Raw genomic sequence first — 141,824 nt, 5'->3', positions numbered from 1 at the left:
TGAGTATTCACGGCTGAATTCCGGCAATCATGTGGTTGGGGGACCAGTCCGGGAAGCAAGAGATCGAAGTTATAACGTCGCAAGAAGCTCTGCGCCGGGCAATCTGTGGGAGGAAGGCAGATGTGCACGCGATAAACACCACCAATAATGAAGCCCGCATTTCCATATGAGTTGAATAAATGACCTACCAGGGCTTCCGGTCATCTGAGCCATGACCTGGCCGACCAGGGAAGATAGAGATTCCCAATCGTGATGTTCATCTGTCCCGGATGAGGTTTGTCGGATAGCAAATGAGAGCAGTCGGGTCAGCCAATTGAGGCCGTAGGACTTCTCCCATGGATCGAGCTCGTTGGCATCCTCAGCCTCAGAGTCGACTTCAGTCGGTGATGAGCGGTTGGAACTGATGGCGTGGATCTCTCGAGCGGCTGACCAAAGCGATTCGTAGCAGCTCTCGGCGAAGACCGGGTTAAGCCACGTAGAGAAGCACCGCCGGTCCTAACGCAGAAAAGCTCAGTGATGACACAGTAGAATTGAGATATGTAGTTCACTTACAATCGCCGTTTCATCGCCAGCCTGGACCATCGTAGTGGACAGAGGATCGGTCACACCACTGGCTTCATCGCGCCTGGAACTCTTGCCAGTAAGCGCTGCGCACTACGCCCCCCCCCCCCCCCCCCCCGCCCTTGGAAAGTTCGGAGATGGGATGCAGCCAGCTCGAGCTTAACTATACAGGTGCATTAGGGGGGTTCACAATTAAAAATGAAACTTTAGAGCCAATTTTAAGGCCTTTATCAACAACTTTTTAAAAATACGGCAAGATGTACGGGAGAGAAACTTCTTCATTGCTTAAAATTGGCTCTAAAGTTTTAATTTTATCCTATTGTGAACCCCCCTATTAGGAGGGTTCACAATTAGATTTCTGGCTTCTGGTTGGACCATAACATATTTCTTGCTGGTCATAAATTTGGGCTTAAAGTTAAGCTAAAATCACTGCCAGAAACCATAACCACCTGTAAACCCCCCTCCTCTTCTGGGGTTCACAAGGTCCAATGGACACCTGCCCTGTCACAACATTGTATACAGCTTGAATGCCTTTCTTCTCTGGCTCAGAAGAGAACTGACTATCTTCCTCTCTGAGCCAGGTAAGCTCTTTCCTCCATTTCATTATTTCTTTTTCTCCTCCTCCTCAGCAGAGAACTGACTGTCTTCCTCTCTGAGCCAGTAATCAAACCCCCCCCAGTGTTTGGTCCTAGAACCTCTCTAGGCTCTCCGCCTCGTCCCTCATGCCACATCTTTGACACCCTCAGTGAAGGACATCTCAAGTCCTTACACCTCCCTCCATAAATCTTCCTGGTCATCAATGGAGGACTTCCCATTGAGTCTGGGAGCCTCCCAGATCTCAATTTACACACACATACTCTTAATTTTTGGTAGAAGGGAAAATGATTTCCTAACCCTACAGCTCATGACTTTCATGTGCACTGGTTGTTAACTTGGCAGATGTATTAATGTAGGATGTAGAAGGGCATCTAGAGCTCTCTAAATGCCAACAGGAAGTCATCCAATCAACCACCATAAAAATTCAGATACACATAACTCCCCGCTTCTGATTGCACCAACACTGGGTCAATATGATACCAGTAGCAGTAACATATTGATATCATATCAATTTTTAGTGCATTATTGTTACCATTACCGTTAACGGCAGTGCATGACCAATATTAGGTTTGAATGTTGGATTTGACTTGCGGCCATTACAATATTACCGCTGATTTGAAGTCAATATTGTCCTGGTATCAAGAGTTTTTGGCTCTTTTGGCCTTTTTTTTGCTTTGACAACGCCGTTACCATAACGGTAATGGTGATAGAAATTTACACTTGTTTTGATACGCGCAGCATGCAAAAAAAATTGTCACTGCTAACCGTAATGGCCCACTTAGGTAATGAGGATCAATTCAATTACAAATTTGGGCCCAACATCATATTGAATTGTATTGAACCAGTGTTGATTGCACCCCTTCTGATGGCCGGCCTTGACCAGTCACTGGACATTGATTGATTGGAGATCACCAGTACTGTACATATTTTCCTCATGTCCAATCCACCCTCCACTCCCAAAGACCAGTATTTCTCCCCATTTGATGACCTGTCATCAATTGGAATGTACTCTTCACTCCAATCATCATTGAGGGCCAGTCATCAATACACCACAGGTTTGTTTCCTGGGATGCACTGTGTCGGCTCAGCTGCGTGTTTTAAAACAGGGCAGGCTTTACCTGTCCCCCTTTCATTTGACAGAAAGGGCAGGTCAACCACAAAAATGGGTCAGATTTACATAGGTCTGACCCATCTGACCAAATTTTCATGCCAACCCTGCCAACACATCATGTCAGCATTGTACTTGAGTTTACCAGGGGAAACATGTTTACCCAACCAACACCATAAGGCCCTGGGGATCAGGCCAACGGTGTAAGTAGTTGGAGCCAGTCTGAAATCCACAGTGGTGTTGCCAACCAGTAAACACGAGTCCACCAGGACTCAGCAGCCAACAAGGGCTTGCCCAACTGAGCAAGCCAACACTGTTGGCTGGTTGGTTCCGCAATGAACCAAGGTAATGAACACCCGGTGATCATTCCCTTGTCAACCAACCTCATTCTTTGGGTGAGCCAACATCAAGCCAGTGAAGAATTGAAAAAAATAAATAATTAAGTTTTCCATGCCTTTTTCCATGTAAGGAAAAAGGCTGGATAGGAGAGAAATTAAAAAAAGAAATGACATGTGAGATCTTAAGAATTCAAGCATCTTCCGCAATGAGAAGACTTTTAAAATTGATATTTTAATAGTACTTAGTTGCTCTGGCTGGCATTGCAGAGAATGAATGGTGTCTAGATGAAGGGTGCAGGGCTGATCCATGGATGTGGCTGTCTGGGTGTACAAGATGGGGAAGGAATACTTGGTTTCAATCTAGGGTATGTTCATTTTTTGTGGTCTAACCCTTGGTTGTCAACCCAATACCCACCACAGCACCTATGGCAAGGCCACATTGGATAAGCGGCCAACCACTTTGCCCTAACGGAAGGCCAGAGTTTTTGGTTTGAATGAATGGTGCGCGGAGCATTAGCTAAGATCCCCCACAATTTTATGAACGCTACACTCAATTTTGGGGTAATTCTGCTACACTACAACGCTCTAACGTGGTGGTTAGCATAGCTGTACCACCGTTGGTAGTTCATTGGTAAAGATCTGTGTATTCTCTAGCCTTCTTGAAAGCAAGATGGGGATTGAACCAACCAATTTCCAGTCATTCAAATAATCATCCTTGTGAGGTTGGTTGAAAGGGAGATATCCCGTACATCTGAGCAGCAGGAATCACCCAATTACCTGTAGTGGTGTGAATTCCTCAATCAAATATATTTGAGATTGTTAAGCTTTTTTTAATAAGCATCATGAGCCATTTAAAAATTGCAGGAGCAATCACCAGGGGAGATATGTTCCCACTCCCCAGGAAGTGCCTTACACCAGGAAAAAAAAGTAGTCAGTTGATGACAACTGACATAACACAGCTCTGGTTTCAGCTCCAAAGCTACTCCATCTGCTAGTTCAGGGCTGGCTGGCACACAGCTCAGTGCCCATTTTGGCACAGCTGAAGCCTCTAGCTTGCAATTTTCACAAGCTGCTCCTCAGCTTTGTCCCAGGCAAAGCTGCTGCTCAGCCTTGGCCCAGGCCCAGCTGCCCCTCAGTCTTGGCACAGGACAAGCCACTGCTCAGCCTTTGCCTGAGCAAGAACGGGTGTTGATAGACACACACCCGTCCCCCGGAGGCAAGCCCTCGCCCACGCCCTTTGAAAAGGGCGTGTGGGACCGCACACCCTTGATAAAGGGCGAAAGGGCATGCACACCCCTGTATGGGCGTGCGAGGGCGTGCACGCCCCCACATGGGCGTTCACGGGCGTGCACCATGGCTCGTCGGGAGCTCCTCGGCGGGCAGATGCAAGTATACCTGCTCGCCGAGAGCCCCTCGGCGGGCAGTTACAGATACCACCTCGCCGAGAGCCTCTCGGAGAGCAGGTATACATGCACCTGCTCGCCGAGAGCCTTGCCTGCTCGCCGAGAAGGATAACTCTCGGCGAGCAGGTATACAAACACCTACCCGCCGAGCCTGCTCACCGAGAGCCCCTCGGCGGGCAGGTGCATGTATACCTGCTCGCGCAGAGAAATCCTCGGCGAGCAGGCATACAGATCCCACCTCGCCGAGAGCCTCTCGGCGAGCAGGTATACATACACCTGCCCACCGAGCCTGCTCACCGAGAGCCCCTCGGCGGGCAGGTGCATTTATACCTGCTCGCCGAGAGAAATCCTCGGCGAGCAGGCATACATATCCCACCTCGCCAAGAGCCTCTCGGCGAGCAGGTATACTTGCACCTGCCCGCGGAGAGGCTCTTGGTGAGCAGGCTCGGCGGGCAGGTGCATGTATACCTGCTCGCCGAGAGAAATCCTCGGCGAGCAGGCATACACCTCTCGGCGAGCAGGCATACATATCCCCGCTCGCCGAGAGCCTTGCCTGCTCGCCGAGAAGGATAACTCTCGGCGAGCAGGTATACAAACACCTGCCCGCCGAGCCTGCTCGCCAAGAGCCCCTCGGCGGGCAGGTTCAAGTATACCTTCTCGCCAAGAGCCCCTCGGCGGGCAGGTTCAACTATACCTGCTCGCCGAGAGGCTCTTGGCGAGGTGGGATATGTATGCCTGCTCGCCGAGGATTTCTCTCGGCGAGCAGGTATAAATGCACCTGCCCGCCGAGGGGCTCTTGGTGAGCAGGCTTGGTGGGCAGGTATATGTATACCTGCTCGCCGAGAGGCTCTCGGCGAGGTGGGATCTGTATGCCTGCTCGCCGAGGATTTCTCTCGGCGAGCAGGTATAGATGCACCTGCCCGCCGAGGGGCTCTCCGTGAGCAGGCTCGGCGGGCAGGTGTTTGTATACCTGCTCGCCGAGAGTTATCCTTGTCGGCGAGCAGGGATACATACACCATACCCGCCGAGGGGCTCTCGGCGAGCAGGTATATGTACTTGCGCCTGCCCACCGAGGGGCTCTCGGCGAGCAGGCACGGTGCACGCTTGTGCACGCCTATGTGGGGGCGTGCACGCCCTTGATAAAGGGTGCGCGGTCCCACACGCCCTGTTCGAAGGGCGTGGTCGTGGGCGTGCCCCCGGAGGACAGGTGTGCATTTATCAATGCCCGTTCTTGCTCAGGCAAAGGCTGAGCAGTGGCTTGTCCTGTGCCAAGACTGGAGGCAGCTGTGCCTGGGACAAAGCTGAGGATCAGCTCGTGAAAATTGCACTAGAGGCTGGATAGCCAGCTGGAGCAGGTGTCATGTCAGTTGTCATCTAGTGACTACTGATTTTTCCTGGTGTTACCGTAACTTTTTTCCATAACTGTGCTGGAGGCCTTTGGTAAAGAAATATTGAATAGGTATGAACAAGACTGGAAGTCAGCTTGAAATCAGTTGGAAATCATCCTGAAATAAACCATGACTTGCCAAGGAATAACCCAGAACTCATCTGGAATTCATCCAGAACTCATCCAAAATATAGGCCTTTCTTGGCTCCATGACCAGTGTGTCCTTTTCATGGGGATGTGAAAGGCGCAGTATGTCATATTGTCCCCCTCATGTACTCGCGTACATCAGGGGGACAATTGGTGTCTCAACACAAAGTTTTTACTTTTCATGTGGCTGTGAAAGGCCCATCCTGTGATATTTCCACCTCAATGTACGCGCGTACATTAGGGTGACTATTAGCAAAGTGCAAAAAAGTTCACTTGCATGTGCACATGTGGATTTTGAAAAGCAAAAAAAAAAAAAATCACACAATCATTTTTGTGAAGAGGCCAGGATATGTGGCCAAACTGGGGTGGCACTGCAATCCAACCTTGACTTACCTCAGACTTGCACCCCAATACAATAGTTTATCACCATTTTTTTAGCCAAATTCAAATTAATTACAGCATTTCCAAGAAAAAGGGTTTCACTAATTTTACTGCAACATCACCACATTCCAAAATTCTAAACCCAATAATACCAAGTTGACTTTTACTTTCATTTTGTACACAAGGGCATATAATGTGAATTACAAGAAACTCATTTTTTTTACAGGAATTACATTCAAGAATGGCAATTTTGCTTTCCTTTCCTTTGACATCATCAAACAGGAGCAATTGATGAGTTGGACTTGGGTGAAATATCATTTCATCATATTTTTTCCTCTAGTTGTACCTAGAAAACAAAAGAATTCTACACAACATTGTGTTGACTCCCAAATCAATTCTGACTGACTTTTGACTCACTTCTGCATCCACTTCAATTCATTTAGGGATGGGTTACTGATGCACATCAGGCTCACATCCGACCAAAACTCACATCAAATTCAGCTCTGGCACTCTCTGGGGAGTGGGAACATATCTCCCCTGGTGAATGATTGGTGTGGGAAACACGATAAACACAACTTCTTTTGGATCTGCAACAGGAGGCGGTTGCCTTTCTTGGCTACTCCCTGTGTGATTGGCCAACATATCCTTTGACATTTGCTGAAATGTTGCTTGGGAGAGGACAGGTCATCAAATACAGGCTGATTGCACCCTTGTGCCACATTTTCCCTTAGAGTTGTGAATCAAAGGCCAAGGGAGATCTGCTTCACCAAAGCATTCTCAGATGCCATGTGTGTGTATTTCAGGGGGGATGTGTCAATATTTTGACCTACTCCTGGCTGGGCGCAATTTCCAGCATGGGTACTGGAATTAGAAGCACCCCTGGTGAACCCACAAAAAAGCACTTCAGAGGTCTTGGGGGAGTCGCCCCCAAAGTCCACCGTGCTGCTGTCTGATGCCTGTCCACCCTCACGTTTGCGCAAACGTCATGGTGGACATCAGGCAGTGTTTAACAACTCTTCAACTCTCCTCCTACCCAATAACATAAAGCAAGTCCCTCTGTTTGTGGAGGGGGGATGCTGTCCCGCAGGGACCCTCTTTGGAGGGTCCCTGCGAGATGGTTTCCCCCAATGCTTGTCCACCCTCATGTTCGCGCAAATGTCACGGTGGACATCAGAAATTTTTGACCAACTCCTCAACTCCACTCCAAACCACTAATTTAACCAAGTCCCTCTATTTTTTGAGGGGGAGACGCCGTCCCACAAAGAGCCTTGCTTCCTTCGGAGGCTTGCGCGTTGCGCAAGTAGCGCTGCACCAGGCCCTTCAAAAAGAGAGACTTTTGTGAAGTTAGTCCTACCCACCAGCTAGATGCGCTCTTGGAGACACATCCCATGCAATACCACTGCATCTTTACAGTGAAACATGCTCTGCTTCCCCCAAAATAGAGAATGCTCTTACCGCACACAAAACTCAATTTACAACCCAATATCCCTCTGTACATGAATTGCCTGTAAAAAGAGCAGAATCAGATCCCACTTATCTTAGCTTCTATTTGTGCTAACAAAATGACATATTCTTATTCAGGACAAAGGAGGGTGCAACCACAGAAACAAATAATACAACTAATTGTCATTAATGGACCCGCTGACCCTGAAAGAACTTGGAAGACTAAGAGTTTATTTATTCTCATCAGAACTCTTCTTTAAACTAAATACATCTGATTCTTAATAGATAAATATTGGATGAGGATTTTTACCTAAGAGCAGGCAAGTAGGCCGCTTTGTGATGTAGATAGAAAAGAAAGAGTGGAAAGAACTGTGTTCTTCTTCCTGTGAAGTGAGTTTGGTCTGCACAATTTATTGTGTTAGCCAATTGTCTTCTAATTGTTGAGAGACCACTGGTCCTTACTTGGATGAAGCTATTGCTAATCCTTATCCAGTTACTTGACGTAAGAGAAACGGTTTATGAGAGCTGCAACATTGTCTGGAAAAGAGCCGAGTTATATAGCTCTCAGTTAAACCTTTATTTTTCACGCTGTATCTTGGCTGAGGACAAGACTACTCACTGATTGGCTCTCCAACTTGAGTGGAATTGGTTTGGTCTGTCTTGTTCTGTTTGGCAGAATCTGAGGGGCTGGGGAATGCAGCATTAGCTCTACATCTTAATCTTCTCCTCAGACATTATAGCCAGCCGCTTACCTGTGGCGCTTGCTTTTGGCTATTCTGTCTGCAAGAGATCAGTGGGCGGGAGTTGCCTCAAGTTTCTTTTTGCTGCTTGCTAAGGTTGGACCTGCGTACATCAACACAATGTGTCAGTTTTACGACTCCGCGGCTTTTAGCTTTGGACTGCGCAAGTGGTTCACTTAGCTCATCATAATCTGCAGCTGATTGAGATCGTGGCCGCTTTCTCAATTTATGAGCGCGCTGCCGTTCACCAAGGCTGAAACGCTGCGCTGCGCTACAAAAAAGCGGTCTTTTAGCGCAGCGCAGCGGGGGACCGCTGCGCGGTCAGCCCAAAAAGCGGTAGCGCAGCGCCAGTCCCGCTGCGCTACCGCTGAAAGTAGTGGGGACCCGCTTTTTTCCCGACCCAAAAAGCGGTAGCGCAGCGGGCGGGGCCACTCCTTTCAGCGGCGCGCAGCGGCCACCAAAACAGCTGCGCTTTGCGCTGCGCTGCGCTTTTTTGGCTGGCAGCGGGGGAGCGCTACGCGGCCAGCTCAAAAAGCGGTAGCGCAGCGATGGGTCCGCTGCGCTACCGCTGAAAGTAGCGGGTCCCTGCTTCTTGCCAGACCCAAAAAGCGGTAGCGCAGCGGGCGGGGCCGCTACTTTCAGCGCAGCGCAGCGGCCACCAAAACCGCTGCGCTTCACGCTGCGCTGCGCTTTCACCCTTGCGTTCACCTAGGCGTGTACTCTCACAGCCTCCTGTGCTTTGAGTCGCAAGATTCAAAGCAGGCCCAGGAATCCGGATAACTGAGAGAGTTGTCAGAGATTTCTTGATGACAGTTCTTCCAATTGGTTTGGTGAGGAAGTCTGCGGCATTGTTGGTGGTTTTGAAGTATATGGCAAGAATGAGACCAACTGCAATTAACTCCCTAACAAAATGGAGCCAAATAGACATGTGTTTTGTCCTGAAGCTGATTTGGGATTTCTCTCTTTTTGCCAGGTTGAGAGCTCCCCAGTTGACAAGAATTGATTTTAGCCCGGGAAAGACAAGGGTCTCATTGGCTAGGTTTGCAATCCAAGCAAGATCCCTGCCAAGGTCCAAGAAAGCCTTATATTCAGCCTCTGTGGTGGAGAGGGAGACTGTTGCTTGCTTTGAGGACTTCCAGTTGATTAAGTGTTGTCCTGACTGCACAACGAAGCCCGTGGTAGATCTTCTTGTATCTGGGCAGTTGCCCCAGTCAGAGTCAACAAAAGCCTGAACTGTTGAGCTGTCTTGCTTGATGTATGTGAGACCAATGTCCTTTGTCCCTTTTAGGTACTGGAAGACTTGCAGTGCTGCCTGGAAGTGCTTGATGCCCGGATTTTCCAGGTATTGGGACAGAGTGCTTACTGCATAAGCAATGTTTGCCCTAGTTAGGATACTTAAATAATTTAGTGACCCAACTAGTGTGCAGTAGCTGGTCCCGTTGTTGGCAAACGCCTCTAGTTCACTCGGAGTGGCCTTCTTGAGGTATTCCCTAGGGTTCAGGGGGCACAATGCTGGGTGCAGGTCCGTGAGCCCAGATTCTTGAAGCTTTTGTTCAATGTACTGAGTTTGGTTGATTTGCAAGCCGTCTCAAAATCTATCAATATTCATCCCTAGTAGAAACTTTGCGTCTCCCATGTACTTGATGTTGAACTCGCGCTCCATCTCATCCTTGAACACTTCTGGTTTGTCGCTGATGATGACTAGATTGTTGACGTACGCGAAGATCCACGTTGCTGGTTTACCGCTTGAAGATGTCCATTCCGAGTTGTTCAAGAATAAACTTGAACACTGACTTGCAAAAGTTCATGCAAGTCACACTTGGCCAACTTTGAAACCCCCTAATAGTTTATGGAGTTTCACAATCACCTCCAAGCCATTTGGCTGGTAGCTCTCCCCCTCACAAGCCAACTTTGGATGCAAACCCCTTCCTTTGGGAGCCCCCCCCCCCAAGTGTAGGTGCAAGGGACTTGTGTTAAGTTCACTCCCAGGTCAGGTGGCAAACTATGTTGATTGCTAGATGAAGCAAGTTTGAGGATCTCTCTCCAGCTTCCCCTTATTGGAGAAAGCTGTGACATGCGCTAAGTCCAACATGTCCTGGACATTGCATAGGCTATGGTGTGAGTGCAGCTCATCACATTTCTGGTGAAATCCAATTGTGAACCTCCCTCTCAGGGGGGTTTCAATTGAATTTTACTAAACTTTGAAGCTGAAGTTAAGGCCATTTTACCAAAATTTTGAAATTTTGGTAAAATGCCCAGCAGCAAATGATACCGATCAATTCAGTCTGATTTCTCAATTTTATGTTCATAAACACCTTAAAATGTGTCCTAAATTTTTGTAACTTTCAATTGTGAACCCCACTAATCCACAGGGAGCCCAGCTGAGATGGGGTGGGCACTCCTGGAATTTATAGCCCTGTTTGTGGTTAGAACTGATGAGATTGATATTTTGGCTAGGAGGAGCTCTGAGTTGATATGTTTCCTAGGTCACTGGTTCAGTGCTGGGTGATCCAGATTTGGCCAGTTACCGCTGTTTGATGTTGCAGCAGGAATTTTTTCAGCAGGCTCTGATCATCAAGTGCTGATCACTGAGCTCGCCGCGTGGTAGCGCGTGGTGCGGATGGTGGGATTGAGTTTGTGTATAATCGGATTCGGCTTTGAGAGTGATTGGCTTGGTGGTGGGCTGGATTACATAATCAATCGAAACTCTAACAGAAGTGCATCAAATTTCAAAATCACCACTCTCCCACCACCACTTCTTCCCCAAAAGAAAACGACAGTCGACACGACACGAAACGAAACGAAACAAGAAGAAACAAGAAACAAGAAGAAGAAGAAGAACAAGAACAAGAAACATGCAGCCAACCGACCAACTACTACCCCCTCAAACTACAAACAGCCACCAGAACGAACAGCAACAGCAACAACCACTCTCATTCTCCGGACGATGGGTCCCACTCCAGAAGATCCTCTACGGAACAACCATCTACCCCTTCAGCCCAATCCACATCGACCCACGCAAGATCGACATCAAGGGCAAGGGCAAACTGCTGCTGCAGGACACCGACCAGCACCCCTCCCTCATCCCGGCTAACCCAAACCAGGTCTGTCCATCTCCAGCCCATCAACCAGCCCGCCACCCTCAGCTGACCCTCCTCCTCACCCCAGGTCCCGCTGGATGTCGGCGACGAATGCTACGTCTTCGAGCAGTATCTGCCCGCATCCCACCCCGTAGACCCCTCCTCGATCTGGTACAGAGGCTATGTCGTCACCATCTCCCACCAGCCATCCTCACTCTCCAACCTGCCCGTCTCCCAGCTCCACCGGGCCGACTGCCAGCCATTCGAATCCCTCAACCCCGACGACCAGATCCACTCCCCAGCCCATCTCCCAGACGAGCCCCAGGTCTTCCTCGGCATCTTCCCTGCATCCCATCTCCAGATCAGAGAGCATCTCGACGACTCCTCCCAGCGATCGGACAGCTCGCTCGCCCAGATCCGTGCCGCCAGCGCTGCCCACCAGCACTCCATCCAAGGGCAGCAGCAGCAGCAACAGCAACAACAGAACAGCAACAGCAGTGCCCATCTGCTCAGAACGTTCAGCAAGGACTCTGGCCCCATGGAACCCCTTCCGGAGGAGGACGAATCTGATCTGATCACCACCCCACTCAACCCACACCAATCCGCAAAGCCAAACGAAACACCCAACGATCAGAAACTATCAACCCCCCTCCCATCCCTCAAGGCCGGCGACGAGACCGTGTCGGGGCGCGACGAGCCCCTGATCGACGAAATCGCCTGCGCCCTGCGAGAGTGGTACACCCTCCTCTTCGTCCATCTCCATCGGCGGCGCTACCAGCTCTTCCATCTCATGAAACTCCAGATCGAAGCCCTCCACATGGGAAGACGCCAACTACTCGCCCAAACCCTGAGCACCGAGGAAGCCGCCAAACTCAGACGCGACCTCGTCAACCGGCTCGTCTATGGCAACTACATCCAGCGTCTCGACATCATCGTCCGCCATCCCGACTATGGCGCCCTCGTCGATAGCGAGGTCGAGATCGAAGCCGTCGACTCCAGGTCCTGGATGTCGATCATCAGGATGTATGTCTACCAGGTCAAGCTCGCCTACCTCAGCCCGGCCCTCAACTCGCCCACCGGAGCTCAGGCGATCCTCCACCTCGCAGAACCCACCGGCTCCAATGCGCTCTCCAACATCAGCCCCAACAACCACTCGAAGCTATGCGAACCCAACCAGATCCCACTCAACGCACACCTCCCCAGTCTGCGCAACACGCGTTCGAACCCCGCCGCCTCAGTCGACATGCTCTCCTCACCCCACGCCACCAGAACCCAGAACGCCTCCGGAACGGGATATCGACCCAAGTTCTATCACATGATGATGGAGGTCAAATCCTTCTTTGCCAGCCCGTGCGTGGAGGGCGAGATGATGGAACTCTACTTCTCGCTCTACAACAAGAGCGAGAGCAGGTTCCTCACCGAAGAGTTTTGTATCATCCTCAACCATATGGGTCTGCCCCACAACCCCACCCTCACTCAATCCAGACACCTCCAGCATATGTCTTACACCAGCAACGCCGGAGGAGAAGCTCACCCGGGCGTGGTTGGCCAAGACCAGAAAGCTTGTAATCCCAACGAGCTCATCTCACTCCGAACGATGTTCAAGGATATCAGCCCACACGACGTCCAGGATTCGATCTTCCTGGTCTGCCGACTAGTCAAGAATGGCGCCATGAAGACACTCACCGGGCAATCTAACAACCATACGACCACTATCACCAACATGCAAGACCCTTCTCATACTCTCAGCGCCACTCCCTCGGGATACGAGCCCGACTTCAATTCGCTCAGAAATTCCTTCGACCTGGCTAGCTCCGACGCGCCCACGCTAAGACAGCATGCCCTGCCCAAAGAGTCCAACGGGATGACGTTCACCAGTCTCAAATCGGGCTCCCAATCCCTCCGACGGCCGTACGGATGTGCCGTGGTCGAGCTGGCCCAATTCTCGTCCCAGAGCAGCCAGATGCTGCTCAACAACACGTCCAACCAGGCCGGCATGTCGCGTCTCTCGACCAACACGACGACCACCGCGCCATCAAACGTCTTCGAGCCGCCGACCAGTCGGTACACCATGAACATCTTCTCGCCCGTCAGCGAGGCCAGCTTCCCAACCCTCCACGAGGACATCATCGCCTCGCGGACCAAGGAGTTCTTCGGAAGTGGCAACCTCACCTCCACCGGCCCCGGAAACAGTACGCATAACGGTAAACATCATCATCACCAGCCTCCTTCAGGCAGCATGGGCCCCAAGAACGAGTCGATTGACATCCAGATGAAAACTTACTATGGCGACACCAACACCATCCTCAAGGAAAATAGCTCTGCCCTCAGCGATGTGCCCGTGACTTCTCGATTAGGCTTTCCCGACGTGGTCTATCCGGATGATTGTAAGTTGATGATCAGCAAAGAGCATGTCATGAGCAGTATATTTATCTACCCCTCCTTCCATGCACAACAGCCAGAAACGAGATTTATATCAAGTTGTGGTCCGGCGATTTCTCGAACCTCAGCGTCGGCGCATCCAAAATGATCTCCGCGTCCGGCTCGGGCAAGAATATTGAGGTCGCGGCCGAGTTGAGGACTAATACTGGCCAGCTCCTCGAGCGGGTCATCTCTCGTGGCTCGGGAGAACCGAAAGTCACCCGGTACAACTCGATGGTCTACCGAAATAATCAGACCCCCAGTTTGTCCCCGTCCCCCCTCCCTTTTTCTTGTGTACGTAGAAAAAAAACAAAAGAATTGGATGCTGACTTTTTTTTTCCAACAGCTTGGGGCGAATTGATGAAGTTGGACATCAGCTCAGAGACCATTGCGAGCTGTCATCTGTTTTTCACCTTCCGGAACCGACAGGAGAAGTCGACCCGAAACAACAACGGCCATGCGCAAGCTGACAAGCCGTTTGCATTCGCCTACTTGCCGCTCTTCTCGCCCAACCGGACATTCATCCCGGATGGCGAGCACAGCCTGATCCTGTTCAAGTACGACGATCAAAGCGCGATGCCCGAAGTGTACTGTCGCGTCCGGCCGACGATCGTCCCTGGCCAGACAATACCTGAAATCACCCCCGCGCTCTCCAAGCTCTTGATCCCGCTCAAAGACAGCTTCGTCGTCCGATCCTTCTTGTGCTCGACGCTTCATACCCAGGACGAGGTCCTGCTCCGGCTGATGAAGTGGAACACTCTCCTTGATGATCCCGATGGGCTCCGGCAGACGCTCACCAAGCTCAAGTTTGCATCTGAAGTCGAGATCTGCAAGTTCCTGCGAAACATCTTCGATGCCTTGTTCGGCGTCCTGGTCTCTCGCGCAAATGCAGAGACGAAAGAGTACGAGGAACTGGTGTTCAACGCGCTGGTGACCCTGCTCGGCATCGTCTCCGATCGCCGGTTCACCAACTTCAAGCCGGTCGTCGATCTCTACATCGATCACCACTTCTCCTCGACAACCGCCTCCACCCATCTGCTCCAGTCCTTCCAGAACTTGCTCGCCAACCCGACGTCCCCTGACAACGCCCACCCGCTGAGATGCTCGATCAAGGTTTGGGGCTACCTGATGCGCTTCATCGTCCGGTCGAGGGAGCTGCAGAGGATCAAGGAGCTGAATGCCCCATCGAGCGGACTGATGTGCGATGCGGTGGAGTCGAAATTCAAAGTGGACATCAGCACCCTGCTGGGCCGGATCAACAACCTGATGACGACCGACTCGAGCTCGATCATCGGCACCCAAACCCTGGCCGTCCAGCATTTCGCAAGCCTGATGACCGAGCTAGCCAAGGTGTTCTCCCCCCTCGAGCTGTTGGAGAAGGCCAACGGGTTTTGCGAGTCGATCAAGGTGAGCAAGGGCAAGATCGTGATGTGGAAGCTTCTTCTCCAGGAGCACATCGTCATGAGCCCGATCTTCGACCAAGCCGAGGGCCGGCTGCAGCTGGTGCCCAAGCTGACGACCTGGGTGAAGCCGCATCTGGGCGAGTTCGAGGACTATCTGATGTTCAAGCCTACGGACAACGAGGTGGTCAAGCATTCGGCACGGGTGACCTGGCTGGAGGGGATCCGGATAGCGGTGGCCGTGGTCGCGGTGGCACTGGACAAGCTGCACGAAGTGCTCATCGACCCCGCGGTCTGTAACGACCATGGCGCGCTCGCCCAGGAACACGACAACATCGAGTATCTGCTCGGCTTGCTCCCCAAGCTGCTCGAGTCCTTCCGCGAGTTCGAGAACCCCGCGAACGTCGAGACCGTCCAGAGACTCGGAACTACTGCGTCTGTTATCAGCTCCGTCCCCATCGTCTTCCCCGCTACCTACCCCTTCTCGCTCCTCAACGCGCTCCCGCCCAAGCCCAACCTCCATCCGCCCGTCTCCCCCACCGATCCCAACAACAACAACAACAACGCCAACCCATCTCTCGGCCACCAGCAGAACAATCCGCCGACGGTCCAGAACGCTCTAGGCGAGATCGCAGTCGTGATGATCACGATGATCATGCTTGCGCCCCCTCGGATGCTCAAGAACCATCTCGAACTGATGCTTGAGGTCGAGGGGAAAGCAAACTTCGGCAAGTTCCTCTCCAAGACCTTCAAGGCCTTCTACTCGATCCTCAAGCACGTCGCGTTTCCCTCGAATTGGCTTAACATTAATGTGGTGTCGCACAAGGCGATCTTGAAGCTTCTCGACGTGGTGTCGAAGATCCTCCAACGGGAGTTCATCCCTGCGATGCAGACTGAGTCGACCCGGGCCGGAGGAGGCGGACAGGAGGGGCAGGAAGAGGGGGAGGAGGAGGAGAGGTTCGACTCGAACCTTTGGTCGGACTTCTTCGTCCTCAACCACGGCCTGCTCTCCTCCAAACTGCTCATCATCGAGGAATATCCGCCTCAGAAACGCCGGGTTATCTGGAAGCTCGCGGGGGACATCCGGGATGAAGGGTCGAAGATCTTTCGGGCTGCTTGGGAGGCTATCGGCGATTTCGAGATCCGCATCCAGGCCGGTCCCTCCTCTGAGGACGGGCACGAGCGCGAAGATGGGGACGAGGGCCGGGACGGTGGGCAGCGGAAGGACGGCCAGCGGGGTGCGGATGGGCAGGAGAAAGATGACGGGACGGACAAGGCTCAGCTGCAGATCCGCGAAGTCACCCGATGCGGTACGCCTCCATCGTCTCTGCACTTTCTTTCCCCACAAGTCTGCTGATCCGCGCTTCTTTTTTCGCGGGTTGGGGTGTGTAGGCGGATATCAGGTCCAGTTCGTCCCTGGGTTCATCGAGCCACTTTTGGAGCTCTGCTTGTCTCACCATGACGAGCTGCGGGGGAACGCTGTCATCGTCGTGCGTCTTTCTGTCTTTTCCCTCTTATGGATTGGCTCCCAAGGTTGATGTTTTTTTTGGGTGTGGTGACAGTTGTATAGCGTGATCGTTAGCGAGTTCAATCTGAACCGAGACTTGTAAGTCCTCAGACCCCACCCACTTACAAGTCTTTGAGAGCGCGTTTTTGACTGATGGATGGACTACAGCACGGTGATAGCGGACGAGATCATCGATAAGCTGGACACCTTGTTAGGTAGCTCGCCTTCCGAGCCCCTATCGAGTCCGGTAGACGAGACCAGCCGGGCGAGCTTCGTCGGCCAGCTCCGCGCACTCTTCGACCACTCTCCCGTCGTCCCCAAAGACTCTAACACCTCCGCCAATGGCACGAGGGGCATCGAGCCCGAGCTTAAGAAACAGATCGACCTGTTTCTCGACTCGTTGGCGCAGTTCCTCGACCTCCTCCTCTCCATTAGGAACTTGCCTCCTGGCGACGAGGTCCGTTCTCTCTTTCTTTCTTCCTTCTTCTCTCGTTTCCGTCCGCACTCGCCTCATTTGTTGTTTCGCCCCCTCTCTTTTTCTCTCTGGCACGCACACGTATGTCGGGATATTTAGTTCATCGACGACCGGGTCATCGGCACGCTTAAACTCATGTCGGTACGTCACCCCAACTTCCTCTGCATCACACACACCCCAACGACAAGCGTGCTTACACTTATTGGGGGCACAGTTTATCCGGAACATCGGCCGCAGCGGGATTTACATCCATTACGTCCACAAGCTTGTCAACTTCCATGCTGCTCATGGCAACTTCGTCGAAGCCGGGTACGTGGCTCCCTCCTCTCATTTTCGCCGTTTTTTTTTTTTTTTTTTTTTTTTTGTATCCGGGTGTTGGTTGGTTGACGTTGGGGATTGGCGGCGGTGGCGATGGTAGGCTGGCGCTCAGGCTGCATGCCGACCTGCATGACTGGGACCTCAATTCTATCGTCGACGCGGTCCCGGAGCTGTCTCTGCCCAAACAGACGGTGTTCGCGCGCAAAGAAGTACGTCCATCCACACCCTCCTTGGTCCTTTCCCGGAACACACACACGAACAATCACTAACAGATGGTGGGGTGTTTTTTTTTTGAAGACACTGTATTTCAGGATCCTGGAGTTTTTGTCCAAAGGCAAGGCCTGGGAAAGCGGGATCCAGATCTGTAAAGAGTTGCAGGAACAGTACGAGCATGTGTCGTTTGATTACGAGCGACTCTCCGAGGTCCTTGCCCATCAATCTTCCCTCTTCCTCAAGGTACATTACTTTATCTCTTTTGGTTCTGCAATCATGGCAAGGTGCTCATTGTCTCTGGCTCTGGTCACCTAACAGATCGTCAAAACTGACCGCTATTTCAGCGAATGTAAATATTTTCTCCCTTTTCTTTCCCTACATTGGCTGTTTTGTCTTGCTCATGCTTCCCTCTCCTTTCGCCAGATTTCCGGGTCGCGTTTTATGGCCAAGGGTTCCCGTAAGTCCCCCTCAGACAAAAAAAAAAAGACCGGGATTCTTGGCGGGTGCTGAGTTGTTTATGCATTGCAGACCGAGTGTGCAGAATCGACAGTTCGTCTATCGGGGCTACGAGTGAGTGATTATGGCTGTGTAATGGATTTTTGCTTGGAAGTCGTATTGATGTCATCCGGTTTTTTCCAGATGGGAGAAATACGCGGCGTTTTGTGATCGGATGCACAACAAGCATCCGAATGCGCAGATCATCCAATCCCAGGCGGTCTCGACGGACGAGCTGGCGTATGCGGAGGGCCAGTACCTCCAAATCACCCGGGTCGTCGCCGAGCCCGACCGGACCACCGTCGTCTTCAAGAACCCCGAGGTCTCGAGCTCCGTCGTCAGCTACTACGAACATAATGCTACGAATACTTTCAGCCATTCTAAGCCTTTCGATAAGGATAACGTCGACCCTGCGGATGCTGTGCGGATGTGGGTCGAAAAAAGTGAGTGGAGAAAAGTCTAGTTTCATGAGATGGTGGATGAACTTACTTGTTTTTTTGGGGGGGGCGGGGGACAGCTTTCTTGGTGTGTGAGGACGTGTTCCCGACGGTTCTGAAAAGGTCAGAGATCTTGGAGATCAGAGTCCTCGAAATCTCGCCGATCGAAAACGCCATCATGATCACTGAGCAAAAAACGAGAGATCTGGAGAGCCTCCATCGCCGATATCTTGCGTTGACCAAGACCAGCGAAGCCAAGCTGAACACCAACCCGTTATCCATGGCCTTAAATAGCATCGTCGATACCCCTGCCAAGACTGGAATACCTGCGTTTAGAAACGGTCCGTATTTGTTTCCTTCGTTGATTGGGTTGGATTAGACATGCTTAATCGCGCTGTGGTTGGGACCGGTCTAGTCTTCTTGTCTCCTAGTTACTTGGAGGAACATCCCAATCAATATCATCCGGTTCAGATGCTCCGTCAAGCGATCGACCATCAAACTACTGTAATCAATGCGAGTCTTCAGTTGCATCAGTACCTCTGCCCGCCCGAAATGAAAGGTTTCCATGCCACCTTGCATAAATGTGAGCAGTACCTTGGATCGTCACTTTTTCTTTCATCTGTCTGACTTGATGAGGGAGGGAGGATAGTTTTTGTGAAGAATTTTGCAGAAGAGATCGGACGATTGCCCCTCACCTCTTCACTCAGCGCCGAGCTACTGGGAGCCCAAGCCGAAGAGTCCGAGGGCACCCAGGGCGACCATACTCAAAAGCCTGGACGGCACGATGCATACTCCCTCTCCAGGGGCAATTCATTCGTCAGGCGGAATGACAGCAATGGGAATTACCAGCCTCACAAACCGTCGCGGCCCTCGTTGTCCTTATCTTTAGGCGGACTCCCGTCCCAGAATGCCTATGGACAGTACGATTCTCATGCCCAACCGAATATCATCGGCGCCTCGCCATCGATACAGAGCCAATTCCAACAAGGCTACAACTTTCCATCCTCTGGCTCGCTGAATCCGAGCTCAAGCTTTAACACGATGAGCGGGGGAGGCCAGTCGAATGTCGGCTTATCCCGCTCGGTGACGATGACCTCTTCGCACCAGAACCCGACGGGGGCCTACAACGAGAGCGCGATGATGGAGAAGCAGGCCAGCGGGATGACGGTCGGAGGCGGAGGAGGGGGAGAGGGATACGAGTACCCGGGACAGATGGACGGGTCGAGCCTGGTGCGGACGATGAGCGGCCCGTTGCTGGGGCTCTCGGACCCGGTCTACCAGCCCTTCAGCCCTCCCAGCATCCATGGGGGCGTCAGTCGGCTCGGAGGAGACCTGTCCGCCAGCGGCTCCTCCACCCTCGTCTCCGCCCAATACGCCCCCGCCGCTCAGAACGGCTCCGGGCTCGGCAAACTCATCCGCAAAGGCACCGGCACCATCCTTACTAATAACAGCGGCTCCAGTCGCACTAGTAGCTCGCTCAACCTCAACCCCAACCCTAACGCCCTCGCCCTCAACCCGCCTGCCCCACCGCCCACGTCTTCCGATCGCAGATCCATCCTCGGCATCCGCTTCGGAAGCCGCCATAAATAACATCTTCTGCCCCCCCTTTCCTCTTTGTTCTCCCCTTCTTCCATCGTTATTTATTTATCTGCGACTTCATTTTTGGGTCTCTCTCTCTCCGTTGTCCCATTTTTTCGTACTTATTGGTCCTGAAATCGTCTCGCCGTATTGGGCATGTTTTGCTTTGTCAAGAAGATCCTATCATCAACTATCATCACCCACCCTCCATGAACACATACATACATATAACCTATCAATCTCTCTCTATCCCTCCAAAAGCCTGTCGTGCCTGTTTATCTACCGCCTTATATTCCGTCGCCTCGTGCATCATTTACCAACCATGAAAAAACTATCATCTTCTTAGTTCACGTCTTATTTATTCACATTATTTATACACAACAATAGACATGTATATAGCGCTGTCGAGGCCCATCTGTCGGGGTCCTTGTTCATCATCATCATCATCTTAATCATCATCATCATTTCTCTAGCTTGTTTTCTTCTGTTCCCTCATCGTTTCTTTCGTTCTCTGTTATAAAATCGTCTCCGTCGTCATAGTCCAAACTCATCCTCGTCCGCACTCGATCCCTCAGCATATATTACATGGACTCTTCTTTTTTGGTTGGCGCCGGTCGGGGGTGGAGGGACACCAGAGATGGACAGCGCGGCGTCTGCGCCATCCCTCTTCCTCCCCATTGTGGCTGCTGCTTCTTGGCTCCTTTCTGTCCTTCAAATCACCATCATCATCAGCTCCCACTCATCCCCCCCTTGCGTCTGTTGTGTGCATAAAGTCTCTTCCTAAACATATGCGTGTCTTTCTTCTTCTTGGTGGCCGAGTCGTTGTCGATCGTGTTGTGTTCCGCTCTGCCGCAGTGCTCATTCGGTGTCTATACTTGTCGTCATCTCTGCCCTCGTTGTTGTCTTCCGTCTACGTCCCATTCCACGTGATTTAATCCGCTCCAAGCTCTCTCTTTTCTCGCTGTCGCCGGCTCGTCGGCGGCGGCTTCGTGACCTTCCGTGTTAAGCGGAGTGCTCAGGTGCGACCGCCACTTCTACATAACCATGCTAACCACTCTAATATCAGAAGTGCACACCTGTATTGGTTCCATGTGCGTCTGTGGAGGTCTAGTAGGTGTGAGCTGATGTACTGTGAACGCCCTGCCTTGGGGGTTTCTCAAGAAGGATCCCAGGATGCCAAAAAGACCCATATTTAGTCCTGCCGTTATGGTGCTCCTACGGTGTCAGACCATAGGCAGCATGGTGAGGGGAAAGTGCTCTACAGCTGCCCTTGTGGCAGTCCGTAAAGTATTGAGCGGAAAAAAAAAGATCAAAACTAATGATAGCATGGTGGGGGTGGATTTGTGTAAGACAACGGAGTGGATACCCTCGGCGGAGGTGTAGGAATGAGAATCAGAGGAATAAGGTCCAACAAATGGTGTCAGAGAGGCGGAGAACGGATGCGCAAGGTTCAAAACTATTAGAATGGCAGGATTGGAGGTCAGAAATGCGGAAAGGACTCAAGGAATATGCTCACAGACTTGGTGGAACCAAGAAATAATTGGGATCAGGATCACCACGGCTCAAAACAGTGATGGTATCCTCCTTGGATCAGGATGGGAATTGGATGGGGGACCTCATCCAAGCTCAGGCCAAGCTTGAACTATTGTCTAATCAACTACACTCCACCCAAAGTGCACAGCAAGAAAAGTGAAACCAAAGAGGAAAAAAAAGAATGAACATGATAGGGTCAGCCTAAATGCACCCCAAAAATTTACTTCATGTACACCAACCTTTTGGTGTACCCACATGTGCACCCCAATATTACTGGGGTGCACTTCTGGATTACCTCAATTTATTGGTGTGCAGACCTGCTTACCCCAAAAACATTTGGGTGCAGGTGTTAAAACCCCCAGACTGCTTCAATTTTTGGGGTGAGATTTAATGTACACCAAATGAAATGGTGTACATAAGTAGCGCACCCCATTGAGGGGAGTTACTCCCCCACCCACCCGCCCGGCTTGTTAGACCTGCACACATTGGTCATCAAGGGGAGTAGCACCCCTTGATGACCATTACAGACCGGTCATCAAGGGTGCTACTCCCATCAATGACCAACAGAGACCGGTCATCAAGGGTTCTACTCCCCTGATGACCGGCAAAATTGATCATTGAGGGGAGTAGCACCCCTCAATGACCAACACAGACCGGTCATCAAGGGTGCTACTCCCCTCAATGACCAGCACAATTGTTCATTGAGGGGAGTAGCACCTCCCCTCAATGACCAACACAGACTGGTCATCGAGGGGGGTGCTACTCCTCTTGATGACCGGCACAATTGTTCATCGAGGGGAGTAGCACCTCCCCACAATGGCCGGCACAGATTGGACATCAAGGGGAGGAATTGATGATAGATCTGTGCCGGCCATCGTGGGGAGGGCAAGTAGCACCCCCCTCAATGACTGGTCTGTAACAGTCATCCAGGGGAGGTGCTACTCCCCTCAATGAACAATTGTGCCGGTCATCAAGGGGAGCAGCACCCTCAATAACCGGTCTGTGATGGTCATCAAGGGGTGCCTGTGAGCCGCGGCTCCTGCAAACTCACAGGAAGTATCACAAGAGATATCACAAACCACCACCAAGCGCTGCATTTAGTCATTCCAGTCCCGCCCCTCCTAGCTCGGCAGGGAAGTACTGAGACTTCCCCTGAGCTAGGTGAGCATCCTCTCTTTTCCCTTTTCTCAATGATTGTATGTAGAGGGAAGTACTGAGACTTCCCCCGAGCTAGCTCCCTTGCCCCATCTGCAATACAAACTGAGGTTCTAGAACTGCTTGTGCCCTTGCCCTTGTCCTCGCCCCTTGCTCCTCGTCCTTGTCCTTGTCCTAGTGAAGCTCTCCGTGTCGAGAGCTTACAGTGCCACTCCCCTCGATGAATTATGTGTAGTCGGGTGGGTGGGTGCAGCACCCCAGATACATCTGGGGTGTTGAGTGGCTCACCCCTTTCACAGGGTGACAATTGGAGTACTGGGGGCTTGCACCCCAGTATGATGGGGTGTTGTGGCGGTGTACACCATAGATTTCACCGGCTTTGGGGTACCCTGTGGCTCACCCCAAATTACATGGGGTATGAGATGCTGTACCCCATCTTCGCAGGGGTGCGCAAAAGTACACCCCAAGTGGTTTGGGGTACATTTCAGTAGTACCCCTTTTTGGTGTACATGAATTAAATGTTTGGGGTGCATTTAGGCTGACCCAAATGATAACCAAACCCAACAAAACAAAAACAAAAAAAACAACCGCAGGCATTATGTGTTAGGATCAACAAAGAAAAGAAGCAACTCCACAAAGAGGATGAAAACAAGGGAGAGCAGAGGAACAGAAACTGAAGGGGGGGGAGAATGTTGAAACTTGATGATCTGGAGTCTTGAGGGCTGAATAAATCAAATTGTGAGACTAATATTAGAGAGAAGAATCATAAAGCTAGATACCCAAATATTTTGTCTTGCACCCATTCTTAAAATACTGAGTGAAAAGGTTTTTGGGGGCTGGTCCTTGCACCAATCATATTTTTATATTTCAATACCCAAAATTGTTTTGTATGTCTTCTTCACGTATTCTCTCTTATCTTCAATTTGATCAAAGAAACTGACAATGTTTTTTTGATTCCCAAGCCAATTGGATAAAAAATCACCTCGTTCATCAATTCTTGCATATATCTCTTTGAATTGTTGAAATGCTTCCAGGAATCTCTTTGGAATGTCTTGATAAATGGTTTTGTATGTATTGGAATCTTTAATAAGGAGTTTTATATCTTCAGACTTCATAAAATTAAGACGAGAGACCATTATATAGGTTTCGGAAACCTCCCTTTGTAATAATATCAGCTGAACTTGTTCTTGAAATCTTTCAACCTGTACATCACTTGGGAATATTTCTGATGCCACAATCTTCACAAGTCCTGGACAGAATTGTTTTTCAATGAAATCCAAAAATTCACAAATAGCAACACAAAGGTCTCTTTGGCCATGACTCAACATAGGGAGATGCATTTTATTCAGAATTTTAAATGTTAAAGTAATCAATTTTCTGATTTCCTGTGTGAATTCTTTATATTCAGTCAGAATTAGATGGTTTCTGATCTTCTTTGCATGACTGGATGATTCTGGTAAGGATTTGGTGGCTTGCAATTTATTGATATATTTCTGTATCTTGAATGAATTCAACCATTCATTATGAAATTCTAGTGGTGAGCAGTGCATGTCAAATTGATCACCAAAGTAACGGGATCTTTCTACCAGGAAAGTCAGGTCAATCATTCTTTTCTCTGTTGTACCTATGCCTAATTTTGGGATTTCAAGAATTTCAAAAGTATCAGCCAATGAAAACTCAAATATCCACACAAAAAGTCAAGTAAAAAGAGATATAAAAATATGATGGACTTACTCTTTGAAAATGGTTCTAATGACGTAAACATCCAGTGTTCAGTGAAGTATCTTGCCCCATTAAATATATCCCCAAGTCTGTTTTGTTGGAAAATCACCCTTGCGTAAACAATGAAATGTTTGATCATCTTGTCATCTTGGAGTATTTCCCTGACAACCTTCTCATCAATAAATTGATTATTGAACAAGAAACTAATTGTTTTGAATGCATATCTTTGAGCGTATGTTGTTTCCCTTCAATCTGAGAGACTTAATCTAGAAGCATCAGATGGAGAATGGTATCTAACAGGTTTGAAGGTACCATTGTATCCATAAGGTTTGGAGGGACCATTGTATCCATAAGGTTTGGAGGGACCATTGTATCCATAAGGTTTGGAGGGACCATTGCGTTGAAAAGATCTGGAAAGACTATTGTATCCAAATTCTCTAGAGGAAGCATTGAATGGATTGAGGAATGTCTTCATTGATCTTGCAAGTGATTCTCCGTAGGTTTGCCAAGATTTCTGTGACAGTATTTCAAATATATCATAGCTTGAATCCAGGGCTGGGAATTGTTTCCCTCTTCCCAATCCCCAGTCATACAGTAAAATTGCTATTTGCTTTCTTGAAAGTGTTGTCTCAACTTGAGCCAGCTTCATAAGTCTCAAATCTTTCAAAAGTTCAATCTTTTGTTGAGCTTCTTTGTATATTTTGATTGATTCAGCTACTTCTTCCACATTTTCAGCTGTGTCAATGTTTTCCTCAATATATTTGAACTCTCCTTGGAGATTTTTGTGAAGGCATCCAAGCCCAAAGACACTTCTTTGGAGTGCATAAACTTCCTCTGAAGAATTGACATAGATGATGATATTCTCAGCAGGTGATGTCCCCCTACCTGAGAAAACCAAGACTCACCATAGCTGATTTTCAATTGTTTCATTATTTCCAAACCTGAAAAAGATATTATTTTCAATTTTTTAGTCTGTAGCTGGATATCTTCAAGACCAAGACAGCTCACGCCTTTCAGCACTCAATTGATGTGTTCCTGGCAGTTTTCTGATTACTTCATCCCACCATAAATCCTCATAAGATGACAGTTTAATATGTTTATTGGACGATGAAATTTCAATAGAATCCCTGGGATGTTTTTTTGAAACCTGTGATTAATTATCCGCAAGCAATTTCTCATTATTAGAAGTAGACGCAAGCTCCAATTGTTTTTCTTCTTTTTTTTGTGGGTATTTGGGTAATAGAAGTTAACAAAACCATGAGCATGCAGGAAAAACATTATGCTGAATCATTGGAACATGAGAAAGTACCATTGGATGGTTGTAGGTTGGTGGTAGACAAAACAGTCTCCCCGGCCTTTTCAATTATTTGTTGCTCAATGTTTCCATGGGCAGAAATAGCTGAGAGAACCCAAAAAGCCACAAGCAGAATTTGTAGAAGCATACCGAAAAATATGTGGATTTTGGCAAGAGCTTGGGACTGACCAGGTTTTATTGGTTTCATTCCTGGATGAATACATAGATCAGGAACAGTAAATTCAGAATCTGGTAGAATTCACCACATTGGAAATAATATTTTGTAGTCTGTATTGTGTGCCACAAACTGTTGAATCTTTACAGGCAGTCAAAACACGTTTGGGCGGCTGGTTTTGCTTGAAATGGGTGCCGGGCCGGCAAGGGGCGAGGGAGGCAGGAGTGGCGAAGGGCCAGATTGAGGTTTCTTCAGGAATCCAATTTTGGGGCCCTCAATGTGAAGGCTTACCTACTTGTCTTATCTCAAGTGGCAAGATAGCCTAGCATAAGCAAGAGGGGAAGTTAATTCTTGTAGAAACTCTAATGAGAATTAACTTGTAGAGTATAATGGATTGTCTAATGGATAGGATTTTGAACATGATTTATCAAAGAACAAAGATATTGAGATGAGGAAAGGAAAGAGAAACAACAAATAATAATGAACAACTATTATAGTCAATCCTTGAACTCGATTTGCAACACAACTAAGTAAAATACAAGTAAAATCAAAAGACAAAACATAAAGCTTAATGAAAGCTTCATAATAGTCAGTTTAGCAATGTTACTACATGACATCATTATCAGATGACATCATTACGGCATAAAAACATACCATTATGCTATATTTTCAAAAGAATTATAACATCATGGGCGAGTCATCACACTCAAGGCCCCAAAGTGGAAAACAAAGAAACTAGTTTTTTTCTTCTGATGGCATTCCTGACGTACAGGAGCCACACAGGCTTTGAGGCTGAAATCAGCAGTCCAAAAGCTGGCCGCAAGATTTTTTGCAGTTTGTGGCACACAATACATACTCAAAAAATCTTATTTCAAATCTGGTGAATTGTACCAGATTCTGAATTTACTGTTGCTGATCTACGTATTAATCCAGGAATGAAGCCAATTAAACCTGGTCAGTCCCAAGCTCTTGCCAAAATCCACATATTTTTTAGTATGCTTCTACAAATTCTGCTTGTGGCTTTTTGGGCTCTCTCAGCTAGTCCTGTTCATGGCAACATTGAGCAACAAATAATTGAAAAGGGGGACACTATTTTTTTTCTGCCACCAACATACAATCATCCAATGGTACTTTCTCATGTTCCAATGATTCAACATAATGTTTTCCCTGCATGCTAAGGGTTTTGTTAACTCCTATTCACCAAATACCCACAAAATAAAAGAAGAAGAAAAACAATTGGATCTTGTGTCTACTTCCAAAAATGGCAAATTGCTTGCGGATAATAAGTCACAGGTTTCAAACAAACATGCCAGGGATTCTATTGGAAGTTCATTGTCCAACAAACATATTAAACTGTCATCTTATGAGGATTTATGGTGGGATGAAGTAATCAGAAAAATGCCAGGAACACATCAATTTACTGCTGAAAGGCGTGACAGATACCTTAATTTCCCATTTATGTGACAGGATATGATACATCCCAGTGAGGCAACAACAACACAGGAGAAAGTAGAAACAGACCACCTTTTTCTGGTTCAGTATACCCACTCATTCCCACGCCCTGTTCACACCTGTAAAAGTAAAGGTCCCTGGACTCATAAACATGAAGCTGATGACATCTTGGCATGTGGAAGCTGAAAGTGTGGCTTCTGACATTCCAGCTTATGATGGCAGGGCAAGGGGACCAAGGAAAATGATGCAGTAGATTGAGTTTGGTCTAGGGATGGACCCCGAAGACGGGGTGGACGGGTATACCCGGATATCCGACCCAACGGGTCGGGGGCCGGCAGTGCTCTCTTCAAAAAATACCCGTCGGGTATTCTTGGGTATAAAAGTCGGGACACTCTGCTGATCTCACGGGGACCGACGGGTATTTGGTCTCTGGGGTTGAGCACACCAGCCTTGCGCCTTGCAGCGGCGCAAGGCCGGTGTGCTCAACTTTTTGCACCATCTGGCCGCCCAAGGCGCGGCATGAATAGGCATTCGGGTGCTCACACCTGATGCCAAAGCCCTGGGGAAGTTTATGGTATTCAAAATTGCATGTGTCACTATTTACATAAAATCATAAAACCAATTTTGGCTGGGAGATGTCAGCGTGCATAAAACTTTAAGTGACATATCCCAGCCAAAAGTGCAGTTTATGATTTTATGTAAAAAAATCTTATGCAATTTTGAATACCATACTTGTCTCAGGCATAAATGTCCCAAAGTCCGATACACCACGGCTCAATTCTCAACTTTGAGTTGCATTGGCGCACCCGCGGGGTCAAGGGAGTGTCAGGTTTGACCTGCCTGCCTGACGGTGCATTGCGCTGGCATGACAGCGGGGTAAAGTTACTGCAATGGCTTTACCCAGCCAACCCCTTTCGGCCCTGCTGAGCAGGCCAACGGTACGGCTGGGTTGGGCCAACTTGTTGGCCCTGTTGGCTTGACTGTACTTCAAACAAGGGTCCAACACGGCAGACAGCCGACAAAGGCTCGCCAGCAGCAGCAAGCCAACACCTTTGGCTGGTTGGGCCCGCTTTGAGCATAGGTCATGATTGGCTTGCGGTCCGGGTTGGCAAGCAATCATCATGATATTTTTTTATTATCTTTTTTGAGTGAGGGTCCTATATACACTTTTGCTTTAGGAGAAAGTTAATGAGAGTTCCATTTTTCAAAAAAAAAAGAGAACATGTTGAAAAAAGGTTGTCAGCAGGAATACTGAACAGGAAAACATGGGCCTTAGTATAGCACACTGGGTGAATAGACAAAATGTATTTAGTCTAGGCACCACCCGCAAGTGGGTGTGGTTTTCTCCACAGCCACACCCAGTGGTTTTCCTGCAGAACTCGCGCGGCCCCCCAAAAACTTGTGCGGCCCCCGGACCCCCTAGCTGCATATCATTTGGGGTGCTTAGAGGCGGACCAGTCATCAAGGCACACACCTCGATGACCGGAGCCGGCCGGTCATTGAGGTGTACAGGTGCCTTGATTACCGGAGCCGACCGGTCATCTAGGCATACATCTTGATGACCGGCCAGCTGAATGATCATTGAGGTTGTATAAAGGTACCTCAATGACCTTCTGAATGGTCATTGAGGTACACATAAACCTTGATGACCGGCCAGCCAGCTGGTCATTGTATAGCGGGGTGGGCTATAGGCTAAGCGGGACAGGTGATAGCTGCGTGAAATGGCACGTGTAAGGAGTGTGAAAGCTCAAATGGGTACATATGTAATTTTTACTATGTAGATGAGTGAGGAAACAAAGACAACGGGCCAGCAGGGTCTATTTATACCCTGCGGCTATGATGGGGAACACGACTGAAAGAGAGTTCTCCCTCAGGGAGAGCCCTGAGAGGCTTGTGGTGTAACAAGAAGAAAGGAAGTAACCGGCGGGGTATCTAAGGGAACAAGCCGGGATACATGACAGGAAACGGGCCTAAGGCCCAAACATGGAAGCAATCGTAAGGAGAAAGGAAACGTCGGAAGGAGCGCCCTCGTTGTCTTGAGGCGGAGGCGCTGTCGTAAGAATACCCAAGCCTGTTGTCAGGGCGAGGGTGAGGTCGGAGCCCGCCGGAAGGGCGGAGAATCCTGAAACGAGGGGTAGGCCCAAGCCCGTTGGGAGGGCGAGGGTTGGGTGAACATTGGAGCCGGTGTCCGGGTGTCACGGGCACGGCTACAATTGAGGTAGAGCCGACCGATCATCAAGGCATAAACCTCGATGACCGGAGCAGGCCGTTCATCTGTATACCTCGATGACCATCTCAATTGAACGGTCATTGAGGTGTATGCCTTGATGACCGGTCGGCTCCGGTCATCAAGGCACCTGTACACCTCAATGACCGGCCGGCTCCAGTCATCGAGGTGTATGCCTTGGCCCTTGATGACCGGTCCGCCCCTAAGCCAAATGATATGCAGCTAGGGGGTCCGGGGGCCGCACGAGTTTTTGGGGGGCCGCGCGAGTTCCGCAGGAGAACCACTGGGTGTGGCTGCGGAGAAAACCACACCCATTTGCGGGTGGTGAGGGGTGGAAGTAGGACCCTGGTTGCTGGACCAGACAATGTATGATAGCTCTGGGTTCAAGCCCAAGCTTGAGGCAATTTTTGCACCAGCCAAGTGATTGCAAATATTACGCAGGCATTGCGTACTGCAATTTGCGTTGCGCAAGCTCAGTGCAATGCATTTTGTGTTGCGCTGGGCTTGCGTCAAGGATGTGCCAACAACAGACTTGGACGCAAGGCCTGCATCGGAAGAAATTCCGACTGCGGCGCCAAAGGCCTCCCGCGTAGAGACATCAGGTCAGCCACCAAAACAATTTGGTGGCGTCGGGGGGGGGGGGGGGTCGCGCCAACACAGTTCTTTTTGTTGTTGCTGTGTCGACTGCGAACCCTGGTGTAAATAGGCGTAAGAGACCGGGTACCTGCGGGTATACCCTATAGCTCTGGGGTATATCCGCAGGTACCCGCCGCGAAAAATACCCGCATCTACCCGTCTACCCAACCTGTTATCCGCGGGTATTCCCGCGGGAGCAAAACTTCTGGTTTTACTCCTTGGGTATTCCCAACGGGTATTGTGAGCCTGAGCCTCTATAGTGGCTACAGGACACAAGAAAAGTGGGGGTCACTGGTTGTATTTCTTGGGATAAAGAACTACAAACAGAGAGAAAGAGAGAAAGAGAAGGAAAGAGACAGAGAAATATAATGATCTGGAGGGGGTCTATCTACTCCTTGTAGGAGGATCCTCAAAATTCAACTTGAATCACCTGGAAAAGTGATAAGGACAGCTGTGCCAGACCAACAAGGGCTACAGCCTCCGCGTGCACCAAGGAGACGGTGGGGGGACACAGAATAGTAATACTAATCTGCTCTGATTTTTAGACTGAGTCTAGGATTAACAGAGTAACCTTTGATCTTGAGAATGGTTGAAGTGAAAGCAATAAAGAGAAGCAATAAAGAGAAGCAATCAAGAGACACAGAGAATCACTCTGGATAATCAAGGTTCAAATGAAGAGTATACTTACTGTCAATATCCTAGGCGCCTGTGAAGGTAGGAGTACTGGGAGCGTGGTATCCTCTTGTAGGGTGATCCTGGGTTATCTACGGCGTGGTTCTGGGTGGTCTGAAGTCTGTAGATCCTCCTCAGGCAAGGGGGATCCAGACTTCGAAAATTTTCACAGTTTGCTTATGTAATTACATATGTACATGTGGTTTGGCGCGCCTGGTAGCGCTGACACGTCACAACTGCGCCTGCGCGCCACAACTCAAGAACTCAGGGAAGGAGTATAGTTACAAAGAATTGGTAAGTTGTAACTAGGGTTAAAATTGCATGAGGAAACAGAATTACAAGTCAAAATAATTATATCTCTTAAGATGAAAAAGATATGATGTAATTTCATATGTAATGAGTAGAAAAAGGGCAGACATTAGGTCAGCTGTGTTGACTCTAAGGCTGACAGGTATTACCACGGCAGGGCTGGAGGCTCTTGGGTATCACCCGGGGTCCAGCCCTAGTTTTGTCTCTCATGCGTAGTCATCAAAACTGCAGCTGGGGTTTTGGTGCATTCTGGAAGGGTTGAATTAGACCTCACCGCCAAACACCAATCCCAGATAGTTTCTACGTTTATGGGGATGGTAGGGCCGGTCTTGGCAACAATTTGTTGCAAGGACAACTAATATTTCTCTGCAGGACTTCAATCCACACTGATGTTCATGATCTGATTTCTGCATGGACACAGAATTCCCAAGACCCCTGTACATCCACCCTTCATTTGCTTTACACCAGTAAGAATCCATAAGATCAGAATGACAAGTTTAATGATCCAATGCAAATCCATTAGTCACCCGTTAGATGACCAGGGTTACAAGGGTTAACTGCCTCTATCAAAACTGCAGTTCATGTGTGATCCACTGCAATGCCCAAAGGTTGAAAAAACTATGTTCTTTTCAACTGCCATCAGAATCACCTTTGTCACTTGTATTTATTTGGTGTTCCACTCAGTTAAATTTAGTTTAGGTTAGATTCCACAAACCACAGAACAGGCAAGGAGCACCCACATTCAGTGGGCACAAAAAACCTGAATGTGATAGTGAATCTGTGTTGAGAAATTGCCTTGCATTGATGATCAAGTACTGGTGAGGATGACTCACCAGATACAAAAAGAATAGATAGAGGGCTGAATAAATCAAATTGTGAGACTATTATTAGAAATAGAGAAGAATCATAAAGCTAGATACCCAAATAATCTATCTTGAGCCATTTCTTGAGATACTGTGTGGAAAAAAATGTTTGGGGCTGGTCCTTGCACTGATCATATTTTTATATTTCAATACCCAAAATAGATTTGTATATATTCTTCACATATTCTCTTCTATCTTCAATCTGATCAAAAAAACTGACAATGTTTTCTTGATCCCTGAGCCAGTTGGATAAACTATCACCTCTATCATTGATTCGTGCATATATCTCTTTGAATTTTTGAAATACTTCCAGGAATCTCTTGGGAATATCTTGATAAATGGTTTTGTATTTATTTGAATCTTTAATGAGGAGTTTGATTTCTTCAGATTGCATACAATTAAGATGAGATGCCATTATACAGGCTTCAATGACCTCCCTTTGTGATAATATCAGCTGAACTTGTTCTTCAAATTTTTCAACCTGTGCATCACTTGGGAATAGTTCTGATGCCACAATCTTCACAAGTCCTGGACAGAATTCTTTTTCAATGAAATCAAAGAATTCACAAATAGCAACACTGATGTCTCTTTGGCCAGTACGCAACATAGGGAGATGCATTTTATTTAAAATTTTAAATAGTAAAGTAATTAGTCTTTTGATATCCTGTGTGAATTCTTGATATTCAGTCAGAATTGGATACTTTCTGATCTTCTTTTCATGAGCAGATGACTCTGGTAAGTGTTTGGTAGATTGCAATTTATTGATATATTTTGCTATATCAAATGAATTCAACCATTTATGCTTGGATTCTAGTGTGGGACAGTATTTGTTGAATTTTTCACCAAAGTAACAAAGTCTTTCTACTAGTAAAGTCAGGTCAATCATTCTTTTTTCTACAGTACCTATGCCTAATTTTGGAATTTCAAGAATTTCAAAAGTATCAGCCATGAGAAACTCAAATATGCAAACAAAAATACAAGTGAAAAGAGATGTAAAAAAATGATGGACTTGCTCTTTAAGAATGGTTCTAATGATGGAAACCTCCAGTGTTCAGTGAAGTATCTTTCATCATACAAAATATCCCCAAGTCTGTTTTGTTGGAAAATCACCCTTGCGTAAACAATGAAATGTTTGATCATCTTGTCATCTTGGAGTATTTCCCTGACAACCTTCTCATCAATAAATTGATTATTGAACAAGAAACTAATTGTTTTGAATGCATATCTTTGAGCGCATGTTGTATCCCTTAAATCTGAGAGACTTAATCTAGAAGCATCAGATGGAGAATTGTATCTAACACGTTTGAAGGTACCATTGTATCCATAAGGTTTGGAGGGACCATTGTATCCATAAGGTTTGGAGGGACCATTGCGTTGAAAAGATCTGGAAAGACTATTGTATCCAAATTCTCTAGAGGAAGCATTGAATGGATTGAGGAATGTCTTCATTGATCTTGCAAGTGATTCTCCGTAGGTTTGCCAAGACCTTTGTGAGAGTATTTCAAATATAACATAGCTTGAATCCAGGGCTGGGAATTTTTTCCCTCTTCCCAATCCCCAGTCATACAGTAATACTGCTATTTGCTTTCTTGAAAGTGTTGTCTCAACTTGAGCCAGCTTCATAAGTCTCAAATCTTTCAAAAGTTTAATCTTTTGTTGAGCTTCTTTGTATATTTTGATTGTTTCAGCTACTTCTTTCACATTTTCAGCTGTGTCAATGTTTTCCTCAATATATTTGAGCTCTCCTTGGAGATTTTTGTGAAGGCATCCAAGCCCAAAGACACTTCTTTGAAGTGCACACACTTCCTCTGAAGAATTGACACAGATGATGATATTCTCAGTATGTGATGTCCCTCTACCTGAGAAAAGCAAGACTTACGATAGCTGATTTTCAATTGTTTCAATATTTCCAAACCTGAAAAAGATATTATTTTTGATTTTGTTAGTGATCTGTAGCTGGATATCTTCAAGACCAAGACAGCTCACGCCTTTCAGCAGTCAATTGATGTGTTCCTGGCAGTTTTCTGATTACTTCATCCCACCATAAATCCTCATAAGATGACAGTTTAATATGTTTATTGGACGATGAACTTTCACTAGAATCCCTGGGATGTTTTTTTGAAATCTGTGATTTATTATCTGCAAGTAATTTGCCACTGTTGGAAGTAGACACAAGCTCCAATTTTTTTTCTTCTTTTTTTTTTGTGGGTATTTGGGTAATAGAAGTTAACAAAACCATTAGCATGCAGGAGAAACAGTATGTTGAATCATTGGAACATGAGAAAGTACCATTGGATGATTGTAGGTTGGTGGTAGACAAAACAGTTTCCCCGGCCTTTTCAATTATTTGTTGCTCAATGTTTCCATGAGCAGAAATAGCTGAGAGAACCCCAAAAGCCACAAGCAGAATTTGTAGAAGCATCCTGAGAAATATGTGGATTTTGGCAAGAGCTTGGGACTGACCAGGTTTTATTGGCTTCATTCCTGGATGAATACATAGATCAGCAACAGTAAATTCAGAATCTGGTACAATTCGCCAGATTGGAAATGAGATTTGATACACCAACTCAGAACTGCACCCTGCTCAGACATTGGGTATTTACATATTTTTAAATCCACATCTGGTGCTTTGACCTGAGTCGAGATTTGAAAAAATGAGAAACAAGTTTCGATTTGCCCAGTTTTGTCATTGACAGGAAAAGCGTCCCCAAAAGTGCCGGTGTGCCGTGTGTTGTGCTTGTGCGGGGCGCTGGGCTGGGGCTCTTCTGCCCGCAACCAGCGATGTCCCCCTCGAAGTCGCTGCTGCCCTCGGCCACCAGCCCGCCCAGGAAGACCGCCCACCGGACCCAGCATGCGCTCCACCGGCTCGGCCAGGCGCTGCCGGCCGGCCTCCAGCGGGCCATCCAGCTCGTGCTCTCCCGCTACCGGCTCATCCTCGGCCTGCTCGCCGCCGCCGGCCTGCTTTTCCACTATCTCGTCCAGACCCACATCCAGATCGACTTCTACCGCCGGGCAGCCCTCACCCAGCTCCTCCCGCCCGCGCCGCCCGGCCTGTCCCGCCGATGCTTCGCCCCCCACTTCCTCGCCAACCCCTTCGAGATCCAGCCCGGCGCGTTCCCCTCCTCGCCGGCCTACAACCTCTCGCTCGGCACCCTCGGGCTCCAGCCCAAGGTGCTCGCGCTCTCCCCCGGATTCAACCTGCCCCACCACGACGACTGCTACCGCTTCGCCGCCACCATCCCCCAACGGCCGACCGATGCCATGCTGCGCGCACACACCCTCGATGGCCAGCAGACCACGTACTACCATCTCTACTGGCGCTCCGACCTCTCCCCGATCTCCGACCGGCAGATCATCACCCTCAAGAGTCTCCTGGCCACCCAGGACTTCCGGACGGCCCCCAACGCCATCCTGCCCATCAGCCAGCTCATCCTGTGGACGAACCCCTCGGCCCGCTCCCTCGAGAACGACCCGCTCCTCGCCCCGCTTCTCTACCGCTACCGCGACAGACTGAGCCTCCGGATCATCGACCTGGCCTCCCTCTCCAAACATACCCCGCTCCAGGAACACCATCTGCTCGCCTCGATATTCGATAAAAAGGCCTGGCTCGATGGCGACCTCATCCGGGTCCTCGTCCTCTGGCACTACGGCGGCTTCTGGATCGACATGGATAACCTCGTCCTCAGAGACTTCCGAGTCCTTGGCGAGCACGAATGGGTGGTCCAATGGGACTGCTACGGTAATCCATCTCCCCCTCATCACTGCTGCCCAAAAACAAGATATGCTTATTACATGTTCACACGCTCCCAGACAAACCTTACGAACCTCTGAACGGACACATCATGCATTTCCTCAAACACTCGCCCTACCTCTGCGAGATGATGGAGATGATGTCCAAGCCGCCCTGGCCCCGACGAGCCTCGACAGACTGGGGCCAGCACCTATACCATCGCCTATACCGGAGCCTGATCAGCTCAGGGGTCACGCCCTTCAAGGTCTTGCCGTACTGTTTCACCGACGGCCGAAGCTGCACGCTCAAGGACAGGATCCCCGACCCTTTCGATCCGATCCCCACGCCCTCCAACGTCCAAGAATGGGACCAGGCGCTTGCCACTAAACTCAAATCGCTCTTCGCTATTCATTTGCACAACCAGTGGCATAAACAGTTCCCGAAAAACGGCTGGGTTTATCGGCTCTATATCAACCATTGGAACACCATCATCGATTAACCACCATCTCTCATCCCTTCTTCTCCTTCTCATCAATAGACTCTGGCCTCATTCCCTATCAGTCCTGTGCAAGTATATCATCCTCAAAACTTCAAAAAGCATCTATTTTCACTCCCCCTTTCTAGCATTTTTCAGTGAAGACTTAGATCCAAGTTCATGTCTACCTCTTGGATCTAAGGGCTACACATCCATGTGCACCAGAAGGTATGTGGTGTCCAAAGTTGGCTTGGGCACAGGATCATACCCACAGATATGTTGACTAAAACACCGCATCATAAAGCTTGATTGGGTGGGGTATGTTAAGGGGGAAGGGGAGACTGAGTGTCAGAGAGCCTGGTGAGATTGTGAGGACAGAGTCCAAGCATATTGCTCATCAATCTACAATCATCATTCAATAGCCCTGTTCACATTGGGAATTTTGATAAATCATAAAATCTTCTTTGCAGGAGATCTTGTATGTATTATGTAATCACACTGAAAATGTTTTATTAATTTATCATTTATGCATGCATAAGCCAACTTTGAACACCTTACTTTGTTGTGTACACAGCATAGGCTAATATTAGATTTAGGCCCTGTTTGGAAACACCATTATAGGTCATAAACGGGGCAAATTTATGACACACAACCCAAAGGTTGCCCCCCTCTGCCACCAAATTGTTAAAACCCCCAGGGATCACACATCAGAAATTTGCCCTTTGATTTTGATGCATAATGGTGCATCCAAACCAGGCCTTAGTTGTGGGGGTATAGATTAGAAGTGTACCACTACCAAAATGTCCCAACACCAGATTCTCTAAGGAAGTTTTGTCATCTACATAGATCCATTGGTTCCAAACTGACTTCTTGGGTTTGGAACCCATAGACAGGCTATTCAGCAGTGGGAAGATTACAATATTACAGGAGAAACTTTGGATATCATAAATATTTTATTTTCATCCATATTCCATATCCATTGCACTTGGAGAACATATCATTTTTCATTGTACCATACTGTGTTTTGCAGAATGCTTGGGTTTTTCTCAAATTTCCCGGTTTCACTATGTACTGAACTTTAATTTAAACTTTACACCAAACCCTAGGCCAACCTTGCATTCAAGGTTTTTTAAGCACATGCAGACAAAAGTCTACACCTAGCTTTAAACACAACCTTCAGATTGACTTCCGCCTGGGATATCCTTATGTAACAACCCAGCACTTGGTCACATAAGGGCAGAGGGCAGCAGCCAATGGCCATGGGCAGTGGAAGGTAGAGTAAAGAAGGCATTCTGGTTCTAGATATGAACTTGGTTTGTCTCTAACACAGCTCCAAGACAATCTACTGGAGGACTTTGGCTCCGGGGGTGGATTTGGCCTTGGGCCTCATCTGACATCTGTCAGGTGCACCATGCAGAAAAGATATAAAAAGTATCCCCAGTCAACAAAACCAGAAATTTTGGAAAATGATCCAAGCATTCTGCAAAAAAATGTACTTTAACATAACATATATCCAGGTCTGGGTAGCATAATTTTGCTGCAATTGAGGCACAGGTAATCAAGGAGCTCCAGTACACTGATAATACAAATACTCCTCCTGCTTGGTCATCAGTATTCCCATCACATCCTAAATTTCCCAAGTGATCAACAGATTCTCTTTCTTGAAGAGGACAAAGAGGAGATGTCAAATATATGACATTACGGAAGAATTATACAGATGGATGATTCACTTCTGCAGTAGGAGAAAATTATTCAATGGGCTTGTGAATGAATAGAATATTGTTATGTTCTTTGGGAAGATTTGAAATGCCAAAGAATATTTCAGGCTGATATGCAACCAATTTTAGGGGGGAAACTTAGCATGAGAGGTCAAAATAGGAAAAGTTTCACAAGAAAGCAGGCAGTTACCTATTTAACCCAAATAGATCCTGAGTTCTTTTTTGAAATAGTGAATCAGGCATATTTTTTGGATGCTGTACTATGTATGTATTGAATCTCAGTGGTAAGCGGTTGTAGGGATGGTGTTTGGGTACCCATTTTAGGGTACCTGTTACCGCCTAGTGGGTTCCTATTGGGTACCCTCCAAGTGGTCCCAGGTGCCTGTTTTTTGGGAGAAAAACACCAAATCTGAGACAGCCACCATGCACCCCTGTCATCAACTCCCCGCCCAAACCATTGATCATGGCCGCCAACCACAAGCAAAGAAGACACAACACATCGGCATCATCCCCCTCATCCTCTCAGAATCAATCTTCAGCTCATCTATCCAAACAGAAAAACCAAACCAAAAACAACAACCACAAAAGTGGACAAACAACTTGCAGAGATGACCTCATCACTCTGAGTAGTACATACCCAGCCTCTGTCAGGAATAACCCACTGTGAAAGGTTTTGAGAGCAAGTATCACAGGTACACCACCATGGGTACCACCGGTACCCGCCTAGGCAGTACCAGGTGCCACCTTTTGGTCAAAAAACACCAAGTGCAATCCTTAACCTGTTGTAAGACTCAAAAGTGGTTGTGAAACCATTTTGCTCAATGGTGAAGGGGAGGATTGATTTGCAAAAATCTGTAAAAATCTGTCCTTCTGGCTATCAGCTAACAAGACCCACTAAGGTAAGCTTTACAAGTTTTAATCAAGTGATAGATCTGGTCTGTTCCAGATCAATTTGTTTGACAACAGTTAAACATAATGGTGCTTATGAGATCTGGTGGGAATGGTGAATGGGCACAATATGGCCACCAATTCTACTAGGAGGAAAGAATTGTGGCAGCAGAAACTGAAGGGCCAGAAGTGGACGGCTTCCTGTGAAATCTTACACCCCTGAAGATCTATATCTTCTGGGAGGCCTGTGGATCTCAACGGTAAGTCATCCAGATCTAGGGCCCAAAAATCTAGAATTTTTTGGTCTAAACCAGCATCTTTGGGCATCTCAGATTGCACAGGGATTGGAGGACTTCCTGTCAAATTCCAATCTGGAAATTCATATATGAGCTGACAGATTTCAGATTTCACAGGGAAATCTAGGTCCATAAAGTTCCCCAAAGTGATCCAGAGTTACAGATTTCAGATTTCTGTGTGAAATCTTAAGTTCCAGATTTATTTAAAGTTGAGAGGAAGCCCTTCATTGGAAGACTTCCTGTGTCGATATGGAAAGTCAGATCTGGGCCAACAGATTTCAGATTTTGCAAGGAAATGGAGGCCTTTCTGTCAACTTTGAATAAATCTGGAATTCCAGATTTCACAGGGGAATCTGGAATCTGGAACTCTGGATAACTTTGGGGAGCTTCAGGGACCAAGATTTCACTGCAAAATCTGAAATGTGTCAGCTCAGAATTTCCAGATCAACGGGAAGTCCTCCAGGCTCCAATATAGGTCCCCAAAGGTCCCAAAGTTATCCAGAGTTCTAGATTTCAAATTTCCCTGCAAAATCTGAAATTGCAGATCTATCCAAAGTTGATGGGAAGTGCTCTAGTGGAGGACTTCCCATCAGATCTGAGCCAGCAGATTTCAAATTTTGCATGGAAATCTAGGTCCCTGAAGCTCCCCAAAGTCATCCGTAGTTCCAAATTTCTGATTTTGTGGTGAAATTTGAAATTCCAGTGTAGAGGTAGTATATGTTGGTACACCTCACACCTGTGGATATAGCTCAACGGTAGAGCAACCCAGCATGCATCGGGGAGATGTGGGTTCAATTCCCCCTGTCCGCACTATTCCTTTTACTCGCTCTACATCCAGATTTGTTCAAATTTGCCAGGAAGTCCTCCCGTCATCCAGTAAACCCTCCCAAGTTACAAATCAAACTCCAAATTCTACACTACGGGTTTAATTGGGTTTCTTGGGGATGCATGTTACAAGTTCATTTGGATGCACCTCTTGCAGGCTGTGGCAGGGCAAAAAGCATCCTCAAGATCTGCATAGTCAAACTAAACCTGGGACATCTTTTCAAAGGTTTCCTCCAGTTATCTTCTGGATGCTAAAAGCCATCATCAGCTACATCCTCAGGATGCATATCTGCCCACTGAGACTGTTGGAGCTGTGACAAAAGGCAGGGATGATGTGGAAAAAATGGGCCAACTGGAAAAAGGCTCAGCAGCTGAGAGCAAGGGAAGGGAGCCCTAAAAGGGGGCTAAGGCTGCTGGCTTGTGCAGTGGAAAAACACACATGCACTACAAGAGACTGGATGTTGGTCTCAAGAAACAGGCACAGAGAACTGATGAGGTCTATTTCTTCTGTAAAGCAGAGGTTATAAACTATTACAACTGGGGGACAAGTTGTGGGCAGAAGGTGAACATGCATATTCATCTGGAGGGAGGAGGGAGGAGTGACAGATGTGTGACAGAGAGAGAAATGGAAACCTGGGCAGTCACAGTTTCAACAGAGACCACCAAAAACAAGCCCAGGCCAAGCAAGTGCCAAACTCATTACCTCTATCACCTATCTTGGCTATCAACTGCTCTCCAATACCCCCTTGTCACATTTGCAACACTCCCACACCCAGCAGCAGGCAATCCCACAGGTTAGCGTGAGTGCAGTCAGCAAGCCTGAATGGGACTGTTGATGGAGCAGCTGTTTTGGAAGTGAGATGTATAGTATGCAAGCTTACCAACTTGCCTACTGACATTCATTTGTAGTGTGCTTGTTGAGTCATACAGGATCCAACCAGCTTCACAAATTTCTGGAAGTAATCCTTGGGACACCTTGATGAAGAGTGTCCTGAGGATGGGTTTTCAAAACTGTTATCAGAACAACTTTCCCAAAAGTATCCTAAGGACACTTTTTGGTAAACTGAAGACTGCATCCTTGGGATGCTCTTGCTCCAGATAGCTCCTCCGGCTGCCTTTGGGAGCATCCTGGGCCCTGGATTTCATCAGGGCATGTTCACACTGTCCCGGGGTTACTCTTTGACTAAAGCATCCTCATGAATCTTAAATACTGGTCCCGTGGGTTGACGACTGGGGGCAACCCCAGCTTATCTATGCGGAGGGCCCTTTGGGCGACCTCCTAGGAGGGACTGCGTTAAGTTCGGGAGCACTCCCTCCCGGCGGCTTGAGCTTTGCAGGTTGGAGAGACGGATGCAAGCCCTTGTAGTGGCCTAAGCTGTGCAATCTCGAAGGTTGGGAGGCGATCAGGTCTGGACTCTTCATCCAAGAGTTGGGCCTGCAGGGTCCACCCATTGGGAGGGCCCACACCGGACAGCGTCCTCCGAAAATAGAGGGACTCTGAGTTAAGTCTCGTGAGACTTGGTGATTTCGCGCCCAGGATCATGGAGTTCAAGTTAACTCTCATGAATCCCAGCCCCAAAGCAATTCTGGGTATGGACATAGTCTATCCGATTTTCACCTCATCAGTGTCATCATTCATCTTAGATGAAAGCTGGGGCATTGAGAACAAAACGATGATACTTGTACATAATTCATATTGCTGGGGTTTCCTCAAAAATCTTAAAGAATTGAAGTCTTGAATGTTAACTCCGCCAGGATTTATCGCCTACTGGTCAAACAAAGTGGTGTCTGACCCGTTCTGGACCCCTGTGGCAGCAGTCGGGGAAATATGCCTTCCATCGCATAACTTGACGCGAATGTCATCTGAGAATGACGCGCATATCTCTTTCCCATGTGGTGTGGTTCTCATACGAATCTCTTGCAACATGGACCCTACCGAATGTCGGGTTACCAGCTTAACAAAGCTCCTACCCGCGGGACGCGCAACTTCGCCCGCCAGGGCCGGTTCCAGTGTGAGCCAGGAGGATTTGTGCTAATTTAGTGTTCAACCCGTGGCAGATGCTCTGCGTAGGTCATTGACATTTTGGCAGTTGGAGCTTGTTATCTGAATTCTCCATCAAAGAAATATACAGACCATCACGGGAGTGGTCACATGTTGGCCAGTTTTGACACTCGGCGCAGGAGAAGGGACCCGGAGGTTGACTCGACTCATGGCGAATGGTCCGGACGGAAAATCAATTTCATGAAGTTTGACCGGAGAGCGGCAAAGGATAAGTTAAGCATGCTCGACTATACCACAACTGGAAACCCACCGTCACGGTGCAAACCATCCCTTTCTTCTCAGTCGACTGCAACTATGCAGCCTGTGACCAGGTGTCTCAGCCTGGTCGCCATAAAGTCTTAGCCTTCCACACTCATTCGGTAGCACACTTGAAGAACTTGTTTGAACGGAAAATCATCCCTGAACCTATCGCCGGTGTTGAGTCTCCGCTCGCATCCTCATCAGCCCTGTAAGCGTCTATCAATGAGAGATCTTTGTATTATCTAACTAAATGTGTTTCATAGCTCCCCTCGGCAAGTGTTCATGGCCGCCGAGGAAAGTCGTACAAAGCGACAACTTTGCTTGCTGCAGTATGTGGCAGCTCTTTCAAGATTCAAGTCTATATATTCAGGTTGGCCCCCCATGGAATACAAGAAGCTGGTGTCAGATGGCATACACGAAACTGATCACATACAGTATTTTGTGTATCAACCATAAACCATTTCATAAATTCCCAGCGTCCACCTCCCCAATTGGCTTGAACCCAACGGATTTAAAGAACGGTGCGGGTACCTGGATGCTTACTGCCCCTGAAGTCTTTCGATCTTAAATCCACCATTTCTTCTCCACCTTGAAATCCTGGATCGCACCGAAAGCGGTAAACCTCCTTAGCACCGGCCAATCGCTGGTCGAGAACACTGGTGGGTTAAAAATAGCGTTTCGTCGATCTGCTTCTCACCCTTATCGCAGCGTAAAGCGTTGAACCCAACGTCAATTAGCTCTATGAATCATAACCCCATACTTTTGAATTGTTGAGTGACATGAAGTGATTGTTGTTTTAAAAGCAAACACCCTCAACATAAAGATGAGTAAAATATGCTCTCGGAAACTATTTCTGAGTGTTCACAAAGTTACAAAGTTTTCTCGTCAAGTGCTGAAGATCTTCCCAAACTAAAGAGCGTATACTTACAAATCACTTCTTTCCGAATCGCAGCTCGCATAGAGAATATTACATAGCCAGGCTTTCATCGACGCATCTCGCTGCATTTCGCACCGGTAAGTAGCTCATCTGCTTATCTATCTGCACTTCCTGGAGAGTGAACAGGAGTACACTGTGAATCTGTGCGATAGTGCAACCCCGCTTCCTTCAGATCAGAATTTGGGAAGATATCGTCAATTTGATCTAATTTAAATATCAATCAACAATCCAATTCAACCATTTTGAATCGCGATCTCTCCCAAATCCAAAAATAAATCCTTTTGGACCGATTTGAAAGATTCAAAATGACTACGACTCCCAGAAGAATTGAGCCTGCAAACTTGATGGTCGGTGCAGCCGTTTCGATGTTCGAAGTCACTACACTCGGACAACCATTAGAAGTCCTCAAGACGCATATGGCTGCCCATCGCGACTCCGGCTTGAGGGGTGCCATTAGGGATGTGTGGTACCGAGGTGCCAGCGGCGGTGGTGGAATTCGGGGATTTTACCAAGGTAAATAGGAATTCTTTATCATGACAATTTAATACCTATACTGATTTTTGCGAACACTTTCTTCCAAAATAAATCCGTCAGGTCTAATCCCCTGGGTGAGTTTTTTAGTCTTCAGGATAGCTCATAGTCAGGAGCTTGTAATACAGACCTCAGATTGCGCCCAGATGATATTGTAGAGGGTGCATTCACAGATAACATGGCTGACATAATTGACTGGTCCAATCCATTCTCACGAACTGCATTAATGTCCGTTACGGGCCATATAGGCATGGATAGAGTCCAGTTCAGCAGGGGCAATTCTCCTATTTACTGCAGCAGAGTTGGAATCTTTTTCGATCACTAATCTGAAAGTTTCACCCAGTGCGGCGGGATTTATTGGGGGCTGCGGTGGCGGAGTTGCCCAGGCTTATCTGAGTATGGGTGTTTGCACTACAATGAAAGTAAGTCTTTCACATCTATTGAATGTCTCCGATTCCTTGCGAATACACACGCGATGAGAAGCGGCCGTCAAATTTCTCTTTTGGCTGATGTTTTTTTGTTTCGTGTTGTACTTACCTTGCCTCGGCATTGTTTCCAATAACCTGGTCATATTCAGACAGCAGAGATTACAAGATCCAAGCAATCTGTTCAGTCATTAACCGCCGCGACTAACACGAAGGGCACTATGGGCCTCTTTATTGACATAATCAAGAAGGTTCGGATGAATTTCTTGATCACTGGGAGCATAAATTCAGCCTAGACAATTAGCACAGGAAACACTAGGGGAGTTCAAAACGTTGATTTTCCATGCGTATAAATGCGTTTATTTGACCCATCAACTTAGGAAGGCATACAAGGAATAAATAAAGGCGTGCATGCGGTGGCTCTCCGCCAATGTACAAACTGGGGATCACGGTACGGAATTTGGACCGGCGACTGCAAGAGACGCAAAAGTAGCTAGCACTTTGACTAATCATGATTTCAATTCGCGTCTTGTGATAGGATGGGATTCACCCGATTAGCGGAAGATACGATCAGAACAGTCCGAGGAAGGCCTAAAGGCTTCGAGTTGACAGCGACGGATAAAGTAATAAGCAGTGTCATTGGAGGTGCTTTGGGATGCTGGAACCACGTAACTTACCTGCTCATTTCTTAGACCTTTACGTCCTCCTTGATATCTAATTTCTCCACCGACTCCATTGTGCATTTGCTTTTTTCACTCCTCTAGCCGATCGAAGTTGTCAGGATTGAAATGCAATCAATGGCCAAGCACTCGAACAATCGCCCCGAAAAGCTGACTATCATGAACACAATGTCGTACATCTACAGAGGTCAGTTTGTCGCTTCCATCAGGTCTCATTCAATGAACAAAAAAACATTCATTGGATGCAGTGGCTCTTCTGACATGAAAATACTTGACCAGAACACGGTTTGAAAGGCTTGTTCAAGGGGGTCCTACCACGCATGGGCCTTAGTGTTTGGCGGACAGTCTGCTTCGTCTCGGTGGCGGATATGGCCAGAGCTTGGTGGCGCGACCGAGTATAACGTATGACATACGAAAATAGGTAAACAGAAACCTCGATGAAGATATTACTCAACTTGACAAAATATCCGGGCAAGATTCTACAATCTTGGCTGCGCAGTGCCCACAATTTCTTGGCTTGATCTATCGGTCTTTACAATATGTAAATTTCCAAAATCTGACACCTTTAATCTCAGCAAAAAAAAAATTGCACTTGCCTGAAAAGATATTGTGACCGGACGATTTCGGAAAAACAAAAAACTCGGTCAGTTCCACATCCCAGTTACATCCAAAAGGTACAGTTCCATTGTGTGGGCACACATACAGTTTCCCTGAAGGATATTGCAACTATCTAGGGCTTCATTGAGAGCTTTTTTTCTAGTGGAAGAACTCCTGATGTACGGTTACCTACAAGTTGGAGCAAGAACACAATGTCAGAGTATACCTACTGCTTTTGTAATTGAATGTATGGTGTGACAATTCATGTTGATTGTTGTCATGCAGAGGGATTGATGTTGTTGTAGCTCATTACGTAACCAAGGATTACGTCTCACTACAGTCACGTCATGAGTAACACTCACGACATATCTCAACAAGTCATCTAGGTTTCTCACATTCTTCTTTGTCATCTGTCATGTTTGTCTCTTACATAATGTGTCCTATAAATACCTTGTATTTCCAGCACATTATGGTTTCTCCTTTTTTCTGTTATGCAATCTACGATTACTGTCTCTCTATTTACATATTCAAGCCTCTTTAGGTTATGAGCCTTTTTTGCTAGTTATAAGGTTTGAATTCACAGTTTTTGTCTTGTGTTCTCCGGGTGTATCCTCCCATGCCTGTGTGGCTGTCTTGTGTTCTCCGCGTGTACCTTCCCATGCCTGTGTGGCTGTCTTGTGTTTTCCAGGTTTATCTTCCCGTGCCTGTGTGGCTGTTCCGTGTCTTTCTGGGTGAATCTTCCTGTGCCTGTGTGGCTGCTGCGTGCCTGTGTGGCTATTATCCTTCAACAATAAACAAACTCTACAAACACGGCAAAATAATTCTTATCTACTTCTCGTGAATATCTCTTCTCCCCCATGGGATTCTCCCACCACTCACAAACTCTTAGTCTTGTTACAGTCTTCTGGTTCAGCCGTTATAAATTAGCCTTCTGATTCTGTTTTCCCACTCTCTTCATCCACTTCCATCAAACCTTTCTACACACCACCTTTTGCGACCAACCCATTTACCTTTCATCATCTCCACACTTCCACACTTCTATCCTTCCCTGTTGCACCTTTTTCTGGAAAAAACTTCGACAAAACAAATCACCCCTCCAACAATTCTTTTCTGTTGCCATGTCTGTCCAATGGTCCCCTCCAGCTCACCACACCCGTTCCAACACGCGTTGAGCAGTGGCTTCTCACCCAAACTCTGATGATGAGGACAACACCACCTTCCGGGGTCACGGTCTTCCTATTGAAGATCATTGTTTTGATGCCCCTCGACCAGAGCTCCCTCCACCGCCTGTCGCTCACCCGGTTCAGCCAGCCCCTTTGGACCTGCGTACAGAGCAGGCGCTCATTTGGGATGGGATTGCTCGTTTTGCCACAACGGCCCTTCAACCGGATGGGAATAACTTCCGCATGTGGTTACGGGAGCTAACTGAGACTGCCTTCTCTGTTCTCAGGGATGAGCAATTTTTTCTCAACGATAATTGTGGTCATCCTTACGAGCAGGTGGCTCGTGGTATTCTGCTTGGTTCCGTAGATGCTTCTATCAGGACAGACCTTTACGGCTTCAACCGGAGTGACACCATGATGAGGGCAATACGCGGTCGGTTCGGCACTATCAACAGGGCCACTCAGCTTTCCCGGTGGAACAATTTGAACTTCATCACGGTGAACTCAAACACCAATGCAAGTGAGGTTTCCTCTTTATGCCGTACCCGTTTCGATGATCTTATTGCATCCGGCATCCCTTTCTCCCAAGATGCAATCTTGGGCCTCATCCTCCAATAATCCATTCCTCACGGTACCAACAATGGTGAAAGGCTTTTGCTACGTGTAGCGCAGTGCTTTTTGGCCCGGCTGCGCTGCGCTAATTTGCAGCTTTTTAGGGCTACAGCTGCGCTTTTTTGGCCGGGCGTGTAGCTTTTGTTTTTTTGTAGCCACTATTTGTAGCCATAATGTAGCGCAAAAACGCTGCGCTTGCGCTGTAAAAAGCGCGCTGCGCTATTTTGTAGCGCTTCTTTGCGCTTTTTTTTCTAGGGAGAATAAACTAGCCGTGAAAAACGCGCTGCACTATTTTGTAGCGCTTCTTTGCTTTTTTTTTTTGGGGGGGGGGGGGGGGGGGCAGGATAAGTAAAGTACTCTTTCAGGTGAGTTGTGCTATATGTAGAAGGAGAGAAAAAAACATTTTTTTTATTCTTTAATATTTTTTTTGTACTTGCGGATCAACACTGGGTCGCTACGCTACGCTACGCTATTTCAGCGCTACGCGTTAGCGTAGCGGAAAAAAGCGCCCATCTATTTTGCATAGCGTTAGCGCGCTGTTAGCGCCGCTACGCTGCGCTAATTTTCAGCGGCGCTAACAGCGCGCCAATTCTTTGTTAGCGTTAGCGCGCCGCTACAGTCGCTACGCTACGCTGCGCTGCGCTACACCGCTTTTAGCGGAAAAAAAGCCCTTTTTTCCCGCTAAAGTGCTGTAGCGCAGCGTAGCGCGCGCTCTTTTGCGCCCTGCATGCGTAGCGTTAGCGCAATTGCGCGCATCTGCGCTAACGCTACGCTATCAGCTAAAATAGCTGCGCACCGCGTGCGCATAGCGTTAGCGCATATGTGTGCAATTGCGCTAACGCTACGCTAAAAAATAGCGCATTCGCGCTGCGCTACGCTACGCTAACCGCTATGGTTAGCGTAGCGACCCAGTGTTGTGCGGATGGAAATGGAATATATGTTTTATTTAAATACTTGTTTATTTTTAGCAGTCTCGATGGAAATGAGCTATATATATTTTATTTAGATACTCATTTATTTTTAGCAGTTGCATCACTCTTCTTTTTTCCAACCTGGAATTTAGGGTTGTCACGAGCCCCATCAATGAGCTTCTGACAGTCTGAGAAGTCTCCCTCCATCCTAACCTTGTTGCGCAGCCACATATGGCTGCTGATGCAGCACTCAATGGTTCTTATTGCCAGGCTTGACCGACCTGCTGAACAAACATTAGCTGCTCCTGAAAATGTACGCTTGACGGAAGCCGAGCTTGCGGGACAGGCAAGATAATCCCTTGCCAACGAAGCCATAATTGGGAAGTGCTGGGAGTTTTTCTGATTTCAAAAGTATATCAGCAACTCGTGGTGAAGAAGCCAAGCTAGAAGGTAGAATGCTTACTTTCCACCAAGCTAAAACATCTCCCTTTCTTTCCATTGGGAACATCCCACTATTGTATCGTTCAAGCTCTGTGTTCAAGACAGCTGCTTGTGAGAACTTTGGATAAAAATTGAACTCGTTGCCCTCGGAATCTGAATTGTCAGCTCTGGAATTAAGCTGTGAAGTCTTGGGTGATGCCAATGGGGATGGCGGCCAAAGCGATTTGATAATTTCCTTGCGTTCTTTGAAGGTTTCAGTAATAAGCTCTTTGACACGCGGGACATGTTTTTCAAGTTGTTTGGTAAATAGCATCATGCGCCATGCTGGGTGAAGGAAGGTTGCCAGTATTACCATATCACACTTTACCGCGAAGTCAAGATATTTCTTCGTGATGCAAATCATGGGCGCAAACATCGGCTCAAGTGGAGTTGAAGTCGCATCAGCTTCCTTGCATTCTAAGTTTTCCAGTAAGCGTATGTACTTGTAGAGGACCATGGGCAATTTTGGGCCATCCCCCTCCATCCGCTTGGTCATCTCCAAGAAATCCTGGAAAAACGGCAATAAGTTACATTGGGCATTGCTGAAGCGCCATTGCAAAAGATGAAAATAAGAAAAACTCACCTTTAAGACATTATTCAAAGAGTTTACATCGTCCCATTCTTCTGAACATAGCGTGTAGGATTTGAAGAAGTGAGATTCTCTCGATTTTCCGGCGCACTTGTTGTTCTCGTTTTCCAAAAGTTTTTTGATAACCCGTCTGCCATTGTATGCCCGTTTCCGGCTGTTGTAAACAATATTCCATCTAATACCGTAGCCACCAATAAGCCTTTGACCCTTGTACCCAAGCCTCTTGGCCCAGAGGCCCCACTCCGCCCGTTTTTGTGAAGACGAAGAAATTCTTCTGCAAATATAGTCAATCTGATGCCGAAAAAACCATCATAAAGTCAGTTGGCTGGAGAAGCATACATGTAGAAAGGTTGTTTTTACCTTCTTCAAAGTGAATGCAATTCCCGTTTGGTCGCCTTCCTCGAGGATGTCCTCATCAATTTCATTCTCCCAACCCGGCTCTTGATGAGGGGCTTCAGCATTGTCCGGGTCAACATCATCATACTTGTCTTCGGATTGATCTGCTGGTTGATTGGTTATCTTGGTGATCTCATTGGAGCTATCATTTTCATCTTCCTCAGGAATGGAATATAAAACTGGAAACGGTTTGTCGGCTTTTTCGGGTCTCACAATGGCCTTGGGTAGATTCAACACCTTTAAACCAGCGCCAAGGATTAATGCAATGACGTGGCAGATGCATCAATGATGATTCTGCTGCACATCCCAGTTTGTCAAATTTTGAGCCCGGAAAATGCTGGAAACTGACTTCGCCATTGTGAAGTTATTACTTCCAGAGTCAGTTGTCTGGGAAAGGACGTAAAGAGAAAAATAACAAGTCAGGTTTGATTCCGTTTTAAGGAGGAAAATGATCGGACAAATAAAAAGATTAGAAGACTTATCTTATTGTGGACACCATGTTTTATAAGTACTTTTGCAAATGGAGCAGCCAAGTACTTACCATTATGATGCCACGAGATGTATTTGATTGTGAGGTGCTGGCAAACGTAGTTCCAATTCATGTCGATATAGCAGCACATTATCCCTAAGAACGCCTTGTGGCTTCCCTTTGTGGTCCACACATTGGATACAAGGGAGATCTTTGAGTCTGAAGCCTAAGAAAGAAAGAAAGATCTTTGAAATGAGAACGACATAGATCATTGTTTGATGATCAAGCGACTTACTTTGATTGCATTGATGACCTGTGTTCTCTGTTCGAGGTAGAGTAGGTGGGCCTGCATTGCAGGCCAGATCCGAGAGTGAAGCTTTGAGTTGTGTACAGCATAATCAAAACACAAACAAAGGAGGAAGTCCTTGATGCGGAGCCACGGGAGTGATTGGCAAACGATCCAGATGACAAGTAGTTTGTTGAGGGTTTCGTTATCAAATCAGCCTTTGGTGGTATAGGAAATGAGATTGTTAGTTGAAGCCGGTTGGCCCTTTGACTTTTCTTTCAACGCTTTGCCTGCCGTTGGGGGGAGGTGCGCTCCGGCAGCAATCGCCTTTTCACGGCCTGGGCAAGCCGATCGGATTGAACCTTTGTTGTTGGCACCATCGCAATGAGTTTTGAGGTTGTAGGTTGAATGACCCAACACCTTAAAACTATTCGGGCACCACTGGCAGCAATACACAGTCGAGTTTTCATCCTGTAATTGTAAGAAAATTAAACCAAAACAAATCAGTGACTAATTGACAGGAGATATGAATGATATTTTTTTATCCAACCTGGCCTGGTCCTTCTCCAACCGGAAATAAATATAAGCGTGGATGATCATACCCATCTTTATCTTTATTTTTGTCTTTTGATTTCTGAGATAGAACCCAATTGTGTTCGGCATCAGAGTCCTGATCCAAGTTGACAGTTACGTCCTTACCGGTGCGGCTAGCAACCTGCTTTAGCCCAGAATCAGCCTGTGTCAAAAGAATTCAAATCAGGCAATTGTCAAAATGAATGGCCAGCATGATGATATGCAAGAACAGACTGGGGGCTTACATCACGGGCTTGACCTGGTCTCTTAGTGGCGGCCTTTTTTGCTACCACAATTTCTGGTTCACTTCCGTTGTCATCCTCTGGGACTGGGGCAGTTTTCTTGACCTTAGGCAGTTGAGGAACAAGGGCTCGCCGAGAATTGCCTTGAGTAGGTACAAATCCGGGGCGAGCGCTTGGGGTGTGCATACGGGATGACTCTTGGCGGGTTGACTGGGTTTGTTCGCTTGGATTTCTGGTTGTATTTGGAGGGGTAGAAGGGGCATCTTGAGGGTGTCTGCCAGTCATATTCAAGCGTGGATTGGAGTGTGAACAGATGAAGTCAATAGATCGGTGAGGGGAGGAGGAAGTATGTATGTAGTACCGGCTCAGTCCGGGTGGCAATATGTACAATCCCCCGACGTGGCAGCGCAGCCGCCACCAAGGACGGCTGCGCTCTTATACCCCAAAAGCGCATGTAGCGCACTTGTAGCGGGGAAGAAGCGTTTTTTGCGCTGCGCTGCGCTATTATGTAGCAAAAGCGCGGCTTTTTGCGCTGCGCTTGCGCTTTTTGCGCCGGGGAAAAAGCGCCTAGGAGCTACATTTAGCCGTAGCGCAGCGGCTTATGGCTGTGCTACAGCTTTTTGGGAGGTCCACGTAGCGGGTACCCGCTGCGCTGCGCTAAAACAGGCGCTTTTTGTAGCGCAGCATAGCCTTTCACCGTTGGTACCAACCTTTGAAACAAGTTCAATCAGCGAATGGATATGGAGTTGAACTTGAATAATAATGCTACTCCCCGTTTTGATTGAGTGGTGGATCTCTTATTGGCCAGTCAGACTCGGCTCAATGTGCGGGAACGGGACCGCCTTTGTGGTTCGGGCGCAACCGGGATGGCGGCCGGGCTCCAAAGGACTCCGTCCATTGAAAGCCATCTGGGTAATGTCTACGGGATGGCTGGACAACCGGATTGTCGACCTGACAACCGTACTTGGTCTTGCTATTGCTGTAACTCCACTTCCCATGTTATAGCTGATTGTCCTGAACGACCCCGTTTGACCAATTGACCTACTCACCAGGCCCCGGTTTCCAGTGACCCAAATCGCTTCCAAGCTCACTATCCCATCATTACCCCGCCTGTCAACTATTGGCAACCTGCCCCTGGGAGAAATCCTGGCGCTCCACAGACAGGCGGTCAGTCTTCAAACTTGCATCCGGCCGACAGCTACAGACCAAACAACAATTGCAATGCAACCCAACCCGCGGCCAGACAGGCGGAGCCAAATCATCAGGATGGGACTCCACCTGGGGCACCAATGGAGTACAAGGACCAACCGGCCCCGTCACCAGAAGCCAGGAATGCGGAGTTTCACTTCCCTTCGCCGACGCCGGAGGCGCTCTTTGATACCGGAGCAACTCACCACTTGACGGGTGATAAGTCAGCCCTTCATCATGTTGAAGTTCTAACTGACCCCATTCCCCTTAAGGTTGCCACTGATGGGAACCCTCAATTTATCACTGCAGTGGGTATCCTGAGTTTTCCTGCTCCCAATTCAACGGTCATTGAGCTTAGACAGGTCCTTTACTGTCCTAACGCTAGCAACACTCTGATCTCTCCCGCGGCCCTGCAAATTGCCGGTTTCACCTTTTCTTATGACTGTCGGGACAATTCCTTTTCTATTTTCTCTTTGTCTACTTTCTGGACCAAATGCGTGCTCAATCCCCGCAGCCAGAAATGGCTTTTTCCGTCCCCACTTTGTTCCCTTCTTTCTTTCCCATCCATTCCAACTGCTACTGTCGCTTCTGTGCCCGTTTTTCTTCCTGTACATAATCCAATACTTGGTTCCCCCCGTTCTCCTGGTCTTTCTCTTCCCAACACTGTCATTACTCCTGCCGTCCCTCTGGCCCTTTCCCATGCAACTCAACCCGAGAACGAGATTCCATTCGTTTACAACATCCCGGACATCATCCAACGTTCCCCTATGAGCTCCACGTTGACCGCGGACAAGCGGTGCCTTCTGCTTATCCATCTGCGACTGGGCCATGTGTCTCTCTGTGTCATCCAAAGGATGATTAAACGTCAAGTAGGTTTAGGACTGCCCTCAGTGTTGCCGGCGGGACAGATACATTGCCCTACGTGTATGATATCTAAGAGTGTCCATAAAAAGTCTCTGGCGTCAACGCAGCGGGTTTTTGAACCTATGGATTTGTGGAATGTGGATTTAATAGGACCATTCGAGGTGGAAGCCATAGGAGGTGGCAGATATATCTTGACTATTTGGGATGTGGGCTCCGGTTACAATGAGATCAAAATCTTAGCTCAAAAATCTGAGGCTACTACTTATCTTATTGACACTATTTGCTGTTTGGAAGTACAGACAGGAAAGCCGCTGAAAGCTCTGCGCTCCGATAATGGAGGTGAGTTCAACAGTCTAATTTTGGCGAAGTTTCTGCGGGAGAAAGGAGTGCGGGTTGAGCAGGCTATTGCGTACCACCATTATCAAAACAGTACTATTGAAAATTTTAACAGGACTTTACAGGATATGGGTCGGACTCTTCTATTAGGCAGTGGTTTGGACAAGCGCTTCTGGGCATTTTCCTTTGTATGGGCCTGTTACCTCCTAAATCAAATTCCCAACAGAGCCAGTGGGGAAGTTACTCCTTTTGAACGTTTTTTTGGATACAGGCTATCACTAGATACTACTAGGATATTTGGCGATCAGGCGTACATCCACATATCCGCGGAAAAACAAAAGAAACTGGACAAGCGTGCCATACCTGGTTATGTGGTTTCCATTCTTCCCGATTCCAAGGGCTGGTGCTTTTGGATACCCTCATCTAACACCTTTATCAATTCAGCCATAGCCACCTTTCGCCATCACCCTGCTACAAAAGACGCATCTGCTCCTCAATTTTCTCTCGTGGACATGTCAGAACTTCGTCTGGGCGATTTCCGTGACGAAGCGACGGCGGCCGAACAAGACGCTATGGTTGATCTAATTACTTGTCCGTACCGGAGGTTTTTGCTGCTGATGTTCCGCGTACATACAAACAGGCGGTTAAGAGTTTGGAGAGCGGAAATTGGGTCTTGGCCATCAAGGAAGAAATAAGGAACCTCAACAATTTAGGCGTCTGGGTTGTTGAGAAGGTGCCGGAAGGGACGAAGTTCATGACGGCAAAGTGGGTGTTCACAAAGAAGCTGAAAGCGGATGGGGCGGTGGATCAATATAAGGCCCGTTACGTAGCACAAGGCTACTCCCAAATAGCTGGTCTTCAGTACGGTGAGACTTTTGCACCTACTGCGACTTTTGTTTCCATGAGGCTGCTACTCTCAATGGCTGCGGCAAACAACTGGCCTGTTCATTCTTTCGACTTTGTGGCCGCTTAATTAAACTCTCCTATAGATGAAGATCTCTGGGTTGCAGCTCCGGAGGGCTTATCTACTCCTCCTGGCCATGCCTGCCATCTCGAGAAGGCACTATACGGGACTAAACAGGCCGCGAGATGCTGGTGGCGCCACCTCGCAAAGACGCTGGACGGACTCGGATACAAAGCTTCTAAATATGACTCCAGTATGTACATTATTGAGAACAAATCCAATGGCAGAGCAATCTGGGTCCACGTAGACAATGGAATTGTTACGGCACCCAATGAGACCATTTTACAACAATTGGAAAAGGACCTGTCTGCTACCATTAGGATTAAATGGGAATGCTTGTTAACTGACATTGTAGGACTTTCCATCACCAGAACCAACTCCGGATTCAGCCTCTTCCAACCCAAACTCATTAACAAATTACTTGCGGATCACTGGGACGGTGTTTCACACAGCAGGACACCACTACCTTGCGGGAATCTCCCGCTAACAAACACTGAGGGCTCTGGTACTCTTCCTTCTGAATTTCTCTCTATTGTTGGGATTCTCAGTTACATTGTGGTAGGAACCAGGCCTGATATTTGTTTTGCTGTTAATTTCTTGGCGCGGTTCTCTAAGTTTCCTTCTACTACACACTGGACTTGGCTGAAGAATCTCATCAATTATGTTGCAACAACAAGGACGAGGACTCTGACTCTACGGCCGCGGAAAGACAGTCCTGCTCTTCTGGGTTATGTTGATGCAAACTGGGGGGGTGAGTTCTCTAGGTCTACATACGGTCTCCTTATTCTACACTTTGGCTGTCCGATAGCTTGGGTCTTGAAGAGAATTGTGACGGTAGCTTCCTCAACAGCCCATGCGGAATACATGGCTTTAGGACATTGTACTAAACAAATACTTTGGATTTGTAATTTTCTTTTTGACATGTACGGCGTATGGTATGTGGGCAACATCAAATGCGACAACCAGGCCACCGTAAAAATCAGCTCAAACGACACATCCAACAAACGGGTCCAACACACGGACCACGAATTTTACATCACAAACCAGGCCTTCTCCGAGAACAAGATCTCTGTCACTTGGGTTCTGACCAAAGAACAATTTGCTGACATTTTTACAAAGAACCTCAGTCCTTCAGTTCACAAAAATCAACAACTTGTAGTTCAGGGAGACATCTTGTCGAGTGGGGGGGTGTTGTAGCTCATTACGTAACCAAGGATTACGTCTCACTACAGTCACGTCATGAGTAACACTCACAACATGTCTCAATGAGTCATCTAGGTTTCTCACATTCTTCTCTGTCATCTGTCATGTTTGTCTCTTACATAATGTGTCCTATAAATACCTTGTATTTCCAGCCCATTATAATGGTTTCTCCTTTTTTCTGTTATGCAATCTACAATTACAGCACTTTTGGAAAAGGATGTCAGTGGATCCCAAAAACCAAAAAGCAGAGCCTGCAGGTCGTGCATGCGCCTGCATATGAACTGTGGGGCTGCAGATATTGGACGCTATTTGCAATCCTGAAAATCCAGCCCCAGCCGGCTCCCATACGCAAATGAGCCATCAAAGACCATCGACTACTGGCTTCGCTTCCTGCCAGGTACCCCCCCCCCCTTCCCCCCAACCGCTGCCACCAACCAACCAAATATTCATTCTCATCCACTTCCCGCCAGCCATTCGAATCCCAATCCATCTCAACCCGCCGTTGTGGTGACCATACTTGTGGCGCCGCAGGCGCGCAGGATATCCGGCGGGACTTCAAGCTCACCAAGACTTCAAGACCCCACGCGCGTCGTCAAGATCAATGAGTCCTCAAGGCATTTCAGGATCAAGAACCCCACATGTTCCCTTCTTTGCTCTCTGCTGGTTTGTTTTGGCTGTTGTGTCCTTTTTTTTTCCTGTTTTCTGTTCCTATTTTTCTTTGATTCTTTTCTTTGTTTCTATATGCGCGCGTTGGAGAGGCTTGGTTGTGTTCCTGTTTTTCTCAGTTTGTTTGTTTTGTTGTTTTGTTTCTTTTTTTTTCCTCTCTTTCTGTTTTGTTGCGCGCGTATGCGCGCGGTGTATGATGACCTGTCCGTAGCATGTCACCAACTCCAAGGTTTGAGTTCAGTTCGAACTCAGGCTTTGGAGCGGCATGGGATTTCGTCTGAACCAAAATTTTCCTTGTCAGATCATCTCATCAACTGGAATCTAAAGTTTATTGATCCTTTGTTCACTGATATACTCGCGGAGCTTCTGAGTTTCTCCTCTCAGCCCCGCGCCGATCCTCTTCCAGATTCTTTTCCTCTAAGATCACGGTCCCCGGTCCAGTTCGCCGGCTCTCTTCCCAGATTCCCAACGAACAAACCACCGCCGACGGGAATCTACCTCCCGTCGTCTCAAATCAAAATCCCCTTCCATTTCCGCTATCCTCGATTCCCCAGACTCACACATCACCCGGATCAGCGTGAAGGCAGCGCACCAGCGCAACATTCCCTTCCAGCAACTGCAGACGGCCCAGCACCGGTCGGAGTTCCACATTTGGTCCCCCGAGCCGGGATTGAACCAGCGACCTCAAGATTTACAGTCTCGTCTTCTAGGGATTTCGAGACGATCGGCGGTTTTGAGGCGCTCCCTCTTTTCTTTTGAATTCCCTATCCCTATCAACTTTTTCTGCCGGTTCCTCCCCCGGAATTCTCTTCCTTTGTTTCTCTCATCCCCCAATCACTAGTTCTTCCGATTTTGGGCGCCCCGCCGTGGAAGAAGGAACCTACCGTTTTTTTATTCGTGGAGGCTACAGGAGGCAAAAGTAAGTTCCTCCCATAGTTGCACCTCCGAGGGTATCTACTATTATCGTCAAAGCATTACGTCCGCCACATACGTGAGCCGCAAACCACCTCTTTTCCTAGGCCCTGGACGCACTTTACATTTTGTTCGAGATGGCCGACCCAATTGCTGGACCAGCCCATCGGATGATGGTTAAGATCAAGCCACAGAATAAAAACCTGTGTTTCGATGGGACCGATGTCGAGGAGTTTCTCGATTTCTATGAGCTGGCGGCTCAGTTGGACGGCGCGTCTGAGTACGACATGGCTCGGCAGTTGGGCTGCTTCGTTCAAGCTGGCGAAATTTTCTCAATCGTCAAGACGCTGGACGGATTCAAACCGCCCGAATGGCCCAAGTTAAAGGAATCAATGATCGCGTATTGGGGCGAGGTGGATACAGCCCTTTTCACAGAGCGGGATCTGGACGCGCTCGTGGAAACGTGGGTGGCCAAGGGCGGCGTGTCTTCCGTCTCAGAGTATCAGGCTTTTCGGAAGTCCTGGGAGCCGATTCAATCATACCTCGTGTCAAAGAAGCATATCGACTCTGAGGAGGAGCTTCGTGTAAGAAGTACTACCAGGCTTTTTCGGCTGGCTTCCAGGAAAGGATTCGCAGCCAACTCATCAAGGAGAAGTCAATGATCGTGACCCTCGACAAGCGTTATCGGCTCCCTTCTTTCGAGGTCCTCAAGGCTGCCGTCACTGAGGTGATTGTCACTCAGACGGCCTTAACGTTCGAAGATTCGCGCTCCGCGGTTCCAGTCCCAAGTCCTTTCAAGGCGGCCAACGAGACCATGCTCAAGATGGAGGCAGACAGGCGGCCTAAAGAAGCGCCCATCCAACCAACGGCGCCAGCTACAGTGGATGACCTGTCAAGGATGCTTCAGTCTTTCGAGCAGCGGCTAAAACAGGAGCTTTCGACGGGCCCTCCGAGGCCCACAACCCCTTCCGGATCGCGCGGTCCTTTGGTTTGCTACTACTGTCATCGCGAGGGTCATGGAACTGCTCGTTGTTTTGAGCTGAAGAAGGATAAGGACGACAAGTTGGTTGAGCAGAAGGGCACAAACTTCTTTCTCCCCAACGGAGCCTTGATTCCGTTCGACTCTTCCCGTCCGATTCGCCACGTGGTCGCATCCTATCAGCCGAAGACAAACGTAGTAGAGACCGAGTTCCGGACGACTTGCGGCGCCTTGGACCCTTGGTACCCGCCAGCGCTTTCTTCTCAGTCTTTCTCAGGAACCTACCAGTCGGACCCAGCGCGCAAGAAACACGAGGGCCCCAATCCCTACAAGGCACCGGCCGTTCCTCCATCGGCAGCGAAGAGGCCTGCTCGGAAGCCTCGTTCCCAGAGCCCCGGATCAGAGCCGGACGAGATGAATGAGGAGCCAGAGCTTTTCGAGCGGAGCCCGGCTTCTTCCCCACAGGACCCAGTCATGGCGGACTCCGCACCCTCGACTCCAGCGGACAAAGCGGAGGCCGGTAACCCCAGAGTCCGCTTCGAGCGAGGGATCACAAAGGATCACCCCAACGCCGTCGACGGAGTGCTTAAGAAGATTGGAGATCTCCCTGTTCCCACGCTGACGGTGGCGGAGCTGTTCGCTATCTCTCCGGCTGTCGCTGATGGGATGAAGAAGTGGGTCTCTCGAAGGCGCGTGGAGGTAGGCGCAGGAGAGCTCAAGGTGTCATCAGGAACGCTGATGGAGGAGTCGTCGCCCTCGGAAGAGGAGAATCGACTCTACTCGTGCCTGTTGGGCTATCTCCCCTGTCTTCTCGGCGAAAATGAGGGCAACGTCGCTCCCCTGGTGGACTCGGGGTCTCAACTGAATCTGATCTCGGACGTGCAGGCGACAAAGCTTCATCTTAGCCCCCGAGTCAACTTCAGTTCCGCGGTCTACGGTATTGGCAACCAGGCTTGCGAGCTTGTTGGCGTTGCGGAGGACGTTCCTATCCGGATCGGCAAGTCCATAGTGGGAACGTGTCATTTTTGGATCACTCGGATGGATGGGCCTATCATTTTGGGCAGGCCGTTTCTGATGGACTTCGACGTCACGTTGGATTTCTCCGGCCAGACGGGTGAGAAGATTCTTATTCCGGACGCGGCAGGCCGAAGAATCGAGCTTTCACTCTGCTCAGTGGATTCCGGGCGTTGGGAGCGCAACTTTCCGGGAAATGGGCGCAAGGCGGTTCTTACCCGTAAGGGTAAGGCTCGCGAGGACCCCATAGAAGGTCGTCATTTTTTGTAGGACAAGTTGATCTGGAAAGCGACGGGCTTAATTTAGAGTCTCGCAGCCTGGCCGCAGGATCAACTTCATTTTCAGAGTCTCACGGTTGCGCTCTTTCAGCTTCTTCTCAATTCTCGTTTTCCTCGACGCTGGATAAAATCAATAAAATCAAAAAACACCTGAAAATCCCGGTAAACCCTAAAAACATTTGTGTTAATCCAAATTTCGACTCTCAAGGCGCTTGGGATTCTTCAAGAGATAGTGTACAAATAGCCTCTCAAGTCTCTTCTTTTCACTTTCAACTGCTTCCGTTTCAAGTCGAAGGCCAGGATTATCGGCGACTGAAGCCCCTGAGTATGAAGGCCAGGGGTTTTGCGGAGGAAATAGGTACCCCACGGAGGCATGGAGACGTAGAAGTAAGTTCTCTCCATAGTTGCACCTCCGGGCATGATGCTGCCGTTATCTTCGAAAACCCTACTTCAGCCACTCTCGTGAGCCACTTGCAACCTTCTGGTTCCTCTTCCAGTTTTTCCTCGAGTTCTTCAAACGGCTACCTCCGTCTCCGCGACGAGAATAAACTAGATACGCATCTCCGTCTCCGAGATGAGAATAAACTAGATACGTCTCCCGACGTCCTCCGCAATGAGGGTAATCTAGTTGTACTCCGCGATGAGCATAAACTCCCAAGCCTCCGCAACAAGGGAAAACTAAAGATCCTCCGCGATGAGGTGAAACTAGAGACTTATCGAATGGCGGCGGAAGGAGGACTTGTGTATTTTGGTGTAGCGCGGGGGTCAGGAGGACCAAAAGTAAGTTCCTCCCATAGTTGCACCTCCGAGGGTTTCTCTGCACGTCTCGAAAACCCTACTCTAGCCACATACGTGAGCCGCAACCCTTTGTTTGGTTTTTCTTTCTCAGAGAAAGCGGCGTTTGAGGATGGATCAGAGCATAGGACGTGGCGCCTGCTCGAGCATGGGCTTAGTCTTGGCACTCAGAAGGCGCTGGCCGATTCCTGGCGAGAAGGCTCCTTTCTTTCGTTTGCGGCAAAGTACAAACCGGTTGCGCGGAAGATCAAGCCGGTTAATCAACCTATGCCTCAGAGTCTCAACCCGCCCTTGCAGCGTCCCCCGTTGTCGCGCGATCCTTATTGCGGCCTCTCACGATCCCTGGCAGGTCCCTTCATCCCACGCGGGCGAGTAACAGAGGAGAGCCTACAAGTTGTCAACTTCGGGCCGTCTGGGTGGCTATATCCTGCAGAATTGGATCTGATCAAGAACGTCCTCGCGGAGCGCAGCCAGTCGATAGCATTCAACGAGTCTCAGCGCGGGTTGCTCAAGGAAACCTACGGGCTCCCCTACATCATTCCCGTGATAGAGCACGAGCCTTGGCGGAAGCGCAAGATTCCTATTCCTGCGGCTAAGATGGAAGAATATGTGAAGATTATTCGCGAGCGCGTACGCAACGGACTCTACGAGCAGTTGACGTCAAGTTATACAAGCCCGGTGTTTTGCGTGCTCAAAAGCAACGGCAAACTGCGGATTGTTCACGATCTACAACCCCTGAATAAGGTCACTATCCGAGACGCCGGCGTGCCCCCAGCCACGGAGGAATTTGTAGAGTCTTTCTCTGGCCTCGCCTGCTACGGCCTCGGCGACATCATGGGCGGCTATGACGAGCGCGCCCTTCATCCTATTTCTCGGCCCCTCACTACGTTCGACACTCCTCTGGGGCGATTCCAACTCACCCGACTTCCTCAAGGCGCGACCAACTCGGTTGCAGTGTACCAAGCTCAAATGGTTTGGATCCTCCAGGATGAGATCCCAGATCACGCCGGTATCTTTATTGACGATGGAGGAATCAAGGGCCCGGTGTCGGACTATGATAATGAGACGCTGGACTGGCATCCGGGAATTCGGCGCTTCATTTGGGAGTATGCGGAGACTCTCGAGCGCATTTTGTTTTGCGTCGAAGAATCCGGTCTCACGGTTTTGGCTTCCAAGTTGGCGGCTTGCGTACCCGCCTTGGAAATAGTGGGGCACGTTGTCTGCAAAGAGGGTCGGCGCATGGCGAAGACCAAGATCAATAAGATTTTGTCGTGGCCGACTCCAGAGAATGCGACTGAGGTCCGAGGCTTCCTTGGCGTGGTAGTGTATGTCCAAATCTTTATCCCATCTCTTTCCCAGATCTGCCTGCCTCTCAGACAGCTGACGCGCAAGGACGCGGACTTCATTTGGACTGAGGATTGCAACGACGCGTTTGAGGAGCTTAAGTGCATCGTTGGCAAGGACATTGTCCTTGCTAAAATTGACTACGGGCCTGAGGCAGGCAGGATCAAGTTGGCGGTCGATTCAAGTTTTCATGCGGCTGGAGAGGTGCTCTCTCAAACGGATCAGAATGGTTTGGACCGGCCGGCTCTCTACGAGTCGTTGCTGTTCTCAGATGTGGAATCAAGGTACTCTCAATCCAAGCTCGAGTTATGCGGCGTCGCCCGCATCCTCAAGAAACTGCAGACGATTCTTTGGGGCCAGCATTTCGAATTACAAGTTGATGCGCAGTCGCTCATCCAGATGATTAACGCGCCGAGTCTGCCCAATGCTCCCATGAATTGCTGGGTGTTGTTTATCCAGCTGTTCTTGTTCAACATCATCCACCAACCGGGCAAAACCTTTTTGATGCCGGATGGTCTTTCACGGCGCCCTTGGGGCGATGACGAATCTGATCAGCCATCCTCAGAATTTGATGAAGACACACCATTGATCCGGCCAGTGCACTGCTTCTCTGTGACCTCTGAATCCGGCTATTCTGGGTACCAGGAGGGCTTTTGGCGCCGTCTGGAGGTCTTCCTAGCTACTCTGGCCAGGCCTGAAGGTTCTAACAATCAAGAGTTCCGTGCGATAAAACGTAGGACCGCGGATTTCTACCTGCAGGCGGGCCGTCTTATGAAACGTGGGAGCCCTCTGCCTCGCATCGTCATCACAATCGCTAAGAAGCAGGAATCCATTCTCGAGGAGTTGCACAAGGGGCTCGGCCACCGCGGCACGGCAGAGACGTATCGCCGAGTTGCGGAACGGTTTTGGTGGCCATCCCTTAAGCAGTCCGTCTCGCGCTGGTGCCGGAGTTGCGAGGCCTGTCAGAAGAAGGATCTCCGGAGACCTCAGGAGTTGCGGTACCCGACTGGCGAGTCTACCGTGTTCGGCCGTGTCTCGATGGATGCGGTTCACCTCAAAGCCAGTGGGGCTAAGTATCTGATTGTTGCGAGGGACGATTTTTCTGGTTGGGTCGAAGCAAAAATCCTCAACAACCTCACGTCGGAGGCGGTGGCTTCCTTTCTTCAGGATCATTGGACCATGCGTTACGGGTTGGCGCGTTCTTATTCTACGGACGGTGGCTCAGAATTTGGCGGAGCTTTGGCAGAGATGCTGCGCGCCTTACCAGGCCAGCATAGGGTCTCAACTCCCTACTACCCGGAGGGGCAGGGAATGGTCGAGCGCGGGCATGGACCTCTCAAGGCTGCGCTGCTGAAGTTGGCAGGCGAAAGCGGGAAGAACTGCCGCAAATACTTGCCCTTGGTTCTTTTCTCCGACCGAATTTCCACTAAAAGGACGACTGGTTATTCCCCTTACGAGCTAATCTTTGGCCAGCGCGCAGTCTTACCGCTTGATCTCGAAATCGAATCCTACTTGGGTGTCAACTGGGACGCAGTCAAGGACACCTCAGATCTTCTCGTCGCGCGCTCTCGCCAGTTGGAACGCAGCGAAGAGACGCGCGGCATTGCTTACAAGAAGCTGATGGATGCGCGAGGCGACTCCTTGCGCTATTGGGAAGAGAGGAACTCATCAAGAATTCGCGAACCCCTCAAGCCTGGCGATCAAGTTCTCGCTTTTAATCGGTCCCTTGAGACGCAGTGGGGGCAGTTGTTTGCTCACCGGTGGAACGGCCCCTACCGCGTCGTGAAGCAGGTCGAAGGAGGATCCTACGTGCTAGCGGAACTCGACGGCACCGAATTGAGGCGCCGGTTCGCTGCGGACCAGGTCAAAAGGTTTTATTCCCGTGGAGGCACTTCTGACCAAAAGTAAGTCCTCCCATGTGTATGCACCTCAGGGTATCTTCTACCGCCGTCGTCGTAAGCCCTACTTCAGCCACTCTGTGAGCAGCCCTTGGCCCCTCCCCCTCTTTCTCTTTTGGTTTAGGCTTCTCCCGCGACTGCACGTAAACTCTCCGAGGAGTCTAGGGACAGACTCCAAGTGGTGGTGTGATGTGGTGACCATACTCGTGGCGCCGCAGGCGCGCAGGATATCCGGCGGGACTTCAAGCTCACCAAGACTTCAAGACCCCACGCGCGTCGTCAAGATCAATGAGTCCTCAAGGCATTTCAGGATCAAGAACCCCACATGTTCCCTTCTTTGCTCTCTGCTGGTTTGTTTTGGCTGTTGTGTCCTTTTTTTTTCCTGTTTTCTGTTCCTATTTTTCTTTGATTCTTTTCTTTGTTTCTATATGCGCGCGTTGGAGAGGCTTGGTTGTGTTCCTGTTTTTCTCAGTTTGTTTGTTTTGTTGTTTTGTTTCTTTTTTTTTCCTCTCTTTCTGTTTTGTTGCGCGCGTATGCGCGCGGTGTATGATGACCTGTCCGTAGCATGTCACCAACTCCAAGGTTTGAGTTCAGTTCGAACTCAGGCTTTGGAGCGGCATGGGATTTCGTCTGAACCAAAATTTTCCTTGTCAGATCATCTCATCAACTGGAATCTAAAGTTTATTGATCCTTTGTTCACCAATATACTCGCGGAGCTTCTGAGTTTCTCCTCTCAGCCCCGCGCCGATCCTCTTCCAGATTCTTTTCCTCTAAGATCACGGTCCCCGGTCCAGTTCGCCGGCTCTCTTCCCAGATTCCCAACGAACAAACCACCGCCAACGGGAATCTACCTCCCGTTGTCTCAAATCAAAATCCCCTTCCATTTCCGCTATCCTCGATTCCCCAGACTCACACATCACCCGGATCACCGTGAAGGCAGCGCACCAGCGCAACATTCCCTTCCAGCAACTGCCGACGGCCCAGCACCGGTCGGAGTTCCACACCGTTGCCATGGGATTTGTTACGTATGCACCAGAAATCAAGGCCGTTTGCGTACGCCTGCTGATGAAAGGATACACCCCCAAGCAAATCAACCTTACGATTGGCTATCAAATATCTAGTCGATCATTCGCACGGTGGAAGGCGCTCTTCATCTTGACTCGAGCGGTCGTGCGGGATCCATCTGAATACCTAGCGCGCGGTCGACCTCTCCGGCTCTCTCCAGAGCGAAGCAAGTTTGTATGGGAGATGATCCTGGGCGATCCAACTGTGTATCTTGATGAAATTCAATCCGGTTTGGCCCAAGAAGGGATTGATGTCTGTATCACTACTATTCACCGGGAGTTAACCACAAGGTTGGGTCTTTTGCGTGTAGTTGCACGCACCGTCAACCCAGCTCAATGTCTGGTCAAGCGAGCTCAGTTTTGCTTGGATGTAGGCAGACTACCCGCCGACTACCTCGTCTTTACTGGTGAGTCGTTTTTTGTTTTCGATGGCCCTGTTTTCCAACACTGATCAATCTGAATTTCATTTCTTCTCTTCTTCTCTCTCCAGATGAAAGTGCGGTCTGCTTGGAGGTACAGCAGCGTCGATTTTGCTGGACGAAAAAGGGATTTTGCTCAAAACGGATTTGCAAGGTCCGCAACTCAACACAATACAGTGTCCTGCCGGCGATATCTCTAGATTTCGGTGTCTTGGGCAGCATTATACAGGAGGGTTCAATCACTTGCCTGGACTTTGAGTTTTTCCTGATTAATATATTGGTATGTTTGTATTTTGTTTATCTACTTGACATATGTATTGATACTCATGTGGCTTTGATTACAACTAATAAAATGATCGGATACCGACGATGTCTCCGTTTCCTGCGAAAAATAGCGTCCTCATCCTCGATAACGCAAAAATACACCACGGGACAATTCAGAAGATATGCAACGATCAACGAGTGGTAGTAATTTACCTCCCACCTTACTCGCCTGACTTTAATCCGATTGAGAAGCTGTTTGCGGTCCTCAAGATGCATCTCAAACGGGATCGGGTTTTAACCGGAAAGGCCCGCGATGCCGACATCATCAGCAATTACCTGCGCACGTTGGCGACCCCCAACTTAATGCGATCTCTGTACCTCGATTGCGGTCACTTGTCTTTTTAGATGGTATTTCACTAGTCAAATTTACTGTTGCTCCTTGTATATATTATGTTATTTTTACTTTACCTGGTCCTTTCTTGTATATAATTTTGTTTCAATTTACTTTTACTTTATTAGTGTGATTTTTTGTGAGTTAAGTGAGTGAACTGATCAGCGCAATAGATCTGTTAATCAATCAGCTGTTGGATCTGAGGATCTCCTGCTTGGTAGCCTTGGGACGAGAGCAGCTGCTGATCAGTCATGACATGAAATATAAAGGGCCATTGCTTGTAGGATGGTGCCGCCAAACTCCCAACCGCTCAATAGCAATGCCGCCTCAGTTCCGCACCCGTTCTCCAATTCTGGAAGATGAGGATGGTATGACCATCAGAGCGGTATGTTAATGATTAACAGTGTGTTTGATTGCGCAGATCATTCAGCCTTATTGATTAATTCCAAATGTAGGGACACCAATGCACAATCAACACATCATTAGACATTTACATCCCTAATTCAACTGGACGAGGGCCATGGTGGACCCAAGTATTTTTGCCACATGCAGTGACGCTAGATGTAGTAGCAAAAGAGACACAGTTTGAGGACTTTGTTGCGGACGTGGCGGCCGCTTGCGACGAAATATCACCTGGGGCTGGGGCGGTTCTCATGGACTCCTTCAACTCGATGGGCCAGGTAGGACAGCTGGTCTTCTGGAATGCCATCATCCCTGGCTGCGAGGATATGGACTTTGATGATGACTTCCAATTGTCCTACTGGGGCAATTTCGACGACTGGTTGACAAGCGCAATCACCGTAGGAACCCGGTCACTTGAGCTCAAGATTCAAATGCTCCGACCGTACGATCCATATAGCAGGCAGATGAGCAACCCATTTTGGAGAAGGGTTGAGCTCCGCGATCCTTCTTGAAGTATGGTTGAGGCCCGAGAACGTCGGATGAACCTCACTTGAACTCAATATTCAGGCATCACACATACTTTTGCTTGCTTGTTTGTTTCTATCAAATACTGGCTAGACTATGTACATCTAACAGCCACAAGAATAACAACAAAATATGTATAGGATACCAATAAAAACACGAGTTTGGAGGGGAAAATAATAAATAAGAAAACATTGAGAGATTGGCGGGTAAAAAAATAAAGAAATAAGAAAAGAACAATCAATGTGGTGTGATTATGGAGAGATCACAGACTATCTATTGGAGGCGTATTCGACTTCGTTTTCGATTTCTCGCCGGTTCTTCTGGAGGGTGGCCACCCATAGGGCCATGCCATCACACAACTGTTGAGCAGGCCCTTCGGCAAACTTCAACATGAGTAGTGTATCCGGATGGACGCGGCAAAAATACGTCCAGTGCGTTATCTTGTAGTGCTCGAGGAGGATCCGGGTATGATGGTCATGTACGCCGATTTGGCAGATGCCAAGGTACTGGTCTAACGTGCCCAAATGTTCGACACCGAGGACTGGGAGGAGGGGGAGGGGCTCTTGACACCACTCGCAAGCGCTGCTACATCGGGAGGGGGATACCGATTCCAATCACGGGTTTTTGTGACGACCGGTACCAGGACTAGTATGAGAAACCCATCCTCCCATCGAGGAGGATGGAGGAACCGAAGACACTGACGACAGTGGGGATGACGTCGGAGGGATAGATGACAATGACGAAGATACCGAATGGGGTGAATGGCGGGACGCCGGTGGAGTTTGGAAGGAGCCGGACGCCGGTGGAGTTTGGAAGGAGCTGTGAGATCGACCTGATGGGGTCGGAGCAAGCCTGCTGCCACCTCAACCACCTCGTCGACTGGTTGGTGTGGCAGCATTCCGCAGAGCTCGTCTCGGGGGTCGAGGCTGGTTGTTTTTCTTTTCCAGCCAGATAAAAAGTGGGTCGTCCTCCTCCTCAGGCGGATGGGTCAGGTTGACTCCTGCATCCCCTCGCTCCAGCGCGTCGGTCCAGTTCCAAATCCGATCGTTGCCAATGACCATGTACAACGTCGGATTATCTTGGCAGGTAAAAGTGAGGCCCTCGGCGGCGGAATTCGGATGCTGCAGGCACGATTCCCGGATCTGCATGCAGAGCGTCTGCCTGTTGGACGCCAAGACCGCCTTGGGCTGCAGGTCAAACCATATCAGAAATGGCCCCCAAAGCAACGGTCAAATAAGACTTACATTGACTTCTTTGCGCCACATTAAATGCTCCGCTTGCTTCCGCTCTTCAGCAGTCCCATACTGCATTCGTAGAATATTGTTGCACTTGGTATTCTAAGTGCAAGCGACCGGATCAGAAACTGTTTCCAAGGTTTATGCAAATATAAAACACTCAAGCAGCTTACAGTGGCCTTGTCCTTCTTGCCCTTCTCTGGATTGGCCATGGAGACCAAGACATGACAGGGAGACTTGTGAACCTTCTCGGCCCGCGCGGCAAATAAGGCGAAGGCGTCCTCGGTATCAAGGGTGATTGGGCGAGACTTTGGATATACATTGTTGTTCATGATATAACCGACCCATTTTAACAAACCGCCCGCCTCCGCTTCAATCATGAACTCAAGCATGTTGTTTCGGGAGTTGAGGTAGGCCAAAAGGCCCCGTTTGAAGTTGTACAAGTCCCATCCAGTGATGTCAGTTTTCCAGGGAGTCAGGGTGGCGTGAGTGGTTGACCTGATGAATTTCGAGGGCACCTGCGGGTCGGAAAACTTCTTCTCCATATAGACCAAGTACGCTATGTGAATGGGAGTGATCACCCGTGTTTCTTCTTCATCGTCTGGATCGTAGAATTGATCCTTGGGTTTGTTATGGGACTCCGATACCAATTGCGCCGGGGTGCCAACGCCAAAACCAGGGCCGGGGTAGCTCGGGGTGGCGGGTGCAATGGCAAGGTGCCACCGGGGCCGGTGGGCTGAGCACCCAAAGCGACAAGGGCCCGTTTGGCGCCGGGAGTGGTGGCGGTGAAATCAGCATGGCCGGCCGGGTAGCTGCGAGCAAGTCCGTCCGGGTAGCTGGTCGGGTGACCACCGGCATAGCCAAAATCAACGTGGCCGGTGTTGGTGGGCAGCTGACCGGATGGGCTGGCGGTACCATAATCAACATAGGCCGGGCCGTTCGAGACATGGCGCGGGGCGCCATGAGCAGTTGCAATGGCGGTGTGATAAACATGGTGGCCGGCGACTAACGGAGGGCCCCCAGTAGCGGCACCAGCAGGACCCGGAATATGGCCGGCGTCCAAGTTGTAGTGGCCGGCGAAGCTCGGATGATGGCCGCGGTCGGCTGGGTTAGGTAATCCAGAAATCCCTTCGGCTTCAGATGGGGGAGGGTACCAATGGGGCATGGTGATCGGCGCGGGCGCATCGAAGTACTGGGCAAAATTGTTTGAGCTAGACATTTTGAGGTTTTGGTGATTTGGGATTCGAGTTTTTGGATTCAAATGGCTGGCGGGAAGTGGACGAGAATGAACATTCGGTCGGTTGGTGGCAGCGGTTGGGGGGAAGGGGGGGGTACCTGGCAGGAAGCGAAGCCAGTAGTCGATGGCCTTCGATGGCTCATTTGCGTATGGGAGCCGGCCGGGGCTGGATTTTCAGGATTGCAAATAGCGTCCGATATCTGCAGCCCCACAGTTCATATGCAGGCGCATGCACGACCTGCAGGCTCTGCTTTTCGGTTTTTGGTTTTTGGGTTTTGGGATCCACTGACATCCTTTTCCGAAAGTGCTGTACTATCTCTCTATTTAAATATTTGAGCCTCTTTAGATGTCCCAGTCTTGAGAAAATATGTTCATTCAAAAGGCTCTACGTGCAAGTAACATATTTCACAGGCGTTTTGTACCTTGATGTGGTTTCCTTTACTTGAGAATAAGTTACAGCGTCCTTAAAACATGTCTTTCACGCTACAAAAGTGCAAAGAAATCCAAAGGAAGATCCGATAGAGATAAAAAGGGAAAGGGGGTGTGCAACAAAATTGATGAATCAAAACAGAGTAGAGGCAAACCAAAAAAGAAAAACACTTTGTTCTTGATAACACTACCAAGAAACTCTAATAATACAAGCTTCGGGTACAATCAAAAGCCTGACTGATCTACCAGAGCTCTCCCAAATTTAAAGAACAAAAGATAATAACAAGGACCGCACAGAAGTCAAATCTAACATGCCTGATCCGAAATTTTCGATGATGTAGAAGGCTGTGTCTGAAACTGTTGCTACATATAGGAAGGAGAATAGATACTGTGAGGAAGATGAATTTAATTTCTAGCAACCACATTGTAACCAACCCAAAACTGAGTCAAATCGAGAAGTCTTTCAAGGTTAGACAAATCCGAACTGATGAAATCCCTTTCAAAGGAATTGGAACGATGGTGAAGGGCTCAAAGTTTTAGGACGAACGTTTGTACTTTTATGTTTGATTGTTTTTACTTTTTTAAAATTTGAAAGACCCTTAATATTGTAGCGATTGACTGCGGTTCCTGAGGTGCTGAGCTAGATCAGGCTCCAGAGTATCGTGCTCAAGATTGCTCACGTATTCGCCTTCACGGTTGAGAAGAAGCGAGGTAGTACCGAGCCCATCGTTTCCAAAAGTTCCTGAGTTCCCGCCAGAGTAGTAGTATCCGTTTGAGGGATCAACAACTTTGCAAGTGGAGTTTGAAAATGTCGGATCAGGGCCCGCAGCTGAAGGGTAAGTCGAGCGGTCGATGCCATAGCCGTGCCTGTCTATCTTCAAGTTGTCTAAACCCTCCTGCCAAGCGGGGGCCGATTGAATGTAGCTACTTGACCACCCGTCAGTGGTCCCTGAAAACTGATCGCGGCTGTTCATGGCCATCTGCTGGGCATTTCCATCGGGCATGTGTTGAAAAGAATCCATTGACTCTTGTGACGTTCGCCCGAGCCCCGGAAGGTCCATAAGCCCATTGATAATTCCAAAGAAATCCGGATTTGTCTGACTCCGATGACGATTTCCCGCGGCCGTTGGCTCATGACGGGTAAGGTCCGAATTGGAATAATGATGGTCTTGCTTGGCAAATGGTGAAAAGCTCGCGTCACCACCAGTGGCCGAGGGTATGGAGTACAAACTGCTTGCGGTGGAAGGATCAGTCCAAATGTAGTCCCCAACGGATCCACCACTCGGATCGTTGTTTGAAGCGGCCGTGCAATTGTTTGAAAGTTCAAGGTGCGTTAATCCATGAGGCATGCCGCGAGAGACGGAGCGGGAGGAGTAAAGCTGCTGGAGGCCGTCTATTGAATGAGAGGTGTGGCGAGCTTCACCCGAGCCTGTGTTCTGACCATGTGACGCAGCCGTTGCAATTTTACCCTCGGGAAGAGAATGCAATCCTGATTGAGCGTATGTATCCGCTGGCAAACCAAAGCTATATCCTCGAGATCGAGGAAACTCAGTTTTCGAAGCACCCGAGGTCTCCTGTTCAGTTTTCTGTTCAAGAGCCTTCTTCATGCCTTGCCGTCGCTAGCAGCGAGCGAACGAGATTGGTAAGTTTTTCGAGCAGGACAAAAGCCATAATGACCGGATGACATACATTTTGAAACCAGATTTGAACTCTACGGGGAGTCATGCCCAGTTCTCGGGCCAATTGTTCCCTGACATCAGTAGATGGGAAACGAGTCTGTGGGTACGATAAAGATGAACATGGAATCAGGCTCACTAGGCGTTCAAAGAGGCCAAAAAGAGAATGCAAGAAAAACAAGCAAAAAGAAACCGAGACTCACTTGTTCAAGAATCTGCATGAGTCTGGCCGCGCCGGGAGCAAAGTCGCAAAAAAAGCGATTGGAAATGAGCAGTTGATCAAGAATGCGTTTGTCCATAAGACTCACCTGCGCTGCTGAGAGGGCGTTGTTAATGTGCGACTGCGTTTCTTGGACAACGCAGAAGATTCATTATCTTCGTTTTTCTTGTCAGAGCCGCCACTATCGGATGCGCTTTCGTCAGCGGGAGCATCAGGTTCTGCGAGGTTCCCCACGACAGAATAACCGGACAGTAGACTATGAGAGCGAGGTCGATGGCCTGCAGCAATCATGCTGATTCCGCTGGCACTGGAACGCCCTTCGGCTGAAAGCTCACTTTCGAGGGGCGACACGGGATCTCCAAAATCCATGCTAGTCCCGAGAGGGGAAAACCGGCGGCGACCGGAAATGCTAAATGAGCAAGATTTTCTATGGGGTCCAGTCAGGGACTGCTCAGCCGATGGACTCCTTGTGGCAAGGTTGGATGTGATAGAAGCTAATGACGGCAAGCTGAAGGGTTTGATGTCAGATATACCAGATTGGCTCTGAGCGAAAGACAACGGGCAATTCGGATTGTAACTGCCTTCGGGAAGTGCCTGTAAAGGAGCGTAGGAATATGGTTCAATTGAAGATCCAATCTTTGTTTCAATAAGTCCAGATAAAATCTGGGGAGATCTCACAGCTTCACGTACCGATGATGAGATTGTTGGTGGAAACGACATGACTGTGAGACGTGGTGCCTCTGGGAGTGTGCGCAGTCGAAAAGGATGAAGATATTCCAGATAAAAATAGTTCGACTCCTTCGAGAGAGATAGCAAAGCAGCAAGGAGAATAATTGGGCGGCCAGAGCACAGCTGATGGGTCGATTGGCAAGAGATGTTAGAACCAGTCCTTGAGCTAAGAGACTGAAGCTATCGGAAAGACAAAACAATCAATTAGATTGCGGGTGACGAGCGCACGTGTCGAACAGTTAGCAACTTACATTTTCGAAAAGTGACTTAGAATAGATGATCAAAGAGATACCTCAGAGAAAGAAGCAAGTTGTATTTGTCTTTACTAACTAGAAAGAGAAAAAAAGTCGCGGGCGTAGTTCAGTATGAGCACGGATGATTGTGGTAAGAAGCCCGGAGGAGGAGGCCGATGAGCTCGAGGGGTTAGAATATATAGAGAGCCCGGGGAAAGAAGGGGAAGGAGAGACGGGGACAGAGGATAAAGGACGATGGCAGTGGTTGATTGAGGGGATGATTGGCTAACTGAGGTCTGCTCACTTCGTCGGGCCTGAAGATTATCTATGCAGTGAGGCAGACGAGCGCAGTGATCTTCGATGCCGAATAGAGTTGAAGATTTCTCGATGGACAATCAAGCCAGTTTTATCCTCAGCAGTTTTTTTCTCCTCTTTTTTTATCTTCAGGTCTGATTGGGAGAAGAAAATTTCCGAGAAGCAGTTTATGAGTTGAGGTCACTGAGCTGCCTAACTGCTCGTTGACGTATGCGCATCAACCACAACGGCGGGGCCTGTCTGCCCTGCTTTAGAAAGGCAGAGAGAGGAGATAAGCGATGAGGAAAGCGGCTGTCTGCTTGGAAACCAGCTGATCAACACTGCAATGCCAATGCCAGCAGTCCTGTGCTACGATGAGAATACTACAGATCCAGCAATCAAAACTTTCAATCGTCTGTGGTTCGGATGTCAAGGAGTGATCCCAGACGGGGCGACGATAGTCAGTCAGTCTATCTGAGAGATACGGCGGCCGCAGAAAGGAATTGGGTAAGTTTGACGATCCCGCCAGAGTTACCCAAAAGGGATCCCAGATAATAAAGAGTATCAGGGCGAGCAGAGCAAGAACGGCCCGAGGGCAGTGAGCAGCGCACGAAAAAAAAGGATAAAAAGTCACGGCTCGGTCGATAGGCTCAAGCGTCGTCAGCAGACGCTACTTGTGTTAAGTACCAAAACAGCGAAAACACGGACGCTACCCAGGTAAGCTGGGGGCAAGTTTTACTGGGGTCGGACTGGCCGTGACCATCCAGACAAGCGGAGAAGCCCAATGGCAGTGTAGAGGCTCATTCTAACTCTGCACTGCCTAAGGGTGCTCAGTCCAGCACACTCCAACCCATGGACTAGGGGGAGCCGACTGAGACTCGAGAGGGATCGCAAAAGAATAGGCCATGATCACGGCTAGACCCACAGCCTTTGGTCGACGATGACCATCGAGGCGGGTTGACGAGCTCAAATTGGAACGATACTACTGTTCTTCGATCAGACAGCTGATGTTGCCCCTCGTGGTATTTGATCCTTCAACCGTGCACAGAATAGCCGGGCATGAGGGGATTGGGAATGGGGAAGTGCGGGAGTACTAGAGTAGGGCCTCTAAAGGAAGGGAAAGACTCGGAGAATAGGAGAGACAGAGGACATGGAAAACCGACAATGCTGCCACGTGGATGAAGGTATGCACGCGTTGTTGCCTTGACTGAGACGCGAGACTTGGTGAGTGAAAAGAGCAAGAAATCGACAGGACTTCACATGGCCCAAGCCCAAGCTATCGATCGATGAAAAGAACGAAAATCTAGATAGCATGATAGTAAAGACCTACCCCGACTGACCCTCCGGTGGATAACTTGGTTTGACCAACGAGGTTTGGATGGCTGGGGCTTGTCGGTTGACTCTTCAAAGGTGGAGGCGACACTCGGGATTGTAAGGTACCAGTGATGTCGGAAAAGATATATGGTCGAGCTCCGGAAGTTAAATAAGGGGAAAATCAGATTGGTTTGACAGCCGGCTCGGCAACCAAAAGAAGGAAAAGAAACGGAAAAGAGAAATGCCAGGAAAATCGCTTCATTCCCATCCTTGTTATCTGACTAAAACAGTTTTCTATTGTCGTAACTTGTTCCTTCCTTCCTATCTTAGCTAAGCGTAGTTTCGAGAGGGACGAAGAGACTGGCGAGTAACTCCAAGAAACCGTTGGTAAACGCGCCCGCAAGTATTCCCACCCGGACACCGCAGTGGGTTGACGACGGAGGTCTCCGCATCGCCAATGAACGGTCGAGAAGCAATGCTCGACAATCGATAACGCTGAGAGTTTTTCGAAAGGCGAGAAGAGGTTGTATGGCCAACTTGGCTAGCTGCAACTCCCGGCCTTTCTCTAGTCGACAGTGTTCCAAGTAGCTGGTCGGTCTCGAGATTGTGGTCCCAAGGCGACTTTCGAAGATGGTCTCTTCGCTTCAAAGTGTCTTCGTTCCTTGAAGAATCTCTGCAGCCGGCCATGGCCACGAGCACCCTCTCTTGATTAGTCTAGCGATATTTAATTATTAACCCCGTCATCGATAAATTTGTATATATAAGTCAAGCTATCCCTTTGAAGGCTCTCGCTCAGGTCTAGACCTATGAAATCGTAATACTTCATGAACCTGACTTTTTTCGTTCGGGTAGACAGAATCGTGCCAGCCGCAAACATTCCTATGCACCTGCATCACGCACCATCTTCTACAATTTACACCTCACAGCCTCTGCCGGAGATTCTCAACAATTAAGGCGATCAAGTGGAAGTTCTTAATATGACCTCTCCAGAGCACACTCCAACAGATAAGCTTGTGAGAGGCCATCCAGCAATTCATCTGAATATATGACCTCAAAAGTTTTGAGATTCATCCTTGTAGGTGGAAAATCTCCCAAGCGGAAGCCTTTCGATGGTCCGTTCCTCGCTAGATTCTCCCACCACTCAAGATGGAGATGGTTACAAGGGTGATTGACAAGTCCTTTGCAGATCTTTCGGGCATTTCCTCCGAAGACTTTTTTTTCATCGAGAAAATTCATCCTACTGCCAGTATCTGCAAGTTAATATGAAGATTTGTACCCTTTTGTGGCGTTTGCATATGCTCCGTGTTGGTAAGTCGTCTCTGGAGATGATGCGCTCTTACCAATGATACAGAAATGAATTGAATCGGTCGAGCCATAGCCATAGCATCATGGTCATAAGCGTTATGGAGTGCACCTGCAACCATGAGTCGTGATTGGAGTTGCTTGGAGACTGGACTGATGCTTAATAATACCTTCATTTGTAAGCGTTTTCGCGTCCTCATAACCACCCGCGGACGGGGAAAAACATAATGAAAACAGCCCGTGGTGACTACAATGGTTTGAGGAAATGATCTGGTTATCAACCTTGTCAAGTTCCTTTCATCCCATGCCTCTGGCACGCAAGTTAATCATGTCGTCTGCTCGACACCATCAATAGTCCGTGACCTAAGCAACGCGATTGAGAAGGATTGAGACAGCATATATCACTCAGTCACGTGACCCTCGTGCTTCGGAAGAAGCCCAATGCGAATGCACGATACGAATCGCGGATATCACCGGATAACCCGCCAGCCGAACGACCGCGGAGGGGAGAGTGCCTTCTAAAAGATCATGTGGCCATCGCGGGCCGCGCTCACACAGGCCCGAGCGCCTCCAACTCACCATCCATCCACACATCAAAAAATGTTTTCCAATACCCAGATTTCGCCAAGGCAAGAAATATTCCTCCACTTTCATGTAGCGAGACAATCAAGAGATATCACTATTCCACCTGGTAATGGTGGATACGTTTGTGAAGCTCATAGGCAGTTCCCGGTTGGCACTCAGCCGTGTACCAAGTTGGTGCCATTAGGATATGTTGCGTCCGGAGGTAGCAAAGCGCACTCGCAGGACTGGGGCTCGGAAAAGGCAACTGGTGAGCTATTTCGACGTCGACTCGTGCAACACATCCCAGTGGCACCAGATTGGCACACGACTCAGTGCCAACGTCCGGGAACAACTGCCTATAGTGAACTTCACACGGCCCGTCCCGCGCAATGTAACGCCACCATAACCAGGTGGAATAGCCCTGCAGGACTCTCGATTATCTCTTGCGTATGCCTGTAACACTGAATTGACAATATGACGTAACCTTTCGGGAACATCTCCTGATGAGGTCCTAGGGAAGGGAAGGGCTGAGGCCCAACCGGGAACTGCCTATGAACTACATAAGTGTGGAAGTCGATTCTGTACCTATCGACGCGATAGCCTGTCCTACGAACTCATGCCAGCAAATCCGTCTCTATCTCCTTCCTGCACAGGGACCGGGTGCGTCGACTCATCGGCGCTAAAGATGCCTCCTTGTTTTGCCATCAGTTGTTGCTAACAGAGATTGACGCGTGCCGAAGTCACAGTCCCCTCAGCTGAGGAAGTTCACCCCGAGAAAGTGGAGACCACCAGGCGTGCCTCGCCGGCACTGTACCATCCCCAGCCACGTTTCCCTATCAGCGCAGCGGGCGCTACCGTCGCGGGTCATCACCGGCACCGGTCCGGAGGGGCGCGCCTTGGCACGGAAGACTTGGGTGCGGCCCCCGACGCGCTATAGGGGTTCTCGACTAGTGCGCCGGTGCGCCCATGACATGTCGGCAAAGCGGGTCCCAGTGGTGCAACGGGTGCCGCCCCCGGCCCCGGGACACCCAGTTGGACCTGTGTATGTACATGAAGTGCTGTTACAAATGTGGCAATATCTCCAACAAATGTCTCAGAGCAGTGAAAGAAATAGGGCTAAGGGCCAATGACTGAAAAGGGGCAAGCTGGAAAGATCAGGAGCACAGAATGCTCAGGGACTCAGAACACCTGCAAGGAAGTGTTGATAGAGCATGTCCTAGACAGCATGTCTTGCTGATATGGGCTCAGAACTGAGTGCGGGATGTATTTCATGAGGGTGACAAATGAAATATTATTACAAAAAGAGGCCTAAATTGGGGGTCACACTAAATTGAGGAACAAGAAAGAAATGAATGGAAAAAATGAGATAAGTGATCTGTTGGGCATGGGGCAGAAATCTAACAAGAATCAGCTGGGAGAAAAACAATCAACTTCACTATGTACCTTGCTTAGAGATGGTACTTTTGCACCCATTGATGGGTACCCAGCACCCTTACAGGTATCTTTCTGCCTTTTCAGGTACCCATGGTGGGTGAGGTGTGTTCCGTTTTACTAAAAACCTGCTGAAAGGTGGTGGGTACCCACCAACATGTGCAAAAGTGCCATCTCTAACCTCCATACTACCCACAGAGTAGTTAAACACTTTTTGAATTGTAACAACCAGAGGAAGGGATTTGTGGTAAATGTGGAACAAAATTTAGTCAGTCCTCCCTTTTAAGTTGGCAGGCAGGCCATGCAAAGCACGAGCTTCTGAGAGACTTGGAAGTAAGCAGCCAATTTTTTGGTCTGGAAGCTGCGGAATTTCTCAAACCATTGTGCTGGTGTAACACTACACCAATGCAGCATTCTGTGAGACAAATGTGCCACCCAGGAGCCCTTATGGTTGTTGCATTGTGATTTTTTTTTCTTATCTTTTTTTTTTCTAATCTTTTTATTTGTTAGTTCTATTGTTAGTTTCACTTGTTATCAATCATATGTTCTTTATGTTATTAAGTAGAGTGGTTTAAAATAAAATAAAATTGAACAGATGATAATTAGTTGGTAGATCCCAGAAAAAAAAGGAGGAAAATCCATCAAGAAAAGAGGCTGTAATGCTTGATGAGAAAAATTCACCAAAAAATTCCTACTTCTCTCAGCTGGTGCGGTCCACATCAAGCTTCAAAAATCCTCTCTGGAGGAGATCCCTGCTGGGTCTCTGTCTCACATAGAGGCTTGCCCCCAAGCGGCTGGTTATGGTGTGGGAGCTGCTGGTCCTAAGTCCCAGCCAGCACCCACCTTTCACTAAACTGTTGATTAAATATTGCTCATTCAAAGTGGTACAGCCTTGTAGCCTGTCATCTTGCACATCCATCTCATAGCACTTTCCCCTTACCGCGCTGCCTACGGTCTCAAACCATAGAATCTCCATGCCGTGTATATCAGTTCAAAATGTCCCAAGGTGTCCAGTGGACACCTTGGGACATCAAGAGTTTACAATGGACATGAGGCTGGCAGTCAGAAGCTCTTGGTGTCCATCAGAAACTCTCAATTTAGGGTGTCCAATGGATGGTAGCTCTTGGTGTCCATTGGACACTCTCAATTGAGAGTTATCTTGGTGTCCACTGGACACTCCAGCAAGAGAAAAAATATAAAATTACAATACACGTATCTTAGTGGCATATACAGTGTATTGTAATTGGGTTCCGTTACACAATAAAAGAAAAGTAGTGTAGCGCATTGGACGATACAATGACGCCAATACATCATTTCAAAGCTCAATGTAGCACATTGAGCCTCCTTTACGTGCCGTTACAGCCTATTATGTATTGGAGTGGTGGTGCATTGGCCCTTCAACACATGAATTTGAAAAAAACTGTAGTGCATCAGTGCGCCGTTACACAACACAAAAATCCGAGTGTAACGGAGCAGGCGCGCGTTATGATACCGTTACAGTGTAACAGCAATACATTAAGATATGTTACATGCAGCTACAAATACATGTATCATAATGGTTAGATTGTTGGCAAGAGTTTACAATGGATGTTGACTTTCAGATGTACATTGGCCACTCTGGATTCTCTGGATTGAGAGTGTCTAATGGATGAAATTTTTTGATGTCCAAATGAAATTTTTGATGGCTAAACATCACATGGAAACTTCCAAAAGTGTTCAAGTGATGCTCAGCACTCCTGGCATCCACTGGATGCTCCCTGGGCATCCTGTGGACGCTTTTCAGTTTGAAGTGTCTGTGTGATGCAGCCCAATTCTCAAAACATGCCCTGTGTTTTATTCCTGCCACCAAGCTGGTACAAATCCAGCTGGCCAAGAGGTAAGTATTGGCAAGCTAGATTTGTACCAGCGCGCTGGGATTGGTGGGCAAGTCTTTGACAAACCAAGAAAACTTACTTTCCCAGCTGGTGTACACCCACATTGTTTGGGAAATTGGCTTCCCCAGTACTGGGAACACCAGGTTTCTTGGCACTCACATCCCTGCAAACCAAGAAAGGATGGTGTACAGGCCTGTACACGTCTTTTTTGGCTTTTTTGGAATGTAGCTAGTAACAATTTGGTGTGAAGTTAGCCACACACTTAAAAGAAGCAATCTATGTATACTTCAAGGCAACATGCAGGGCTTTCATACGGTTGGATGCCAAGTTGTGCTAGAGATGCAACAACCGCTTCACATAAAGGAAAAGTGGAAGGAACCTGAATGATATGATCAGCCCAGTGTTTTAGAATAGGATGATTGTAGTTAAGGTTCTTTAGAGGGAAAAGGGTACTAAATTTCAATGTTAGAGTCATAAAATATGCAACAGAACCATTAGATACACCATCAAAATGAGCCTGCTTCAATGGTTTTCAAAACTGTGACTTAATTTATGATCAACAGAGCCCCTGGGCCTCAAAATATCTTCAGCAGAGCCCCTGGGAGGAAACATACTCTCAAGGGCTTTGACTCAACACCCAAATACACAGGGTTTGAAGGGATATTAGGCACAATCTATCCCTCAAACGTTGAGGTGCTGGTTCTCAATTGACACCACAACAGAGCCTTTTACAGAGAACTGTCAGATGACTTTCCTCAACCCTTCCATGAGAGTGATCCCCAAATTTTGTCAAGACCCACAACCCCAAAAACCAATTGGTGTATCACTGTCTTGACTGCATGAGAATGATGCTCCCTGAGCAGGAGCAAATTGTTCACCAAAAAGTCCCACCCTCCAGTGTCAGGACATTGAGATGGACTGTGGTGTAAAAAATCTGGTGCTAAGGGGAAGTTAATTTGAAGAGCTGATGAACAAAATCCTTTTTTCATCATGCATATTGTAGTGTTTGGCACCAATATAATCATAGGCAATATAATTGCTGATTAAATCCATAAAAACTACAAAGTTCAACACAAAGCATCCATTGCTTTTGCAGGCAACCTAAAGTACTGTTCTCTTCAATGTTGACATCAGATTCCACAGATTCAGCTATTTTCAGCACCATAACACCACTTTTGACTAACATCAAGTGTAATATTGCTGTTATGATGCTGAAGATGGCCCAATAAATTGAATTTTATGACAGAATTGGCAAGATAAATGGTGTACTTTTTCAGGAAGAAAAAAATGGTTGATGGGTTTTAGGTTGTTTATTTCATCATAAAGCTTGCCACTGGTTCCCCCTAACTTAGCTAATCCCCTCCTTGGGGGAGCAAAGCAACCTCCAAAGGAGGTACTTACGCGCTATGTCAACGCCGCAGCAGTACTAGAGAATTAGGCATTTTAGTGGGGACTTTTTCAAAACCAATCTCCCACATGTGTTTCTGAACCTTTTTTGCTCTAATCTACATTTCTGGGATGGCCTAAGCTGTCCCCATGGATGGCTTAAGATATCCCCATCTTTCCACTATTTTTTCATCCTCAACTCCTCTGGTTGAGCTGCAATCAGAGTTGTAACATTATGTGTTGATTTCAGATTCTATACAGTGAAAAATGTGGAATAAACAGGCCCTGTTTGGCTGCCGCGTTATACACCATAAATGGTCAAATTTATGACGCGCAAACCCCAGGGGCTTCAAAGTTTTGGTGGCAACGGGGGGCAAACTTTGGGTTGCGGCGTCATAAATTCAACCATTTATGACGTGTAACGCAACAGCCAAACGGGGCCTAAGGTGTTCAAAGTTGAAATCATAAAATTTTCAATACATAAAATCAAAAAATCATAAAAATTTCAAATGATGAATTTATATGTACCATTTTAGAGATGTTGCTCTAACTTGAGTGTTTGGGTGGTACACATTTTTTTCAGCTTAGATTTTATGATTTTATGGTGTTACATTCTTAGTGTACCTTAAACAATGAACTGAGCCCCAGGAAACACGCTAGACCACTTGAGGACCTTTGATCCCCACTTGATTTGCGCGGGGGAAAAACTCCCAAGGGTGTTGCTTCAACCCTCCTTTTATAGCCTCCAATAGCCTCCAAATGCAGACTTTCATTGCAAGCGTTGGTAGGCCTCAGCAGCCACCGCACATTGTGCTTTTGTTTTTTTACCTTCTGCTATCCTTAATACCCTGTTTATGTGTGGTTATTGTGATTGCAGCAACTCCAGCTGTTGTTCTTGGGCATAAACTCCGGATTGGGATACAAGCCTGGACAAATGTCCGGTTTTGCAATGGCAAAATCTCATGAGAAATAAATGTCTTTCCTCTTTTGGCGGCCCTGTTTTCCAGCTTGGGTCATATCAAAAAGCTTGCGTGTCTGCTGTTCCCGTAACAAAAGGTTTCACACCGCTGTAAATCTGAGTATCAAGAGCACAATTTCTTGCAGAGCATTCAAGGATTGTGCTTTTGTGTGTAAAAAAGAGGCAGAACTCACCAAGCTAAAAGAAGTGACCAACTTGAGCAATTACATCCTGGTGAGACTAACATTCAATTGTAGGAACAACAGTGTTCCAGCTAAGCTAACCAAAGTGTTGGTGTGGTGTAGTTTTGCAGGATTCTGATTGTAGAATTGGGGGAATTGCATCTTCTCTGCTCTTACCCAACTTGCACAGGTCATAGAAAATCCTTCTACACTTTTTAAAGCTCTTTGGAGTGGGTTTTTGGCCTTTTTTGCTGCTAAACGCTCTGTAGTGCAGCAGCAGTAGGGGTGACTTAACACTACAGGCAAAAGGGCTGCTGTTAGCACAGCTTGACTACCACCAAGTTGCCCCCAAGAGTAGTTGGGGTGTTCAAAGTTGACTTGCATAAAATCATAACACCATAAAATCATAAAATCTAAGCTGAAAAAAATATGTACCACCCACACACTCAAATTAGAGCACCATTTCTAAAATGGTACGTATAAGGCCCCGTTTGGCACCAATATAATTATAGGTGATATAATTGCTGATTAATTCAATAAAAATACAAAATTCAACATAAAGCCTCCAAATTTTTTTTGTAGGCAACCTACAGTGCTGGTCTCTTCAACTGTGAACCCAGAATCAACTTATCCAGCCATCTTCAACACCATAATACCATTATATCACTTCATATTGGTCAAAAGTGATATAATGGTATTATGGTGCTGAAGATGGCTGAATCAGTTGAATCTGATTTGACAGTTGAAGAGACCAGCACTGTAGGTTGCCTACAAAAAAAAATTGGAGGCTTTATGTTGAATTTTCTATTTCTTATTGAATTAATCAGCAATTATATCACCTATAATTATTTTGGTGCCAAACGGGGCCTAAAATCATCATTTGAAAATTTTATGATTTTATGATTTTATGCATTGAAAATTTTATGATTTCAACTTTGAACACCTTAAGTGTAGCATAGAATTTCTATGCTAGACTTGGTGGGCTTCTACTAGAAGCCTACCATTGGTGAGAGTAAAGAGAAGTCCACTACCAATCAGGTAGTGCATGAGTGTGCACACCAATTTTTTGGAGTGCATGAGTGTGCACTCCATTTTTTTGGAGTGCACACTAATACACACCAAAAATGGTGTACATGTGGTATTTCTTTGGTGTGCATAAAGGCTGACCCTTAAGTTATGGTTCCCCGCCCCTTGCCCGTGGTGAAGATTGTACATATTTGAGATGTTGCCCGGGGAGACCGATCACCGAGTGGCTCAATGCTTCGGCGTGGAAATTCCCCACAATGGCCATACACATCCAACCCGACTCGCCCCAAACAGCTCCTGCAACTGCTCCTAAACTCAACCCCCAACGATTTTCGGACACCGACGAATGATCAGAAGCGTCTGACAGCTCGATTCCCCAATGTCATGGCAGGATGTCATCCAACAGGGCTTGGTTGCTCGAGATGCCAATGAGAAAGCCTACAACTCAATTATCAATGACTGTGCGTACCCATGAACTTTTCTCTTAGTGTTCTTGGGCTAACCAACTGTAATTCTAACCTGTCACAGACCGTAGACTCGCACAGCAAACATCTATCCTCAAAGAACGTAACAGCGCACTTCTTAAAGCGGCCGGGTCAATTGGTGGCGGTGGATCCAATGGAGGTGGGGAGTGAGTGAATATCGACTATCGCCGAGTACAACCCCCGCAATCACCTGGCTGTTTCTCTGATGATTCTCGTCAAATTACAGCTCCTCTGTCTCCCGGGCCTATACGGCATCTTTGGAATCTCAACTGAGCACCCTGCGAGACGAGTTAGCAACTTTGTACAAGACTCAGGGACAAAATGCACAACGCTTACTGGTCATGAATGAGGCCCTCCGCGAAAGGGAAGAACGATCTAGGGCTGAGGTAGATGAGACAAGATTGTTGAGAGTCGAAGCAGCAAGGCTGAGAGAACGGGTGGCAAGCCATGCTGAAGTCATGAGGGAGAAGGAACGAAATGTGCAGGTTAGTCCAGATTCCACTCGTTTGGAAGAATCGCACCGTCCTAATAAATTCAACTGAGCTCTTCTTTATAGATTTTACAAGATGAATTGTGCACTCTGCAACTAGAGTACACCCAACAGGAACAGAAAATCAAAGATTTGAAGAGTGATAACGCTAATTTACTTCAGAGGTCAGTCTTCAAAGTTTTTTTTATTTTTAGGTGTCTCATGTTGAATGACTCTTCCGTCCGAATCCCCCAGGTGGCTCGATAAAGTTCATGAAGAAGCTGTCCGCATGAACGATGCCAACCAATTTCTAGTAGAAGTAGAGAAGAAAGGCTTGCCGCCGGTCGAGCCCCCCGGCTGATAAATCATCATCATTCCTGTCCTTCTTGCTTTCCAACCACCTGGATCCCGCCCGGATGTAGCAGACGCAACCAGACTTAGCACCTTTTCCCTGGTTTATTTTGGAATTTCGACTTACAAAACTTCTTCTTCTTGCCTGTATTACCACGGTTCTTTTGCGCCGGTAGAGCATTATCTCATCACAGCCTGGACTCGGAACCCTTCTTATGCATGCAAGTTCTGTGAATCTCAGTATTACTGTACCACTGGATAATTTTCAAACCAATTTCTAGTTATTGATACATAGCTAATATTTCAACCCGGTTCTGAGTGATACTTTCTGACAGACAATAATTTCTTTATATTGGTTTCTAAGTTTTCAAAGTCGAGAAATTGTTGACATGAGGTGTAGGATAGACCTGCGATAGACTAGCTCTGAGTAACGTAATGTGCACATATCGACTGTTCTTGAATTTAAAAGAATAAGCTGGAGTCTGCATATCTGTATGAATAGACTAATTCTGACGCAACACTGGATTTTGTTTCTGCTCAAAGCCCCATCAGTCAAGTCTTGCTTTAGGAAACCATCTGGCCGGCGACGCCCATTTTGCTCATGACCCAACGGGACAGGTCTCCGTTGAGCCAATTCAATCGACTGGCCATGATGAGGGGTAGACCGTGGCTGATCGGCCAGACGACGCCGGCCTGTTCCCCGTCGACGGCCTGCTTGATCCGCTGGGCCATATCGTCCGAGTCCGCAAGCAGGAATCCAGGAACCGACGAGCCCGCGGCCAGCAAGTCGCCGCTCATACCCGACTCGATGAACCCGGGACAGATGCAGCTCACTCGGATCCCGTATGGCGTAGAGAGTGCTCGAAGAGATTGCGAGAACGCCATCAGGTTCGCCTTCGTCGCCGCATATGCTGCAAATTCCGGCGGGCCCGCAAAGGCTACTATCGACGAGATGATACAGATCTACATGACCAAAACTTGCAAACCATCAGCACACTATTCGCCTTGATACCCCCATAATCCTCATGTGTTCACTTACATTCCCCGAGCGTTGCTTCTTCATCAGCTCCCAAGCGCACATGATAAACGCGTAGGTCGAAGACACGTTGATTTTCGTGATTCTCTGTGCGGCCTATAAATAAAATTGATTCAGACGATTTGCATGCTCTTGGGATGGATGGACGAAAGACGAAACCGACCTTTTCACCCCAAGGCTCTGGTCCATGTGGGTTGTCATCGGTGAAAGTGGCCGTGCCGGCGTTACTGATAGCGAGGTCGATGGAGCCATACTTTTGGTGCGCGGCCTGGATGACTTGCTTGATCGACTTCTCGGCATCGTCGTGGGCGTAATCGATCGAGTGAGTTTCGACGGCCTTGCATCCAGCGGTTCGGGCCATCTTTGCGACCTGGTTCAATCTGGCCGGGTTCCTCGCCAAGAGGACGAGGATACTGTCGGGCCCTGCGTATCGCTTCACCAGACTGGCACCGATCCCCGAGCTGGCACCGGATATGACGACCACCCTGGGTACTATTATCTGAGCCTCAGGGCCAGGATTGGGCTGTGAAGTGAGAAACCAAAGCAAGGGCTCGAGGACATTCTGGATCAAGCTGCGCGTCAAGCCGAGAGGAATCCACAGATAGAGAGTCAAGATACAATCGGCAAGAGCAGAGATGATTGTCGCGATAGAGATGGCCAAGTTTTCTAGGGCATAGGAAAACTGAGGCCAGGATGAGAAATTCTTGAAGGGGAATTCGGACGGTATTAAGCTGTTGACAGACATCGTGCTCAAGGAAGCTGGGTGTGAGGCTCTGGGAAGGTCTTCCCGGGTGTTCGTACGCATCGTGGCCTCTGATATTATCAAAGATTTAGTGAAATGTTTGGGGGGTGTTAAGAAGTCAAGAGGCACGAAACAAATGGGACTGTCGAGCTCGACTGTTTTGGTGGGCAAAACCGGGAAGCTCTAGGAAGGATGATTTTATTTGTTCCCTGAGGCTGATATCAGCAAGACTGCAGGCAAAGGATGTCAATTTCGACCAATCCAAACAAGCATGCCAATCTCGTTGCCGGCCACTCAGGAATTTAAAAACTTGTCTGTATCTCGAATCCGTTGCGCAGCGATGGAAAAGGGATGGCAATGAGCAGGGCAGGTGCTGGCTACTCGAAAGGGTACCGTCCCTCTAGACTCTGTGCACACCTCGAGAACCTCCTGAACTATGAAAGAACCTGCCTTGAGTTGAAAATCGCGAGATCCGGCTTCGTCTCAAATCGATTGCTTCGTTTCCAGCAGAACTTAGAGCCTTGCCTGAGTGGGCAGCTGTTCAAATCGTTGTCCAGCTCGACAGAGGAGCGGCAGGGAATTCCAGTCTCAAATAGAAAGTGGTTAGACGAGGTTCAACATGTTCTCTGTTTGAAGAGCGGGCGGGCTGGCTCAACATGGAAGCAATGGCCGCTTGGCTGCACCACATAGGCCCCGTCGGTGTACCAGTCAATTTGAATCTACGAAATGTAAAGATTTCCCTTGCCAAGGCCGTGTTTTCCGGGCCAGGGCTGTGCATTGTACGGGTTGGATTTACAGGTTCTTGATTTGAATTACAGCGTGATCTCATGAAATAGAGTTGTAAGATGGGAGATTGCTTATGGAGAACGTGAAAACACATTTATGCAACAAGGTGTCTCTAAACATCTGATTCTGAGAGAGAGATTTGGTAGTCGAATCTTGGGCTCTTTTTTTCAGCAACATCTCTTCTAAAATCGTGATCAGCCCTCAGGCGCGTATCAATTATTCTTACAAAAGGTAGCCATGTCGCAAATCAGTCAAGAAAAATGACGGACGATGCCATTCAAAAGCGGGCGAAGTGCATATTAAAAGATGGATGATAAGTCGTTAGATAAGACGGATATAAACGCCAGTCGGTGTTCGGCTCAAACTGCGAGGCGTTCGCACATGCCAAGCGCTTGTGTGGTCATAAAACAGATAACTCTTGCGGAGTAATGTAGCTATGGGCGAATGTGGATAAGCTGAGGGGAAAATTGAGAGAAATTAATGTCACTATAGACGCTAGAAATCCAATCAATGTCGTCTTGTGTCCAGACTTACGCTTTGGATTAACAGCGAGAGTGATAATAACACGCAGGTTCCCGTGATCAGTGAGGAAAGAGTTATTGAACTATTCTGCGGTTTCATTTAGTCACCTTGTTATAGTATCAACTTAGCTTCGCCGCAGTAGTCTAAACCTAGTTGTAGTTAGTTAAGAGCCTTCGGGCACATTGTACCCAATCTCTTTTCTTCATTCATTCAACTCGGTTTTTCCCTCAAACACTGATCCACGCTCCCCGTGTCTCAGGTACTGTTGTCTTTCACTATCTTCTGTTCTTTTGCTCTTGTCTCACTCATGTCTTTCTCTAGGTTGGCTTTTCTTGTGTCTCGCTTGTGTGCTCCTCTAAGTCGGATCACTCATACTTCACTCGTCTAAAAGGTGTGCAGGAAATACGATTCATTCAACTCGGTTTTTCCCTCAAACACTGATCCACGCTCCCTGTGTCTCAGGTTGGCTTTTCTTGTGTCTCGCTCGTGTGCTCCTCTAAGTCGGATCACTCATACTTCACTCGTCTAAAAGGTTGGCTTTTCTTGTGTCTCGCTCGTGTGCTCCTCTAAGTCGGATCACTCATACTTCACTCGTCTAAAAGGTTATGAGCCCAGTCTAGCGCTGGTTAACCGACGTTTGTTAGATCCCAACATCTCTGAGCTCGAACACTATGTTGTCCGATAAAACGGCGAAAGACACCGTACCAAGCCTCGGCAAAACCACCTGGGCAGAATGGAAAACCCAGGTCCTTGCTTACTGTCAAGAACTCAACCTTGACAAGTATCTCCTTCGCGATATCGAAGCTCCCCCGGAGACTGACAAAACGAAGTTTGAGATCTATGAAGCAAGGAGAGGAAAAGCCGCTGGTATATTGGTACGCACCATGGGACAACTTAACAACAACAAGTTTGTCAACGATACCAACCGACGAGACCCACGAAAGCTGTGGAAACTCCTGTCTACAAGCTATGAATCCAACTCAGCTGAAAACCAAGCTAAGGTATATCAGTCGTTTTGCAACCTCAAGTTCGGCAAAGATCTGTCAACTTTCTTCGAAGACCTCAGTGCCCACTTGGCCACTATCTCTTCTGTCGGACTGGTAATCGGAATCCCGAAAGACGTCCATCTTCACGAGCACCTGTTCTGCGAACAAATCATCGCTAAACTTCCTGATTCCCTCATTTCCTTCAAGGATCGTCTGGCCGACAAACGTCCGCTGACTGTTGAAGAAGTCAAGGAACTCATCCAGGGTAAAATCAATAGCTCATCAGACGTTTCAATCCCAAGCACCAACACCCAAACAATCAAATCCGAATCAGCCCTCATGGCGACGGTCCCCTTCTGCGAAGGCGGAGTTCACAATCCCGCAACTAGTCACCCAGCAAGCAAATGCTGGCAACTTCACCCCGGTCGAAAGAAAAACAAAAAAGGGAAGAAGCAAGCCAAAGCAGCAGTTAACGACGAGTCGGACTCCGTCAGCATCTCAAGCAACGGAGCATACAGGTGTATCAATCCGAAAAAGGCCCTGTCAGCTCACTCAAACATGACAATGTTTCTTGACTCTGGATGCTCCGATCATCTGTTCCCGAAAAAGGAACACTTCTCTTCTTACAAGAAGCTCTCATCGTCCCTGGAGATCGCCGACGGTCAATCTATGAAGGTTGAAGGTACCGGATATGTGCATATCGACAACGGCTTAGGATCATCAATCCGTTTGAAAGCTCTTCACGTCCCGCGTGTCGTTCAACCACTGATCAGTTCGGGGCGTCTCTTCTGCAAGGGATGCGTTGTCCAAAAACCAGCCGGAACCACCAATCCCAACTCACCCGACTTCATAGTCCTGGACCTACACCTTGACTCGCCGGTCCTCAAAGGAAAGGTACAGGGAAATGTGTTCGTTCTAGACGGCAAGCCGATCAATCCCGGAGCTGGTGAGCATTCTCATCCACTCATTGCTAGAAGCGCAATCGCTGATAGCTCGCTCCTTCACACCCGCGCTGGTCATCCTAGTCGAGAAGCCTTGAAGATCATGTTCGGAGTTGACCACTCAACGCTAGAGTGTAGATCTTGTCGTCTCTCAAAGTCCACTTTGCTCCCCTTCTCTAAAACTCTCCCTCCACCGACTCGTATCCTAGAGTTTGTTTACATGGATCTCAGTGGGAAAATCACTCCTCCCACAGTTGGCGGAGGCCTCTACTACTTTAAAATCACCAACACATTTTCATACTTCAAAGTAGTCTACATTCTCCGATCTAAAGACGAAGCGTTTGAGCAATTTAAGTCATACTATCGTGCAGTAACCAATTTACACCAATCCAAAATCGTCAATGTCGTCACAGACGGAGGCGGAGAGTTCAACTCAAATGAGTTCAAAGCCTTCTTTGATGCAAACGGTGTTACTCATCACGTAACTGCTCCATACACTCCTCAACAAAACTCGGTAGCGGAGAGAGGCAACAGGACCACCAGCGAGAAGGCTCGGGCTCTCCTGAAAGAAGGCAATCTTCCAGCTGAGCTCTGGGGAGAGGCAGTGACAACAGCGGTACTGTACGAGAATATCACACCGACTCGAAAGATCAAGTGGAAAACTCCACATGAACTTTGGTTTGGCAGGAAGTTCGATTACTCAAGGCTACGGGTCTTCGGCTCGAGGGCCTACGTCAACATCCCAAAGGAGCGCAGGCAAGGCAAATTCGGCGACACGGCGAAAGAAGGAATCCTTGTAGGGTACCGGCTGGGTATTCCGAACTGGAGAATACTCATGCCAGGAAACAAGGTGGAGTTCAGTCATAACGTTCGCTTCGACAAGACTGTTTTTCCAGGAATCTCCACTTGTTATCCAGCCGGTACATCCCCTCCCCATTTCTTTGAGGACTCTGTTGACTTCCTACCATCATCGGAAGAAGACATTGCGTCAGTCAATCCGGAATCGCCACTGCAACCCGACCCCAATCCGGCCGCGGATCCCATGTCCGGGCAGGCAGACGTGTCCGATACAACCGCGGAGACATTTATCACTGCTCCCGCAGCAAGCCCTAGGTCCCCGGATGAACCGGTTCCCCCGGCAACAGCCCCTGGCCGACCCGGATGGGAATGGGTGCCAAGTGATCAGCCTCCACCAAAAGCCATATCCGCTAACGTCGACGCATCAAACATCATCACCACCAAACGCCGCGCTCAAATGGCTATGTCAATCTTCTCGAACGAACCATGGTACAAACCAATGGCTATGGCAGCTCTGGCGCCAGCTCATCCTCTCGACGACGTCCCGCGCACTTATCGAGAGGCCATGCAGTCAGCAGATTCGGAGCGCTGGCTACTGGCTATTTCAGATGAACTCGACGCCATGCATCGTTTGGAGGTATGGGAGATTGTCCCGGTCGAACCGGGATTCCGTCTCATTGGTACCGTTTGGGTTTTTCGACGCAAATACGACGCCGACGGCATTCCTATCAAGCTCAAGGCCCGAATTTGCGCGCAGGGTAACGCTCAGGAGGAAGGTGTCAACGTTGGCAAAACCTATGCGCCTACTGGTCGGCAGTCAGCTCTCCGGACAGTCGTCACAATCGGTGCTAATGAGGGAATGGAGATTCACCAGATGGACGTCAAGAATGCTTTCCTGAACGGCATCCTCGAAGAAGTCGTCTACCTCCGCCCTCCAGCCGGTCTGACTGTTCCGCAAGGTCACTGTTTGAAGCTTAAGAAGTCGATTTATGGGCTTCGTCAAGCGCCCCGGGTTTGGTATCGCGATCTCAAATCGTTTTTCGACTCCATCAACTTCGAGTCATCACCGGCGGACCCGTGTCTCTTCGTCTCGAATGTCGAAGGATGGCATTGCTTCGTTCACGTGTACGTGGACGACATGGTGATTGTCAGCCACGACGTCAATTGCTTCAAGGATTTAATCTCAAAGCGGTACTTAATGGAAGACCTGGGCAGAGCGTCCTCTCTCCTCGGCATGAAGCTTACTCACTCACCAGGTCAAGTCACTCTATCCCAACAATCATACACTGAAAAGCTTGTCAGTGAGTACAATCTCACCAACGCACGTCGGACTCAGACCCCGATGATCCCGAATTCGCGACTCCAAGCAGCATCAGAAGAAGAACGCGAAGCCTTCTTGGAGCTTGGCGTCAACTACAGACAAGCAGTCGGTGCAGTCAACTATCTATCGGTAGCGACTCGCCCCGACATCGCGTTTGCCGTTTCCCAGCTCTCTCAGCATCTCGAGCGCCCCGGTATCACCCACTGGCGGGCATTCATTCACCTCATCCGTTACCTGTCATCGACCAAATCATACAAGCTAACCCTAGGAGGCGGTACCGGCCACCCTCAAATGTTCACCGATGCCGACTTCGCTAACTGCGCAGATACCCGACGCTCATACACTGGCTATCTTCTCCGTTGGGGTAACAGTGTCTTGTCCTGGAAATCAAGGAAGCAGCCATCAGTATCAACATCGACAACCAAAGCGGAATACCGAGCGCTCTACAAGGGCGCCCAAGAAGGGGTCTGGTTCTCCTACTTGCTAGCATCCTTGAAGGTCTCCGATCAGCCATCACTCAATGTTCACGTCGACAACCAAGCAGCCATCGCACTCGCCAAGAATCCAATGTATCAACAACGCACCAAGCACATTGATCTCAAGTATCACTGGACCCGTGAAATACTCGAATCCGGCGCAATCTCAGTAACCTACATCTCCACATCTGAAATGCAAGCAGACGGCCTGACGAAATCACTCGCCCAACCGAAACATGAAATATTAATCAGCGTTCTGAACCTAGCAAGCTAGTGAAAGAGGGGGGGTATTGAACTATTCTGCGGTTTCATTTAGTCACCTTGTTATAGTATTAACTTAGCTTCGCCGCAGTAGTCTAAACCTAGTTGTAGTTAGTTAAGAGCCTTCGGGCACATTGTACCCAATCTCTTTTCTTCATTCATTCAACTCGGTTTTTCCCTCAAACACTGATCCACGCTCCCCGTGTCTCAGGTACTGTTGTCTTTCACTATCTTCTGTTCTTTTGCTCTTGTCTCACTCATGTCTTTCTCTAGGTTGGCTTTTCTTGTGTCTCGCTTGTGTGCTCCTCTAAGTCGGATCACTCATACTTCACTCATCTAAAAGGTGTGCAGGAAATACGATTCATTCAACTCGGTTTTTCCCTCAAACACTGATCCATGCTCCCCGTGTCTCAGGTTGGCTTTTCTTGTGTCTCGCTCGTGTGCTCCTCTAAGTCGGATCACTCATACTTCACTCGTCTAAAAGGTTGGCTTTTCTTGTGTCTCGCTCGTGTGCTCCTCTAAGTCGGATCACTCATACTTCACTCGTCTAAAAAGAGTGACTTGCCAGTAAGTTCTGTATGGTTGAAGATAGATGTTACTTAGCGTAAGTTTTACTACCCTTTGGTAGATTGAATTTGGACTGACTGGATCAAAAGTGCTCGGATCTTGGCAACGAAAATCAAGCTGGTGCAGATGTTAAAGCCCAGCGCTATGACCATAAGTCCACAACTTGTGCGTATGAAGACTGGACTCGTCAGGGGAGGATGAAGAAAGATCTCAAATCACTTTTCTTTCTTCCACTCTAGGCTACCAAAGAAATACTGACACAGATTGCGTTGGATGCTGTTTGCAGAAACACTGTTCCTAAACGCGGGCTTCGTTGATAGTGTAACCAGGGAGTAATCAGTTTCGGCTTTCGAATTGAGGTCATCATGGCTCTCGGATATCAAATTTTTCGGCTTAGAGAGCAGGTTTTTAGAGCTGTGCTGAAAGAGAGTGCTCCTGCCATTGGCGATTGACATCGTACGCTGGGTCACTTTCCCAATGGTAATCATGGTTGCTATATAAAACTGGAAAACATTGTAACGAGACAAGTGCTATTGAGTTTTTCAATCCGATCACAAGGGAGAAGATTGTGTGATGCTCACAGTAATGATGACTACTGCGGTGGTTGCCCAACCGATGGCCATGAGTTGAAGCAGGTCAAAGATCCGAGAGCCCTCAGCCAAGAGGAATTCCATGATGTTAACGAGGTGTTGGTTGTCATTAAGGGTCTGGGGATTGTTCGGTTTCCAATCCTCCGCGAGTTGATGCAGTCGTGTAAACAAAACCTCGTAGGCATCCCGCACTCTTTTGTGCTTGACAGTCATGACGATGCCGATAACAGTGAAAAAACAGCTGATCAAGACGGGAACTCCCCAGCACATGGCATTCATGAAGACCGGGTGATAGAGTATTCTCTTGCGTCCCCCGCTCGATCCAGTACTATGGACTGGTGAGAGAAATCTGATATCGCAATGACGGACGAGGAGGGGGTCAGGATTGGTTTTTCTGGGCGAAGATGAACATGTGGATTTACAGAACATAGAAAGCGCTCCATCCACTCAGCCAGAAGCCGATGAAACCTGAAGCCACAAGAGCCAGATCCGGCATGCAAGTAAAGTACGGATGAGCGAAATGATTGTGCACGGGTCTCAGGTGGACACGCACCGGGTACGAAGGAAGCAGCGAACCAAAACAAGCAGCTTGCGTGGAGCCCGGGGATCGACATTCCTAGGTTGGGGTTCTTGATGACCAAGTAGACGATGATGCTAAAGAACTCAAAGAAGATGCATCCGGTGATTTGCAAGGGCTCGATGACGAAGTTCCCGTTGGGCACCAGGTAGGGGACGGCCTGGTCGACGAGGTAGTGTGTCCGGCAGAGCCAGATCTGGCTGCGCTGGCCGTTCTTGAGCAAGAAGAACAGCTTCAATGCCAGGGTGATTGTCGCCTGGACGAGCAGGACGAGGTGGACGACGATCAGGGCAAGATCGAAGCTCAGGAGGTTCCGGTACGCGAATTGGAGCTTCTGCTCCTCGATCGCGTGCAAGATGAAGGGATAAGGATTGAGTATCAAGGACATCGAATTCAGCGTTGGCAGGATCTCGGAGGGATGGGAGGCTGCGCTGAGGGAAGAGGCGGCCATGGTTGACAGAAAATGTGTATCAAGTGTTGGCGATGGATGTGTGGAAGTTATTAGTGACTGTGGCCGAGTGAGACTCGGGCAGACTTGGCGAGGCTCTGATCTTGAGCTCTCAAGCCGTCGGTGGGTGCCAGGCTCTCCCGGACCCAACGACGCTTTTCCTTGATCTCGAGGATACGAAAACTTGAATTTTCTTCAAGCGAATCAGGAGAGGGCGAGGGAAAGAGCCCATCTGAGGGCAACCGAGCTGATCTCATGTCCCTCCCTCAGCGGGGCGTATACTTGCCTCCAATACTCGAGCCAAATGGCAGGTGGGAGGGTAGTGTTGCTGGTCTCGGTGATGACTCGCTAACATTTGCATTGATAATCCAATGCCGCACTTTTCGATTCCCCTGCTACTGCACTCGACCCAGTAGATTGTGTCTGCCCCACCCGCAAGGAAGTAGACGCCCTCGCCGCCGAAATCGCGGATACCAATCCATGAATCTTGTCCAACCCACGCCCCTCGACCACTCAGCTCCTCCGTATCGCACGAGAGTGCCCCCCCCACCCACTGGCACCCCAGCGGATGTCCCGAGGCGACCTCAACTCGCCCTCGACCATGCCCCCACCCACGCAAACAAGCGATCCCTTCCGTGCCCGCTCGCCGCCGCTCCAGACGCCATCCTGCGGCCGACACCCCCTCTGGCCGAGCGACGCCAACGGGGCCCCATTCTTTGACCCTGCGACCTCCAAACCCACATCATGAAAGGCCTATCGGGAAACCCCCCCGTTAGGGCGAGCTCAGCCTGCCGCTGGGCTGGGCCGCGGGGACGCCCTGAGGCATGCCAATCGGGCGTCAACTTTGCCCCGCTGTGTAAAAAGGCGTGTTGGTAGTTGGGGTCGAACAGGCGTCTGCCGGGGTGGGCTAGAAATACCCGAACCGGGCACCGCTCTTCATACTTACCTTGCGTTTGCAGTCCTGGGCGATCAAGAATGCCTGACTGTCGTCAGTAGGTCTGCGCATTGCACAGCGACCCACTCGCTCCACGTAGAACTGCTGGCGGGTTTGTGTCCCTGATGCAAGCCGATGCTCAATCTCTTGAACGGACGGACCGGCTTTCGAGCTGGTCCGCCTATCACACCACCTTTTTGGCCTCCATCACCTCTTCTTTTAATAGGCCACCACGTCTCTCTTGAAGGATATCTCGATCGGACATAAATATTCAAGTAAATCTTCTTCAGGAGCTGATCGCTTGTCTCAAACAAAGCTTGCTTCCTGCTCGCTTTTCTCACTTCGTAATAAAGTGAAGCTTCTGCCACTTTGTTGATGCGATGACATCTTCTACCCAACGCCTGTCAAGCAGCAACGGCTTTGGATTGTTTGAGTGTTATGATGTAATCGGGTGTGGATGCTCCAGATCGGGTGGTGGGTTCCCGGGGCTGCCCCTGTTGACCATCCATATCCTCACGAACAGCAACAGCAACATCCATCAACAACAGCAACAGCAACATCCATCAACAACAGCAACAGCAACATCCATCTCCACTTGTACAAACATCCCAGCTCACCCCCAAGACTGCCCATCGGAGGAATGGCCTCAAGCAACGCTTTCTGGTGGTGGAGCTCAACCTCAGCGGGTGCCTCCACTGAATTCGATCGTCTCCTGGGTAAGCATGTCCACCGCTCCTGACATCAAACGAGCTCACGAACTAACTAACCCTCTGTCTGCTTGGTTTCCCTTTCTCTAGAAACGTGCACATCCTCCAACCTGCCCTCCTCCACCCCCCCTCCCATCACCCACTCTCTCAACCTCTCTGACCTCATCAGATCCTCGGCCGTACCCGCCCCGCACGCCCTCAAGTCTCTCCAAAAGCGCCTCGACCATCCCAACCCCAACGTCCAACTCTTGGCCATCTCAGTCATCGACGTGTGTGTGAAGAATGGGGGCGACAGCTTCCTCAAGGAGGTTGGCGGGCGAGAGTTCAGCGAGGACTGTGCACAGATCATCAGCAATCCGGTCTCCAACCGCGAAGTCAAGGAGAAGCTCAAGCGGGACTTCCAGAATTGGGCGCTGGCCTTTGACTCCGTGCCCATGCTCTCCTCCTCCGAGCTGGTGACCAACTATCGAAGGCTCAAGACGATGGGCATCGAGTTCCCTCCCAAAGATCCCCTGGCCACTGCTGCCATGGTAGACTCCATGTCCGCCCCAGAGTGGCGGGACAGCTCCGTTTGCGAACGCTGTCGGACCGCGTTCAGCTTCACGAACCGGAAACACCACTGTCGGAATTGTGGGGGCGTCTTCGATGGTCAATGTAGCAGCAAGAAGCGGGCCCTGCCTCACTTCGGCGTCACCGAATCTGTGCGAGTGTGCGACGGCTGCGAACGAACCCTGGCCGCGGGGATCTCGTCGACCCCTCATAACAAGTCTGCCGTCGCCTCAGGCAGACGGAACAGCTTCTCCGGCGAATCCTCCCACCCATCTGCCTCCAAGCTGTCCGTCGGGCCCAACAACCACCACCAACGTAGTGCGACAATACACGCTGGCAGCACTTCGGCCCGCGCCTCCCATCGATATACCAGCTCGACCCCCGCCCCCGAACAACACGCCCTCATGAGCCGGGAAGAAGCCGACCTCGAACGGGCAATCGCTCTCTCGCTCCAAGAGTCCGCCGCCTCCCAGCTCCAACGCGCCTCCTTCCCTCATCCCACCCCCGCCCCTAGACATCATTCCTATCATGCTGCCCCCTCAAGACCCCCCACATCCACGCGTGAGGACGAGTGCGACGAGCCCGAGCTGGCTGCTGCTATTGCCGCTAGCCTGCGTGAGGCCCAGCTGGCCTCAAACCCACACCCGAGCGCACCCATGCCGATTTCCCCATCAAGAAGCCTCGAAACACTCCCATACAGACCCGTTAGTGTCCACGCACAAAGACCAACCGGGGCTTTATCTAACTGATGTTCTCTCGTTTTACAGCCCCCACCTTCGAAAAGCATCAGCGATGAACACCTCAACACCCTGCTCAACTTCTCGGCCGATGTCGATACAGCAACCAGGCTCGGCCACCTCGTTCCTTCCAACACTGACCTCACTAATCGGCATGCCCAGGCCGAGGCGGCCCGGCTCGACTTGATCAGGGGCATCGAGAATGCCGAACGCCGGACTTGTGGGCCCTTTCTTTTTTGAACTGGAGAAAAGGAAGAAAACCCATCCCCCCATTCATTTGTTTACTTTGTGTGTTTCTCTGGTAGGCACCCTGAAGGAGATGAATGACAAGCTGTCCCAGGCCGTCAAGCTGTATGATCGTCTATTGAGCGATCGGATTATGTATCGCACCCGACACGTCGAGTCAGCTGGGCCTTCTGCTCCAAGTTAGTCAAAAAAACAAAATTGCTTGATGTATCCAACCTGCTGGCTAATTTCTGATTTTTCTTCGTGAATAGCCCCCCAGACTTACGCCATCAACCACCCTCCTCATGCCGATCCGGCCTACCACCCCAACTCCCACCAAGCGTTTGGGTCCCACAGCCAGCCCGCGATGTACTCGGCCCACAATCCTGCTGCACCATATCTAGGAGGGCAAGCAGTCCCGATCTCACACAACTATGCGAATGCGGCTCCTTCAGATCCGGACGCCAATGTGTATCCTTCGGTCCACCCCAATCACCCCCAGATGTCAATGAACTACCCGGCTCAACAGCCGTACGGCTATGCAGCTCCCCAGCCGATGTCGGCCCACAACCCAAGCGTCCAAGCTACTATGGGGCCTAATCCAACAGGATACTTGCACGAGCATCCGACATTCACGCTGTCCCACTCGCCGGTGGCTTCGACCAATGTGGCATCGCCAGCCGCCCCCGCCCATCATCCACCACCCGACGCGCCACCATCGTGGACCCCAAGCAATCTCTCCCACAGCCCCTCTGCCGCCCAGCATGCCTCGAATCCGTCGGGCCACCCGGCCTTCCTGAGCAGCCCCCAGCAGCCGCCCATGGCCCCATCGCCGGGCACGTATGGGCCCCAGATCCCCGCAGAGCCCGCCAGCCAGATTCATCCGCAGCAGGAGCCCACTCAGCCACAGCACCAGCCGTCCCCGGGGCCCCAGACGATGATGGCACCCGTCTCGGTGGCCACTCCGCTCGAACACGCCGTCCGTCCCCCGCCCTCGTCCCCCGCCCCTCGCCAGCCCCCGGAACCCCTCCTCCACCAGCCCGTCTTCCCCGCCCCCCCACAATCCTCGCCCGGCCCCGCGACGCCCCTGCCCTCGTTCCCCAACGTGCCCAACACGCAGCTTGCGTGGGCTGCGCCCACCGCCCCCGCCGCCAACCCCGCGCCGTACCATCTGCCTGCTTCCGCGAGACAGGAGGACGTCGCACCGTTGATCGAGCTGTAGCCCCTACACACCCGTGCGGAAATCCCGCTCTGCTCGCTTGGCCTCCCGAGGGCTCCCACTTGCGCGCTCCGTCGTCCTTCTTAGCCCCCTTCCCTCTTAGCACCCTCAACCCCGCCGGGGAGTCTTCATCCCGGCTTCCTCATCCTCGCCCCCAGCCCACACCCACACATGTACTCATTTTTCCTCCTCTCGCTCTGTTCCATCTATACTCATGCACACACACACACACACGATCTTCCACAAGCCACCCCAACAGCCTGCTGTCCTGTGCGCGGCTTGTTTGGGCACGGGCGAAGAGCGGGACGGTGTACATATAAACCTATTTGGCTGTCTGTTTGGGCCATCACAAGAGAGTGTATGTACTTTTCTTGTATCAATGACGGTCCGTAAATAGATACATATACATCTGCACACCAGCAATCGCGGTCTGCCTGGTGTATTGGAGGGGGACATGCTGGTGGGACTGGGGTGCCCATCGCATGAGCTAGGGACATGCATGCAGCCATCAGGGTTTTCTTTATCTTTACTCCCATGTTTCTCCTTGGTGATCAATGTCCATTCAGTGTTTTAGATTTTTGATGAGCATATGTACAAAATATATAATGTCTGGTCGTGGGTCGGACAAGCACCCTTTTAAGTGTAGGATTACATACAAAGTATTGATATGCCGAACCATTTTAGTACATACATAATCAGTTAACTATGGAATCAGACAGCGTTCTGAAGACGCCACCACCACATAAAACCCCTGCGATTAACACTGGTTCTGGTCATCTGTTCACGGTCATGTTTTCGTTGTTGATGGAATAGATATAAGCTGCGACTATGTGCACCAAGCAAAAAAAACGTATACCATCGCCCCCCCTTCCCCAAAAAACAAGTTCGGTGAGTGTGGGTCGGCGGGTGGCGCGGTGGAAGCAAGCGAAACAAGACGAAGGGTCACATCACCATCATACATACACACACCGTCTGTTTTTTTGGGGAAAAGGAGGAAGCAGGAGGGGGTAAGGGGATGCTGGCATGTGCGCCCGGAGAAATAGTTGTATGATGAGCAAGAAGGGGTTTAGGAGGAGGGCGGAGGGGGCGGTTTGTTGCGGCGGATGAGGGCGAGGTATTTGTGGAAGCGGCCGTTGCTGGCGGGGTCGTCGGGCGGATGGAGGCGGGCGGGGGCGGTATCGGGAGGAGCTGGCGGGGCAGGGGGGAGGGACGAGGCGGGGGCGGGGGCGCGTGCTCTGGACTCGCGTCTGCGGGTGCGGACGTGGGGGACGATGGCCAGGAGCGTGCTGGTCCGGGTCCGTGGCGAGCCTCCTGGCGGGAGAGGGCGGGCGTCGGCCGACGGGCCGGCCGACGCCCATGAGCCTGGCCTTGCCGGCCCCGGGCCGGGCGGCTCGCCCATCGGACGCCCTGATGGAGCCGGGCTCGGCGGGTCGCTTCCCGCCTCAACGGCCGCGTCCGTCTCGATCTTCGAGCCGTCTTTTCGCGTGCTCAGGTCCCATCGACACAGCGGACAGAACTTGGACTCGTTCAATCTGCCCACCCGTGACCATCAGTGGCGGTGTGTGAGTGAGTGGGGAAAAGAGGACGTACAGCCAGGGGTCGACGCATTCCTTGTGGAATTGGTGGCGCGCGTCGCACGGCAACATCCGGATGTCGTCGTCGTCCTCGAAGTCGCACACACAAATCGGACAGGTGATCGAATTGTTCACGGCCACCAGGTCGCGCCCGATGGGCCCATCATCGTCGTTCGTCTTGGCCACGTCGTCATTTGGCTCGGCGGGTTGGGGCAGAACGACTCGGGTCGAATCTCCATGGTCGCTTGCAGTGTCATGGCCGTCTACTCTGATGTCCGAGTTGGGACTGTCCTGGCCCTTCTGCGGGTCGACTGATGGTCTATTTATCGACAGCCGAGACCGCGACATAAGAGGGACTTGCGATGCAGGAAGCTGCCACGGGCTCGCATCACTCGCGTTCGATCTCGTTTCCTCTTCAATCTCACTCTCTGCTTCATCCTTGACTGCCGGATCTGACGAAGGCTGAACCGGATCGCGTTCGCGCATCATGATATTCTCTTGACCAAGACGGGCGGCGTTGACGATTGCTTTCGGATCTTCTGACACGCCGTTACTCCCTTCGGAGTCGAACTTGGGGTCGTTCTGCTGCCGGCCGAACTTCACGATCGGGAACGTGTCGAGGATGGCTTTTCCAAGTCCTGCAGCACGGGTCTGACGAGGTTGAGCATAAGGATCCTCTTCGCCAGTTTGAGGGTCCACCCGGCCACCTGGCCGAGGCCCATACCGGTCGGGGTTCCGAATGGCCCGTATCGCCCCAGAGACAATCACGATCAGGAACCTGCCCACGTCGGTGTGCGGGGATAGCAAGAGTGGCAGCGGCAGACAGGCAAAGGCAAGTAGGCAGACCAAAAATCGAAATCTTCAACATTTATCAGTGAAATGACTGATAGAGGAACAAGTCAGACGAAAAGCCAGTGTCAAACTCACATAAATGACACGCATCCGGTGATAGCATATAAAATGATCATGGCCAAGCCGGTGTTCGGATTGTTGCTGTTACCGGGAGCACTCTGGAAGTTGCTGCTCTGATTTCTGTCTTGTTTCTGTTGATCCAAGTTACCGGTGATTTCGGCATTAGCGAGGGTAGCAATGAGGTAGACTGGGGCTGCGTTCGTATCCGTACCGGAGGGGTGCCGGGAGGTGTTCATGTTTAGCTTGAGGTGTGAGGCGTGATCGTGAGAGGGGGATGAACGAGCGAGTAGCTTCTTGGAAGCGCCAGGAGGGTGTTCATCGAGCGGGATCGAGCGTCGCTCACGAGGCAGGTCGGCGGATGATTCGGGCGGCGAGTCTTGGTCTGACTGGTTGTTTGGGCCGGCTTGGAGGGTGGCATTGGGCGGTAGGGCGGGCTTGGGCGGGGGGGGATCGGTGAGATTGGACAAGCCGAGCGACTTGATCTGTTCCAGAATCGTGGGGGCCGACGAGTTGAGCAAGCCGGATTGGAACCAATAGCCGGCGCCGAGGACATTACTGTGTATCGCGGGCAGGTTGTTCGGGAAGTTGGAGAGAAAGAAAACGTTAGAACTCGTCGGGGTGGAGGAGAAGCATTACTACTCGAAAAGACTGGTTGAGGGGAGTTGCAGGGGGATGGGCGGATGGGTATTATCTGGGAGGAAATAAGCGAAGGAAAGACGATGAGAAACTGTAGAGAACGAGCTGGGGCCTGCAAGCTGGATGTGATAGGATTTGAGACCGAGGGTTTGGGATGGATAGACACACTGATCAAGATGTCTTTTGCCGCCGAGGCGTCACTGCTCCTGGCCAGGGGCTGATTGAATATATCTTTCAAGGGGGGATCTCTGAGTCCACTTGCCTGAATTGGGATTCGATTAATCTGGCGCCCTGGAGGTTGGCCGCACTGAAGACATCGAGCGGCTTGTCGAAGTTCTGCAGATACTCTGGGTTGACCACGCACGAGTGGGACGTTAGGCTGTAGAGCATCGCAGCAGCCGCGCCCCGATCACGAGCCATCGTAAATATATCGTCTTGGTTGGAGAAAAGCGTCGCATTCGAGTCGCAACTTCGCAGTGGGGGTAAGTAACAGGCAGCGTGGGTTGGATGATGGAGGAGAAGGCTTACTTGATCATGGCGATCCAGGGCACGATGGCGGGGGGCTGATTGGTTGCATTGAATTCGGAGAAGTGTAGCAGGACGCCTTGCTGTGGGGGAGGGGGCGTGAGTGAAGGGGGCATGGCTTGGTTTGGTTTGGTTTGGGGTGGCTGTCTTACGAAGATGGAATGGTTTGCGCTGTCTGATCTGAGCTGGTGGGTGATTCCGTCGCTGAAGATTCCGATGGGGTGCCAGTTGAGCTGGATGATCCAGTTGGTGTCGCCCTGGGCGGGCGCTCCGGCGGACTGGTTGGCGGGCAGTGCTGGGATGTAGGCCTGGAGGGGCAGGGCGGCCAGGAGGAGGCAGAGCGGCAGTGCTCGCTGGAGGGCCGCGGTGTCCATCGTTCGAGTCTTCACTTTCGCCGGCCTCCCATCTCGTCTTTTTCTGTGATCCGAGGGCGAGGGTCGCACTCTCCAGCCGGCCGTCGAGCCGACGGAAAGCCGACGACAGCTCCCACGATGACGTCACTCATCTGCAGATCCAGCCGAGCCAGAAACAGGAGCTGCTTATCCCTGCGCTGAGCTTGCCCATGTCCGCCCAATATCCGCATGTCGCTGGTGTGGCTGAGCCGAATGTACAGGCACCTCGTCAACGGAGACACCTGCTTCGAGCTCAACCGTTCACCCTTGCACCTATCCATGTCTGGAGGTTGTCAATCACTTCTCCTATTCTCAACAAAGATTATTGTGTTTTGCACACTTCGTGGATGATTTTCCAGGTCTTCTTGACCGGGGGCAATCACATACATATGTTTCATATCCTATGTAGGCCAAATCCACCCTTGGAGCCAACATCTTCCAGTAGATCGTGTACGAGTTGGGTTAGAGACAAACCAAGTTCATGTTTAGAACTCGAGCACCTTCTTGACCCTACCAGCCACTGCTCATGTCCATCAGCTACTGCCCTCTGCCTGTATGGGGGGACGGCAACCAAGCACTGGGTTGTTACGTCAGATCAAGGACATCCCAAGCAGAACACAATCTCAAGCTTTGGTTTAAAGTTACTTGTGGATTTGTGTGTGTGTGCTTAAAGGACCTTGAATGCAAGGTTTGCCTGAAGTTTGGTGAGAAGTTTAATTTTAAGTTGAGTGCACAACAAAACCAAAAAAAAAAAAAATCTGACAGTTCTGCAAAGGACAATATGTTGCAATCGGAACTGCAGATGATGAGTTCCAGCTCCCATCAACCACATCCAGTAGGAAGAAGAGGGAAGGCACACGCAATCTATTCAAAAGCAAGCATAACTGGAGTATTTTGTGAAGTGCAAGATCAGAAGCTTGGCCAAAAAATGAGTAATGTATATATGATGGAAAGTGGGAACTGCCACTGTGAAAAAAAAACTCAAGAAAATGCTGCCAGTTGATCACATGCAATATATATTACAAAGGCCCCTTTGTAATATTGCATGTCAACTGGCAGCAGTTTCTTGAGTTTTTTTTTTTCACAGTGCCCCAATGTGGATTGCAAGAGGCAATCTTTGGAAAACAGATAATCATGTTGTGAGTTCTCACCAGATAGTACTGAGAGACCTCATGTTATGGTTTATTCTGGGGAGAGGAAGATGGAGTCTGGGGTCTGGGGTTTGTTGAGCTAGTGTACTGTTGTTTCCTATCTCTTCTTTCTCTTTTCTCTGCTACACACATGTCTGTCACATCTTTCATCTATCACTCGGATGTCACAGTATTGTTAGTCTACCTGAGACAGCGCACGTGGAAGGTCCCTTTCCTCATCCTTCCACAACCATTGCCCACTCATCTCCACCTTGTGTCCGCTGATCTCAGCCCAACAGGTTATGAGTGCCAGTTAGCTTCCAGCTAATATCCACATTGCTAAGCACGTTAAAATCAGCATACTGAGTGGTACACATTCGTGGACTTGAAAGGATCACTGGTCTTCTTCTCTCCAGCAGTCATGTCAAAAGACACTAAAGAAGACCAACCCACCCATACCAACATCGATCTCAACCCCAAGATGTCAACTTCAACCCCAAAAATATCAGCAGCAAGACTGCCCATATTGAAAGCTCCGGGCTCCGACTCAAACTATCTGAACTGGAAGAAGGTTGTTCTTTGAGTGTTCAAATCGGCTAAATTTAGTTACGTTCACACCGCAGTGGATCCCACCTGTTGACCAGCGAGCTGGGAGGAGGATAATGATCTCGTCTGCGCTGTTCTTGTGCAAATCATTGATGAAGCCAATCTTTGCCATCTTGCCGACAAAGACAATGCCACAAAAATCTGGGACGGCCTATCCAAAGCTCATCAAGGCTCTTCCATGGGTGGTCGCGTGTACTGGATCCGCAAACTTTTGAACGCTTGAATGGAAGGAGACAACATCAACACGCACATTGACTCCCTGGCGAAATCTTACAAATGATTGAACGCTCTGATCACCCCGGATAAACCGCTTACCCCAGACCACGTTCACAATGCAGCCTTGCTCAGCTCTCTCCCATCTGACTGGATTCACTGTGTGTCTGGGCTAATGAACCAGGAGGGCGTCAAGACCGAGACCATTGTCTCAGCGCTGAAGAACGAGTCCGTCCGTCAAGAGTCGCAAGGGGAAGTCATATTGGTATCATTGACCAAGACAAACCCATCCACCACCGCCTCTAAAGGACCTTGTAACAATTCCTCCAAGAAACCGCGCCGCTGTCCCCTATGCAACACCGACTCTCTTGATCTCAATTCTTGCAACAACACTCGCAAGATGATTGCGGACCATAAGGCCGCTCAGAAAGCCCGCTGGGAGGCCAACCAACAAGAAAGAGCCTCCTCCTCAACCAAACCGGTCGCATGAGCTGGCCAAACCTCTGCTGCCACACTAGGGCAGCTCCCTCACCCCTCCGCCAACAACAAAGAGTCTGATTACTCCGATCCGGACATCATAGTCAAGGCAGGCAATGCAGTTGCCTCACTATCTGCCTCCTTTGGCTTGCTCTCTGCGGGGGATGCCAATATTGACTCAGGCTGTTCGCTGTCTATGACTCCGGACGCATCAATGGTGCACAACCTCAAACCCGATTGCACGCCCGTTTGATTGGCGGACAATTTGGTTGTTGAGGCCACTCACAGGGGTCGCTCTAAGCTTCCAATCAATGGAAACCAATCCGTTGATACTCTTGTGGTCCCCACTCTCCATGAGCATCTACTCTCCGTTGCAGGGCTGTGCGATGGCGGTCTCACCGTGGTATTCACTCCAACCTCATGTGATCTTTACACCACCGCCGATGTAAAAGTTGAAGGCAGCCTTTCGGGAAGGGGGTACAGAAGAGGCAATCTCTACTATCTACCTGCGGAGCATGTAAGCTCCTATTCATCCACTTCCCTCCCTATTGATCGCTCTCTTCTCGGCTATCATTACCAATTCTCTCACCTGGGTTTAAAACCCCTCAAAAGTGTACTGAAACACCACAATATTGCCCCTTCAGTGATGAACGAGATCGACGTACAACAGTGCCCGGTCTGTGTGCAATCCAAGATGCACAGGAAAGCTTTCAAATCACACTTGTCCTATTGATCCACATCTCCCGGCCAACTCATCCACTCAGACGTCGGCTCCTACAAAGTGGTCTTGCAAGAGGGATACAAATATTTTATTACTTTTGTTGACGACTGCTCCAAGTTTCTAACTGTCTTCCCCATGAAATTAAAAAGTGACTCGTTTGCATGTTTCAAACTCTTTTGTGCATCCTTTGAAAAAACTGGATCTCACAAAATCCTAGCCCTCCGTACAGACAACGGAGGTGAGTACATCTCTAATGAGTTTGCATCCTACCTTGCGTCGGCCGGCATCAAGCATGATCCAGGCCCTCCTCACTCACCAGAACTGAACGGAGTTGCCAAACGCACTAACCGGACCATTGGGAACCTGGTAAGGTCGTCTCTGCTCCAGGCGCGCCTGCCAAAATCTTTTTTAGTGGACGCTTGCTCTCTTTTCTTACAACTCCTTCCCCTGCAACACCCCATGCGGTTTTCTCCCTCCCTCAGCCATCACCGGGTCCGCCGAGGTCGACTTGAAATCTCTCCATCCTTTTGGGTGCCTTGTGTGGTACAAGGTCCCGGAGGCAAATCGCAAGAAGCTTGACAAGAAAGGCCGGGCATCAATCCTTCTCTCGTACATCTCGGACGGTAACGGGTTCCGCCTGTGGGATCTGGAAACCCGGTCAGTGGTTAATGAAAGAATTCAAGGAACTAAGAGTATTCATTTTTTGTCAGACTAAGTAGTTGTGTTTATGTACAATAGCTTTCTGATATGAAGAATAATAACTTGAGAAGAATAAAGTAAGGGAATGTACCTAAGAGCAGGAACAGAGCCGCTCTCTACTTGAGATTAAGGATTGAGATTTAATTTAGAGGAAGTTTGCGCCGGCTGTCGACGACCTGTCATGAGTGACGTTTGTCGTTAGCTCATGCCATCTCTCTGATCTCTCCTGAATGTTCATTCAAGCCTTACTTTGACTGGTCTTTGAGACCTGAGTGATTTCACTCGGCGCCAGCCAATCGGCAAAGTAGCAACGCAACGCAGTCTACAAGAATAGACACGTTGCATCAGCTCCTTGCTCCTTGTTTTCGCTTTAGCCTTTTCCATTATTGGAACTCAAAACTCTTACCGATATTGCTTCCTGCTCTTTGAGCGATATTGGCGTTTTCGGTCTGCGTGTCTTCAACGGTTCTGTCTAGGATTGCAAAATAGAGCGTTAGCATCTATCTGACCATCTCATCTCAAGTCTCTGCAGCCGCTTACCTTTGGTGCTTGCTGAGATTCTCGTGATGAGAGATTGGGAGCCAGGATTTTCCGTAAGCCTAATCTTGCTGCTCACGTGCGTCGGACCTGCTGACATCAAAAGATGAATTCAGTTTCACAACACCCGCGGCGCTGATTTGGACTGCGGAAATGGTTTGCTTTTGCTTACCAGATTCCGCAGCTAATTTATTTCCCGGCGTCTTCCTCAATTTATGAGTTAGGCGCCATTCCCCTAAGCTGGTATTCTCACAGTTAAGTCCCGGGACGTCATTTTTGACGACTCAACCTTCCCCTATGGAGCCAAACTCAACTCAGTTCCCGGTACCTTGGCGGTGGAAGTCTTGTGGCCTGTCTCAGAGGAGCAAGCCTTGCTGAAATTGGCCAACACTTCCGTCCCCAAGCAGTCAACAGCCCAACTTCCCTTACCTCCTCCTTGTCCATCCACACCTGATCTTCCCCTCTTGAATGTTCCCCTTCAGCCGCGTTTCAACAGGCGCCTCACCGCGTCAATCCATGCCCCGGGTAACGCTCCTCGTTCCCCCACAAACATCCCTTCCGACTCAGACTCTCAGGCTCTCCAGCACACCCGTCGTCAAACCTCTCCCCCGCAAACTCACCATCACCCAACATCTCCATCATTTCCCTTCCGCCGCTTCCTTCTTCCCCCCCCTCCTCCCCATCCGTCCCGTCACCACCTGCCCCACCAGCTGTTCCCTCCTCACCCCCGTCTCCAAAGCCACCGCCCTCTCCTCCTCGCCGTCGATCAACCCGCAAACAAAAGGCACCTGACCGCTATGGGCAGTGGTCCAAACACACCAACACTGATCCAGACATCAATACCCCTAAGACCTGGCAACAACTTATTAAGTCCCCAAACAAACACTGGTGGCTCAAGGCGGCTGAGGACGAGTTTGCTTCCCTGATAGGTATGCAGACTTGGCGGTTGGTTCCTCGTCCCGCAAAGCGCAGAGTCATAAAGTCCATGTGGGTCTTTAAGATAAAGCGCCGCCCGGACAACACAATTCAAAAGCTTAAAGCCCGCCTGGTGGCCATGGGCTATTCGCAGATTCAGGGCCTCGACTAAAACGAGGTCTTCTCCCCCACCCTCAGACTCAAAACTCTCCGACTCATTTTCTCCCTACTGGCCAGCCGCGGGTGGAAAGGCAGACAAGTGGACTTCAAAACTGCTTTCCTCAATGGTCATCTTGACAAGCAGATATTCATGGAGCAGCCCCCTGGATTTGAGGACCCCCAACACCCCGACTGGGTCTGCAAGGTAAAACACTCTCTATACGGCTTGAAACAGTCCCCTTGCCAATGGAACATCGAACTCCACAAGGCTCTCATTGAGCTTGGTCTCACCAACTCAAAATACGACCCCACCCTGTATTTCAAACTGAGCGCCGGGAAACTGGTTGGTGCTCTGACAACCCATGTTGACGACCTAGCCATTGTTGGTGAACCAGCATTTGTCAACTCGATAATCTCGTTGGTCAGTAAACGCTTCAAAGTTGGGGCCAACAAGGAGCTCAACCATCTTCTTTCTCTGAAGATTACCCAAGATGTACCAAACAGCCACATCTTTCTTAACCAAGCTCACTACATAAGCGAGATATGTGAACGTTTCCTTGGCAACAAACACCTGTCAGTCCCCACACCCACTGATTCAAACTTCAAAAACCTTGGCCATTGGTCTCAGTCCGACCCTGCCTCTCCAGGGCCGTATCCCCAACTCATTGGCTCATTACTGTGGGTATCACAGTGCACCCGCCCCAATATATCCTTCGCCGTGAATTGCCTTTCTCAACACCTCCGCAACCCGTCAGAGGCGCACTGGTTTGCAGGTCTTCACATCCTCAATTATCTCGTCACCACCAAGGATCTCAAGCTCCGCCTTGGGGGCAAGCTTGAATGCTCTGGCTACTCCGATTCAGACTGGGCGGAAGATCGAGACGACCACCGCTCCACATCCGCCTACACATATTGTATTGGGGACGGAGCAATCTCATGGAAGTCCCGCAAGCAGGCGACTGTCTTGCTCTCAAGCACCAAGGCGGAGTACAAAGCTCTCTCTGACTCATGCAAGGAGGGTCTGTGGCTTCGTCACCTCCTCACAGAACTCCGTCTCCGTCCCAATACCGCAATTCCTCTTCATGTCGACAATGAGGGTGCAGAGGCTTTGGCAAAGAATCCCAAGCACCACACAAGAACAAAGCACATACATGCGCGATATCACTTTATTCGTGAGTGTGTCCAAGAAGGAGAGGTCTCCCTCCTGCACGTGTTGACAGCAGACATGCTGGCGGATATGCTCACCAAGCCGCTGCCTTGGGTCACCCTGAAAAGACATTGCTCAATGTTTGGTATTGTTCCTTGAAAGCTTTATACTTACCTGTCAACCTCCCCAATCTCTATATTCCTTCTTAACTCCCCATTCTTTCTCATAACTCCCTCTCTTTCCCTTTCTTCTCATCCTCTCTCTCTGTTCTTTATCTATTGTTCTTTCCATGTTTGCAGCAAGGGGGGGTGTTGAGCTAGTGTACTGTTGTTTCCTATCTCTTCTTTCTCTTTTCTCTGCTACACGCATGTCTGTCACATCTTTCATCTGTCACTTGCATGTCACAGTATTGTTAGTCTACCTGAGACAGCGCACGTGGAAGGTCCCTTTCCTCATCCTTCCACAACCATCACCCACTCATCTCCACCTTGTGTCCGCTGACTCAGGTAGAGTTCTTTGTTTCTTCCTCTTCTTTTTTTCTCTCTCTTCTGTTTCCTTCCTTCTCTTTGTGGCTGATCTTGTGCAATGAAATCCTTCCACAACCATTGCCCACTCATCTCCACCTCGTGTCTGCTGATCTCAGCCCAACAGGGTTCTGGAGTGTGGCACGAGGTAGAGTTTTGAAAGCTTGCTCAGCATCACGCCTCGGAGGTGCACATTGGGAGGAACTTACTTCTATTCCCAATTGCCTCCACGGAACGCCAAATTCCACCACGCCATCCTCACAATTCAAAGAAAATCGTAGATTTACCTCATTTTGGAGGATCATTAGTTTTTCCTTGTTGCAGAGGCTTGGGAGTTTAGGCTCATCGCGGAGTCTAGCTAGATTACCCTCATTGCGGAGGACGTCATGGGACGTATCTAGTTTATTCTCTTCACAGAGATGAGATTGAGAAGTTGGAAAGCCGCCTAGAACAGAAAATCGAGGCGAACAACCGGTGGGGCTCACAGATGTGGCATGTAATGCTAATGACAATGTAGTAGAACCCTGGGAGGAACTTACTTCCTGTCTCCCAAACCTCCGCGGATTCCCTATATCCTCCGTTCCACCCTGAGCCATTAAACCATTGCCAAAAGAAAACACGCCAAGAGAGCCGGAAAAGAGAAGTGAACTGAGATCTAATGTTATGTTTTTGAGGGTTTTAGTGTTTTCTTCATTTTTTTTTAGATTTGATATTTTGAGTATTGAATGAGACAGAAAAACAAGACCGGTGAATCTCTTGATGATGAGTTGACCCAGCGGCGCGTGGGCGAGATCCTAGACTAACACGGCCGCTCGACGGATCAACTTGACTCATAAAAAAATGACGCCCTTCGACAGGGTCGTCGCGCGCCGTGTTTGAGCGCGTCAGGATTGCCTTCTTCCCTTTGCCAGGAAATTCGCGCTCCCACCGTCCCGAATCCGTCGCGCAGAGAGAAACCTCTATCATTCTCCCATTCGCATCAGGGAGCAAGATCCTCTCGCCGACCTCTCCCGAGAAGCTGAGAGTGGCGTTGAAATCCATGAGAAAGGGTCTTCCCAAGATCATGGGTCCGACCATTCGAGTGATCCAGAAGTGACACGTGCCCACAATAGATTTGCCGATGTGAAGCGGAACGTCCTCAGCGACACCGACCAATTCACATGCTTGATTGCCGATCCCATAGACTGCTGAACTAAAGTTGACGCGCGGGCTAATGTTAAACTTGTTAGCCATCGCATCCAAGATAAGGTTAAGCTGGGAACCAGAGTCCAGCAAAGGAGATGCATTACTCTCCTCGTCTCCCACCAAGCACGGCAAATAACCCAACGGACACGAATAGACGAGGCTTGAATCCGTTCGCCTTGAAATCCACGCCCTCGGCCAAGGTACCTGAGGAAACTTTCAGCTCCTCCGCTCCAATCTCCACGCGCTTGCGCAAGACCCATCGCTTCATGCCTTCTGCAACAGACAGCGCCACCGCTAAAAGCTCCGAAACCGACAAATCCGGGACCTTGAGACCGGAAATCTTCTTGAGCACGCCTTCGACGGCGTTTGGATGATCCTTGGAGATACCGCGCTCGAAGCGCACCTTGGGCGCAGCGCTAGCCGGCTTGGCTGGCTGCTTGGAATAAGACTTCTCGGGGGGAGAAAGGTCCACGATCGGAGAGGCAGGAACCCTCTCAAACAATTCAGCTTCCATATCTGAGTCATCTACATTGGAATTGGGAGCACGCACAGTAGACTGTTTAGCCGGCTTCCGAGCAGCAGAAAGGGGAACTGCAGGCGCCTTATAAGGCTTCGGCGCCTCATGCTTCTTTCGCGCCGGGTCCGCCTCGTAGGAACCAGAAAAGGATTGAGAAGTGACAGCTGGGGGGTACCAGGGATCGAGAGTACCACATGTAGTGCGAAATTCCGGCGTGACTACACTTGCGGTCGGAGGGGGTTGAAAGGAGGCGACCACGTGACGTATGGGCCGCGAGGAATCGAACGGGATAAGTGCCCCATTGGGCAAGAAGAAATTTTTGCCCTTCTGCTCAACCAGATTGGCTTCCTTGTCTTTCTTGAGCTCAAAAAAGCGCCCCGTCCCGTGACCTTCGCGATGGCAATAGTAACAGACCAAAGGACCGCGCTCCGAGGGCGGTACCTTGCCCGACGGCTGCAGTGTTTGAGCGGTAAATTTCTTCTCTAACCGTTGCTCGAAAGACTGCAACATTCGAGAAATCTCGTCGACAGTGGCCGACGGCTTTGGAGGCTCCGCAGGCGCGGTAGGACAACGATCCTTCTTCATTTGCTGCATGATCTCGTTTCCCTGCTGGAAAGTGCCTACGGGAACTGGCGACGACGTCCTTGGATGTTCAAAAGTAAGAGCCGTCTGTCCCTTCATCACGTCGGCGACGGCTTCTTTCAAAATCTCAAATGAGGGAAGCTTGAACCTATTATCCAGCGTAGTGATCATTGTCTTTGCCTTGATGAGATGGTCGCGAACGCGCTCCTGAACGCCCGTTGGCAAAGATCGATAATAGAGGGTTCGCACCTCTTCCACAGAGTCGATGTGGGCTTTACGCAACAGGTACGACTGTATCGGCTCCCAGACGCGCCGGAAGTCCTGATAATCCACGACAGAGGAAACCCCTCCCTTCGCGGTCCATGATTGCGTGAGCGCCTCCAGGTCCGGCAGAGTGAAGCGCGCCGTGTCCACCTGACCCCAGTACGCGACCATTGAAGCTTTGAGGGACGGCCAGTGAGGAGGGTCGTAGCCTTCCAAAGTCTCCAAAACGTCCTTCACCTTGTCTTTTCGCACAAAGAACCGGACCTGCTGCGCCATGTCGAACTCGGACGCGCCGTCCAGGTCTGCAGCCAGGAAGCGTTCCACGTGAGTGCCGTCGAAAACAAGCGCCATGTCCTGAGGTTTGATCTTAACGCGCCTCATGGCGGAGGAGCCCGTTGCTTCTGCTCTAACGTCGGCCATCACGATCGCCGTTCCAAAAAAATGATGATTTTTCTAGTCTCCTGTGCCTCTGCCGCTGAAACCTAAAAAAAAGAAGAAGACCGCCAAGCGTCTTGAAAACCGTGAAAATCGGCGAGACTGTAAATCTTGAGGTTGCTGGTTTGATCCCAGCTCAGGGGACCAAATGTGGAACTCCGTCCGTGCCAGGCGGCGGCAGTTGTTGGAGGGGAAAAAAGTTTGGGTGTAATGCCCTCCGGGGATGGTCGCAGGAAAATGTGGGGATCTGTAAGCGATGAGGTATGAGCACCACCCCCAAAAGCAAGGCAATGTGGGCTCATTGCCATGCTCAAACATCTATGTAAAACTACTTGTATACACAACAAACAAAACTGGAACAACTGGTGAATATGCTTCCTCTATGTTTTTTATATCCTCCTAAATTTTGACTTACAAGAGCTTGTATGAATATTTATAACCTTTACCCTGCATAACCCCTCAAAAGACAGCTGTGTCACTGAAAATTTCACCTGTTTTGTGTATAGAATCTTGTGTGTTGTGGGGATATTATTAATTTTGATTCCGGCTATGGCATCTCACCAGCTTCCTCTTTGAAATACATCACAGCACTAGCTGTCAATGAATGATGGGAGGGCTGTTCATTTCAATCCCCATAAAGATGTAAATTCAACATCACATCAACTATTTTTCTAGCTTCTGGCCTAATTGTTAAGTATTTTTTTAGCTGTGTTATCATCCTTGAATTTACTTTCTCCTTGCAGAGGTACTTCACCACTTGTTTTCAAGTCCACAAAGGCAGTTGAGTGTATCATTTATCAGTAAATATGACATTCTTCCACTGTGATCTCCCCATTCTGACTGCAGACTGCTCATCCACCAAGATTCAATTTTTTCTCATTCATAACCACGCTTTTACTATATTCTTGCTTTCTATGGATTTACTTTCCACTGAAACACAGAATTAAATCTTGCAAAAGAGTTGATTTTAATTTTTACCTTTTAGTTTTTACACACTCTTATGATTTTTTTTTGTGTTTCTTTTCTCAAATTCATCCTTTCGAGTCTGTTTTCCACCAAGCCTTATAACTTCAAGTCTTTGATCACCTTCATGAATTACCCATAAGTTATTTTTTTGTTAATCTTTACTTTGTATCATTCATTTCAGTTCCCATAGTTAGTATAATTTGTGGCTTTGATGCTTTTCTGAAAGAATGATTTAACTGTTTTTTCATCTGGTTTTATTGCTATTAGGCCTTGCGTACTTCAGAACCATGTTTTAGGTTTCCAATTTTCATGTTCATCCTTTGGAGCAAGTTTTCCACCATTCTCCATGACTTCAAGTTCTATCTGTGGAGCTGCAAACAATTGGCTATGTACATCTGTGCGGAGCCTGTACATCAAAAATGTAAGAAATATTATTGATAGTCAAAACTAATGAAGTCTTGCCCATTCAGACTAACCTAGCCTTTTAGACAGGCAGAAGGACTTGGCCAGGACTTTGCCAGCCAATCCAGGTCCACTTGAAAATTTAGAATTAAAAATAGGGTAGTATTTCTAATAGACCATCAGTCAGGCAAAGTCAACACATTTCAGATATCAGTAGGCACAAGTGAGCAACACAATATATACAAGCAATTTGTAGCAGCAAGTAATAATTTTGGCAAAGGGATAGCGCAGGTAAAAATGGAGCGCTCTCGACAGGGGCAATATGTTGGAAAAATACACAAATAAACTGCTCATTTAGCAGTGAGAGCCCGAGGAAGCTTAAAGTTACGCGCCGGGAATTAGGTTTCAACACACGCAAGGAAGTCGGAAGTGATAGCTTGGGCGAGTGGCATTATTTGGGGCTGGCGGAAATTAAAGAGGCAGTTGGGGGTGAGGAAAGAATCCATAAAAAGTTTGTCAATGTACGCGCCAAGCCTTTTCCAAACTGGTTCCAAACCCTTGGGTTGAGGAAAATTTTTGGTGAAAATGTGTTCCACCGCGCTCAAGAAACCTAAAGCCGATGCACCGGAGGCAAACTGCCTGTTGTTGGGAGCCAAGATGAGACCACGCACGCCGGCCACGAGGTAAAGGCAGAAAGGAGTATAGTTGTGTCGTGAGCGATGTTTGTCCAGCTCCTTCTTTTGCAAGACCAATGCTTGACTTTCAGGGGAAGTTGCGTCCGGTTCAACGTCGGCGACCGCAGACCCTCGAATGATTGAGTAGGTGATGAAAATGTTGATTATCAAGTCGTGTAACTGATACAATGGCTTAAGTGTCATGTCATTGCGCAGCTTTCTGTCTTCTGAATTTGAAGTTGATGCGGAAGTCTTGCAGCTATTGAGACACTCGAGAATGCGCAGATGGGAGTCCAGGTTGTCGTGGTTCAAGTTGCTTAATGAGGCCGGTTTAACTGCAAGTTCCTGTGCAGTCAACTGGATGGCAGATGCAATGCAGTTGGACCATTGAGACAAGATAAACTTTGATGGTTTTTGGATTTCAAGGAGTAACAGGGCGAGGGGATATTCGACATGGCCTTGTATTTTCAACTCTGCCAGTTTGAGTGACTTGAGCTTCGAGGTGCTGATCAAGAGAGGCGCATACCAAGGCTCATCATGTACCGGTAATAATATAGTTTCCACTAGGGTCAAAAAAGAAGACATGAGCTGATTGGACTGTGAAGAAAAAGGACCATCAGACAAAGTGTGAGAAAGACTTACAATATTTTTGAATATCCTTCAGCCATGCAGCGTGAGAGGATTCCGACTGAACCAAGGCAAACTGAGGTAATTCAGGTGGTGGGGTCCGCTTGTGCATAGATTTGGCTTGGCAATCGATGAATGCGTGGACGGCAAGGTGGGCTTGCTTGAACTTTTGAAGGTTGAGATTACCCTGGAAAGTGGTCAAGATTGCATGGACTTTGGCCCTCGTGTCGTCATCTAAGATGAAACTAGGAGTATTGGGGGCCGGTGGAGTTATGGGTTGCTTAGGGTTTGGATCCAAAGGAGCAGCAACATTGGTATTTGGGTCCTTGGATGAGGCAGACTTCAGAATGATCATGGGGGGGGGGTGGTGGTAGGTTAGGTTGATTCGTAACCCCGACCGGCCCAGTCGAGTTAGAACCGGGCTGGGCAATTGAGCTTGGGGGAAGATCTGCAGTTGAAGTTGGGGCGGCTGGATTGATTGGAATTTTGGGTGCAGCTGAGCTGGGTATGAACGTGCCCGGGTCCGCCTCCTGACTAGCCGAGATGACTGATGATCGAGTGCTAGGGACGTGTGGCGCAGTCAAGGCGAGGCTGGTGGAGGTCGATGAGCCCGCAGGATTAGGACTAGGAGGGACTCCAGCGGTATCTTGAGTATCTGGAGGTGCTAAAAAAAGGTGTGGAGACAAAAGGACCTGTTAGAACCTTGGAGCATGACGCAGAGCAATGATTGAAAAACTTACAATGTTGGGTAGGCGGGACTACATCTTTTCCAGCACAAAGGTCATTCTGACTGTGCTCGCCTAATGCCGGGTAAGGATCAGAAGGTTTGGTGGGAATTTGATTGGAAAGGTTGTCTTTGTCCAATAATTTGTTGTCCTCCTTGCGCCTTCGTTTTTGGGATGGTTTAGACACAGAGGATCTTTGAACAAATTTTTCCATGTTGTTTTCGTCGTCGGGCTCGTTGGTCAGGTCTATTAAATCCTCAGGAGGGATTGGCTTCCCCTCGCTCACGTCTGGAAGAAGTTGCGAAGTAAGCACTAGACGATCAGTGGGGAATGAGCTGGAATGAGTCAGTAGAAGATTTGATTCACCTTGCTTTCTTTTTTGGCACTCCTCATGCATATTTCAAAGGCCGGAAATGATTGTCGCTGGTGGGACCGGAATAGATTCCGAAAGACCCAACGCCTGCTGCAGTATTTCCTCGAGCTTGGAGCAGCTGGTAACATACTCCTGTTTGCCGGCTTGCCTTCTCTCACTGCGGAGGAGCGTAGGCGGCGCGCTTGAATTGAAGTTCGCGTAGGCTTCAAGAGAAGGGGCTGGTCCTTTGAGCGTATCTAAAGCTGCACAAGAACAAAACCAACAATGAGCACGGCGTATCGGAGGGGGTAGGCCAGTATGATAGATACGTACCAGAAGTGCCTTGGACATTCCCGGTGTCTGGTTGGGCATCCGGAGCACTTTCCTTTGGCGGGAGGGATGGGTTTGGTGGGAATGACGGGTCGGGAGAAGGAGCTGTGTCCATTGAGTCGCAAGAATATGTTGACGGATGGCAAGTAGACAAAAAATGGGAGATTGCCAAGGGGATTTTGAGTGAGGGATAGGTTGAAGGCTAGGGAAGATCGTATGAGGGGGGGGGAGCGGAGTCAAGACGGACAGAGGGTGAAGCCTTTGATATACCTGTGGACTGTGGACTGGGTGGTGGTGAGGGAGAGATTGCAGCAGCCAATGCAGATTACAAGTCGCCGCAAAGATAATCTACTCACAGATGATGATTGTCTTAACGCCATGGTCACGATGGCGTGGGGTCAGCAAGCAGGAAAATTTGTGTGAAAGGAAGCTGTGCGCCTAAGAAAGTACAAAAGTAGCCGAGATGATGATCCAATCATCATTCTATCTACCGAGCTAGCACACGAAGCAAAGGAAAAGAGTTCAGCTCAAAGGGATGATAAATCCACAAAATTGAAAGTCTGAAAGGAAAATATACATGCATAAACATGTTGCAAGAGCAAAGGTAATCGGTGAGCCATGGGTAAAAGGGATGGGGCAGGGACCACCGGCTGATAATCGACATGAATACCTCATGCTGTGTGTTGCCAAGCTGTGAAAATAAGAAACTCCAAGGTTAGCGGTCCAAAACGAGGGCGAGAGGTGAGGTGATTGGATCTGAGGATTTCGAAGTGCAGCAGACTTACTCCGGGGGGAAAGCAATGGTCAACACACTTTAGACTGGCAGTCAACAATCATCCCGGCGCCAGATCATTGGCGACGATTTGGTCAGTCAAGGTGGCGCGGTGCCATGTTGGGCACGGATATATGTATATGCATATTCAGGGCCCATCAGTCGGGTGAGAATGTATGTAACTGATACTTCGAAGGGAGCTTGCACATAAGAAAGCCAGGTATAGCGGTCCGAGTGCCGTATGAGATCCCGCCGTGGCAATCACCATACCCGTGACCGGCATTCAAGACCCTTGTTGCATTTGGACGATCGTCCAAGTCGAGTTTCTCTTGCTCAGTACAACTAAACAGATCAGCAACAGGGAAGCCTTAGCATCATGTGGGGTTGCAACTTGGTAAAATAAGCCAATTTCTACCGTTCACCACACCAATGCGGGCTAAGAGGTGGATGGCACGGTTAAGCGGTGCCAAAATTGACGGAGTACGTATTCCAAGACCATTCAAATCTGAGGACCGTGATGCCTCTGTTCTTGTGTTGGACGATCGTCCAAAGTGGGAATTCGCAGCAGGGGTGTACTTTTGCGTTGCATTTGTGTTTACTTCTTGCAAAAGGAGTGTGGGTTACAAAAGTTGGTATGGCACTCAAAGGGCGCCTGGGTCGACATTTGTACGATCAGCGCCCTACCTCTTTGGAGACAGCCATCTATGTAAATATGTAAATAAATATGTAGTATGCTTGGTGGCACCAGAGATTGGCTATGACCTCGATCGCTCGGTGGCTCATTTCCCATGCCCTGCTCTACAAAAACAAGTTACATCAGGCAAGTTTTCTTGTCTAAATGGCGGAAATGAATTAAAATGTTGGAACCCTAGTCGCGAATCTCTCGGACACAGATGGAGGCCTCAGGCTTTCACATTAATTAGTACACTGTGGAGGCAAAGGCTCCATTTGTAACACTTCAAAATAGCGCGGTTTTGCGAATGACAAGACCGCGATTTGACACTGACAACTTTAAAGTACATAATATGTGCGCAACCACATGAGGAAGAAGATTATGTAGAGAGGCTAACTCCAGCGATACAGTACACATTACATACTTGTGTACAACTATGGCCTCCAAGATACCCCATCGGATCGTCTTTCGCCGCATTGTGTCCATTTTCAGTGAGCCCGCCTTTGTGGCAGACAATCAGGTATTACAAACCTGTGCGGTTTCATAGTAACAGTTGGCCCCCATTGATTTGTATGTTTGTTTGTCTTGTAGTATCCATCTACATACCCCCTGGAATCGTTCATCTACTCTGAACACCTTCTAGGCTTCTTGAGCGGGCACCCTTCACTATTCTACCCACCCATAGTTTGATCCCTGAGCCAGCGTCAGGTGAGGGGCCTCGGGATAATTCACCATGAATATTGATGAAGTTTTCTTCACGGATGAGGCGAACAATGGTGATCACACTGAAAGACGCGCTGGAGGTGATCAACTCATTTTCTCCGACTATAATGTGTACTCAACAATCTGACACCCATTGGATTGCTTGCTTCAATGTTATCTTTGCAGAGGTCCCACTGGCAACCCTAGCAGAGGGCAGCAACCGTCGCCGAACGACTGCCAAAAATCGCACTCAGCAGCGACAAACAGCTCAAAATTTATCCAACATTATAACGCAGGCAGCAGACGAGAAGCCTCATCACCGTGAGAGAGTCTTGCGTAGTCTTCAGACCTTTACTCGGGCTATGATGGGCCTATCACCTCATGCTAAGCCACAAGAACTTCCAGCAACAGTATCGGCAGAGGAACTCGCCTCTTGGGACTCGTGGAGGGAGCGCCGCAAGGACGCGTTCAGTCAGCGTTTGAAAGAAGCGACCGATAAACACCCGGAGGCGAATGAGCAGGAAATCAAACACATCCGTAAAACTGTGATTGACCAGCTCAAAAGTCGTCTTGTGCCAGTCACCTTCCACGCTGCTCCCTTTGCCGCCAGCTCGGCAGTCTCCTTACACGTGAAGAGGGAAATGGAAGCTGACTTAGCCAAGCATGGATTTCACCGTTTCACATTTAATTGGGATGCTGCGTTTGCGCACGATGTCTTGTGGAACACGGTCGCGGTGGACATTACGGTCCGGAATTGGCTCCCGTGGGCGAAGCGCACCCATGTTGATGTTGCCGAATCATCGATCCCGGGCATTAAATCTCGTTTTTTCCAGTGGATCACCAATCAAGGGTTGACCAGGGCAAAGGTACAACTCACCCCCGTCGAAGTTGCCGCGCAGAGGAAACACACACAGTACGTGAGATCTACAAAGAGGAAGGTAAGATGACGTACCAAAACTATGTTGCATCCGACTTGATCACCACCGATTGACCAAGATAATACCTTGTTTTACTTATTTCAGATTGCCTCTCTGCGTGCGGACACTTTTCTGGCAGTCTACCCAGATAAGAAGATTCTGGGACACTTACTTCGTGACCCGGATGCAGTCTCTGACTTCGAGGAAGACGATGCGAACACCATGCCACGACGAGTGAGTGCACATTGGCGCAGCCCCGGCATGGAAAAGATTGTTCGGTCTCTTGACCGCGTCGCATTGAAGCGCGCCAAAACCACCCAAAAAAAAATGTCTGTGAGAGGCCTTCTGGACCGAAAGGACGTCCGGGCGCCGACTGCGGAAGAGCAAAACGACCAACATGTCCCTGCCCGCTTCCCCCGAGATGCGTACGACGCCAACTATCTACTCGAAGAGGGAGAATTCCAAGCAGACCATCTCACCACCGAACCGATGGATATAGAGAATCTCGGGAACGAGATGGTTAGGAAAACATTTGGCGCTGGATCTGGCTTGCCCGCGGTTAATGGCTCGTCTGGTCAAACTGGGCCAGCTCCGCCAGCGACTCATGCAAGAACGCAACAGCATCCCGCCCCGGCTTCCAGCAATACGGTGGGGCCCTCTGGTTCTGAGGTGCAAATGTCAGAATAAATGTGCGTGAAATTGATAAGGTTGATATATTTTCTCAAAACTGATTAGAAATCTTGAATTGGGGTGTGTTCTAGCGTCGGCGGCCTAGTAGGCGGTGACAGGGAAGGGCTACTTGGAACATTTGGACATTGGAACCTTCTTTTATGGCAAGCGGGATTTGCGGATTGTTGTCTTGATTTTTTTACTCTCTACAATAAGGCGGAATTGCCACCAAATAAAATCTGGCTAGGAATTCAGTTTATAGAAACATGTAAGCTCCGTCGGTTGGAATGGCGACTTATATATACTGTAAGTAGTGGAAAGATCTTATCTCTATATACATGTATATAGAGTTTCACATGGTGCTATCCTATGGGATGTTTGATGGATATAAATAAGTCTGGGCGATTCATGGAATGTATCCGGTGGAGGTGGAGGAGTTATAACAGGACAACATTTCACTTTGGTGAATCACCTTTGTAGCTGGCGGGGATTTCTCCTGTAGCAATCGCCGACTTGTATGCGGTGGTTTGTTCCTTTTTGAGAGGCGGTCCTTTTTGGAAACAAATGGTTAGTCATATGTACATGGAGCCGCCGTGCATGTGGGGACAAATACTAACCTCTGCGGAGCTGGGCACGGCGGGCAACCCAAAGGGCATAAAAGTTGGGCATTTGTGAGCTGCCCAACTGCATGAATTTGGCCTCCTGCATTACACCGCCGTAATAATAATGCATGTTCTTCAGGACGTGATCATCAGCCAAGACCTTCTCGAGGGGGGTTCTGGAGTCGTGGGCTGGTTCGAGTTCTGTGTTGATTTGATTCTGCATGGATGCAACTACCCCGTCCAACCATGCCTTCTGGGCAACAGTGAGAATCTTGGAGCCGGCACTGCCTTGTGGCGCCGGGATTGTATGATCCATTGATGAGTGTGGTCAAATGTGAGGTAGGTGATTGAGCTACGAATTCTGCACGCGCCACAAGAACCAACAATGGATGGGCTAGGGCTCATATATGAGGAGGCTCTCCCAGGCGGCAGGGGGAAGGGGCCACCGTCGTCCCCACTGCCAGATGAAGCATCTTGAAACGTGCTTCAAGGGAAGCAGGGGCAGGTCACCCCATTGGGGGATTGCTGGGAGGCAAATCCAAAAGAAACACGTGTGTATGATAGGTGGGCATGATTGGAGATAGTGATTTGGGTTACCCGGTGCGGTGGGCTAGGGTTGAGACACTGACAGGGGCAGAAGAACAACACACCATCAATTACCATCAATGATACATGGAGGGCTCCACTTGTAAATCACCCACTGCCAACACTATGGTGCAGGTGGTGAGCCAGATCAAGGAATTGTTTGATCTGGCGGCCTGTAGATCAAGCACGTTGGACCTTGGCAACCGCGGCACTCGTGTGGTAGAACTCAAAACCAGCCGGCGCAATTCGGGCCCACCCAGACACGTGGTTCTGCTATCTAATCTTTCTATTGATTGGCTAGCGTGAGTGAAACTGACCTACACCAAGCTGACCTACACCAAGCTGACCTACACCACGCTGACCTACACCACGCTGACCTACACCACGCTGACCTACACCAAGCTGACCTACACCAAATGGATTAATGTAAGCTGCTGCATGCAGTGGCCCATCTTGGTGAGGGAAAAGGATTGGCTGGTCCTGGACCTAGCTCTTCGCATGCAGACTGGTCGAGCCGGGGGCGGAAGGGTGCGGGGTGGGAGTCGTTGCCTACTGGTCACCATACTTAGTATAGCGTCCAAGCTCTCTAAGTACGGAGGTATGTGTGCAAAACTCGCAAAACCTGTGAGTTAGGAAAGATAAGGGAAAGTGCATACAGGTTTAAGGTCCTGCTGTGCTCTTCTGGCATGGCTGAAGAACACTCATCAAGTGCAGGTTTCATTATACATGGATTTGGACGATCGTCCAAACGGGAAAATGTGAGTGTAGATGGGGACAACAACAGTCACACTTTCCAGGCAGAAGCCTGGGGATTTGAGACTTGGACAATCGTCCAAAAAGCTTGCAAATTTTACAGATGTTTCAGGACTCACAAAGCGTCCCGGGGGGAACTTGTTAGGCCTGGGTCACACCATCGTCATGAGACATGAGGTCATTGTGGTGGGAATGAGGCATGCTTGGGCGTGTGGATTTGTTGGGAAGCCGTAAGCTCTGGCCACCCTTGTGATTAGATTATCAATTGCAAAGTACCCTGAAGTTTATGACAACGCGGCAAGGGCTACATTTATTCTTCTAGGGTTCATGGCCAAGATTAGATCCCACACCCCGTGGTATTCAATATTTCAAGTGATTGGCCCGCATGAGCGACACTGACGTGCGCAAAACAGACCCACAAGCGGAAGAGCCACATGCAGTTCCGGTAGGTAAGGGAAAGTAATGGCACGGTCCCGGGGGGCCTGGGCGCAAGACCAATCAGTGCAACCCCGGGTGGAGGGGTGTAGAGTGGCTATTTCAAGTTAGTTAGACTTCTAGACACAACATTCACTATGTAAGTATGTTTAAAAAACTCGGAAGACATTAGGAGAGATAAGTCAAAGGACAAGGCTGATTGGTCGGGTCCTGCTGTGCTCTTCCAAGAGGAGCATAGAAACACTGGTGCGGCAATTGATTGCAACAGTGATTTGGACAATTGTCCAAAGTGAAGAGTGGCTTGAAATCGACGGATTGAGATAAATCGCAGGTACAGCATTCGGGGGGTTAATCAAGACTTGGACGATCTTCCAAAACACTTGACAAGAGGGGTGCAGATGTTGGAGGAGTTGCCATCTGTCCTGGCGGATGGTCATGCGATGACTGAGTCGCCCGTGTGATACCCTGGGGACGAGGCGGTGAGCTCAGGTGAAGCATAGGGAAACAGGGAAGCGAGAGAGGGTGGTTCACTTACTAGATGGTGAACTATGGCCACCGAAACTGTTTCAATATCTATTCCAAAAACTCCTGAAACATTCGCCAACACCGCCACATTTCCAATGACATTTTTGATGCATATCACAATTGTTTTGGGGGGCTTTGGTCTTGTGAGTAATTGGTAATGGAGGCTAGAAATCTCGCGGTAAGGGTTGACTTGAGAGCCCTGCTGGTCAAGGTCCACAAAAAGGCCTACTTGTGCAAATATGGCGCCAGGAATCTGCTCAGTGGCAAAGATCGTTTGTATACTTCCAAAGAAGTCCTTGCCTCCCAAGGTAAAGTGGATGTACAAGTTTCCAGCATGGCCTGTCTCGACGGTGTAATTCTTCTTTTGTGCATCCTTGAAATACGGCTGGAAAAACGCCATAGGTTTTACAATTGTAGAATCCGACTGATCAACTCCCGGAGTATCACGTACCCATTTGGTTGAAGAGTACGGGGGGCATGTGTTGAGGTGATCTAGCCATTTGTCGTATATTCCCGCTGAAGCGGAGTTAGAGACTTTGTCGGCTGTGTCCCCTGCGCGCCCTTGTCAAGATTCACATCATCCGTCAGACCACTCAGACGCTTCAATGTAGCCCACTTGATCCATCGTTGAAAGATTGTCTTGCTCAGAGTTTCTGCAGGGAGCTTACAGTAAGTTGATTGATTGCCTAACAGTTTAAATCACAGGTTAGAAGAGATAGAGCTCACCGGGGTGATTGTTTGTTTTAGCTTTGCCAAGGAGGCCGTTTAAACGTTCTTGAGCCCAAGCTGCAAAGGAAGCAGGCGGGCCAAAGCGTTCAATTACCCCCGGGAAGTGCTGTAGGATATGGATATTGGGTTTCACTGCCAGCATTTAAGCCTCGGATGCGCGCATCCCCATTAATCTGGGATGCACGCAACCGATTTAACATTGGTTGCGCGTATCCGATGCAATCCGCATCCGAGCTGACATCGGGGGACAGTAACCCGAGGGTTTTGCCACCCGATTCAAACTGGGCTGGTCCGCGGCCGAGCCAAAATCGGCAGGCTGTCTGACCGACGAAGTAAATTCCTCGATCAGTGGCCAGCCGAGTTAACCTTGGCCGCCACCAACCAAGCAATGGAAGCTCGGTTGACAGCTCAAGCGAGCTTTCATCTGATATGAAAGCTCGGTTACGGACCCACCGAGTAAAATGAACATTGGTGGGTCAATCACCGAGGATTTCAAATGATCGGTGGGTAAATCACCGATGATTTCGAATCATCGGTGGGTAAATCACCGATGATTTCGAATCATCGGTGGGTAAATCACCGATGATTTCGAATCATCGGTGAGTCAACAGCCGATGATTTTGAATCATCGGCTGTTCCACCCTCCTCGGAGAACTTTCCCGGGGAGGAGCCCTCCGGCAGTTAGCACGTCGAGCCACAGTGGCCGGAGCAGTCTGCTCGCTGGTCCAAGAACTCGACTCGCCGGTCCAAGCAGACTGCTCAGACTAGCGAGCAGTGCTGCCCGATCACGTACAGGTACTATACCCGCTTCGCCAGCAGGTTAACCTGTCAAGCTGCTGGCCGAGCAGGTCAACCTGCAGGCCAAGCAGGTTCAGGTACCTGGCCAGCGAGCGGGTCAACCTGCTGGCCAAGCAGATAAAAGTACCTGGTCGGCGAGCAGGCTGACCTACTCGCCGAGCAGGTAAAAGCTTGTCGAGCAGGTACTTTTACCTGCTCGGCCGTTAGCATAACCTGCTTGTCGAGCATGTACGGTTACAGGTACTTGCTCCGACTCGGCCAGCAGTTCAACCTGCTGGCCAGGAAATAGTACCTGCTCGGCGAGCAGGTTGACCTACTCGCCGAGCAGGTAAAAGCTCGCCGAGCAGGTAAAAGCTCGCCGAGCAGGTAAAAGCTCGCCGAGCAGGTATTTCTACCTGCTCGGCCATCAACCTGGTCGCCGGGCAGGTACAGTTACACGTACCTTCTCCGGCTTGGCCAGCGGGTCATCCTGCTGGCCAAGCAGGTAACAGTACCTGCTTGGTGAGCTTTTCCCTGCTCGCCGAGTAGGTCAACCTGCTCGCCGAGCAGGTATTTTTACCTGCTCGGCCATCAGGATGACCTGCCCGCCGAGCAGGTGCTTTTACCTGCTTGGTAAGCAGGTTGACCTGATCTTCAAGCAGATACCTGTAGCCGCTTCGAAGCGGGAACAAGTACCTGCTCGCCCAGCAGGTACTGTTACCTGCTTGGCCAGTTGACCTGCTGGCCGCGCCGGAGCAGGTACCTGTAACTGTACCTGCTCAGCGAGCAGGTCACCCCGATGGCCGAGCAGGTAAAAGTACCTGCTTGGCGAGCTTTTACCTGCTCGGCAACCATGTAGGTCATAACCTGCCAGTGCTAGCCAATTCCTGAGGGCAAATCTCCGCAGGCAAACTGCTAAAACTGCTAAAGCAATTTTTCCTGGGAGCAAAACTCCACAGGCAAACTGCTAAAGCAGTTTTCCTGGGAGCTAAACTCCACAGGCAAACTGCTAAAGCAGTTTTCCTGGGAGCAAAACTCCACAGGCAAACTGCTAAAGCAGTTTTCCTGGGAGCAAAACTCCACAGGCAAACTTCTAAAGCAGTTTTCCTGGGAGCAAAACTCCACAGGCAAACTGCTAAAGCAGTTTTCCTGGGAGCAAAACTCCACAGGCAAACTGCTAAAGCAGTTTTCCTGGGAGCAAAACTCCACAGGCAAACTGCTAAAGCAGTTTTCCTGGGAGCAAAATTCCACAGGCAAACTGCTAAAGCAGTTTTCCTGGGAGCAAAACTCCACAGGCAAACTGCTAAAGCAGTTTTCCTGGGAGCAAAACTCCACAGGCAAACTGCTGAAGCAGTTTTCCTGGGAGCAAAACTCCACAGGCAAACTGCTGAAGCAGTTTTCCTGGGAGCAAAACTCCACAGGCAAACTGCTAAAGCAGTTTTCCTGGGAGCAAAACTCCACAGGCAAACTGCTAAAGCAGTTTTCCTGGGAGCAAAACTCCACAGGCAAACTGCTAAAGCAGTTTTACTGGGAGCAAAACTCCACAGGCAAACTGCTAAAGCAGTTTTCCTGGGAGCAAAACTCCACAGGCAAACTGCTAAAGCAGTTTTCCTGGGAGCAAAACTCCACAGGCAAACTGCTAAAGCAGTTTTCCTGGGAGCAAAACTCCACAGGCAAACTGCTAAAGCAGTTTTCCTGGGAGCAAAACTCCACAGGCAAACTGCTAAAGTAGTTTTCCTGGGAGCAAAACTCCACAGGCAAACTGCTAAAGCAGTTTTCCTGGGAGCAAAACTCCACAGGCAAACTGCTAAAGCAGTTTTCCTGGGAGCAAAACTCCACAGGCAAACTGCTAAAGCAGTTTTCCTGGGAGCAAAACTCCACAGGCAAACTGCTAAAGCAGTCTTCCTGGGAGCAAAACTCCACAGGCAAACTGCTAAAGCAGTCTTCCTGGGAGCAAAACTCCACAGGCAAACTGCTAAAGCAGTCTTCCTGGGAGCAAAACTCCACAGGCAAACTGCTAAAGCAGTCTTCCTGGGAGCAAAACTCCACAGGCAAACTGCTAAAGCAGTTTTCCTGGGAGCAAAACTCCACAGGCAAACTGCTAAAGCAGTCTTCCTGGGAGCAAAACTCCACAGGCAAACTGCTAAAGCATTCTTCCTGGGAGCAAAACTCCACAGGCAAACTGAAAAAATAGGAGCAACTGAAAATAATATTTCTAATTAAAAACTCCGCTAGCTAATGACAATCTTTGAGGATTAAGAGAAATGTCTGAATAGTGAATAGAAATCACCTGAAAGCAGGAACGCACTAGCTTTTTCTTTTGCCTAACTGCTGGATAGTGAGAAGAAAGAAAGCTTTGATCTGAGAATTGAGAGAAGAGAAGGCTACAAACGCAGAATCACGCTACTTCCTCACTTTGATCAATCAACACACGGGGTTTATCAGCATCACTCTTCCCAAGAAGAAATCTGATGCCACCACTGCAATTCTGGACTTTCAAAAATTCTTTGAGCGCCAGACTGGCCAAGTCATCATCAAGAAGATGATCACCAACGGGGGCGGGAAATTTTGTAATCACTCTCTTTTGGGTATCCTTCACCAAAGCGGAATTCAACACAACGCCTTGCCTCCCTACACCCCGCAGCACAATGGCGTAGCTGAGCAAGCCAACAAAACCATCATCAACATGGACAGATGTATGATGGTGCAGTCTGAGCTTGCCAAGGAATGGTGGGGCAAAGCCGTTCTCACTGCGATGGCGACCACTAACTGCCTCCCTTCTCTCAGAAAAAGCAAGATCAGCCCAATCCAACAACTCTTTGGCAAGGTTCCCAACATGAAGTTCTTCTGACCCTTTGGCTGCAAAATGTGGGTGATCAAGCCCAACCAACACCGCACATCCAAATTTGACGCCATCTCGTGGGATGGCATTCTCATTGGGTACACCAATGACTATTCTTCTTATAGGGTCATCAGGACCTCAGACAAGAAAATCATCGAGACAAGAAATGCATACTTCAATGAGTCACAATTTCCTTCATTCTCCGCGCTTAATCCTAGTCTTGATCTATCCCCTCTTGATCCACTACCTGACTTCTCCGGACAACCACCTCTCCCACTCATCAATTTTGACAGCAATGAAGAGGAGGATCCTTGACAGGACCTCGATCCTGAAGATCACTTGGACTCTGATGTTTCCTCCTCGTCGGACATGTCAGTGGGTAGCAACCTTGACCAACAGGGGCCTCCCCAGCCTGCTCAACGCCTCATCCTCCGCCTTGGTCCTCACCCGACTCGAGTCAATGGTGATGTTGACCCATCCAATATTATCAACCATCCTTGGCGGTCCGCTGTCATGGTTAATAAACCATCAGCACCACGTGAAGGTCCCGGGCTGAACTGATTGAAATCTTGAAGTATCCAAGACCAAAAATCATCTATCTTTTGGTTATTAGACCGGATAGCATCTTCTGAAATCCTAACCCAGCTTTTTGACAGCTGCTCGTCTTCCTCCGTGGTGAAATTGGGTCCTCGGCGTTTGGTTGTATTTGTTGCCGCAGCGGGGGAGTTTGTGGCAGGGGCTGGTGATGGTGCTGAAGCATTCTGGGCCGTTGCGGCAGGCATGGGATGGCAGTCTGGGGCGGCTGTTGATGTGGAGATGGGGCAATAGGTGGGTGTACCACGGTTGAGATGGCTACATAGAGCTACTCTGGCTTAATCCAGGTGTTTTGCATATTCAAGTTGCTCTTAATCCCAGAAGCAACAGTGGGTAGTTACAATAAGAGTTACTATCAGTTTTTTTTCTCCTTTGGTCTTTAATTTAAAATTCAGATCCACATAATGATTTCTTTCAGCTAGATCAAGAAGTCATAGCTCTACTCTAATAACTGGTGAAATAATTTCCCATTTTTGTAAATAGACTGACTGTATATACTTGATTACACTTCCAGTTTTTATTTACTGGTTTTAGTTACTAGTAAATGCAAAATTTGACACGGAATAAGGGATATCAATTCATTCTTTCTACAAAGATGGAAAAATCTTTCACCAATTTTTAGAGGAGAGCTCTGACTTCTTGATCTAGCTGACAGAATATATTATTTGGTTCCTAATTTTGAGTTGAAGACCAAAGAAGAGGATTTATGGTTATCGTAACTACCCACCGTTGCCAGGAGTAGCAAGGAGTAAAGTTACTCCTGCTTACTCCAAATCGTACTCCAAGGAGGAGTTTAGTCCGACTAAATCGGACCCAATGTGGATGCAATGCCTGGCAATGCCTGGCAATGCCTGGCAATGCCTGGCAATGCCAGGCATTGCCAGGCATTTGCCAGGCATTTTCCAGGCATTTGCCAGGCATTTGCCAGGCATTTGCCAGGCATTGCCAGGCATTTGCCAGGCATTGCCAGGCATTTGCCAGGCATTGCCAGGCATTTGCCAGGCATTTGCCAGGCATTGCCAGGCATTTGCCAGGCATTGCCAGGCATTTGCCAGGCATTGCCAGGCATTTGCCAGGCATTTGCCAGGCATTTGCCAGGCATTTGCCAGGCATTTGCCAGGCATTGCCAGGCATTTGCCAGGCATTGCCAGGCATTTGCCAGGCATTGCCAGGCATTTGCCAGGCATTTGCCAGGCATTGCCAGGCATTTGCCAGGCATTTGCCAGGCATTGCTGTTAGGTTACCGGGAGCGTAGCGGGAGGTGGGTGGAGTCCATGGAGCCACCCAGCCACTCCCTGTAGCCGTCAGCCTAAGCCATGTACAAGGTGGCTGAAACGGCTGCCCTATTTATCTCACGCCTACCCCTCGGCGGAGATAGCGGCGTACAGGGACTAGGGGGAGGTCTCCGGCCCCTCGGCCAAGTTGAAGGACAGGAGAGACCTAGAGCTCTCCACGCCCAAACGTCTTGATCCCTCCTTCCTCCTCATCCCGGATCCGAAATTCCTCCCAGCGACCTTCAGCTTGCACCCCCCTTCTTCCCCTCCTGGATCATATTATTTTCGCAATTATCAAACTATCTTACACAACAAAACAGACAACATTTCCTACAATCCAACCTAAAATCCACCCGCATATCCACATTCTATCTTTACCACGTAATCGACTCCCACGCTTTCCCACCTTAATCTCATTTCACACCCAAACCTTAGTTGCCAAATGTCAGGATTAAACATCTCTGACGCAACAAACTCCGTGAAAGCCGCATCCCAACAAACCGCCCCCGAGGCGGGTGAGGGAAGCCAAATGGCTCAACTCCCCACCACCCAAGCCCAAGAGCACTACACAGATGAAAGCCAACAGGCCACATCGTCGCAAGCCCCAGTTCCGAACCCCAAGCCGCCCAAGGCAACAAAAGCGGTGAAAACCACAAAACCCACGACACGTGCAGCAGCTAAGAGCAACGCCACGACTCCGCGCGTTGAACCTACTTTGGGAGAACCCCCAAAAGGACCACTCCACGATCCGGAGATTGCTGAGATACTCAGCCCGGTATGCGGTAAGCTCCAAAGAGACCGGACTAAAAGGAGAAAGAGCCATAACTGACCAGAACCCCCACGTGAAACCTCCCAACAGAACCAGTCGGGACTGAGAAAGAGACAGGACCAGTGGAAGTCAAAGGAGAGTCAAAGGCGACAGCCGATCGTGAGGCACGCGCAATCCTCATGGCCAAGATGGTGCAAGCGGAAAAAGCCGGAGACGACGCGAAGGTCGAACGCTACATGAAAATGTATGAAGCCGTCCTAGCAGACCAAACACCAGCCGCCCAGAAGACAGCAGTGAAATGCCTCGAGCCCGTGATCACCCAGCCGCAAATCGTCCCACAGAAGAGACCAGCGCATCCAGGCGAAACAACACAGGTGCGAAACGTCAAATTCATCACGGGTCGGTCAAACTCCCACGACGATGGTGGTTTCCGGCCCTACTTCCATAAGCTCCTTCTTGAATGTAAAGGCCCACTCCCTCTTACCATCTTCAACAGAGAATGGCAAGAGAAAGCCCTGGCCAAGCACTCAAAAAACCGGCTGAAAATCAAAGAAACAGCCTTGGAAAAAGGACTACGCTACCACGGCTTCCCAGTCCCCGACGAGTTCTCCCAGAACTTCTCTGACTGGACCCTCAACCACCAATGTTTTCACTTAACCATGAAGGACAGGTATCACTACCCGTTCCTTGCAGATTGGATCTTGGCTCATAAGGATCACTGCGACCGTCTCCACCGGAAGCAAGGCTTCATGGTAGCCTTGAGATACGACATCCGGATTCGAAATAACGCTTTCGCTTTCAGGGTTGAAGAAAACGGCGAAGAATCATTCTCTGATATCTCCCAGTTCAAACAGGAGACAGCCGATGAAGCCATTGCCACCTGCCGGGACTTCAATGAGATTGGCCTCCAAGAGAATCCCTACGCGATCGGAGACGGTAAGGTCGGAGGCGACCCACTGAAAGGAATCAGGCCAGCGAAGTCAAACAAGTCCAACGCTCCAGCCAATCCCAACCCACCAAAAACCAAACCCAATCAGAAAGGACCCACAGAAGAGTCCTCATCCACGACCCAAGGCCACTCATCTCTACCCCCCAAGCCGGATCAAGGCCGCGGCCCCCCTGGAAGCGGGTATAAGGGCAACCACTTCAACCCAAACCACACGGGAGGAAGTGTGCGAAACCGAAACCGCGACCAGTAAGTGTCAACAAGATCCCCCCCACCCTAGCACTCCCTCTTTCCTTTTTCTCTGTTTCAGACTCCCTAACCCGTCTGTAACCTCCTCGTAGAACGGCCCCCTTCTAGATCCCCCGATGATATCGCCCTCTTTTCCTCATTCCCCCCCTTATCATCCCACAATCTGTTCCCCACCCTTCGGCGTGTCTGTCATCCCATGCCCCCCCCATGCAATAAGAAACATGAGAGCCCCCCCCCTAACATATGTGAATCTGTGCACCTCATCAGGGACAGAAGCCATGAGTACCCGAGCCTCCGCGAGCAGAGAGAAACGCCCGAACCTGTGAGCTGTCTAGACCCCCCAAAGTGGCCTACACGTGTATCCTGTGAGATGGACATCAAGGAGTGGGAAAAAGCCTTAAGCCGAGCCGGTCTGAGAGAGAAGTACAGCAACGTCATCCGCGGTTTCAAAGTAGGCTTCCACCAAGGAATCCCAGAGCACGACCTGGGTCCTGGCATCCCTTACTTCACCCCGCCAAACCACCAAGGAGCCATGCTGGCAAGGGAAAAAATAGAGGCCACCATTGCAAAAGAGATAGCGGCAGGCAGAATGTTCGGCCCGTTCTCCCACGAACAGCTGATGGAACGATACGGGTTCTTCAGAACAAACCCCCTGGGCGCCGTGATCAACGGCGACGGATCGGTCCGCCCAATAAATGATCTATCATTCCCTCGGAACGACCCCAGGATCCCCTCAGTGAATTCCTTCGTGGACAAACTAGACTACATGACGACATGGGATGATTTCGAAGCAACATCGCGATTCTTCCGCAGTCAAACTCAGCCGCTACTCCTAGCAATCTTCGACTGGGAGAAGGCTTACCGCCAAATCCCTACCTCCGAAGACCAGTGGCGATATCTGATGGTTAAAGACTTTAACGGAGGAATTCTCATTGATACACGAATCGCTTTTGGCGGAGTAGCGGGATGCGGTTTGTTTGGCAGACCAGCAGACGCCTGGAAAGAACTAATGCAGAAGGAGTTCGACCTAGTCAACATCTTCCGATGGATTGACGATAATCTTTTTGTCAAAACTACCCACTCAGCGGTGGAAATGGACCACATCGTGGCGCGCTCAGAGCAGCTAGGCGTAAAGACCAATGCGACAAAGTTCTCACCATTCAAAGAAGAACAGAAGTACATCGGATTCGTCTGGAACGCCACAAAGAAAACCGTGCGCCTCCCGGACGATAAGAAATACCAAAGGATACAACAAGTAAAGGCGTTCCTAGTTCCTGGCACCGAGTTCACCTTTGCGCAAGTCGAACAGCTAGCAGGACGACTGAATCACGTGTCGTATATCCTCCCGCAGCTGCGTTGCTACCTCAATAGCCTATATAGATGGATGAATGAGTGGATCCACAGGCGGACGGACCGCACCCTCCCAAAAGATGCTCAGGTTGACCTCGAATATTGGCTGTCAATGCTCCTGCAATACAAAGAGACACGAATGATTCAAAACCCAGACCCCATAGAAATTGGGTGGGTGGGTGATGCCTCTACCAGCTTCGGAATCGGCGTCCTCATAGGTAAGAGGTGGGCCCAATTTCAACTAGCCCAGAACTGGGACAAAGGACCAGACCCCAAAAGGGATATCGCATGGCTTGAAACCGTTGCGATAAGACTCGGCCTCCTTGTCCTCAAAGAACTCGGAATCCGACCCGGGAAGACCCTGATTGTATGGACGGATAACACTACCACAGAAACTGTAATCCGCCAACAGAAATCTCGGCACCCGGCGGTTAACGAAGAATGGAAGATTATCCAGAAAACGCTAGTCAATATGGAGATAGACATTGTCTCTCGACGTGTCACCTCGGCGGAGAATGCGGCAGACGCTCTGTCGCGAGGGGATAAGTCAAAACATGACATGCAGTTTCAAGTAGCAGTAGTGGTACCATGGGATTTAGAATATAGACTGTTTCAGGTGTAATCTTCTTCCCGTCCCTCTCCGATAAGGCTGTCCCCCCTTTGTGCCTCCTACACCTCCTATGCCCCAGAAATAAAAACCTACTTCTTCCCCTTTCCGTGTGACTTATCGGAACGCGCCCCATCCCATATGGCCTCTGCCGAGAAACTAGAGAGTCTAACGACCTTAGCCAAGAAGGGGTCTTCTCCCCGAGACCTCTCAACCCAAGACAAACACTTCCTTCTTGGGTACCGCTGGAATACATTGAACTGCTACAACTCCGCTGTCAAGAAATATCTCAAGTTCGCAGAGAGCACAGGACGAATCCCTTTCCAGATCCCGCTTTCCGCCAAAGATGTCTATGATTTCTGTTATTGGGCGGGTAGGACCTTCGAGTGCCAAGCCCCTCACAAAGTGTCATCGGTAACCCTCGCCAAATACTTGGCCGGCCTCCAAATGTGGCATACGATGCACGACACTCCGTACCCTTATGAAACCAAAAACAAAGTCAACGTCCTCTTGAAGTCCTCAGCGTATATCGACGCGGAACAGTCCGCCAAACCCAAGAAAAGAGCAGGTTTGATTAGACACCTGGTAATGCTCACGTCGGCGTGGATCGAGGGGACCGAGTTCCAGAAAGCCCTCCTAGACCTAGTGATAGTCGCCTTTTGGGGCCTAGCCCGGCTAGGGGAGCTCACCTACAATGACCGAATAGGTCCCCTCCGGGAATCGGCTTCGGTGCTTGTCGGAGATGTTTGCTTCCAGACGGTGAACCTCAAAAGGAAAGCTACACTAACAATCCGCGGCGCCAAGACAGCCAGTCCCGGCGAAATCCAAGAGATCCACCTGGCTGCGAGGAAGATGATGATCTGCCCGCTCCTAGCCCTCGAAAGAAGGATCAAGAATGCCGCGGGGCACAACACCTCCCTGTTCGGATATTGGGAGTCCGGTAGTCGAGTTCACCTTACCAAACCGGCAGCGTGCCGCGCACTGTCTCAGTTCTGGAACAAACACGGGTGCACGGGGATCTCTGGCCACTCCTTCAGAGTTGGAGGGACCTCCTTCCTGCGCGAGGCTGGCGTCCACAAAGACGGCCTCCGCTGGCTCGGCCGCTGGACCTCCGATTGTTACAAGCTTTACATCAGGGAATACACCAAAGAGGAAAGCGACGATACCAGCGAAATCCTACGAGAACTACAAAGATGCTGGTCTCAATAAAAACTTTACCCCCTTTGATGAAATCCCAAACTCTACTCCTCCAAGTGTGTGATAAGAGCAGAAGGCAGTCAGGCGCCCGGCTCTGTGCTTCCCCAAGCCAGAGTAATGGGTCTAGCGCCTTCGCCCACACTCCCTCCGGGGGCTTTCTGCTCCGGGAGGATCCGGTCCGTTGCCTCTCCTCCCTCTGGGACTTCTCCCTGTTCCGCGGGGAGAAGCTCCACGAGAGCGCAGCACAAAGGATCGGGGACCATCCTCCCCCCGACCCGCACACGAGAGTCTTGGGGAGTCACTCCCTGACTTCCGGGACTCTCAACATGTGAGCAGTTAGTAGTGCCAGCGCTACTAGACAAAGTGAGCGCCAAAGAAACGCGCCGCAGCCGCCGCTGGGTGGCTGCGGCACAGAGAGGCCTGGGGTTACCGCCTCATGGCCACCTCTTAGCTTTCCCTGGTGACCTCCCCGAGGCGTCCCGGCGTGAATGGACAGGCATTTTCTGTGCACTTACCGGGAGCGCAGCGGGAGGTGGGTTGAGTCCAGGAGTGCTAATGGGAGAGGTGGCACCCTGCGCAAAACCGATTGACATTTCATCAAAGTCTTGAGTTCGACGGGTGATTGCAGGGACCGGGACCGGTACTTTAAAACCTGAAATGGATGGGAGGTTGGATGGTGTGAGGGGGGTTGGTGAGGGATGTCTGTACCCTTGTGGATGGGGTTGCCAGTGATTTGGCGGTAGTGGCTGTCTGGGTGGTAGTTGGGCTTGATCGCTCGGTGTTCTCCCCTCTTGGTTTCCCGCCAAGACCGGCGCTGATTTGGTAGAAAACTTCTGCCTGACCCAACTTTCCCTCTGCTTCTGCCGCCATCCCTTTCTTGAATGCTTCTAGCATTGCCACTTTGATGTCCATCTTCCCAAGCCACTGTCCTGCCAAACCTGCCTCCACTCTCCCCGCTACTCCTACTGGATTCTCTGTTGGACAGTGCAAGTGTTGCAGAAAATCTCAGCATCATGACCCCTTTTCCGTTTATGGATCTGTTTTGAGTTCGCTGAGGTTACCTGACGAGGGTTTGGTTCCTTTTGTCCCTTGCTCTCCTTCACCTCCTATTTCTTCCCATATCTCCTCTACCCCCTTTGATCCTTCTTTCCCTAACCCATCAAGCCCCTCCTCTATCTCTCCTTCCTTGCCTTCTGGAGCCCGCGATATCAATCTGGTCCGGATTCTCCTCGTTGAGGCTTTGATGGTGACCTTCTTTGGTCTTTTGGAAGGCGGGGCTGGAATTTTTGGGTGGGTAGTCCTTCCACTTCTATTTTGTCCTGCTGGTCTTGCACCTGCGTGGACGACTCTCGAGTCAGCCTTGGCTACGTTGTATCCCTCTGTTCTTGTGTATCTGCCTGAGTGTTGCTGATGCCGGCGATCTGTTTCACAGTCGCCGTCGCTGCTGCTATCAAATTTGACATACTGTTAGTGTCCTGATCCACCTAACATTTGAAATGTTTCCTGATCGGCGAGGGTCCTAAGTTTTCCTTAGTCGGCGAAAAAAGTTTTCCTGATCAGCGGGGTTGATAGGTAAGCTGAGATCGGCTGAATCCGATGGAGTCGTGGTTCCGGGTCGGCTGCTGCAGGCCGGTACCGGTTGCTCCTCAACCAACTAGGTTTCAGCGCTTGACCACTGCAAACTCAGTTGCGGGGTGCCGCGCCTCCCCCGGGGGAGGCGCTGCTGATCAACCTCTGCCTGCGCTCTTCGGCCCTACCTGACCGGAACACCGGTCCTCTTCAACGACGCCGCAATCCCAACCAATGACAATCTAGGATTTACGCCGTTTTTTGAGAGGAACCTCCTCGCTTTCAGGGCGCCACTCCCGCTGACCATTTTCAACAAGGTCTGGCAGGATCGGGCGCTAGCTTATCAAGCCAAAAAGAGGATGAAGTCAGACAACAGGGACAAAGACCGCTACAACGGGTACCCATACCCATGCAAATACCTCCAGACCTACCAAGAATGGTCAGTGAACCATCAGGTTTTTTTTGAAGCAGTAGTTAAAATACCCAGCCAAGCCAACCTTGCAGTCTGGCTACCACTCCACAAGAAAAATTGTGATCAAATCATCAAAAGAGAAGGATTTATGACAACGCTACCCTATGATATCCACGTACGGACTAACGTGCTTACGCACCGGGTGACAATGCCGGATGGGTCCTTGTTGGTGGCAAACATTTCAATTTACCAGAAGGAGATTGTATCCACAGTACACTCAAAAGTGCTCCAATTTGAAGAGGATGAGTTCAAAGATAACCCTTACGCCGTAGGGGGTTGCAGGTTTGGTTGGGACCCAATCACAGGCCAACCAACGGCCAAGAAAGACAACCAGTCAAGCAAGATTCCTCTCCACCTTCAACAAATTACACCAAAAGGGGGAGCTCTTTCTACGCGACCAGGATTAGATATCCCAAAGGGACCAAGCGGGTCCAAAGATCAACACTCTAAACAAGGCGGTTTCAAAAGCAATTGTTTGGGGCCTAGCATCAACGATTGAGACAAAGGAGGGGCGCAAGGCAATGGCGGACATGGGGGGGAAGCGGGAATCGTGGTGGGATTGGGAATGGGGGAGGTAATGCAGGAAGGGTTTACAATAAGGGGAAATCTTATTAGTTAGCGGGTTCATTTTGATTTTTTATTCAATTAAAACTCATGGCTTCAGGGGGGTTGTCAATAGACACCTCACCACCCAGTGGTACATTTAACTCGGCGATTTAAGATTAAGTCTTAGTAGCAATGAAAATGTTAAGCAATTTCTGACTAATCTCAAATGTGTCCCATACAGTAAGAGCGCCCCACATGTGAGAGAAATTGGGAGCACGTACAAGAAGAAAACGCGGAAGACCAATTAGGTGACTGGCCCGTGTCCATATCACGCAAGATGAACATCGGAGGGTGGGAAACAGCCTTGGAAACAGCACGCTTGTTACCAGAGTTTCAGGACGTGCTAGAAGGATTCCGGTCTGGTTTTGACCAGGGCATCCCGGTACACAGGTTGGCAGGAAACATATCCTACTGCACACCTTCGCCTTGCTAGCAAAAGCAAAGATCAAAGAGTAAATCCACAAAGAACTAAAAGCCAGAAGGATGTTTGGACCGTTTACCTATGACCAAGTAGCCAAACGGTTCCCATTCTTCCGTACAAACCCTCTAGGGGCCGTAATAAACGGCAACGGGTTGCTGAGGCCAATAAATGACCTATCTTTTCCGCACGGTAGGGAGGAGATCCCGTCCGTCAACTCTTTCATGGACACCTGTGACTTCAAGACAACGTGGGATGACTTCAACACTGTGGCGAACTTCCTCAAAGACTTAAAGGAGCCAGTGCTCTTGGCACTTTTTGATTGGGAAAAGGCATACTGCCAAATCCCCACGGCCCCTGATCAATGGCCTTACCTCATGGTAAGGGACTTTGATGATAAACTGCTATTGGATACAAGAATAATGTTTGGCGGTGTCGCAGGCTGCGGCTCCTTTGGCAGACCCCCGGACGCCTGGAAAAAATTGATGCTAGCAGAATTTGATGTGATGAACATTTTCCGTTGGGTAGATGACAACCTCTTTGTGAAGAGGGTCAATTCCCAGACCCTGATGACGGATGTTGTGAAAAGGTTGGACAAACTTGGGGTGAAAACTAGTACAACAAAATACTCCCCGTTCCTGCTTGAACAGAAGTACATTGGTTTCATTTGGAATGGCACTGCATGGATTATCCCCTCGGACATGCTTGTCCGACAAGAGCTCGGACAGGCATGTCTGACCAGTTGCCGGACATGGCCGTCCGACGGGTGGTGGAGCCCACCCGTCGGATCCCCCCGTTTGAGCAGAAGGCGGACATTTCTGCTCGACGGGTCCTCGAGCAGCTTGGCCCGACCACCCGTCGGACTTGTTTGACCGCTCTGCAGTCGGACAGCGCAGCCCGAGCTTCCCTCGGACTGGCTGGTCGGACCACATCGTCCGAGGAGCTTTCGGACATGTCTGTCCGACCGGCTTCCACTGGTCGGACCTGTATGTCCGACGAGTTCCCCAGTCGGACAGACCTGTCCGACAGGTTCACCGGTCGGACTAGCTTGTCCAACGGGTGTGGGTCCGACAAGTTCGACTCGTCGGACATCTCAACTCGACAGGTTCAACTCGTCGGACCAGAGATGTCCGACAAGTTAATCAACCCCGCGTTGCCCAAGCCACCAAGCTGGCAGCTACAGGTGGAAGCCCTTCCGGAGAGTTTGTTACGGGTATCCAGCTCGCCGAGAGGGCTTCCTCCCGGATAGCTGCCAGCTCGTCGAGAGGGCTTCTTCCCGGCTAGCTGCCAGCTCTCCGAGAGGGCTTCCTCCCAGATAGCTGCCAGCTCGTCGAGAGGAAATCCTCCCGGCTAGCTGGAGTGAGCTGGTTACAGCGAGATGATTTCCTCGCGGCGAGCCGGATACCTGTATCCAGCTCGCCGGGATGATGACAGAGTCCTTTGGGAAGGTGGCGGTGCTCCTTCGGTCCTCCGCATGGTTAGATGCGACCGAACCGCCGCGTCCACCCAAGAAAGCAATACAGCTTCACCACCTCCTCTATCTGGCCAAGTGCATGAAGGACGGCCCCCCCAAATCCAGGGCGATATTCGATATGGCGGTGGTGGCGTTCTGGGGGATGGCCCGACTAGCTGAGCTGACCTGCTCAAACGCGACAGGACAACCTCAGCCATCTTCAACCGTTTTAGTCAAGGACACCATTGTTGAGGGACATTGCATAACCCTTGATTCTAACCTGGTCTCATTGCCTCTCCGAGGAGCAAAGACCGCCAAGCCCGGAGAGCCCCAACTACTCCATTTAAAATGGCTGGGCGGGCTCCTCTGCCCAGTAGCAGCCATCCTGCGTTGCGACAAGCCGCTCCAGGTTCAGACGGGGTACTCTTCAGTTACCAACACGGCCCCGACCAATTCAACTTGACCCGCGCCGACGCGGTCCAACTCATCCAGCAGCTCCTGTCCAATGGTGGGTACACTGGCATATCAGGCCATTCCTTCCGGGTCGGAGGCGCTTCCCTGCGGAACGCTTTAGGGGTACCGGTAGATCAGACCTGTCACTTAGGATGCTGAAAATCAGATTGCTACAATCTGTACATCAGACACTACTCCCCATCAGAGAAAGCTGCGGCATTAGGAATATTACATATTGTGTTTTTCAAGAAGCTTGGACACATTCACAAAGTTTTATTTGGGGTAGATCCTGGCAGATCCCATATCTTTCATGTTTACTCCACGCTTAGTCTTGACAGGTGTCAGATGAGGCCCAAGCCTAAATCTAATCCCTGAGCCATCATTCTCCAGATGATGGTCAGGGAGTAGACTTTTGGAAAAAAAAAGCTCATATTTGGAACCAGAGAGGCTTTTTTCCCCTCCCAGCTGCCCCTCATCATGTAGCTAGGCTGCTGCCCTCTGCCTGAACGGAGGGACCGACCAAGCTCAGGACTGTTACACACACTACAATCAAAGGATGGCTGTGGGATATTTAAGCGCAAAGTCTATCTGGAAGCTGAAAATAAATCCATAACATGAAATAAAAAATTACTGAAATCGTCCAAGCTTCTTGAAAAACACAATAAGAACCTTGTATTGTGATGTGGTTCTTATTCAGTTACTTGACGCGTGTGCAACAACAATGCTTGCTTCTTAGAGGTTTGGGTCTACCTAATGTCTCAGGCTCTCAGAAGCCAAGTTCTAGGGGCTCACATTTGGCTCTCCTAAGAAACCTCCTCCTAATAACACTAAAGAGCTGTCTTGCGGAGGAGACCCCTCTTGGCGCCCTAAGCGCCCAGCGCACACGGGCACGCTGAACAAGCCTTACGGCCTTCATCAGCCAAAAGGAGGGGCTCTTCATGCAGTCAACTTACACATTGGGAGACCTGGAACCCTTGATGAGATTAGACGGTTCGGGCCTCCCTAGAAGGGGACGGGCAAGGAAGAATCCTATGGCGCGCTCCCTTTGAAAAATGTACAGCTAAAAAAAGGCAAACAAAACTTACATGGACAAGATTTAAACTATAAGTTAACAAGATGTAAATAAACCACAAGTTGACAAGATATAAACCACAAGTTTAGAGCATGTAAACCACAAGTTTACAAGTTGTAAACCACAAGGGTTAACAAGATGTAAACCACAGGTTTACAAGATGTAAACCACAGGTTTACAAGATGTAAACCACAGGTTTACAAGATGTAAACCACAAGTTTACAAGATGTAAACCACAAGTTTACAAGATGTAAACCACAGGTTTCCAAGATGTAAACCACACTTTACAGCATGTAAACTACAATTTCCAAGATGTAAACCACACTTTACAGCATGTAAACTACAGTTTACAAGATGTAAACCACACTTTACAGCATGTAAACTACAGTTTACAAGATGTAAACCACACTTTACAGCATGTAAACTACAGTTTACAAGATGTAAACCACACTTTACAGCATGTAAACTACAGTTTACAAGATGTAAACCACACTTTACAGCATGTAAACTACAGTTTACAAGATGTAAACCACACTTTACAGCATGTAAACTACAGTTTACAAGATGTAAACCACACTTTACAGCATGTAAACTACAGTTTACAAGATGTAAACCACACTTTACAGCATGTAAACTACAGTTTACAAGATGTAAACCACACTTTACAGCATGTAAACTACAGTTTACAAGATGTAAACCACAGGTTTACAAGATGTAAACCCAAGTTTGCAAGATGTAACCCACAAGTTTAGAAGATGTAAACCACACTTTACAGAATGTGCACCACCACACCTGCTTCTGGCATTGGATACCATTGGTGAGACGGTCTGGTACAGGAGACATGTTCCCAATGGGGCTACATTGTCTATGTCAAGCGACCCATTGAGCATGCGGAGGTCTGACCTCTTCACCAATGGATGTAGATAATCCATTGTGCAGACGGGGTTTCAACGCACAGACAACATTTGGTGTTGCCATTGGTCAATGGGGCAACTGGGGGACCAACAGGGAAACAGCCTATCTGCCCTGGGGGAGGAGCACTTAGTCTGGGGGAGGAAATGTGACTGGTCATC

At 49.3% G+C, this 141,824-nt stretch overlaps 14 protein-coding genes across 14 annotated transcripts in view; 8 read left to right on the top strand and 6 right to left on the bottom strand.

Annotated features, from left to right (window-relative positions):
• The window catches only part of PtA15_7A544 (uncharacterized protein), a gene marked incomplete at both ends in the record, with an annotated part of 1,528 nt that extends 946 nt beyond the window's left edge, over positions 1–582 (bottom strand). Inside the window, 3 exons of the mRNA XM_053171161.1 lie at positions 1–103; positions 189–495; positions 553–582. The exon at positions 1–103 is cut by the window's left edge and continues 946 nt beyond it. Of these exons, the coding sequence (XP_053022370.1) occupies positions 1–103; positions 189–495; positions 553–582 (440 nt within the window). The remainder of the gene's footprint in view (positions 104–188; positions 496–552) is intronic.
• Positions 583–10,960: 10,378 nt separating this feature from the next.
• On the top strand, positions 10,961–20,041 carry PtA15_7A543 (uncharacterized protein; the record flags this gene model as incomplete). Its single annotated transcript, XM_053171160.1, has 20 exons — positions 10,961–11,209; positions 11,274–11,369; positions 11,445–11,626; positions 11,699–13,572; positions 13,644–13,868; positions 13,953–16,316; positions 16,399–16,496; positions 16,569–16,612; positions 16,682–16,970; positions 17,088–17,129; positions 17,203–17,297; positions 17,407–17,515; positions 17,604–17,762; positions 17,838–17,868; positions 17,943–17,976; positions 18,048–18,089; positions 18,159–18,457; positions 18,532–18,792; positions 18,867–19,034; positions 19,101–20,041. The coding sequence occupies 20 exons, from the start codon at positions 10,961–10,963 to the stop codon at positions 20,039–20,041; spliced, it is 7,602 nt and encodes a 2,533-aa protein (XP_053022369.1).
• A 14,807-nt stretch (positions 20,042–34,848) lies between these two features.
• On the top strand, positions 34,849–36,296 carry PtA15_7A542 (uncharacterized protein; the record flags this gene model as incomplete). Its single annotated transcript, XM_053171159.1, has 2 exons — positions 34,849–35,806; positions 35,878–36,296. 2 exons carry the CDS (start codon positions 34,849–34,851, stop codon positions 36,294–36,296), a joined length of 1,377 nt encoding a protein of 458 aa, XP_053022368.1.
• A 7,247-nt stretch (positions 36,297–43,543) lies between these two features.
• PtA15_7A541 (uncharacterized protein) lies at positions 43,544–45,275 on the top strand (the record flags this gene model as incomplete). Its single annotated transcript, XM_053171158.1, has 8 exons — positions 43,544–43,751; positions 43,833–43,846; positions 44,018–44,191; positions 44,347–44,445; positions 44,575–44,645; positions 44,733–44,862; positions 44,959–45,061; positions 45,154–45,275. The coding sequence occupies 8 exons, from the start codon at positions 43,544–43,546 to the stop codon at positions 45,273–45,275; spliced, it is 921 nt and encodes a 306-aa protein (XP_053022367.1).
• Positions 45,276–66,090: 20,815 nt separating this feature from the next.
• Positions 66,091–66,685, top strand: PtA15_7A540 (uncharacterized protein; the record flags this gene model as incomplete). The annotated part of the gene is made up of 2 exons (XM_053171157.1): positions 66,091–66,156; positions 66,227–66,685. The coding sequence occupies 2 exons, from the start codon at positions 66,091–66,093 to the stop codon at positions 66,683–66,685; spliced, it is 525 nt and encodes a 174-aa protein (XP_053022366.1).
• Positions 66,686–70,198: 3,513 nt separating this feature from the next.
• On the bottom strand, positions 70,199–72,215 carry PtA15_7A539 (uncharacterized protein; the record flags this gene model as incomplete). Its single annotated transcript, XM_053171155.1, has 5 exons — positions 70,199–71,218; positions 71,289–71,375; positions 71,479–71,500; positions 71,584–72,089; positions 72,186–72,215. 5 exons carry the CDS (start codon positions 72,213–72,215, stop codon positions 70,199–70,201), a joined length of 1,665 nt encoding a protein of 554 aa, XP_053022365.1.
• Positions 72,216–74,395: 2,180 nt separating this feature from the next.
• PtA15_7A538 (uncharacterized protein) lies at positions 74,396–74,752 on the bottom strand (the record flags this gene model as incomplete). The annotated part of the gene is made up of 1 exon (XM_053171154.1): positions 74,396–74,752. One exon carries the CDS (start codon positions 74,750–74,752, stop codon positions 74,396–74,398), a length of 357 nt encoding a protein of 118 aa, XP_053022364.1.
• A 1,730-nt stretch (positions 74,753–76,482) lies between these two features.
• PtA15_7A537 (uncharacterized protein) lies at positions 76,483–76,868 on the top strand (the record flags this gene model as incomplete). Its single annotated transcript, XM_053171153.1, has 2 exons — positions 76,483–76,591; positions 76,678–76,868. The coding sequence occupies 2 exons, from the start codon at positions 76,483–76,485 to the stop codon at positions 76,866–76,868; spliced, it is 300 nt and encodes a 99-aa protein (XP_053022363.1).
• Positions 76,869–83,167: 6,299 nt separating this feature from the next.
• Positions 83,168–84,103, top strand: PtA15_7A536 (uncharacterized protein; the record flags this gene model as incomplete). Its single annotated transcript, XM_053171152.1, has 5 exons — positions 83,168–83,249; positions 83,317–83,419; positions 83,500–83,758; positions 83,830–83,927; positions 83,998–84,103. 5 exons carry the CDS (start codon positions 83,168–83,170, stop codon positions 84,101–84,103), a joined length of 648 nt encoding a protein of 215 aa, XP_053022362.1.
• Positions 84,104–84,657: 554 nt separating this feature from the next.
• PtA15_7A535 (uncharacterized protein) lies at positions 84,658–85,934 on the bottom strand (the record flags this gene model as incomplete). Its single annotated transcript, XM_053171151.1, has 3 exons — positions 84,658–85,056; positions 85,133–85,225; positions 85,293–85,934. The coding sequence occupies 3 exons, from the start codon at positions 85,932–85,934 to the stop codon at positions 84,658–84,660; spliced, it is 1,134 nt and encodes a 377-aa protein (XP_053022361.1).
• Positions 85,935–92,576: 6,642 nt separating this feature from the next.
• PtA15_7A534 (uncharacterized protein) lies at positions 92,577–94,147 on the bottom strand (the record flags this gene model as incomplete). Its single annotated transcript, XM_053171150.1, has 5 exons — positions 92,577–92,707; positions 92,789–93,032; positions 93,111–93,468; positions 93,542–93,587; positions 93,673–94,147. The coding sequence occupies 5 exons, from the start codon at positions 94,145–94,147 to the stop codon at positions 92,577–92,579; spliced, it is 1,254 nt and encodes a 417-aa protein (XP_053022360.1).
• Positions 94,148–94,399: 252 nt separating this feature from the next.
• On the top strand, positions 94,400–94,864 carry PtA15_7A533 (uncharacterized protein; the record flags this gene model as incomplete). The annotated part of the gene is made up of 1 exon (XM_053171149.1): positions 94,400–94,864. One exon carries the CDS (start codon positions 94,400–94,402, stop codon positions 94,862–94,864), a length of 465 nt encoding a protein of 154 aa, XP_053022359.1.
• Positions 94,865–95,718: 854 nt separating this feature from the next.
• Positions 95,719–98,518, top strand: PtA15_7A532 (uncharacterized protein; the record flags this gene model as incomplete). The annotated part of the gene is made up of 5 exons (XM_053171148.1): positions 95,719–95,794; positions 95,876–97,038; positions 97,102–97,291; positions 97,377–97,496; positions 97,569–98,518. The coding sequence occupies 5 exons, from the start codon at positions 95,719–95,721 to the stop codon at positions 98,516–98,518; spliced, it is 2,499 nt and encodes an 832-aa protein (XP_053022358.1).
• Positions 98,519–99,581: 1,063 nt separating this feature from the next.
• Positions 99,582–102,536, bottom strand: PtA15_7A531 (uncharacterized protein; the record flags this gene model as incomplete). Its single annotated transcript, XM_053171147.1, has 6 exons — positions 99,582–99,651; positions 99,757–100,047; positions 100,106–100,867; positions 101,017–101,556; positions 101,900–102,106; positions 102,166–102,536. 6 exons carry the CDS (start codon positions 102,534–102,536, stop codon positions 99,582–99,584), a joined length of 2,241 nt encoding a protein of 746 aa, XP_053022357.1.
• Between the last annotated feature and the right edge of the window lie 39,288 nt (positions 102,537–141,824).

This window comes from Puccinia triticina, chromosome 7A, assembly GCF_026914185.1.
Source record: "Puccinia triticina chromosome 7A, complete sequence".
NCBI lineage: Eukaryota > Fungi > Basidiomycota > Pucciniomycetes > Pucciniales > Pucciniaceae > Puccinia > Puccinia triticina.
This window is presented reverse-complemented; position numbering and strand designations above follow the sequence as displayed.